The 139,912-nt window shown below is 25.7% G+C and overlaps 6 protein-coding genes across 7 annotated transcripts; 4 read left to right on the top strand and 2 right to left on the bottom strand.

Annotated features, from left to right (window-relative positions):
* The first annotated feature begins 1,267 nt into the window (after window positions 1–1,267).
* Window positions 1,268–26,212, top strand: LOC145828596 (prolyl endopeptidase FAP-like). Its single transcript, XM_082936352.1, has 18 exons — window positions 1,268–1,295; window positions 2,552–2,647; window positions 2,711–2,805; window positions 2,909–2,986; window positions 6,479–6,534; window positions 7,951–8,062; window positions 8,284–8,432; window positions 9,536–9,692; window positions 10,070–10,244; window positions 10,440–10,621; window positions 12,676–12,814; window positions 13,319–13,456; window positions 13,654–13,752; window positions 18,616–18,759; window positions 19,225–19,358; window positions 25,095–25,216; window positions 25,485–25,623; window positions 25,925–26,212. Exons 1-18 carry the CDS (start codon window positions 1,268–1,270, stop codon window positions 26,210–26,212), a joined length of 2,331 nt encoding a protein of 776 aa, XP_082792478.1.
* Window positions 26,213–30,396: 4,184 nt separating this feature from the next.
* Window positions 30,397–32,026, bottom strand: LOC145829356 (L-xylulose reductase-like). Its single transcript, XM_082937123.1, has one exon. The coding sequence runs from the start codon at window positions 32,017–32,019 to the stop codon at window positions 31,270–31,272; it is 750 nt and encodes a 249-aa protein (XP_082793249.1). The 5' UTR covers window positions 32,020–32,026; the 3' UTR covers window positions 30,397–31,269.
* A 20,459-nt stretch (window positions 32,027–52,485) lies between these two features.
* On the top strand, window positions 52,486–78,913 carry LOC145849640 (endoplasmic reticulum metallopeptidase 1-like). Of its 2 annotated transcripts, XM_082954639.1 has the most exons (17): window positions 52,486–52,600; window positions 57,669–57,816; window positions 58,760–58,919; window positions 63,176–63,326; window positions 63,876–64,048; window positions 66,132–66,313; window positions 67,176–67,297; window positions 68,822–69,049; window positions 70,326–70,555; window positions 70,628–70,811; window positions 71,372–71,434; window positions 71,735–71,972; window positions 74,188–74,305; window positions 74,423–74,570; window positions 74,647–74,796; window positions 75,040–75,225; window positions 78,262–78,913. In XM_082954639.1, exons 1-17 carry the CDS (start codon window positions 52,531–52,533, stop codon window positions 78,558–78,560), a joined length of 2,850 nt encoding a protein of 949 aa, XP_082810765.1. In that variant the 5' UTR covers window positions 52,486–52,530; the 3' UTR covers window positions 78,561–78,913. The 2 variants fall into 2 exon arrangements, with proteins under 2 accessions (XP_082810765.1, XP_082810767.1); XM_082954641.1 differs by lacking the exon at window positions 75,040–75,225.
* A 10,303-nt stretch (window positions 78,914–89,216) lies between these two features.
* LOC145849802 (uncharacterized) lies at window positions 89,217–90,292 on the top strand. The gene is made up of 2 exons (XM_082954860.1): window positions 89,217–89,328; window positions 90,069–90,292. The coding sequence occupies exons 1-2, from the start codon at window positions 89,259–89,261 to the stop codon at window positions 90,239–90,241; spliced, it is 243 nt and encodes an 80-aa protein (XP_082810986.1). The 5' UTR covers window positions 89,217–89,258; the 3' UTR covers window positions 90,242–90,292.
* A 529-nt stretch (window positions 90,293–90,821) lies between these two features.
* Window positions 90,822–92,882, bottom strand: LOC145828595 (putative methyltransferase DDB_G0268948). Its single transcript, XM_082936350.1, has 2 exons — window positions 92,350–92,882; window positions 90,822–91,200 (listed from the first exon to the last, which is right to left on the bottom strand). Exons 1-2 carry the CDS (start codon window positions 92,880–92,882, stop codon window positions 90,822–90,824), a joined length of 912 nt encoding a protein of 303 aa, XP_082792476.1.
* A 16,498-nt stretch (window positions 92,883–109,380) lies between these two features.
* On the top strand, window positions 109,381–135,516 carry LOC145849560 (transcription initiation factor IIB-like). The gene is made up of 7 exons (XM_082954513.1): window positions 109,381–109,607; window positions 121,822–121,918; window positions 124,963–125,078; window positions 125,583–125,714; window positions 133,585–133,692; window positions 133,841–134,012; window positions 134,521–135,516. Exons 1-7 carry the CDS (start codon window positions 109,428–109,430, stop codon window positions 134,652–134,654), a joined length of 939 nt encoding a protein of 312 aa, XP_082810639.1. The 5' UTR covers window positions 109,381–109,427; the 3' UTR covers window positions 134,655–135,516.
* The last annotated feature ends 4,396 nt before the right edge of the window (window positions 135,517–139,912 follow it).

Here is a 139,912-nt window from a genome sequence, read left to right as displayed (position 1 = left end):
TAATGGTAAATTATAAACTTTCGTTTTGATTTTTTAAAGTTGTAAAAAATGTTGACTTATTATTTATTGTTACTTTCGAAACTATTTATTTCGTTCAACATTATTAATAAGTAAAAAATGTAGGTGTGCATAAGGCTCAAACTTAAACTTTTAAAACTTATAATGTTTTTTTTTTCAATTGAGTTTTGAAAAAATTAATCTTTTTTTTTCTGATTTTTGTCAGTTTAGAACATAGAAAAAGCAAGGAATTATTCATATATTCAATACTTTTCAAGTTGATAAGTAATATAGCTCTGTGTTAATTACGAAACACCAAACAGCTTCAATTATAAAGTTTTTAAAGTACAGTAATAAGAACAGTATTGAAGAGCACAATACATTTTCTTAAAAATATATCAGCATATTAAACATTAAGTTAAAGTCAATTATAATTAGAATTTAAAATTTTGTTTTAGAAAATACCCTTTAATTTTTTTTTAAGTTACAAGTGGTAAATGTAGATAACTTAATTAGAAAAGTATCTAAGTACCATGAAAACTAATATGTCAAAATCATTGTAACAATGCTTTGAGTACGTAAAATTTGATTTATTTAATATTTTAATCAGCTTTTTTATGCATTAAGGTTATTTCTACCCTTTTAACATTTTCAACATTAAGCTTAAGGTCTATAACAAAACGTTATTATACATTATTCAACTTTTATAGGTTGTTAAATACACAAAAGAAAATTAAAGTTTTTTTAGTACTTAATATAGTCGTGCTTGTTTAGTAATTAATAAAAGTTAATATTTTTAATTTTGTCAAACAGTTTTTGTAAGAGATTACAAACTCTCTAAAAGTTTCCACTTCATACCAATTCATGTTAACAATAGTTAATATAAAAATAATTTCGACTCATGAAAACTTATAGTTACTAGCAATTAATAATGTTTTAAAAACCTTTGGTTTTTAAATAGTTTTTTATATGATAGCCAATAAGTACCAATAATAAAACATCTCAGAAAAAAAAATATCTAAAAAACTCTATCTAACTATCTAACTATAACAGTTACCTTTCTCATTTTTTACTAAACACAATGTTTTTGTAAGTAACAGGCGAGAAATAATACAAAATTTTTAGTGGGCCAGACATGTAAAAAATCTTTGCAGACTGTTAATTTTGAAAACTATACTAAAAAAGTTTAAAAAGTTCTTTTTGAAAACAAAGACGTAAAACAAATATTTAAGAGAATGCTTTAGGCCAGTGTTAGGCACTTTTATCATTCATGGACCGTCTGTGGCCCGAAGGCCACAGTTTGCTGATTGCTTCTTTAGGCTAATAAATTGAAAATACTGTTAAAGACCAGGTGTCTTTTTGTTAAACTTTTTCATTTTATTTAAGATATTAAAACTCAAGCTGTCTTTATTTTACTGATTAACTTTTTATTTTTAGAAAAAAATCTCTTAAAGTTATTTTTTTAATTTACTCTTAATTTTTATGAACAGGGTTGCTACAAAACTTTTTTTAAATAATAGTAAAAGACGAAAATTTTGATAAGACCTTTTTTATTACAGCTAGCGTTTTTTCAGCTCTAGTTTTATGGCCTATATAATGCAATAATCTGTTACAAAAACTATGAAATGATTTAGAACATAACGTTTTGATAATTTTAAAAATAATTTAACATTTACACTTTTAAACACAACATTTTTTAAACTTAAGGACTATGAGGTTAGAATTTAACATTAATACAACTTAACAAAACTTTGTTTTTTCTTTTTAGTGTAAGAATAACTTACTAAAAATGTTATTTTTAGAATAACTTTTTTTCAGTACACAAACTTAAAATAAAAGTTCCAAACACTAATGGCTCCTAGTGTAAACCAAATAAAGTATTTTTTTCACAAAAACAAATTGAAATTTTTTGTTATATCTTGTCTTTTTAAAGTCATTTTAGTAGCAGTTGTGTTTATATCTGCTGGAGAATTCGCACCTTCAAACTTGCTAAGAACTAAAAGAGAGGTTGGCCTCGATGACAGTTATAAAGGTGATATTTTCTATTTCAAGTTTTATTTACTGATTGATTCTTAAGATTTTTCTAAAAGCTTCTTTCTTTTTATACCGTATTTTTAAAAATTTAAAAAAAGTTAAGTTTGCTGTGTTTTGTTGTAGTGTTGTGGTAGTATTAAACTAACCATAAGCAAACAAGCGTACTTTAAGTTAAAAACGTTTTAAAGTTTTATTGATTTTAGAACGTAACTCAACTTGAAAGTTTTAAATGAGTGAAAATATCTTGAATTATTGTTTTTGTACTTAATAATATATAAGTTTAGACAGTACAACAAATTGTAAAATCTCTTTGTTAAATATTTGATCATTATTTATGTTAGAACTTTTGTTATAAAACTGTGAAATTTTAGTTAAAGTTCAGGTACAACGCTTATGGTTTTTACGTCAACAACTTCTTGTTTAAAATATTTTATTAGAATAATAATAAACTTATGATTATTTATTAAAGTTTACTACTGATCAATAAACTTGTATAATATATAATTTTTTGTTCTTGCAGAACAAGCATCTGAAAACGGTAAAAATACAATAACATTTGACGACTATTTCAATGGAAAATTTTCATACAGAACGTTTTATCCGAACTGGATTTCAGGTTAGTTTTCTTAGTCATTCCTGTTGGAATTAACAATGTATTTAAAAACTAGTTTTAATCCAGATGTTGAGTACGTATTCAGAGATAGTGACAATTCGCTAAAGCTTAAAAATTTGGATTCACTTTCAGAGTCTGAACTTTTGTCAAGTTCAGCTTGGGTAAGCTTAATTTCGTTTAAAGTTTAAAAAAACATTATTTAAAAACTCATTGTTTATTCTATACTAAATATTCGTTTTATAAGCTAATTTCAATACATTACAGGGAAGTTTAAATAACCCGTCAAGTTTTTCTATTTCTCCAGATAGAAGTTTTGTAATCATAACCTCTGAAAAAACAGATGTAAGTTTATTGTTTTTGTTTTTATCAAAAACTTTTAGCTAATATCCGTGATTTAAAAAATAATCACTTTTTGATTTTTTTCATTAATACTTTTTAACAATAAAAAAATACAAGAAATTAGGTAGTCATTTAATGTAACTCTTAACAAAGTTAATAACGGTTTTATACCTTCAGTATTTAGAATTAAAATAAAAGATTATACCGAACATTTATTTATATACTGAACTTCAAAATGTCTCGTCTTACATTTCCACAATGAACATTTTAATTTTATAGATTGTATCTTTTAATTTTTTTTTGGTATTTACTATCTTTATTAAAAAATGTTTTAACTAGGAAAATGATTACGATTAAAAAATCATTTGAACATGGGTAAAATTTTTACTGGACTAAAATGCTATTGTCAACAATAAGAACTAATTGCTTAATGCTCATACTTAGTTATTTTTTTCTTTTGAATTTTTTTTTTTACAACATACAAGTAAGGTAATTCCTAAATAAGTTCCTTTAAAACTTATAATGTAGTATTTGTAACCAAGTAAATTACAAGTTTAGTATGACTTTAAATGATAAATTTAAGAAAAGTAAATACTTATTTTTACTTTATAACGTGCAGAGTACTAGTAAATTATTGTAATAGATCAACGTCAATATATTTAACAATTAAGCTTTGATTAAATATAAAAGCTAAAACTTCAATAAATTATCAAGTTATGAATTACTGAAATTATAAAATAGGAGTGATGTACGCTGACATTATTTAACGTTTTAGTAAAAAGGGAACTATTTAAAATACATAGAATATCGAAATACAATTAATTTAATAAATAACAAAACTTATGAAAAAGCTTTTTTTACTACTTGACATTTATTATTAAAAGCTAAACTATGATAAAAAAGCGAACTAAAAACTTGCCGATTTTGAAAAATGTTATCTTAATAGAAAAACTTAGAGTAAAACATTTTTTTAGATTGTGGTTATATTTATTCAAGTGATTAGGTTTAAAACTTTTCATCGAATTGTATGTTTCTTCTAAACTTTAAAAAAAATTTAAACTGCTTCTTTTATTTCTAAAAAATACATCAGTATGAAGTTTATAGTTTACCAAATTAAAAACGTACAAATGGCTTTTTAACATATAATTAATATTCTTAATAACTGTTTAAAAAAATACTTGATAACTTCAGTAATCTTTTTTTCTAAAGTGTTTTTTTACAAAGCTTAAACTTACTTAAAGTTAGTTCAATAATATAACAAAAAAATACAGGAAAAAAAAAGCAATAGATCTTTGTTAAGTTTATAAGTTTAATGTTTGTAATATGCATTTTACAGAATAAAAATTGTATTACCTGACAGTTTTTTATCAAATATTAAACTAAAGCATAAACTAATTATTGAATAACAAATTGGCAAGTTTTTATTATTTCTAAAAATATAATTTCACCGAATTAAAAAAGTTGATAAGCAGTTAAAAAATTTCGGGTTTATTTAAATTGTTTTTTTTTAATGTAAATTAGAACAAAATTAATAATGTAAACTACTACAGCTGTATTTAGTTTTGATAGATCAATAATTTTTACACGATCATTTACTAATTTAGTCAAACTAAAAAACCATACCCAACTATTTTCACATTAAAACCATACAGTTAATTAATTAAGCAACATTTTAATTCTACAAAGCTGTTCGTTAAACTACTTATAAAATCTTAGTCTTTAAACAAAATAAAAGAATTCAAATCCAAATGCCTGCATTATCATAAACTTTTTATATAAAAAAATTTCTTTAAAGTTCCGTTAAACTATGTTCTTAATTATTATTTAAGTTATTTTAAACATATCAGAGTTATTTTAAACCATGTGTTTGTTGTGTTATTACTTTATTTATACCTAAACTCTGTATAATTTTGTACTTATGTTTGTAATTGCTTTGTAGTAAATAAACATCTTGCTGACGACTAGTGTTATACGCAAAAACAACTGGCCAAGGTAGACTTTATTTTGTGTTCTAAATTATACATTTATATACTTATTTTAAATTTAATAATAATAGATCCGCTACCAGCCGAAATCATCAATGTGTGTTATACTTAAAGAAATAGTCATGTACAGCATACATAACATTAAGAAAAACAAACAAAGTGATACAACAAACTAACAAATAAAATAAACAAAATGAAGAAAACATAATTCATTATGGTTCTAATTTCTGCTTGGGTTTCTTTGTGGCGCTTTTTTTTTTCTTTTATAGATAGAAGATCCTAATCCTCGAATAATTTGCTTTACAAAGAAACTTTAGGATTCGCTCGTCGCTAATTTTATAATTCTTAGAATATAAACAAACCAGAAAAGCCTGCGCTGGCTAAGTGTATAGTACACGATGGTGAGGCACTCAACACTTACTTGTTAATAATCTTTTGTTGCCATATTCTAAAGATACAATGGATGCATCATAGATGGAAGTTGCTGATTTGTTTTTCTCCTGCACGTCTGACAAGGTCAACGTTTCTCTACAGTATAACAGAGTACTGCATAAACAGATACAATAAACGTTATACTTTATGAGAATACTTTACATTTGGTCATTACAAACACCTGCAGTCTAGCGAGCAAAGGTTCCTAACATCTTATCAATGTTACAACTGGTTTCTTTGTCTAATAATAAGCTTGGCGCAACATTTGAACGTATTTTTTTTTACATTTTTGATTGCCCTGCCATTGGTCTTAGTTTGTTGTAAAATATTTGTTCCTTTTCTTAGTATTTAAGTATTTTAATGGTAAGGTCGAATTCTGATATTGCTGACGAAAACTGACTCAGAAGTGTCTGTGGATCTTGGGGAGAATTAGCGACGAGTGCAGCATCATCAGCAATGTGAAGATCTCTTACTGTGAAGTTTTTAAAACCTTTCGCTTTGCTCTTAAACGTATCAAGTTTCAACGGCGGCAATCAGTTCTTGTACTAATTTTAACTAAAACTTAATTTAGGGAGTTATATGTAAAAAACTTTGTTTTATTTAGTTCATATCTAAGCCTTTTAACGTACACTAACTTAAATACAAACTGTTCTTTACGTACTTATGATTTATTAATCATAAGTCAGTTTAAGTTTTTATAGATTTAATCTGCTTTAAATATTACTAACAACGACTAAATAGTGCTAATTCAAAACTTTTAACAAAGTTTTTGTACGAAAATGAAAATAACTAACAGATGCAAATAATAAACTAAAACTTTTGTAGTTGTTAGTACGTATTAAGTTTATAAATGCTTAGAACATTTTGTTCAATAAAAACTCTAAGCTATGTTATGCTTATGCGGAACCAATATTTTAGCCTGTTTTATTAACTTAATATTAAAAGTTAAAGACTATTGCTTTAAGTTGAAAATCTTATTATATTTTTGCTCTCTTATCTTCCAAGTGTTAAGCACTTTAAATAGTATAAATTATTATATATTCTGTATCTATTACTATACTTATTTCAAAACTAACAGGGATATGCTCATTATGTAAGAACATTCAAATGGACTTTCTTTGACGTATCTACCGGGTAAGTTTTAGTTGTTGTTGACTTAAAGATTTTTACAGAATAATCTAAACTGTTATAAAATGAGTAAATTTTATTACAAAGCAGAGACAAACATGCTCTAATATATTACTTAGCTGCAAAATTGGTTTGAAACAAAACATATATATTATATATTGAATACAAAAAAAAATTAAGATAAAGACAACTACTGAAAAATACTGATAAAAAAAATAATTTGTTAAAATATTAAGCTGAAAAATATTATTAATTATAGAATACTTTTAACTAATAAATATTTTGCAAAGTAAAGTTTTTTTCTCAAGTTTAAAATACTAAACTACGTCTAATTTAAGTTAAAAAAATTCTTGATGAAGTTTACGAACAATATTTTATAAGTGATAACAAAATTAAAAACAATTAGAAGATGATAATGGTTTAACAAACTAATAAAGCATTTGTAGTAGTTAAAATATTTTTAGGTTTCTGTTTACTTTTTTTTTCTATTAACGTTGTTTAGCTTAAACTACCAATCTTAAATAACTATTAAATTATAGTTAAGTTAAATTAAACATATTTGTAAGACGTTTTTTTTAAGTATTAGTCTTAAAATTATAACAATTTAAAAGTTTTGATTTATACTAAGTTTATATATACAACATGAAGTTAAATAATTAAAGTTTAAAAAACTACTACAAATATGGGTAAAAAAAGGTACTGTTTGTAGTATTTTATATGTAAAATTGTATTTGTAAATTTTCTTAAACTACTTGCGCAAAAAACTTTGAAAAAAACACTTCAAAAACTCTTTAAAAACATATTGAAAACTTAATTTTTGTTAAATAATATGCATTATTGTGTACTGAAAGTCAAACTAAAAGCACATTTCTAGATATTTTTGTTTATAAAATAGCTAAAGTTTACTATTTTTGCTTGAGTTGTTACAAGCTAAAAATAAAGCCGTTTGCAAATATTTTTGCTTGGTAAGCCGAATCCACCTGCGTGTCTTTCTTTTCCTGCCTATAATTTAATTAAAGGGTAGTGGTTATGATCAAGCTGAAATAACTACCAACTTTTTTCAAACAAGAAAATATATTTAACAAAGATTTTTAATGTTTTTATCATTATAGGTCGTTAATAAAATTCATAGCAATTTTAAAGACACAAAGTTCAATAAAAATGTAGTGTTAGTTTTGTAATGTCCTTCAAAGTAAATAAATGTATTTACTTTGCAAGTCAGAATGTTTATCTTTATGATTACATGCAACTAATTGTGATTGTGATAATAAATTGTGATAATAAACAAACAATGGGTTTTAGTAAACTAATGTTAAAATTAGAAGATTGTTTAAAAAATTCTAAATAAAAATTATATTCATTATAACAACATTTACTTAGAAGTATATAGTACTTACAAGTTTAAAAATTTATAATTTAAAGACTCAGCATTTCAATCGGTACTATACCTACTGAAGGAATACAAAAGTTCAAATGGAGTAATAAAGGTCATAAACTAGCATATGTTCAGAACTTCGACCTTTTTATGACAGAGGTTTAAAGTTTTAAAGTTTGTATAACATAACAACCTTCTAATTGTTTCCTTTAAAAAGCTTTACTGACGCTTTGTAAATAAATATTCATCAACTTTGCTAAAATTGAAAATTTTTTATAAATTTATCACTGTTCATTGTTAGTTGAAAAATATTTGATTTAAAATTTCCATTTTTTTTAAATTTTGTTAGTTAATTAAATAAAATAGAAGTTAATAAAAAGGACTTGAACACGTATACGGCGATAACTGATAACGGAGAAGAAGGTAAAATTTTCAATGGAATTACGGATTGGTTGTACGTGGGTGAAATTAATGCAGATGATGCAATCTTTTGGTGGTCTCCTAATGACGATTATATAACATTTTCAACGTTTGTTTTTGATATTTTATGCAACATGTTTTATTGAAAAAAACTAGGTCAGGTTGTTTAATCTAAAAGTTTTAATAGTTCTCGCTTTGCTTTCCCTAAACTTAAATTACAAGCCAAGTAAGCTTACAATAAGTCTATGTAAGTAGTGAATTAGTTTAAACTGATTATCTTATAAGTAAGTACTCATTAGAAGTTCTTATAAATTTTAGTTATACTAAAATTTTCTTTTAATCTTATAAAAATAGTAGTTTTTAAAATAAGCAGGTACTAAACAAACTTTTTTTAAAAATTTATCATTTTTATATAAGCACAAAGTATTTAAAAAAAAATTACTTTTGTAATTACTATAAAACTTTTGATAAACTGGTCTGTATGTTTAAATAAAAATAAAATTAAACTTTGTTTTTAGTGTTGGAGTACCGGCGTAAGAGTCCTAATAAAAACCGTAACAGTTGAACTTTTAAAGATCTAAACCTGCTTTTCGAAATATTCACTAAAATAAATCTAGCTTTTTATATTAAAACTTTATTGCATTAGTTGTAACTATAACAAAATGAAAAATTTAGCTTGGTTTAAAATTTGTTAAAGTTAAGGTATATAATAAAAATATCAATTTAATATAACTTAGGTAACTATAATGAACATACAATTTAATATGTTAGTTTATTTCTTAATGAATAATAAAATTTATTTTGAGTTTATTTCTTATATGTAAAACTTTAAACGATCCGTATCTTAGTTTTGTTAAAAATAAAATATCAGAAGGTTTTTTTAAATTTGACTACCTAAATATTCAACTTAATTTAGCTGAAAATATACTAATATAATTATTTCTACCTGAAATCTTAAACGATTTTTATAACTTGTAAACATCACAAAGTTTGTTATCGTTACACATAAGAATTTTAGAAACAAGTAGTCTACATATGTTTTAGTAAAATATTTAAAAAGAATAATAACTTTCAAAGGCATTTATATTTTAGATCTATTCGTCATATTGTACATTATGTAATAGCTCCTACACCTATACTTATTTTATTTTAAACGTATAAAAATTTATTACAATTTCATCCTCAAATTAAAAAGTATTTTTTACCCAATAGAATTGACGAAGAAGGCGTTCGTGAGATAGAATTTAGTGTTTATGATAATCAATATCCAACAATGGTAAAACTTCCTTACCCAAAACCATCAACACCAATACCTAAAATAAGTCTTAATCTTGTAGAAGTTAATGGTTCAAGCAACAAAGTTCAACTAGTTAGTACATAGTTTTTTTAAAGCAAAAAGTTTACTTAAGTAGTTTAAGACGTAACTAAAATTAAAAATACGAAAAACCAACCCGGGTGGAAAATGTATTTATTTTATCGATAAAGGACAAACTTTTAGACTAAATATTTTCGATTGCCGAATTAGCTCAAATATTGTTAACTTTCGTTTGTCTTAGTAATATAAAGTTTTTGAATAAATAGTGTACTACTTTTTAAAATGTATAAGTTTATTCAAAACGTTTTACTGTAGGGGGTTAAATAGTTCACAAGTTGTTTTTTTAGTTTTTGTAGTAAACTATTAAACTTTATTAAAACTGTTATTAACAATAAGCTAACGATCTAAAGGTTACTTATACAACTTTTTAGGACATAAAAAGTTGCATCGAGGGCTTTACAAATTATGAAAAAGGTGTATACTTAAATACGGCAGTTTGGAGAAGTGAAACTGTTTTCACAGCTATGTTTAAAAACAGATATGAAAATGAAGTGAAAGTTTTACACTACTTTACAGATGGTAGTGATGTAACCACATGCAACTCAGGTTTTTTTTTAAGTACTATGGTTAACTAAATTTATTTTAAAATAATTACTTTTTATTAGATATTTATTAAGTTTTACATTTGTTACAGTTTTTTTTACAGATAACAAAGAAAAATTTCAATTTTTTGTATTTTAAATCTAACAAATGGGTTTTTTGTAACAACTTTTTTTGACGCATTTTTTATTTTACTTAAAGAGCCAGCAGTCGATCATGTTTCAATGGAGGGTGGTTGGCTAGGCCATTACAAGTCACATGACATTTTTCCTATGACTCCAAATGAATATGCGTGGGTAAACAGTTATGGAGGTTATCCTCATCTACAAATAGTTAATTGGAACAATTTAGTTGCTGATTGGAGAACGGGTGGAGAATTTGAAGTTAATGCTTTAACTCACTTGACATATTTAGTTATTTTTAGTTTTCAAAAATTTATATCACCTAATAAGTATGTTAGAAAAAACGTTTGAGAATATGAAAATATAAGTATCTGCAGAGACAAATTTTAGAATATTTTAATTAGTAATAATAAAGAAAACAATCGTTAATTAAAACTCCAAATTGAAGGTAGTGAACATGTTTTTTTTTTAATTTAAAAAATTCACAAGGGGATTTTTATAATTGAAAATTATTTATATTTTTTATGTGATTTAATTTATACCATTTGTTACAAATTTGTGACTTAGCTTTAAATAAAGCTCAAATTTAAGTAAATCCTTAAATCGTATTTTAAGGTAGTTCTCTAACATTAATTCAAAAAATGATAAAATTTATAATACTGTGTTAAAAAGATTTTTAGGAATACAACCAATGAGTAATTTATATTATAGTGATTTTAAGTTCATTATTTAATAATAAACTCTTTAACTTGACTATTATTCAAGTTCATGTAGATTGTTAATGTTTTAAATATAAGGTTAGACAAACTCCAAAAAAAATTATTATACTTACAAAGAATATACATATAATTTAACTTATATCATTTTATATGATAAGAGTGGAAAACTTTTGAAGTTGATGGACCAGATTTACTAACAAAAATATTTTGAGGGCCGAACAGATTAAAAAAACTATCGCAGACCGCGCAATTTTTCAAGATTTCTACATACAATAAAAACTAAAAATAAACTTTTCAGAAGAACAATTATAATGTAAAGATCATTGCACAGATATGTGCTGAAAATTAAATAAAGAGTTGATTTAAATTGTTAACTAAGATTTAGTTCAAATTGTTTTCTAGCGAATAAACACGTTGCGAACTAGATCCGGTCCGCGAGCTGTCCTTTTCACACCCCTATTCTGTGACATAGAGTCTAACTAAGCTTTAATTACTTTTTTATAATTAATTTGAGCGGTATACATTAATGTAAACTTAATTGTTAGTATAAGTAAAGCTAGATATTTCTTTAGTTTAAGACATGAGTTTACAAGTAAATTTTATTAAAACATTTAACAGCACACATTTCGTAAAAAATTTTTCAATGTTTAGATCTTTCAATTAAGGCTTTTTAAAACAATTTCTTAGTGAGAAATAATTCAATTAAAATTATTTCGAAATCAAACATTTGAAAGTTCTAAAAATATCAAATAACGTAATGGTCGAGTGTACAAATTGAATCAAGAAGTGTACAAATTAATCAAGAGTTAGAGCTAGAACAACATTACTATTAAAATTTTTTTATATTTAAAATCAATCTAAAGTGTACCAATGGTAAAAACTTACAACAATAAATTTAAACTTTAAAATACTAAGGAAGAAGCTTACTATAAAACCACTCAATATAAAGATTTAAAGAGGCTAGTATGATAAACGAACTTTTTCTGTTTTCATAAACTGGGCTTCAAGAATTGGGTATATAAAGCTTCCAGAATATGTAGCTGAAAAAAGTTCTCAGCTCGAATTAAAGTTGAAAATTTCTCCTTTTTGTAGTTATTTGCACACTCATGAATTAATGGTCAATCAAAGAATAGTATTTTTTTTAGGTTTTTTCAATACAAAAATTTAGCAAGAAAAAAATCAATAAAAAAGGGTATTGAAATATTTTCATCTTGTTTTCAAGAAAAACAAGGAGAACAAAGTCTAGTTAAACGCTTGTATATTACTTTAAAAATCCTTAGTTGAGTTATCCTAACTATAAATTATTTTTTGTGAAATGTGTGGTGTTAAATGTTTTAATAAAGTTAATCGGCAATTTACTTTAAAATTTTTAGTTTCATAAACTTTAATTAAAATGAGTACTTCTTAAAACTTAAAAAATCTATATAATAAATAGCTTTTAATAATCATGTTTTGATGTACAATTAAAAATCTTATGAATAAAACTACCATGTTTTTATCAAAAATTATGTTAGAAACTAAACACAACTTTATTATTTATACCAACCTTTAATTTTTGTTCTAATTTTACTTTTTTATATAATCTTTAAATGGCAGATAACTGATGTGAATTCTGGATACGAGTCTATACATTTTTATGACGAAACAAACGATTATGTTTACTATACAAGCACAGAAAGCGAAGATGCTATCGGAAAGGGCGTTTCAAGTATAAGACATTTATGGAGAGTTAAAGGTTGTCAGATTAAGTATACTCGATAACCGAAAGGTTCCTTTGTACGCCAGGTCCTTAGACCAAACTTTTTGAGCGCTTTTTTTTATCGTTCAATAAACGATATTATTGAACACATTAAAAAATTCGACGCTCAAAAATTTGTTTAAATAACAAATGGTAAATTAAATTTAAAAAAAGATTAAGATAATAGCATTAGTTTAAATTAATTACACTTAATCAAGATAATAACTTTTTTTAATACTCGAATTTGATAAACCTACAAAACAATTTTTTATCGGAATTTTTTCTTGAAAACTAGAATATTACAGTTTTTAATGTTATTTTAAATTTAATAAGTTAGTTTTTTTTTTTTTTTCAAACATATATGTAATATATAAAAACGCACGTCATAAAAATGTATAAGTGAAATAAAAAACTTGTAACGAAGAAATAAATAAATTTGTCCATTAAAATGCTTTACCTTAATTTAGCTAATACCTTTAAACTTTGTTTTTATCAAATCAGCTCACGGTGATATAAAGAACAGAAAATGTGTTACTTGCATATTAAATATTGATCATAAAGACCAATGCAACTGGGTAAATCCATCTTTTAGTGAAAATGGAAAATTTGTTGTAATTAATTGTGGCGGAACTATAAATGGTACGTTTGAACAACTAAACGCTTTTATTTTGAGTTTAACTCCTTAATTCTAAATTACATACAGCTTAACTTAAGTTATTATATTTTTACTTTTATAAATATTTAATAAATGTATTTAATATTAAAAAACTTAACAAATAATTTTTGAATTGACTATTACTTAAGCAAATGGTAAGAATAAATATATGCTGCTTTAGGTGTACCCATAAGTGTTCTATTAGAAAAAGACGCCACTGGTAATTATACAGAAAAAAGTATTTTGCAGGACAATTTCCAACTAGAGTCAACGTTATCAGGTACGATATTTTTATCAAAAGAAATATTTATAAGCTGTGGTAACCAATTTATGTTTATAATACACAAAATATATAAAAGCTAGAAAAAGTCTATAAATGTGCACACTGCATAGCACAGGGGCATTCTTACCAAATAAAAATTGACTTATGTGTATTGATTTATTTTAAATCAAAAAATTGGCATACTTGTTATCTTGAAATGGCTTACAAAAGTTAATCTGAAACTGTGAAGAGCTCGAGATTTATTAAATAAAAGGATTATAAGCTTTATCAGACACAACCTTACAAATAATTTCTCTCAACCTTATAAAAAATCAAATCGTAAAGCTCTAAAATAGAGTTGGTTTTTAGAATTTGTAAATTTAGTTAGGTTCCGACGAAATAGTTCTATATGAACTTGTGTTAGCCCATCAAAAAAAATTTAACTGTTTTTAAAAGTTGAAAGGCTTTGTTGTTACTTAAGAAGGAGTAAGTTTTGAAGAAAGAGAAGGTTTTGGGCATAAACAATAAAAAAATTACAAATGAAGTTTGAGACTTAACGTCTAGCATGTATCATCGGCGTAAGGTCTGTCCTATTGTTCATGAATTATTATCAAGTCGTTTGGAAATATTCATGTTATCTTTTGTTATAAGCAGTGGTGTGTGACACCTTTAAAACACAGAAATCCGATAGAAATCTACAAGTTTAAACCTTAGTATTATTGTTCCAATTCACTAGTTTTACCTAGTTTGCGGTCTTTTATACAGTTTTTAGGAGTTGTGGTCAGTTCAATAAACTTTAAATCTCTACTTTTTTATAACTCAATGAGTCCAAACTAGAAAACAAAGCAAGGCACTCCATATAAGTTTTTTGGTAATGAAACAAAAATGAAATCAGTTGGTGAACGAATGTATTCATGACTTTACAAGTAGGCTACACATCGGTATTTTTGTTTTAATAATAGCAACACTGATCGGTAGCAATTTAATGATTTCTTAAAGGTTTTGTGCTTAACATAGATAAATTCTTAAAAAAAGAGTGTTATAACAAAAAAAAATAAGTTTTTTCAACTGCTTTGTCATATTTAACAATTATCGCCTTAAAGACTAAAAATAATAAAAAAAGTCATACTTTGATGTTATACTTGACAGAGTTTTAAAAATACGAATTAATTCAAATCTTGATGGCCGGCTCTTGTTGCAAAGGGCTGTAAAAAATTGAAATTGACAGCTTAATTTCGTTGAAAAACTAATCTCATTTGGGTTTTAAGAGAAGAAAACTTTTAAAACGGCTTCGTACTTGCTCCAATTCTTTTCATGATTTTTTAATATAAAAAAATATACAATTTTTTTTTTTGATAATTCTATTTAATTTTTTTTCTTTCTAATTTTTACTTACCCTCAGTCGGTAACTTTTTTTTCTTCTTTTTTGTTTTTTAATTAATTTGTTTTATATTATTTGTTGTACTTTTTTTTTTTTTTTTTTTTTTTGCTTTCCTGCAAAAAATGACCCTTCGTGCAAAAGTTACTCTTCGTCCAAAAATTTCTTCGTGCAAAAGTGACCCTTCGTACAAAAATGTCTTGTGCAGTATGACATATTTGACCGGTCCCCTTAGGCAGTAGATCTCACAATAAAAATGTCTAATATAAGGTAGGATGGTCAGCATGTGGTCTTCGACAATAAACTAATTACTTCCGTTTCTAAGTTATGTTTACTTATATCAGTATTTGCACGCGTCTCATTCTGATTGGTTATTTTTTTTGACACTCACTATTCAAACACTCAGCATTAAAATGTTTAAAATTCAACATTCTAACGATAAATTATCATACAAAAGATTTTATATTGTTACACTTCCTCTTCTTGCACTTTTGAAAAATAGTCTTCACTCTGCCGTTGCTCTGTCTTTTTCTTAAAAGAGACGTATATTACAACTATGTAGTTTGCCCTCAGTTAGTGCAGGCTTCGCTTGTTTGGTCATGTTTTGAGGGTAGGCAAAGAGCTAACCTAAAGTCCTTTTTTTTTAGCGAGTCGGTCGTTGGCAATAGTAACAGCAGTCGACAAACACTATGTCTTAAAGACGTACGCAAGCGCAACCTAAAGAGCTTGGATACAACAGAAGATAAGTGAGAGAAGCTTGCTAATGACTGTGATAAATGACGGTCGTCTATTTAAAAAAGACTCAAAAAATGTTAATTAAAAAAGCTAAATGTAAGTAAATTTCAAAATCAAGTACTTTTTTTCTGCTTTGATATTGGTTTGTTTATTTGCTATTTTAAATTCTTTGTTTTTTTAAAACTAAAAATTCATATATACTAAAAAAAAAACAAATTATACAGTAATTTTCCTTTATTGTACCAACATATATTTATGTGTGTTGATTCGTTAACACACATAAACACATGTTGGTACAATAAAGGAAAATTACTGCATAATTTGTTTTTATTTATATTCCAGTGAACTTGCTTTACTAGGATCTTTTGTCAGCAAACACTTAAATCTATATTTTGAACAGTCACTTCATATTACTACATTCTAGAAAGTTTTTATACTTATTTTAGCCATACTTCAAGAAATAATTAAAATTTTTAAAAAACAAAAATGATCAAGTAGGTCTAATAAATAAGTTTATGTTTATTAAAAGATGCTATTATTTCAATAACTCATGATTACTAAGATTTTATTTTTCGGAATTTAAATGTCAGAATTCGAATAGTAGTGCACTAAGTATATTTGCAGACGCTACTACTATTTTTGCACGACACGCAGAGCTTGTTTTGACTAATTTCGTGCCTATTATAAATATAACCTGTTTCAAGAGATTTTATATAGAAATTTTTTCTTTATTTATATGTTACAAAAATTACTAGTTTTCGTATTTACATTTAATGAAGTAAACTGAGCTGCATACAATAAAAATCATCTTTTATAAAACTTTCGTCACCAAAACTATTCCGTCTAACTAAGAGTCGTTGATATACTACAAAATTCACATCAAAAATTTCAACACTTTTTTCTTTTTTTTGTACAATGTAGTAATCTCCTGGTCGAGAATGTACTTTTGGTCTATTGTAAAAGTGCGTACTCCATGAGAAGATTATTTTACTTAGCATCAAATGGCTTAATTATATCTAGATAGTAATAGAACTTGCGAAGGTAGAGATTAATTTCACTGAAATGTTCTTTGTTAGTATTGCAGTTACTCAGGTCAGTTCATATAATGCATAAGACATCCTCTTGCTAAAATTCCCAATTTTTCAGAATTTCTTATATCTGCAATCTTGAAAAAAAAGAAAAGTTAAAAAAAAAGCATTACTAAGCAATAAACAAATCTAAAACAATCCAATTTATTCACCGTGGTTTGAATTGAATACACTATTTATCAATGTGCTTGAACGTAGAATAAACTTAGACAATCTTGTAATACTGTTTTTGTACTCTTGTTTGTTTAAGTTATTGATCGTACATAAAAAACGTCATTAGTTTTAAATAAATTGAGTACTGTTCAAAAGTTATTGTTGCTATATTACATCGAACTTGTTTCGGTCAGATTTTTTAGTATCAAAAAATGTTATAACTAGAATTTTTCAAACTTTTCCTTTAATATAGTATCGCTAGGGGAAAATGTAAATATCGTTACAACAGTGTTATAGTATATTATCTTTTTTGTATAACTATTTTATTGTTACTACAATATTACACGATATTTTTGTGTTATAAGAAATTTTTGCTTAAATCCACTTGCGAACTATTTGTATTAAGTTTATTCACTAATTATTATTTATTCTATATAAATTTGTTTTTAAACTTTTATTGCGTTACGCCGTTTCCCTGCAGAGCAGTTCATCAGACGCTAAGAAAAGCTGAAAACAAAAGTATACAGAGCGATGAATTAAAAATTAAACTTAAAATATGAGTCATAATAAATATGTTGTTTACAAAAGTTAAATTTTAAAGTTAAGTTAGTTTAAAATGAAATATAGTTAAGTTCAGTTTAAACAATTTATTTCATATAAATTTTATATATTTTAATAATCTATTTACTAAGTATTTAATATATTAAGCTTTGGAAAAAATGTAAATATTAAGATTTATAGGGGATTTTTAGAAAACAGAAATGGTATTTTTACGGAAAGGTTGTAACTTTAAAACAAAATATTTACACAATACAAACATAAATACAGTGTAACAAATAAATTAAATTAAATAGAATAAAATAAACTAAGTTAATGTGATTAAAAATAAACTAAAAGTATTCCTTAGGGTAATGAGGGCATTGCGTGACTAGTTCATTTCTCTTATTAAGAATTTTTCTTTGGTTAGCGTTTGCTATAAACATTCTTTCTAGGTTACATAGTGAGCACATGAAATTTGGTTTGAATCTGCATTTGGTCTGTCTGAGAATTTTCCATTCAATAGTGTATTTTTCGCCTTTTTCATATAATTATTATTTATTCCGCATTAAACTAGCTTAGTAACTAAAGTCTAATAAATAGATCTAGTAGAAGAGTACTGGTTAGATATTGGTACATGTATAAGACAAATCATTATAGTAAACCTAAGCTTCTTTATTATTCTTTTAAACCATTATCCTCTTCAGTGTCCTTTTATTAATATATGTTATCCATATTTCGGAGGTTGAATAATTTAGTACATTGCAATAAAACTAATAATACTAGCTAAGTATAAAAGTAAAAACAGCAAAAAAAAATATATTTTAACACTTAGTTAATTTTGTTTTTTACAACTTATTAATAACAATTACTTCTTTGTATTTCAAGGTAAGATTTCAAAAACTTTTTTATACTTTAACACTACATTACATAAAATTAATTAGTTTTACTTTATTTTTGCACTTAAACAACAACAAGAGTTTTCTCTAGAGTACAATGTAAGAACAGTAGAATTCGGGTCTATAAATCTAGATAATTATGAAGATAAAGATGAAGATTTTTATTATATTATGTTTAAACCACCGAACTTTGATGAAAACAAAAAGTATCCACTTCTTGTAGAAGTTTACTCTGGTAAAATATTTTATACTAGTTTTACAAGAACTTAACTTAAATAATACAATTACTTTTAAATTATTTTGATTTATTGCTTTAAAAACAGGTTATTTTTAACAATATAGTTTTTTATAATTATAAACAAAATAAATTATTCAATCTTTACCGCATTTTTATTTTTTATGTACTATTTTTTAATGACCTCATTTTTTCATAAATAAAAATATTTCAAAGTAAATTTTTTTCAAAGTTTTTTTTGATCCATTAAAACTATAAGTTCTTACTGTTTTTTAAAAAAAGTAATAGTTACTTTACAAAAACTATGTGAGTTTTTTTTTCTCACTTACTGACTTCTAAAACAAAAAACCACGATCTGTTTTTTTTCTTTACTTATATTAAGTATGACTACTACTTTTAAAGTAAAGCTGTGAGCACTCAAAAAATAATTTACAAATAGTTTTTCCATTAAAAATATTTTTCAAGGTCCTGGTTATCAGCGTGTGTATGATAGGTACTCTTTTAGCTGGAAAGATTACGTGGCTTCTTCGCTAGATGTTGTTGTGATGAGTTTTGATGGAAGAGGTACTGGATTCAGAGGAGATAAAATAATGCATCAGGCTAGTGATAAGTAAATGAAATATAATGTTAACAGAAATATATATATATATTAAACATTTTATTTAAAGTTCTGGTCGATAGTGCTCGACAAATTGAATTTGAGTTAAAAATTTATTAGATTATATGAAAAACAATAGTTTATACGACCGTTTCGTATATGAAATATATAACCTCATATACTCATTAGTAAGCTAAAGTTTATTTACAATATTAAATAATAATTTAGACTTTGAAAATTTTATAGTTATTATGACGTAATAATAATAAAGGTAATTGTACAGTAAGTTAAGCTTGAATATATATGCTGATCTTAATAGTTTAAGAATTTATGCATTTTGAAAAGTTTGGAAAGGTTGTATCAGAAAAACGTAATAAACTGTACTTTTTACTTGAATTTTGATTTTGTCCTGTTTCATATTGCCCATTTAGTTTTGTAGTCTGTATTGTTATTTTATAAATTCCAAATGTCGTTCGCCAGTTCTGTTGTATGTATTTTGTTAGTATTAATTTAGTTTCTATATCTTTGTTTGAAAGTATTTCTTGTAGATCCAAAGTACTGTTAGGTTGTTTTATTTAATGTTATTGTTGCTCTACATATTATGTTTGAGACTATACATTTATTGTTTTAAGGGCAAGGTTCCTTGCGGCAATTGCATAGATTTACTTTTTAGTGGTTTTTGCGTTTATATTGTTTTTGTTTAATATTTTATTGTCTTGTGCTATTATTTTGCTTCTAAAATTACTTCTACAACTGCATGATACCTTAATTGTATTGCGGTTGAATGTTTTACAATATGGATGGTTTTTATCAAAGGACGTGGTAATCAGAATTAAAAATTGTTTGCCTATTTTAGAACTTAAAATTAGACTAAACGGTGAGTTCAAAATTGTTATATCTCTTTTTCTTTGTCTTTTATATCTTTTTGATGAAGTGGTCGCATCGTATTTTAATGTATCTTTGTAATTGGCTGAGATTAATGCTTTTTGGTATTCACTTTTTACATTGTTAAAAGATTCTTTATTGTTAGATAGTTTTATTAGTCTTCTGTTTATTGCTTCGGGAAGTTTATTTAGTATTTGTCGTGGGTGATTGGAGTTGTAGTTTACGTACAAAATTGGTGAGTTTGGTTTTTTGTAGGGTTGGTAACTTGAGTTTAATATGTTGAAGGATACACCTAAAAAATCTGTTTGGAATAATCCGGATTCTATTGTTATTTTCAAGCCGTTTTGTTAAAACAACTTAATTAAATATTTAGCAGTGTTTTTAGCTGATCTCGGTGATTTGCTTCTTATTATCCCTAGTCCGTCATCATAATCCGAATTCATTATTTATAAAAATCTTACGGTTTTTGATTTCATTAAGTAAAAATAATCCTGTTAAATCGCATATTTCTGCCGCGTTAAATGATCCCATACTTTCATCAAATAATTTTTTGAACTTGTTTTTTCCCAGGTTTGGTTTTATGTGTTAAAATTGCTTTACAAAAGTGTATTATAAGATTCATTTCTCTGTCTGTTATTGCGTAACATTTTTCAGAAAATTCTAATGCTTTAATTAAATAATTTTTAGTTATACTTGGGTAAAACTTTGTGATATCGAATTTTATGAATCTGTAGTTTTTGTTAAATTTTGAACTTTTGAACCAGGTGATCACTTCACTATTGTATTTTTTCATTGGTTTAATTTAGAATATTTTTGTGTTGTACAATCAATTTTATCTATTAAGTTTTATGAGTATTTGGTGAGGGTGATTTACTTGGGTTTATGAATCTGTATGTGATTTTATTTGGGAAGTTTTCTTGTGATATTTAATTGTAAAGAACGCCTGTTTTTAATTGAGTTTTGGTATCTTGCCTTCTACGTTGTGTGTTTTTATTAGGTAATAGTTCTCATCATTTACTTTATTTACAGTGCTTTTGTTTGATATTTTATATTCGGCGCATATTTTTATTTTTTAGCAAAAATAAAACTAACTAGTTATCAAATCAAAGTAAAATTAAGCCGCGGACATGAATAGTTTAAAACATTTTTCTAATACAGTTTAAAACGTTTTTCTAATACAACCTTTCCAAACTTTTAAAATGCATAAATTCTTAAACTAACAAGATCAGCATATATATTCAAGCTTAACTTACTGTACAATAACCTTCATTATTACTACGTCATAATAATTATGAAACTTTCAAAGTCTAAATTTCTGTTTAACATTGTAAATAAACTTTAGCTTACTGATAAGTGTATGAGGTTATATATCTCATATACGAAACGGTCGTATAAACTGTTGTTTATTATATAATCAAATAAATATATATATATACATACATAAATATTTAAAATACAAAAAAACAACTAATTTTTGTATTGTTTACTAAGTTGCAACAGGTTTAAAACGTTTTATCAGAACTAAATATTTATATTGTTCTATAATAAGAAACACACCACCACCGACGCAAGTTAGCCAATTTTGAAAACGCTTTGTACAAGTTAATAAATAACATTAAACTTAAAAAGTACAACAACATTTTATTAAACACCATGAAAAAAGATATCAAAAATATAACATCTTCTGACAAATTATTTATTTTTTCTGACAAATCAATTAACATTTACAAAATAGACAAAAACAATTACAATAAACTTTTGAAAGAAAATATCACATCAGACTACAGAAAATCAGACCCAGGAATAATCGAAAAGCTAAATAAAGAAACCTATAAACTCATCAACAAATATGTAAAAGGCAAAATTTAAAAAATTGAACAAAAATCTGCATTCATTACAATCACAGACCACAAAAAATATTTTCCAAACAAACTAAACTGTAAAGTTTTGAACCCCTCCAAATCCCCTTTCAACAAATTCACAAAAGTTAAACTAGACACAATAAATAAAAGAACAATAATAGGCTCAAAACTAAATCAATGGAAAAACACTGACAGCGTTATAAACTGGTTTAATAAACTAAAAATAACCCCTAAAACCCGATTTATAATAATTTCAATATCACTAAATTTTACCCATCCATAAAAAAAACAACTTTAATTAACTCATTAAAATTTGCTGAAAAATTCACACCAATCACAGACAACGATTAAAAGTTAATACTACATTCCTGCAAGTCTACAATCTTTCACGAAAATAAAACATAGGAAAAAATAAACACCTCTTTAACGTTAGCATGGGATCCTACAATGGAGCCGAAGTGTGCGACATGGTAGAACTTTTCATGCTAAACGAAATTTAAAAAACTAATATATTAAATGAAGAAGAATTCAATATATATAGAGACGATGGCCTTGCGGTCATCCAATCTAAATCGCCGAGAACCACAGAAAACACAACAAAAGAATTATACAAAATGTTTAACAAATGGGGTTTTAAAATAACAGTAGATGCAGGCCTAATCAAAACAGACTTTTTAGATATCGAATTAAACTTACCCAACAAAACATACATCCCATTCAGAAAATCAAATTCGGTTATTCTTTATGTAAGGAACAAATCAAACCATCAAATATTAAAACAATTACCTTTAACTATTAACAAAAGACTAAACAATCAAGTAACTAAGAATCATTTAACCGTATAAAACATAGTTGGCAATCAACACTAAAATCCGCCAACTACAAATTCAGCCTAACATACCAAAAGGCAAATGAAAAAACAACAATAAAGCAAAGAAAAAATATTTATTTCAATCCACCTTTTTCCCTAACTGTAGCAACTAAAATAGGCAAAGAATTCTTAAACTTGGTAAATAAACACTTTGACACAAACCACCCATACCACAAAATTTTTAAGAGGAACAAACTCAAAATTTTTTATAGCTGTATGGAAAATTCTAAAACAAAAATTCTTAAACACAATAACAAAATATTTAACAACCTAAACTTAAAACAATAAGAAAAAACCTGCAGCTGCAGGGAAAAAATGGCCTTTAAACAATAACTGCATTTCAAAAAATATAATCTACCGAGCTACTATAAAAACAGACGATTTAACAAAATTTTACGTGGGTTCCACTAGTACAACATTTAAAAACAGATATAGCAACCATAAAGCAAGCTTTACTAACAAACTAAAAAGGCATAATACCGAATTATCGAACTATGTTTGGGAGACGCAAACAAAGACTATAATTTAAAATGGGAAATACTCTGCAGAATCAAAACAAAATCGAAAAACAACAAAACGACCCATTTATGTTGCTTGGAAAATTACGAAATTGAAAAAATTAAAAAGGATTTATTATTAAATAAAAGAAAAGAAAGGCAGCAATCCTGCCTCCATAATCAAAAATGTATTTTAAAAGAACAAAGACCACTAATTAATAACAAAAAATAAAATTAAAATTAAAAAAAAGAACAAACAAAGCAAAAAATAAGTTAACTTGTGCATAAGTTGTTTTTAGAATAGGCTAACTAAAATTATTCAATTTTATTTGAAACGTCACAATGTGTTTTTTGAGTGATTCTTTAAAAATTTTGCTTTGCACTTTATTTTGTTCTGAAGATATGTACTAAATATTGAAATTGAGCAAACGATTTGAAAATTAGTTTTTTTATATTCTAAATAAATATATATATATATATATATATTTGGAAGTGTTTTTTTAATTTACAAAAGTCAAAATTCTCATGCGAAAGAAACTAAATGCGATACTGTTTTGATGAAACGTGTTAAAAGTTGAAACTTAATAAACAATACGAAATTAGTTGTTTTTTTTTTTTTGTATTATAAAACTATATATATCATTATTTAATAAAATAAAAAAAAACGTTTTATTAACTCATATAGTAAGTTTTAGCTAACTTACTTAAGTGTATCATCAGTAAGTTTTAGCTTACTGATGAATATATGAGGTTATATATCTCACATACGAAACGGTCGTATAAACCTATAGCTTTTTATATAATCAAATAAATGTTTAGCTCCAATTAAATTTGTCGAGCACTACCGACCAGAACTTTTTTTTTAATCTTTTAATATATATATAATTTATAAGGAAAATGCGATTTTTAAAATTCAACAACAAACGTTTCAGAAAGACAACAAACGTTTCAGAAAGACAACAAAAGATTGTCTTTAATCTTCAGCTGGTTCAATTTAAAAGAAAAAGCACTTTGGTAAACAGAGATGCAAAAGTTTTACATGTTTGTTTAGTTAGATGGAAGATTTATTTTTGCACCGAATACTTGTAATGCTGAAATATTCAATTCTTACGTCATATCGTTTTTTGTTTTTTGTATTACTTTTGCATCTCTGTTTACCAAAGTGCTTTTTATTTTTAATGGAATCAGCTGAAGATTAAAGACAATCTGTTTTTGTCTTAATAAAACGTATTTTCTGGAATTTTTTAAATTGAATTTTCCTAATAAATTATTAATAAGTCTTTTAGTGGGATCTGTAGAAATGAATTAAGTTAAAGTAATCACCTTATATATATATAAATATTTAGAATTAAGTTATTTAACTTGATAAATCAAATCTTTCACACTGAGCCCACCTTAAGGGCTTTATTAATAAAAAGGTTTATTTCAAGATGTAAAATTCAAAGGACTCGAGTTTCGTGCTTATGCACTCATCAGCTTCAAACTTGTTTTGAAGCTGATGAGTGCATAAGCACGAAACTCGAGTCCTTTGAGCTTTACATCTTGAAATAAACCTCTATATATATATATATATATATATATACATATATAACGTAGTAAAACTTACTTATTGTGCCTTTTAGGTATACAAAAATTTAGGTCAGTTTGAGCCAGTTGATCAGGTTGAAGCAGCCCGAAAAATTGTAGAAAAGTTCAGTTTCATTGATGAAAAGAAGACTGCTATTTGGGGGTGGTCATATGGAGGGTTAGTAGCAAGTATTTTTTTTTAGCATGCTCATTACTTTTAAAACGTTGTTGTTGCTCAAAGATTTTTATATATTTGGTTTGTGCATAAACATTGATTAAAGTTTTACTAATGACATACTTTAGTATATTTCACTATATCTAAAGTTATTTATGATTATCATATAATGTTTCATTAGCAGCTTAATAAAAATGAAAAACCCTAGCTAAAACAAGACATTTTCTTTCTAGCATTTATAAGTCATATAGAGTCTAATACTTTTTTGAAGATACACAACCACAAAAACCATAGAATACGATGAAAACAATGTATTTAAATGCGGATTTGCAGTAGCACCAGTAACTGATTGGAACTACTACCACACAATTTACACCGAACGATATATGTGGCAACAAGATGACAACGCTGTTAGTATATTTAAGAAAAAAATTCTTTGTTATATTACTGTTTAATAAGTATACATAAATAATAGGCATATAGCTTAAAATATTGTCCTCCAAACTATTGTTTACTCCTGTTCACTTTTTGAAGACAATAATTGCTCATTAAGAAAAGCTTTAAATCAAAAAATCTTATTTATCTATGTTATTAAAATTATTTACTGTTTATGACTTATTGTTTATTTGTCTCCTTTTTTTGTTGATAACTCTAAAATTGCTGGAAAAAGTTTTCTACACGTTATTAGAATTACTGTCAACTTGTAAATAGGATGGATACAAATCTTCATCGGCCCTTCAACAAGCTGAAAATGTAGGTAAGCACAGATATGCAGTTTTACACGGAACAAGAGATGAAAATGTTCATTTTCAAAATACTGCACAACTTGAAAAATATCTAGTTGAAGCAGATATCGATTTTTCGGCTTACTTTTTTGCTGACAATGATCATGGTATGAGTAACACTGTAAACAATTATAAAACAGTGTATAAAACTTTAACTAGAGAAATGCAATTCTGCTTTGGCCAAAAGAGTTTGTTTGGAGACTGTTGTAATTAAAATTTTCATTGAATTTTATTAAACATTTATAACAATTAATTCAGCGCAGTTAAAAAATATTTCACATATAGTATAAGAAAATTTTCTTAAAATAATAGTCATATTTTGTAAAATTTTATATTTCAATCTTTACATCTAATTTTAAAATAATTAAACACCACACCTAACGATCTGGAAGCGTATCTGATTGAGAACAGTTTAATTTATTGTTCTTTTAAAGCTTTACTTAATATAAGAACTATTTTAAGACAAATACTGTTTTGTTCATAGCACTATATCAAATTTCTTATAAGCTTTTATCTTTACAATTTTTGAAAATTTTTCTTCGCTAAAACAATTTTTAGCCTAAGTTTGTAGAAACGTCTTTTGCAATTGAAGGTTGTTTTTTTTATTTTAATAAGTTGCAGAAGTTGAGTTTCTATTTTGATTTTTGACAATAAAATTTAAATGAAAAGTTAAACATAAAAATTAAAACTTTGTTTGTATTTTATTTTAAGCAGTTACTAAAGTCAATATTTAACTTTTTCTTTTACACCATACGAATAACGAAAATGCAAGTTACGAAAATATTGTAAATTGGCTTGTAATAGTATCAAAAAATTTAACTGCAATGTATGTAGCTTAAATTGTTTTCATCTTAGTAAGATGTATGCTTTTGGTTCGTTTTTAGAATAAATTATTTCAACAATACGAATGGATTTATTTATTAACACGTGAAAAATATTGTTAACTTTTTTTGAATAAACTAGTAGTAATATATTACTTAGTTGTTATGTGTATGTTTGTATTCTATTTACAGTACGAACAACTTAAAATCTTTAGGGATCCGGCCGGATTCTAATTTGAAAAAAAATCCAAACAAATAACTGCTTTTAGATTCAATAATCATTTTATTAAAACTATATCGTATAACATTAAAACTTTTTATTGGTTAAAAATTAGTTGTTGATCTCTTTTACAATAAACGCAAATATATTTTAGCTATATTTTCTAATGTTATGAAATCAAGTATTGAATAAATAAAATTTTCTGTAATGAATAAACTACTAAACATCGACTTGTAATATTTGAATAGTATAAAGAAAGTTTATATATGCCTTCATTAATTATGTATAGCTTATAAACTAGAATGACAACGATATAAAAACGGGTATTTTTTAAATTAACAATTCTATTAATCTTACAACAAAAACTTTAAATATTTACTGTAACCTATTTAAATATATAAAAAGCACAAACTTTTTTTAAGTGTAAAGTGAATATAAATCCAATAATTTAATAAATGTGTATTTTGTATGATATACAAGGATCATTATAATTAAATAGCAGTATTTAAAATAAGTGTTAAAGTTAGGATCAGTACACAGTTTTTACAGTGATAGTTTAAAAAAACTAACTCCCAGGTTGCTTATGCTAGGTCGATACAGGCACGTGCAAACTAGAGAAGTTTTTTTTTTCTTTTATTCTAACATTTTCATCAAAAATCTTCATCTCCCTTAAACATATTTCTATTAAAACTTTTATTTTAAAATTTGTTTAGTTTACTTTTTTCTTAGTGTTAGCTTAAGAAACTAATTAAAAGTCTTTACTACTTAGCGGAAGTTGAATTATAAAATTACTAAAAAGTCATTAAAATTTTTATTATTTATAATATCAGTTAAGCTATGTTTAGTATGCTACTTTTCTAAATATGTTTTACTTGTATTAACTTCACAAATTTTTAGAAACTATTTCGATAGGTACATTATTTATAAGTTCTACTCTGATAGACTGATAAATCACTGATAAACTGACATTAAGAATATATAGTTAGCTTTCTTATTGTTTTACGAATGTTTTTGTATGAAAAATGTAAGTAAGGAGTAATCTTGTAGTTTATAGTTATACAATTTAAGGTACTTGAAGTAATAAAACTTAAAAAAGATGACGCTGTGAAAATTTAAGCTTATATAATGTAGACTACATATAGTTTGTATGTACTGATTTGATAGTATTGAGTTTATTGAACAACAAAAAAAGACGCTCAAAATTTTTAGTCCAAGGACCTGGTGCACGAAGAACCTTTCAGTTATCGAGTCGCACACCACAGAATCCTTTTAACGTCTTGTCCAAGACAGTTAGTCACAAAAGTATAATTTTATTTAACTTGTGTTTTACATGTGTTTAAAAAAAGTTAAAGTATTTAATATCTATAAAAAAATATATTCGAAAAAATCAGTGATGAGGATGGTATTTTAGTTAAAATTCTTCGAAAAACAAAACAATCTTGTATCTCCACTTATAAGTGAATTAAACAATCAAGCATATTATAAGGGTATTTATCCAAATAGCCCAAAAACAGAAAATATACAAAGATTTTGAGTCAAATGTTTGAGAAAACATTAACAGGAAACTAATAGCAGATTTCAATCTTATTTAACTTGAATATAAATTCAAAATCTTATAGACAAATAACTTTTTTTAATAAATATAAAATTATACATATTCTTAGTGAGAGTGGGCAGTTCTACTACTTTTGCTCGAAGGAATTTGTCTGAATCTGATAGGATTTATTATAAAACATATGATTAAAGTGTAAGAAGCCTGAAAGTACTTCAAAGAATGCAAAATGTTGAAAACTTAACTAATTAACTATTTGTTATATGTCACTTCACGTATAAATATAAAACTGATACTTTACCAGGTAATTTAGTACAAAACTATCCAACAGAATCTTCTAGACAAATATTTTTTACCAAGATTTCAATAAATATGGTATTTTTTCTATGTTATAAAGGCAGAAGAGTAAAATAAAACAATCAAAATATTAGTTTCAAGGATAAACTAACGGACACTTAACTAAAAAATAATCGAATAAATAAATTAATAGCTTTGAATTATTACTCTTATATTCTTTATGCTTGTAATTAAATTATATTCTTGTAGTTATTTTTGAGGCTAGTTATTGTTCATCACATCAAATAATTTTAGTTTACATTGAATCAGTTTAATACATTAATTAGCATTGTTTTAATTTAGTACACTTTAACTAGTTTACAGTCTCGGTAAATATTTTATTTATTAGTAAAGAATTGAGCTGAATAATAAGAAATAAAGTACAAATGTGTAAGTTTTTCAATTAGATTTTTATTCTGTATTTTCTATGCAGTTGTTTATCATGTAAACTTGTTACGGGGTTAAGTGTCGTGTGTTTTTTTCGTTTTTAGAAGTTTGAAATTTTTATTGTTGAAAAAATTTCTAATTTTTAGCTCAAAACTGTTTAAGAAGATAAGTTTAGTGTAGCTATTAGATGACTAAAAGGTCTTTTTATACACTAGGTACTTTGACTAAGTCTTAAACGTCTTTTATTTTTGCATTTGATAAACAACATTTACAATTCAGATACAATTTTTATGTAAACTTTAATAAGACTTTTTATTTAAAATTTGAACATATCACTAGTGAAATGCAAAAATCAATATACTATTTTGTAGGCAAACTTTTAGAGTTTTGTTTAAAATACTTGATTTAGCATATGTAAAAAAAAGATGCAGTTTATATTACAAGAAAAAACCTTAACATGTTTGCTTATACATAAAAAATCTAAAAAAACTTAAACTTTTATAGTTGGATCTGTTATAATATTTTTTGATAAAATAGCTTAAAAATAAAAATAAATTTAATATGAATAAATATAAAGTTTCTTATTTTATCTAATGTATAACATACACAACTAAAAATTCAATTTTACAGTACAGTACTAATATTGTATCTTGATTTAAAACAAACAATTCAAAGTTCTCGACTTAAATAGCTTTAAGGAGATTGTTATTTATTTTTACAGTTTATTATGAACAAAACAATGTTTCACTCCTATATTGGCATACAGGAGATCATCAGTTATTATCAAGAAATCTGAAAAAAGTTTTTGAAGTAATGTAAAAATATTATATAAAACAAATTAAAAAACAAAGCTGTGCTTTTTTTTGAGTTTCTTGTTTTCAATAAAGTATTTAAAAACTCTTCCAAGCGGGCGAAATGAAGATTAAAAATATAATTTTGCTTAACATATATACTTATATTTTTATCTAATGCTAAGTATATGTGAAAATGAAGAGATTTTATACAAGATGTTGTAGGTGACAATATATATTATTAAAAAAAACACTACAATTTTTTCTGATGCAATTGTTTAATTTTTCTGTTAACAGGATAATTTTATCAGTAGGTTTATTTAAAAGATAAGCAAAAATCCACATAACACTAAGCTAAAACATTAAACATAGTTACATCATTAAATTAATCAGTTCAAAAGTAGGCAAGCTAATTATGAATATACACTCAAAATTACTTAGAATATTAGTTAGAAAATATTTATTTTTCAATATAAATTTTACCATGGTTTACCAGGTTCCCAAAGTAAACAATAGCACTCTTTTTGGGTGATTTTAGATAATAACTAAGGGAGCGAAAAAGAAAATGCGTAAATAACTAGTAAGGTAGATATGCAATAAAGAAATCGATTATTTATATAAATTCCTACCAACTTGGTGATTAGAAAATTTGAGAAACCCTAATCTATAAAAATTTTAGTTGTTTTTATCAGTAAGAGTATTCAAACCGAAAGTGTAAAACAAAGAGTATATTACAAATTGATCATATTTTGAAGACTTAGATCAAAAATTTTATTGCTTACAAGTTACAATATATATTACTTTTCGATGTAAGGTTCAAAAATAAGAATTTGATTGGTTTAAAATAATGATCAAACTAAAAACGTAATTAAAGAAATAAGTAAAAGAATAAATTACAACATGTAAAACATCACTAAAATATAAAAATAAAAATAATAAAATTAAACACTAAAATACAATATATGGACTAAATCAAAAATTAAGGTTTGGCTTTTTACAAATATATGTTTGAAATTAATGATTGCATAAACAGAAAAAAGTATAATAAAGCCAAAACTAATGATGGGTTATTACTGGAATGTCAATTATTGATATACTGTTATTGCATTTACAATTACTTTAAAATTTTTCATCTAATAGGTTCATTTTTAAGCAAACCCATAACTACAATGCCAGACTTCCAACACAGCCACCATCAATGGGTATACAGGATCCTGATATCATAGTTGAATCATTGCTTAATAAAAACATTACTACAGATACAACTTCTGAAATTTCTGCAAAACGACCCATTGGTATTTGGTCAGTCATTTTTTTTGCACGCACAGGATCACTCCAACCAACTTTGGCCATTGCTGTGTTAACTACAGTAGGATTTACTGATGTTACTCTTATTTTATGAGTTCCAAGCTCAAGTGACATATTCCGAGTGATCTGATCAATTGCTGCTTTACTTGCTCCATAAACTGTGTGATCTGCTAAACCTATTAGTGAAGCTTGACTTGATACATTTACTATGCTACCCCCTTTATTTTGCTTAATCATTTTTCTGACTACTATCTGAGAAACTTGAATTGTTGCTTCAACATTCACGCGAAATTGCTTACTAAAAGATTCTGGAGTTATATTTAAAAAGGGTTGACATTCTGCTATTGCTGCATTGTTAACTAATAAGTCAATAACTCCACAGGATTCAACAGCATTTTTAGTTTCATCTCTGTCCATAAGGTCACAAACTACTATATGAATATTTGGAAGTTCCTTCTTTAATTCATCTAAATCTGATTGAGTGCGACTCAAAGCATACGTTTCAGCCCCAGCTTCTACAAGAGCTTTTACAAGTTCTCGGCCAATTCCTTTTCCGCTACCAGTGACAAGTGCTCTTTTTCCTTTAAAATCAAACTTTGTACTCATTTTTGATATAAATTATGGTTATAAAGTTACCTTTAAAATATACAAATATTTATAAATAATATTTGAACTTTTTTTATATACTACAAAATTTATTTTAAATTTAAAGTAAAAAAACTTTAAATCTAGCCAAATAGATAGCAATATTAAGAATATATTAAAAGTTCTATAAATTTAAACTTAAACTACTTTTTTTTAAACAAAAGTATATAAACAGCTTTTTGAACAATCTTAAATTTTTATTAGTTTTTTTTCAAATATATGTGTAAATTATTTGCATTTAGTATAATCATTAGTTCAATAGGTTCCTATTTTTGTTAACAAGGTCAAAAATCCCAAGTTGAGTTATATATGGCTAACATTGACATATCACACTCGTAGTTTTAACTCTACTGATTAAATCTGTATAAATTCATAATCTTCTCCTACTTTTCTTATCTGGAAGTTTATGACAAAAATAATAAATTAATTAAGTTAAAATTAAATTATGAATCATAAAATTAGTTATATAAAACATTTTAGAATTACAATATCTTATCAGTAATTTTAAAAAAAATTAAGCTTAAACTTACTTTCTACTGAAAAAATAAAACTTTTGTAACTTTAAAAACCTGGAATAAATCCAGAAGATAGAACAAATTTCTAAAAAACTAGTACTATAAATTAATTAATTTTTTTAAGATAATTTGTTTATATATAAACTTATAAATTCTATCAAAATTTTAACTTCTGTAAATGATCATAAAACTGTAATAAAAATTATTATTCACTATTTCCTTAAATTTAATCAAGTCTAAACTTTTGAGTATAACTAATAATCTTTAAGACAAATTTACTTTTTTACAAAATGAATAAATTCTATAAAAAACAACAGTATATGTTGTTAAAAATAGGTCTAAACTTGGCAAAAATGTAAAGAAAAACTGTGGCCCCTAAAGGTAAAATTCTGCTGCAAATGTAAATTTTTGAAACTAACACTACATAATCTAGGATCTAAAAAAGGTCTTAAGTAGTTTTCACAGAAAATTAAAAAATTATATGAGAAAGTTTCTTCTTTTTTTTTGGTAAAAAAATCATCAGTCTCAAACTCTACCCTATGCAACAATAAACAACAAAAGTTTGGTAGGTTATGAAGAGTAAAAACTAAAACTGCAACCTGAAAAAATTTCTATTTTTAAAATTTTTTCTGTGACCAACAATTTTCTGCCTACCCCTAGGTTACACAGAGCACGTTAAACTTAGTTTGAATGTCTTTTTTTTTTTTCTAACAAAACTTTAAAACCAACTATTTTCAATTTTTTTAATGCTAACTTGAAGTTTTTTTTTATTCTAAAGAACGTTCTTTTGCTTAGCCTTTTACAATATCTTTAATCTAATTGGGGTTTTACTTTTGTAGTGGGGCCCCTTTAAAAATTTAATGTTTTTTTCCATTTTTTCACTTAGCAAAGTTTTTCTCTAAAAATATATTTTTTTGCTATTTTTTTTTATCAACATATTTATTTAATTGAGTTTTAAAACGTTATTATCTTTTTTATCAAAAACAATTTTTTTTATAATATATGCTTTAATAAATATTTCAGAAAAGTTCCAAAATTTGCACGGTTTTGGTTCTTTTTTTACATGGTTTTATAACAAAAGTAAATTATTTTTTTAATAAGTTTTATTTTTAACAGACTTATGTAATTAAGTGATATAAAGTTACTATATTTTTTCCCAACTTACTATTACTTTTAAACATATGAACCATTTTAGTTTTACCTAAATTCTTAGTATTTGATCAAAAAATCCCTCAAATTAAATAAACAAAAAATTTAGGTAAAACTTGTATGGGCCATATATTTGAAAAATAATAATAAGTTGGGAAAAAATATAATAATGTTATAAAACTTAATTATATAAGTCTGTTAAAAATTAAAAAAAAGTAATTTACCTTTGCTACAAAACCATGAAAAAAAAAAAAACCAAAACCATGCAAATTTGAAAATTTTCTTAAAAAATTTATTTAAGCATATGTTATTAAAAAACAATATTGAAAAAAAAATTAATAACGTCTTCAAACTCAATTAAATAAGTATGTTAATAATAAAAAAATTTAAAAAAAAAAATTTGGAGAAAAACATTGCAAAGTTAAAAAATGCAAAAAAACATTAAATTTTTAAAGGGGCCCCACTGTGAAGGTAAAACCCCAATTTGATGAAAATTATTGTGAAAAGCTAAAGAAATGAACGTTTTAGAATAAAAAAAAAGTTCCAAGTTAGCATTAAAGAAATTGAAAATAATTGGTTTTAAAATTTGGTTTAAAAAAAAATTACAAAAAAATCCATTCAAGCCAACTTAATAGGTTACACTAGTTCAAAAGTATGGTTAAAACAAAAACTAATTGTTATGAGGCAGTACAACAAATTTATCCAACAAGTTTAAGCCAATCACTTCAACTCAAAGAAACGATTAGTGATTAGGAACACCAAGTCACTTAGGCTATGGAAATACACAAAAGGCTTTGTAAACTAGTTTTTTTTTTTGTTTTTTTTTTCATATGGTAGAAAAACATCTTTCTCACAAAAAGAACTCACTCTCCCCTCTGCCTCAAACGTTTTCTCAAACTCACAAGCTGGTGAGTTTGAGCTCATCACATGTTATTCCACCTGTCCTATCTTTAAATTTACTAAGAAAAAATTTACCTTTTAATTAAAAATAAAACTAAATCTGTCTATAAACTACAAAATTTTTAACTAATCAAAATAAAAACTAATCCTAACCCTTTATTGAAAAAAACCCCTGGTGACATGTTATATTCAATAATTAGACAAAGATATTAAAATTTGGCATTGCAACTCTATGACCAAGAGGTCTTTTTTTTTGTGTACCCAGGTCCTTCGACCAAAAAAATTTTGAGGGTTTTTTCTTTTTTTTTTGTTTTTATGCAATAAACTATTAAAATAGAACTGCAAAATGACAGAACTAGCTGCATTCTTAATGTCATCTAGGTGAGAGTTTTATAGTTATTTGGGGACGAACGTAACTTAGCTTGAATGGCTTTTTTGTAATTCTTTTTTAATCAACTTTAAAACCTATGGTTTTCAATTTCTTTAGTGCCAACTTGGAAATTTTTTAATCTTAAGAACATTATTTTGCTTTGCTTTTCACAATAATTTCCATACAATTGGGGTTTTACTTTTGTATTAGGGCCGCTTTAAAAACGTATCATTTATTTGCATGTTTTTACTTGACACCTATTTTCTCCAAAAATATTTTTATTTTTTTTTAATATATTTATTAAACAAAGATTAAAGACGTTATTTTTTTTGTTTGCTAACTTTTTTTTTTATAATATAAAGATAAGTTTAAATAAATTTTTCAGAAAAACTCCAAATTTGCACTATTTTCGTTTTTTTGGTTCATGGTTTTATTGCAAAAATATAATATTTCGTTAATAATTTTTATTTTTAACAGACTTATATATTAAAGCTTTATGACGTTATTATATTTTTTCCTAATCTGTTATCAATTTTTGAATATATGACCCATACAAGTTTTACCCAAATTCTTAGCACATGAGCACTTTGTTTACAGAATTTGAGGGATTTTTTGCTAAAATGCTAAGATTTTAGGTAAAACTTGTATGGGTCATAAATTCAAAAAGTAATAATAAATTAGGAATAAAATATAAAAACGTCAAAGAACTTTAATATATAAGCCCCTTAAAAATATAAAATTATTATCGAAATATTATATTTTTGCAACAAAACCATGAACCAAAAAAACGAAAATCGTACAAATTTGGAGTTTTTCTGAAAAATTTATTTAGGCATATGTTATAAATAAAATTAGCAAGAAAAAAAAACGTCTTTAAACTCAGTTTAATATGTATGTTAAAAAAAAAAAATTTAAGTAATTATTATTTTATGAGAAAATAGGTGTTAAGAAAAAAATGCAAAAAACAATAAGTTTTTAAAAGGGCCCCACTGCAAAAGTAAAACCCCAATTCGATGGAAAATGTTGTGAAAATCAAAGCAAAAGAACGTTCTTTATAAAAAAAAGAAGTTAAGTTAGCATTTAAGAAATTGAAAATAATAGGTTTTTAAGTTTGGTTAAAAAAACCATTCAATTCAAGCCAAGTTGACGCTCGTTATTTGGGGAGATTCTAACTCTAGCTTTGTATATTTCACCTATATGAAAACTCACCACTCAAAACGGTAAGGCTTAAACAGTAGCATTAGGGTAGCTTTAAATTTGCACTATTGATTTTGAATTGCTCAAAAGTCACGCAAATAGTTTGCATATTTGCTGAGTCAGCAAAAAAAAATTAAAGTTTTTTTTCATACCCTTAACCCTAACCCACCTCACCCAAATATAAAAAAATATAAATCAAAAATAAAAATGTTATCATTAAAAAATTAATAAAACAAGAAAAAAATGCTGACTTAGTATATATGCAAATTATTTGCATGATTTTCAAGCAATTCAAAAAAGTAGTGTAAATCTGAAGCCACCCGTAGATTTATGTCGTTTGAATATATTTAAACAATAGATAACATTTTTTTTTTAAGTTACAATAAAAACACTCCTTAACTTTTAAATTTTTAATGTACTTATTTCAAAGTATTAATATTAAATGAGTTTTTAGTGTAATTGATCAATTAACTATTAATTAAATCAATGTAAAGAAAACGTAACTCTTTTTTTTTTAGCAATCTTTTTAGATTAAGCTTGTTTTATTATTATCTTTTTATAAATAAAAGTTACTCGTATGATTATAAATTAAGGTTTGTTTCAAAAAGTCTTGAAATTAAAAAGTTTTTTAAATTAAATTTAAGTTTCAGTTATAGTGCAAAATTTTTCAACAAAATAAAATTATTTGTTTTTTTTTCATTAGTTTCATATTAATTAATATATTAAATACAAAAGATATATAAATAACTTAGACTTTCTATTAAAAATTTAAAATAAATGATCAAAGCAAAAAGGTTAAAAACTATTTACACTGTTTCAAACTTATTAAGAAAAAAACTTTTTTTTCCTCTGTCTATGCATAATAGGGTGCATCTATTGTCCTGACCTCGGAATTTTGCTTAGCCCATTTTTTGTACAATAGACAGCTCAAAAAACTTAGCTTCCTAGCTATAAGCCTAACAGAACAAGACACTTTTAAAAATGTTGTTTTATATCGTTATTTTAAAAGTTTAACCAAAGGAGGTCGTTTTTTAAGTTAGTTTAATTTTGTAGAACTCTATCTAAGCTATAGGTTTCTTTTTACAGCAATTAAAAAATAACCTTATTTTTTAGAATATGAACAACCAAAGTTTGTAACTTCATTGGCTTCTTATAGTAGAAGCAAACTAATAAGCAAAACAATATACAACTTTATTTAATTATTTTTCTCCTTATTAATTTTCTCCTATAAGATATACGAAATTTAATTTTTGTGAAGTAAAGAGTTGTAACTCCCTTGTGTGCAGTGCAAGTGAATTTTATTTAGTTGAATGTCGAATTGAACAAAACTGAGTTAATAAGTTTTTTTGGTTATGTTATCAATCAATCAGTCAAAGCTAAGGTTGCTGATGCTTTAAATCATTAAATAAAGTAGGATAGGCATAAAACATTTAGAAAAAATTATGAGTTACCTACTCATCTTTTTGGTCTAATGAGAAGCGAGATTTAGCAGATTTTGTTGGAAGTAATATCATGCTTTTTTATAATCATAGACTGTAGTAATTATTTTCTTATTAAACCGCTAGAACGATGGACTAGCGACAATAATTACTTATATGCAAAAGAAATAGTAAATTACATGAATGTAATCAATGACGCTGCAAAACGAGGTGTTAAATTGTCCAGCAATTTTGTAATTTCATCGAGAAATGAAGACACGTATCAAGATATCTACAAACTATCGAGGAGGATAGTAACTATACTTAGTACCAAACCTCAGAAATATGAATACTTCAAAAGAAAGTATTGTGATTTGTTTTACTTTCGGTTTTAATTAAAAAAATTCAATTCTCAATGATTATTTGTTGTTCATTCTTTTTTTAAAGGCGATAAAAGTGTGATAATTGTTAAAAAATCTACTCAAAAACAAATAATAATATATTCTGAAAGCTAGTTTAGTAGCAAAATTTAAAAAAAATCCAAATAAACTGATATAAAGCAAAGTTTTCAAAAGTGTTTTGCTCTTACAGGCCTAAATCTAGGAAGCTTTTTTTTCTTGTGCTGTCTTTTCAGTAAAATTTTCCACGCACAAAAAATGGGCTAAGCTCAAATACAAAATCTTTATTTTTGTGGTTCAACAGATGCTAAATACTAAAACTGTATAATTAATAAACTAAATGGCTTTGAATTAAAAGAGTAGTAATCAATTTTACTTGAAAATCTATTAATTTTAAGTAGGTTTTCAAATATTATTACATTTTTTAATGTTATTGAAAAAGATAACAACACAAACATAAACAAGTTATTTTTAGCTAACCAAAAACCATTACTTTATTTTGTTTTTAATTAAACTACTGTGTATAAAGTAAGTTTAAATAGTACTTACTTAAAAAATGCTATTTGTTATTAAAATTGTAAAAGGAGAACGAGTTTACTCTTTCTAAATATTATACGGCTAACTAAATTTCGCTTAATGAGTTTGTCATTAAGCAAAAGATTTGGAAAGATTCTAACTCTCGGTAAGAATTTTACCAATTTCAAAAAAATGGAAAAGTAAACAATAAGTTAATATTTAACTAAATGGGACCTATATATTTTGTTTATTAACTAATTCCCTAAGATTCAAACTAATCTAAATAATATTTTTGATTTTATTAACAAAAACTTTCTTTTTCAGATTTTTCGTTCACACTAAGTAAGCTAATATTCTCTTCTAATCTGTTTCTAGTATTGCAATATAGTCCTGCACAAGACGTTAAAAGGTATTTAAGTAGTGTGCGACTCGATAACCGAAAGGTTTTTATTTTGTGCAAAAGGTCCTAAGACCGAATATTTTGAGCGTCTTTTTTTTGTCGTTCAATAAACATTACTGTTGCAAATGTTGTATGTCACAACAGGGGCGTAGCGTGGGGAGGGACACTGGCGCATGCGTGCCACCCAAAAAAAGAAAAATATAAAAAAAAAGAATGTAATATCTTTATCCTTTATAGTTTATTTTTTCTGCTTAATTTGCCTTTTTTCAACTATGTTTATCTAGTATTCAAAAAGTTAAACGAAATTTTGAATACCAATAAGTGACAAGTTAGGAAAGTACATGTTATTACTCAATATAACGATTCGATGCGTAATTGCAAATGCGCACCGATGTTGATGAAAAACTCCATAAGGAAAAATTTTATAAGTTCATTAACTTCATAAGAATTTGTACTCAAAAAGTACGCAATTAATATAGCGCACCGCTGTAGTATAACCTAATGGCAGATTATTTTTCTACAAAAAGTTTACAAAAATACGTCACGCTTAAAGAAAAATTAAACAATTTTACAAATTTTTTTTTTATGCTTCATTGTTAAGACTAGTTTTCTGAACTTTATTTTTGTAAACATACAAGATAAGCGTGTCGGCCTATGAGAAATAAACTTTGATCGTGATTTTTATTTTAAACAAATACAATCAAATGAATTATATTTAAAAATCATTTTTTTAACTATTTTACAAATTTGTAATAAACTGTAATAACAGTTATAAAGTTGGTCTATCTTAACTTCTGTGTAACTTTATTAAAATTATGTGCAATGAGGTGTTGTTATCACTGTTGTATTGTATATTAAAGAGATTGATATTTTTTCGTAAATAAAACAGATACTTTCGTTTTATTGGATATATTAATTTTTAAAGATATAAAGTTTACTATAAGTTATAAAAACAATTTTTATTTAGTAAGTTTACGTTTTTGCAAGTATAAGTAATTCTAATGAAATTTATACTTTTATTTAATTGTTTAATTTTGTAATATATAAATATTTTTTAAAACAGTTAACGAACTTATTTTACTTAATAAATTTGTTTCAACTATAAAAATTATAAAAAGTTTTTTTATAGCTAATTACAAAAGTTTTAATTTAAAGGATTTTTTGAGAAAAAACCCCCTGACCAAAATACCACGCTACGCCACTGTGTCACAACATGCTGTATGTATTTAAGGAGCTATAAAACGATGAACGCTGTGTTTTTCTTTTTGTCGTGTTCATACTTTATGACTTTATAACTAGTATCATAAAGTATTAAATGAACTACCTAACGTTAATTATTATAGTAGGGTGTTCCAAATATTTTTTAGAGTAAATAATTAGTAAATCAAAAAGTTTTTGGTTTCTAAGTGTTTTAAACATACCTTTAGAACTTTAAGGTTTAAAGTTTAATGTTCTATAATATCCTTAAAAGTTTGCATATATTACATTATAAGAAGTTCATATGATATGATAACGTAAATACTATGAAATGATAAATTTTTTTTTGAAAAAAAAACATAAAGTGTATAAAGACCAAAAACTTCTAGTCTCTTAATATTATCTAAAGAACAAATCTGTTAAGCTTTAAATTTTAAAACTAATAAAAGTTGTAACCTATGGTCCATGGATGTAGGTACCTTTAATAATATACTTAACTTATACTAACTGGTTATACTAATAATACTTAGGGCTACTCTATATAAAACAAGGCATGACAATGAATGAACATGTTGTATTAAAGAACAATTGCAAACACTAACAAATATATAAAGAACATCAAATTTAGAAAACACTTTAAATGTGGTCAAAACCTTTACACAAGATTTAATCTAGCAAGAATATACTTTAAGAATTTATAAAACCAAATAAGATTGAACTACTTAGAATGTAAATAAGAAATCCTTATAAAAATAACACTAATAAAAAAACACTTTATAAAACACAAGAAAACAATATAAATGTCTATTCTTCATTATCACGTTTACTGCAGCAGGCTGTGGCTAGCATCTCCACGTCTGTATGTTGTATTGGCTTATATAAAACATTCCATAACTTAATGTTTCATCAGGGTTTCTGGTATGCAATTTATTTTCTCCTCTTGTCAACTGTATTAAACTTGCATCAGTATAAAACTTGACCTTGCGAGCTTTCTCCTAAAGCTTGAGTGATCTTACAGCTCAAAACTTCCAACCAAATCTAAACAGTAATCAAGTGCTACTTGATATCCTGTTACAAAGTTAACTAATTATTACCAACAAATATTATGCAGTTTTAGACCATGAACATGATATCTAAATTTAAAATATCAAATAAAGTTCTACTTAATTTTATTTAAAGTATTATAAGGATAGTATAGTAACTTTTAACTTTACATTAATATTTTCTAAAAAATTGTAAGAATACAAATACAAAATTGAGATTTATGAAGCTTAGTTTAATTTTAACTATTAGTAAAAGTGAATATTGATTTTAATTGTAATATTTCTAAAACATTGTAATAATATAAGTTGCCATTTTTGTCTAATATCCGGATCCGGCCGGATCTTGATATGAAAAAAAGATCCGGACCCGGTTCCGACCGGATCTCGATTTAAAAAAAAGATCCGGTTCCGGCCGAATCCTAACAGAGATCCGGCCGGACCCGGATCTAGTTAGTAAAAAAGAGCATACTGAAAAGTATTTTTTCAAAAACAAACCCTGTATAAATTAAAAAGAGTCATTTTCGTCAGTTAAAATTAAACACCTACCGTGATTGGCTCATTTTGTACACGTGACTAACTTACATTTGTTTACATTTAAACTATGAAATAAAAATTTCAGAAATGCTACTCTTACCTATGTTGTAAAATTAAAAACTTCACTACCAAATTGTCAACCTTGTGGCTAGCTGTTCTACTGATTATTAGTTTAAAGTAATTTTTTCAGTTTTTAAAAACCTCATTCTGACTCAGGCTAGTTTTTACTCACTCTTGCTAGTTTTTTTTTGACTTAAACAGTGGCAACCCTGCTAGTATAAAATTTTTTGGGAATTTTCAAAAATCTTAGGCTGCCTCAGGCTAGTTTAGTTTTTTATAAAAACTCAGGCTAGTTTTAAGATTTTTTGAAAAACTCAGGCTAGTTTTCTTTTAGATTTTGAATAAGTTTGAGCTGATCCAGTTTTCAATATTTTGTGATTTTCTAGTTAATTTTGTTCAAGAATTTGATTTTAATTGATTTTAGATTGGTAAGGCTATAGGGGGGGTTCTCCTTGATTTTTACTAGTTGATCTTATTTAATAGATTTTAATCTTAGCTACCAGATACCTTTTACAGCTTAACAAAGTTCAAAGTAGTTTTCGAGATACAAGGGGTTAAATCCGGCTCAATAGGTTCCTTATAGAAGGGGCAAACTAAAAAAGCGAAAAAAAAAACATTTCATTAAAAATCTATCTCCTACTACAGTTTTTAAGCAATCTTATTCAAATTTTCACAGTTTACTCTTTTCTAAATTCTAAATCATTTAAGTTTAGGAATTTTTTTTTGAATTTCGGACCTTAAATTTGTATTTTTAAATTTTTTGGAAAATCCAACACTCAAAACCTTTTAAACTATGTAAGGAATATTTCCTGGGAATTAGAGGTACCTAGCTTAAAAAATCTAGGAGAAGATAGATTTTTAGTGAAATGGATATTTCCGCGTTTTTAGCGCCTTCCATTAGGTTCCTATGGAACTCTCCGGCTTTGACCGCTTATATCTCAAAAAATACTTTGAATTTTGTAAAGCTATAATAAGCATCTGGTAGCTAAGATAATATTCTATTAAATAAGATCAACTTGTAAAAAAAGTATTCACCCACCTATAGCCTTAATTGTAAACATTACTAAAAATTTTCAACTTTGTGGCTAGCTGTTCTACTGATTATTAGCTTAAAGTAATTATTTTTTTGTTTTTAAAAACCTCATTCTGACTCAGGAAAGTTTATAATCACTTAGGTTAGTTTTTTTGAATCAAAGAGTGGCAACTCTAATATTAGCTAAAATTAGGTGATATTCTGGTTGCCAAAAATTATGGAAAGTTTATTAGTTCGAAACTTTAGTGTAAGAAAAATGGAGAAACTAATGTAATTTTGATTAAAAATCATTTAAAATCAAACTAATTAAAAAGTGATAAGTTTTAATTTTTAGTGGAAAAGATTGATATGTGTTTAAAATGTAGTGTGATTAATTAAGTTAGCTTAAGATTTTTTTACCAGATTTTAAATTTTATTAGCACGATTTGTACAAAAGAAAAATTTTAAAAATATAAAAATTAAAGTTAATGCATACATTTAATATTACTACTTACAACGTACATTTTTGTCTAAGATTATTATTAATTATCTCATTTGTGTGGAGTTATTTTACCTTAAGCTTAGAAGATGATACTATTGCTGTTTGCACAATTTGCACCAACAAATTCAAAAGGGGTAATAATCCTAAAAGTTATACTACTACTCCTTTACATAGACATCTCTCTGCTAAGCACAATGTGATTTACACAGCAGCGAAAAAAACTTCAGCAGAAAATGCAGGAAGCAGCACTGGTTCGCCTTCAGCTCCAAAGAAAATAAAGCTCGCTGCTATGAAGCAATCAACCATGAATGATTTTAAAAACTTCAAGCCTTGGGCCAAAGATGATCCAAAAACAATTATGGTTAATGAGAAAATCATCAATATGGTTGCTATTGACAACCAGCCGTTTTCAATAGTAAATGATAAAGGGTTCTTTGAACTCTGGGCACATTTAGAGCCTAGATATTTGATCCCAAGCAGAAAATATTTTAACGAGGTAATGCTTCAACGGGCAAATTTGACAAAAAATACCTTTATTCACACACTACAATTGATTATAAAGGATTCATTGTTTGCGGACGAGGATGTAGAAGTGTTGCTATCAAAAGCACAAAAAATTGTTGGTCATTTCAGCCATTCCTCCTCAGCTTGTGAAAAGCTAAAATTAATTCAAGTTGGTCTAGATTCCACAATAACAAAGCAAACAGCCTTGCTACTTGTTCAAGATAGGGGGTGGAATTCGACATACCTAATGCTAAAAAGGTTAAATAGTTTAAAAATTAGTGTCCAGAATTATGTAGCTAGCCATTTGCAAGCTCTTATCATTACAGAAAAAGAGTAGCAATTGGTATGTCAGGTACTAAAGCTTCTTGAACCTTTTCACTTAGTTACTAAAGATTGTAGCAAAAATGATGCTCTACTCTCTAGTGTTATCCCGCATGAACGAGCACTGAAGAACTTCATCGGTCACCAAGCACGTTGCGTTCTCGATTTAAATGCTGCTACAAACCTAGCAAAAAAATGGAAGAGACGTGCGAAAACAGGTTATACAGTACCTCCTCAGATTTAAACCTGAATGATAACAGTTTACTGTTAACCACAACGGCTGTTGATCCGCGCTATCGCTTTCAGTTTTTCCTTCTAAATTGAAAGAAAAAGTTAAGACACTGCTGCAAATGGAGGTCAAAAAGCATAGCAGCTGTGAAGCAAATGAACGTTGTGACTCTCCTACGCATAAAAGCACCTCCATCTTCTGTGTAATCAGAACGATTTTTTTCTGAAGCTGGCAATTTGTATGAAAATAAGCGCAATCGCTTACTTCCAAATACCAGGAAAGAGCTTTTACTTCTTCACCACAACTTAGCAAAATAGATATTTTAGTGTTTTTTATTATTGTTCTTTCATTTTGAAGTTTTTTTACTGTTCTTTCATTTTCAAGTTTTTCTTTTGTTCTTTCAATTTTAATAAAATTTAAATGTAGTTACTGTTCAGAAAATTAGCAAACATACCATACCAGCTACTATTTTTAACTGTTAATCTTAACTAGACCTTATCCTTGATAACATATCATAAACTTTCTTATTATTTAATTATTTTAGCACCACATTGATATTTTTTAGTATAATTTTTTTTCAAACTATAATTTTTCAAAATTCAAAAGGATATAGTTCAATATAACACATAAAAGATAAACTTCACACAATTATACTTAGTTAGTAGTTAGTTATATAAAATTGCATTATCGTACATAGCATTTTTTATACATTTTACATTACAATACAAATAACCTAGAGTATTAAGAATCCGGACCCGGCCGAATTTTAATTTAAAAAAAATACCCGGTTAAGGCCGGATCCTAATTTGAAAAAAAAGTTCGGGTCCGGTACATCACTAGTTTTAACTAAGTTTAAAAAATCTCCTAATTGATTAAAAAAAAGTTTATAATAAAAATATAGTAGTTAAATATTTGTTAACCAAGATTGGTGATGGAAATACTTTAATTTTGTGACTAGTTATGGCATAGTTATTCTGAAAATAAGCATTTATTTAAAAAAACGTTTGGTTAGTTTTAAAAAAAAAAAAAACCAAATGAATATATAAACATATTTAACATATAAGTTTTCAATATATAAGTATATTATTATAATATTAACAAGTACAAGTTAAAAATATAAGTATATAAAATATAAATGTATAAGTTTTATTGCAGATTAAAATTTTAAAACGCTTTCAAGAATATAATTCTCATTACCTTAAACTTGAATTAGCTAAACTATTTAAACGAAAAACTATTTAAGAAAGTACATAGAATATAAGAAATAAAAAATTTATGACGTAGTAGTTCATACTTTTTATAATTAGTTTGTAAACATTTAGAATTTTGATAGTAAAATAGAGTACTATTTTTGTATTTTAAAATATATCTTAAATGAAGATGAAAACAAAAACATTTCCGTATAAAAGCTACCTTAAATAAAGAAATATTAGATTTTATTAAGTAGTACTAAATAAATTCTATTTGGAATGGTCTAAAAGTTTAAATAAACCAAGAACTAAAATACAGTAGACTACCGCTTAAGTACGCACTTTTTTTGGTACGCACCCCGCCTTTAGTACGCACTTTTGCCTAAATTTTCAATCATTAAGTTTTTCCAGATTGTTTTATGTTTTAAGGTAGAATGGCCAACCTGCTCAGTTAGCCTGAGTAATCCTGAGTAGTCTAAAAGGCCTGAGATTGTGACAGTCCTGTTATTAAATGTTAATAAACTAATTATTTATGGAGTGGTTGCAGAAAAGTGAAAAGAACAATGGTATTTGAGCTGTAATGCTATTAAATAAATATATCTAGTTGACAAAGTTAAAAAAACCTACAAATACAAAATAGTTAAATATAATTTAATTTAAATGTATGCGCATTGATGTTCTGAAAATGTTTGGTATTTTACCTCTAACAAAACAAAATATGGAAAATATGGCTAAATATTCTTTTTTATATCATTGACTGACATTGACTTTCTATATTAAATGTATGTATTATGTAATTATGTAGAAACTTTTTTTAGAAATTATAAATCATTTTAAAATCTATTAAATAATTTTGCAAACTAGAATTATGTATTAAATGTTATTTAAGTTAAAAAACTTGTTTATTTGGCTTAATTATTTGGTTGCTAGTTGTAAGAAAGAAAACAAACAACTAAATTTCATATTATACCATGTCGTCAAAAAGTACGCACTACCCGTGCTAAGTACGCACTTTTTGGTCGGGTTCAATTTGCGTACTTAAGCGGTAGTCTACTGTAAGTATAAAACCTTTTTTAACTAAAAACTATTTGTTGCAAACTACTTATCTTAAAGTAATACTATTATCGATATAATAAAAACAACTTTTTTGAAACTAAACTTAGAATAAAAAAACATTTATAGAGAAATATCTTGGCAAGAATTTTTTTTAATAATTATTTTTAAGTAATACTATTATTGAACTAATAAAAATATTCTCTAATAAAGTTTTAAACAAAAACTATGTCAATAAACATACGGTTTCTTTGTTCACCAGGTCCTTAAACTAAACTTTTTTTTATCGTTCAATAAACAATATATATATAAAACTACTTGTTTTAAATTGTTGGTGTTATAGAGACAATTGTCGATAATAATGTAGCATAGTTTTGTTTACGTTTAATTTCCTAATAACAAATTAATCCATTTGCTTTCTAAATAATCAAAGTTCATAATACTTTTTTGTTAAATCTGTATATTTAATTGATTACGATTCTTCGAAGTTTTTGCTCAATGTTTGATGTCTGTAGGCATATTGTAATTTAAATTGGTATGGCAAGATTAGAGTTATATTGTTAAAAGCGTTTTAAACTTTTAATGTTTAAAAACCCTTGTAGATTTTATAAATTTGAACCAGTCGAATATTTACCTACTTAATTCCTATGAAAAAATTCACAAAAAAAAATGTTTACTGTGTCCTGAACAGATTTAATATTATATTTTTATATAAACCTTGTTTTTGAAAGAAAAAACTCAATTATTTTTACCGATTAATTTATTTTAAAAATTGTTATTCGCTTTGTTTAGTATTTTTTAAAGATTTAATAATTTTTTCCTAAAAAAACCTTGATTTTACTTAAAATTTAAAAATGAAACCGTGATCTTGAAGTTTTAGTTGAAAACGAGTTATCTAAAACTAAGTCAAAAAAAAAGGATGGGAATAAATTTAAAAGTATTGTGTCATTTTGCTTTTAATATTAAAGAATACTTTCATCAATTCTAAATAAGTAAAATAAAAATGAAAATATAAACAAGTCTAAAAATGTACAAAATACCTTTAAAAATATATTAGGTTAAACTTATTTACTGCAAAATAATAATTTGGAGATAGACATCCTACACATTAATGCTTTGAATTTTAATTTTATTTTTAATATGAGCCTCGAATTAGGTCAAAGCACAATTATTTAGATTTTCAAAGAAAACATGGCCTTATTCATTATAAAGTAAAAAAATGTGAAGTGAAGTTAAAAGCATAAAACTATTTTTTCATTTCCATTAAAGCTGGTTTTGGACACTTTTAATGAACAAAGATTTTTAAATCATCCTTTTGTGTCAAGGTACAACTAAATGTGTCATTTAGTCTAATAAACAGTTAACAACTAAGAAAAAACTAAATAGGAAGTTTTAAAGCACTTTATTATATTTAAAATGTACTCGAGCAAACTTGATAACAATAACTTTTAAAGAACAAGAGAATCAGATAAATAGAAATTAGTAATAGTTATCATCATCGTTTTCAGTATAGTTTATCGAAAAAAAATAAGTATTTGCAACTTTGCATATTTATTGTTGTTTATTGAACGACAAAAATAAAATGGCTTAAAATATTTGGTCCTGGAACTTATACGCAAAAAAACCTTTCGGTTTCGGTTATCGAGTCACAAATATTTAAAAAATTGTTTCCGATATTTTTTAAAGTATTTTTTAGCAGCTTGTATGGAACACATTAACAATAATTAGAGGCAGAATAAGTAAACACTAGTTTTACTGATTGAAAAAATTTAACTATACTAAATATAAAACTTTAGGTTTTTGCTATTCAAAAAAAAGTTTCTAGTTTGACTACAAGCTGCAAAACTAAACTAATTATTAAAATACGGAATATATTTTTAAAGCTATATTCTGAAAAAAATTTCAAATTTAGATTTACTTTTTTCGCAGTTTAGCAACAATGTTTTTAATACTTTAGTTTTTTGTTTATTTTTTAGTTAGAGAGCTAAACTTAAAAAAAAACATTCTCAAATTAGTAAAAAAAGAAGTTCGATTTGAAATACAAATTTAAAAAAAACTCCCTTTTTTGAAATAAAAATTCAGACTGTTTCTCACTACTAAAAAGCTACAATTTAATGTACTAAATACAGATAGTTGAAAACTTTTTGAAAAACATCAGTCTCACACATATCCATTTTAACAATAAATTTTTAGAGCAAATATAATATTTAAGTTAATTAGAAAAACCAGACTACTTAAAAGCTCTTGGAATAATAAAAGTAATATATTAACATATATCATTTAATATATAATAATAGTAATTTATTACAACGTCAAAAAAATAGGCTCAAAATATTTGGTCCTAGGACCTGGTACATGAAGAACCTTTCGGTTATGGAGTCGGACACCACGGATATCTTTTAAAGTCTTGTCCAGGACTTTAAAAGAAATACTATAGAGCAGTGCTTCTGAAATGGGGTTCTGCGGAACCCTAGGGTTCCGCGACGCCTCTCAGGGGTTCCGCAAAGCCTTTCGAAATTAAAAAAAGAGCATTTTTTTAATTAAGCATTTTATGTAAAATTAAAATTAGGGGTTCCACGGAAAAGTTGAACTTTGGAAAAGGGTTCCGCCACTAAAACAAGGCTCAGAAGCACTGCTATAGAGGTTAAAAATAAGCTGTTTCTTGAAATAAGGAACCAAGCTATTTTTTAAGCATTCATCATTTGTTGATATTCTGTCAATGGAAATAAGTTTTGAAAGCTTCAAAAAAATAGTTAGATTTCTTATATCAGCAGATAGATTGTTCTTAAGCTCTAGAACATTTTTTTATTGAATTATTTTTAACAACTGTCTAAAATATTAAAAATGTTAATTTTTTTAACCCAAGATTTAGGGCTTAACTTGATATTGTTTATTAAGGATCTTAATTAGTTTTATTTTTAGTTACTTTATTATTCTACATTGTGAGATAGTTACTATTTTTAAACTGTAACAGTATAGTTATATAAATTTCATAAGACTCTTTTACTCATTTTTCTTTAGATAGTGCTATGCTGATAGCTTCACCTGAAGCTGTTCGTTCTCAAACTCTTAAAAATTGCACAATATTTAAGTAAAGTATAAGTCTTGTGAACACCAGATTCTTAAATAACTTAATTTTAAGTATTTTTATAGTGGTAACTGTATGAAATTAGTACTAGACTTATCAAAAAAAATATCAAAAAATATTTCAGATAGAAATATGTTTAAAAGAAGTCCTTCAGACCTTATAATTTTTTCTTTCTGTGTTTTTGGTTTTTACTTAGATTAAAATGTTAGCAGTAACCCTGTATAAATATACTTACTGGTAATTATTTTATGCAAGTAGAATAAATATAACCATCAATAATTGAAAAAAAAACTTAAAAAGGATGCTTATGTTATTGCAGATGCTGAAAAAGTAGAGATCTTTTGCGCCACGCAGGGTTGCCACAAAGTCAGGAAAATCAGAAAAAGTCAAGAAAAAGTATAAAAAGTGGGGAAAAATGTAGGTTTTCCAAAAAACATCAGAAAAAGCTGGGAAATTTGATGGAAACATGCTCTTAATAAGAAATTTTATGATCACCAAAAACTACATTTTGCTAATGTAATTTTCTACAAAGTTTTGCTTTTGCAATTATTTTTTTTTCAGAGTCAATTTGAAATTTTAGAATAAATTAAAATCTTTTATGATTTCATATGTGTGTTGACTATGTGGTAAAGAGTGATTTTATTTTTTGTAGTAAGGTGTTTAATTAATAGTACTTGTACAGAAAACTAGTACTTGATGTATAGGGTTTTCAAACACAGACTAGTCATTTTTGTTATTCTTTTCAGATCAGTTTTCAACACTAAGATAAGTTTCTTATACATATATGATATTTCAATTTTGTGTAAGTCAAAACCAATTTATTTCAATAATTTGTTGCTTTCTGAAAAATACTTTTCTGAAAGGCTCAATAAAAATGATGATAGAAATAGTTTTAAATGCAAGTGGTGTTCTTGTACTTTGTCACTGTATAATATGGGAAGAAAGGCCCTTGCTGTCCATATGACTGGTGCTGGACATTGAAATAAATGACCAGAAGTTAACAGAATTTAATCATAATTGTTTAATGCTGGGTCAAGTTCAAGAGTGATGAGAGCAGTGGCAGAGTAGCAAGTTGTGAGAGCAGTGGTTGTAGTGTAAGACTATCAACAAGTTTTGTGAGTAAGTTGCGAATAGAATGAAGTCTTGTAGGCTTTATCTGATGTCAAACACAATTACTCAGCCAATCTATGTGACAAAGTGATAAAGCTTTACAAAAAGATGTATCCTGACAGTGCAATAGCAAAGTCATGCCACTTGGCCTGAACAAAGTTGTCATATATGATAAATTTTGGCCTTCGACCATATTTCCAAAGCACCTTGCTGGAAGCAAAAAAATCCAGATGGTACAGTGATTATTGGATCAAAGCTACAATAAAGCCCAAATGGATGTTGTGGTTTGTTACATTATCTCAATAAGAGATGTTCTTAATGGTAATAGGGATAGTATAGCAGATTAATACAACAATCGAAACAGAACTTATTTTTTATTTACACAAACTAAAGGAACACAAAGATACATTATAACTACATCACACTATACTAAAACTACATTTAAACACAAATGATAATAAAATACTAATAAGTATCTTAGAAATTAATCAAGAAAGCATCTTAAATTTAACGTGTTTGAAATGCATCATAACTAAGCACACCAATAACTGCCAAGTTCTCTGCCAAATGCTCTGCCGAATGCTCATAACTTTAATGTTGTTTATTTTATATCAAAAGCAAAGAAAACTTCTTTTTTCTTATGTATTTATTGAAAAGAAATTAACTCCTTTCAATAAACAATGTTTGTTTTTTTAATACTGGAAGCACGCCACAAAAACTGCATAAAACAGTTTACAACATCCGCTTTTAAATAAATTTATTGCGTGAATACTGCAACAACATGTGTAATAGTCAAGTGGTTTTACAATACTTGACTTCAAAATTTTTGGGTCACACCAAGACTGCTGAGGACCTAAAAGAAAACCTTTTTTAGGTTTACAGCTTAAGATAAATCCAAACTGTTCCAGATACATACGGACAGACCAAAGTCAAATTGGGCTTTGTATAGAAAAATAAGGGATCAGAGGAAAGAAGAGAACCAGAGTGAGCTTATAAACATTGATCCACATTGCTCACAGAGCTTTTGAGCCTGTAGCTGACGCTACCAAATGAAAGCTAGATGACATTTTATAAAGTATCCATAAACTTTAAAAAAAAACAGGGCTATAGAACAGACTATAATTCTGTAACTAGTAGCAAACATTTACTTTATTTCTTTTTGTAAGACTTGTTGTCTCAACAATAAGTAACGGCTGATTGTGCCATCAAAGTTTGGCCAAACATTTAAATAAAATTGTAAGTTTGGCAATCTGTTCCAAAAAGCAAATGTCCTGACAGCAGATGTTACCAAATTGTAAGTCATCTATTGAGATACATTTATGTTAGAAATGCTTAAATATTGTTTCTTTTTTTAGACAACTTGTGGTAATAATTTAGAAAATACAAGTATTTTGCTGATAGAACTGTTTATTGCAAATACATAAATCATACACAGGTAGTTCAAACAGTACAATGGAAGTTGATGATTGAATGTAGCAAAAGAACTGTTGTTTCAAGCTGTATAGAATAAGGTTGAAGACTTTACATAATTAAAGTCTTCAATTGTCTCTTTCGAGTTGATTTTTATTAAGAATTTGTTTTAGAAAAGTAGGGAATTTTTCTAAGCTTGATCTGTGGCAACCCTGACCTTGTTTACCAAATAGTTTACCAATTATGAATTGTGATGTTTTTCTTAATTTCTTCCTGGAAATTCTTTGAAGATACTTTTTTTTATGTATTTAGACTTTTGAGTGTTAGAATATTTTATTTAATAAACTGTAGGTAATATGGATAAGTCAAATGGTGGATCTAAAATAAAAACTTTAAAGGCAGTTTCATGTCAGGAAAAATATAGAAGTAAGTGCTTTCTAACTTTCACTATACAAATGAATAAAAAAAAACATTTTAAGTAAATTGTTAATTATAGTAACTAATCGCAAATCTACAAGCTTGTTTAGTTACGCGTTTTAAACTTCACATTTTTCTAAAACATGTAATAAAATACTTTTATTATAAAATTTAATTAATAAAATTGGAATAATGAAAGGAACATTTTAGTAGATATATTTGCTACTTCTCATTTAATTGCGTTCTCTTGTTTAATTATGAACTTTTGCTGTGGACCTAATGTGGGTAGTTTTGTGAGAGGTTGCTGTAATTCTAACTTATAAGTATTCTAGATTATTAATTTAGAATTTCATAACTTATTGAGCATAAATAAAATTGTAACAATTTTTTGTAGTTTTACTTAAATTGAATTATCATAAAGTTTAAAAAAAATATATTTAAGAATTAAATTTACAATTTTGTATTATTATAAGTTTAAATAATTTTTAACTAAATAAAATATCTTTGAACAACAGTATTAGCATAACAGCATTTGTGTCTTTTTGATCTTTATTTTTTATAGTCTCTAGTTTTGAAAACAACTGTTGTAAAGTAAAGTTTAAATATTTGTAAATTTGATATAACATAAGTTAGAAATATAATAAAATAGTATTATTATGATTGTACATTGAACAACATGTCTGAGAAGTTTTAGTTGAAGTTGACCTTGCATTAAAAGTCATGTGGTAGAAGCTCTTATTATAAAAATATTAATTTATATGTCTTTTTTAAGGTTAAGTTTAAATGGTCATAAATTTCTTAATAAATATATTAAAACTGCAATAAATCAGTATGATTATGACTATACTTTAGGGTGCTTATAAAAAATGCAATCTTTGAGTTTTGAACTAAAAAAGATTTTTTATTTGGAAAAAATAAAACACCTTATGCAAAATTTTAGCTGATTTGAAAAAATAAATTACGGAGGTACCTCTTGACTTGAAAAAGAAACAACTCTGATGTTAATTGTATGGGATCTAAAAAAATGGATTATATAGTTTTTAGCAGGAAATTGGTTTACATTTAGCAATGGTCACAAAATCTTATTGTGCTGGATATGAGGAAATTTTGAGAAAGTTTCACAGAGCCTTTTTTGACTTTCTATACTTTTTTGTTATTTTTTATAAATTTTCTTGAATTCAAGGTTTTTCTCAACAAATCAAAAAGTGCCTCCATGAAATTTATTTTAAGTTGTATCAAACTCCGCGCAATGTGTTTTTGTGATAATTTGCAAATGTTAAACAACTTCGAGCTAAAAACTATAAGGTATAGATTTTTAGGTCCCATACAATTTAAATTGGGGTTGTTTTCCAAAAATCTCTTTATATTTAACTAAAATACTACCTACTTTAGTTTATTTTAAATTAAAAAATAAAAACCAAGATTAAATTGAGATAGCATACTGTAAATAAATACCTTTTTATATTATTATTTTTCTTATTCTAATAACTTTAAGAGTTTTAAGCAGCTTATTTTTATAAAACTTTAGTATCTAAATAAGAAGTACAATATAAGTATATAAATAAGCAAAAAAAAAAAACGATAAAGAACATATTCTAAACCAGGGTTTTCAAAATTGAGGGACTTTACCCATTTTAAGAAGACTTTACTAAGTTGGTTGGCAATAACTAGTAGGGGCAGAAAGGGGAGGGTTATGAAGAGTAACAAGGAAGTCTGAGGTAGTGATCTACCAGATCCGGGTACCTTTTTAAAATATAAGATTTGGTAGGATCTGGTTCCTAAATGTTTAAAGTTTTATGTAGTTTTAATAGAGAACAAACTTATAGAATTTAATTATTTTAATGCCATTAATTAGTATAAATAGTTTTATACAAATATTCTGTTAAAAAACATAATGTTATTATATAAATATTTTATTTGAACACTAGGTAAAACAACATTGTAAAAAAGAATCTACCTATACATAATCTCAATTTAAATGTAAAATTTCAAGCTATTTATACAACTATACTTGAATTTTGTACCTTGTATGACGTAAAAGAAAAAAATAGTTATTTGTTACAATGCTTTAGAAAATAATGAGCCTTAGTTTTTTTATATGATTAAAATACATAATAATTTTATTTACAAAAGTTTGAACTATAAGATGAACAATAACTTCTTTAGCAACTGTTTACATGTGTAAAAGTAAGTAATTTAGTAAACAACATTTGCTCATATATTAAAATCATGTCATTTATAAATAGAACTAGATTATAGACAGTAGAACAATCTAATCTGCAAGAAAGAATTCACTATTTTTATTCTAATGGATTTATGTATCTGTATGTTTACAAAAAACAATTGAATTAACTAATCTTTAATTAGTCTGTGTTGCTTGACTAATTATATATATATTAAATAGTCAAAACACAATAATCTAAGTATATAAAACTGAAAGAAGCTGATTGCGGAAAACAGAGTCTTTCCAAACTAACTGAATTTGGATCCTCCCAAATTTCAGCTAGGATCCAGCTAGATCTGGATCTTGGATCCAGTAGATCACTAGACTCTTAGGGATAGTTGATGTGAGATTTAAGAATTATACTTGATATTTTTGATTAATAATAAAGAGATGAAGGGTAAAAAAATGGAGGTGATAACTAATAAGGGGCCATTAACTAACTTAGTATAATTTGCTCGTTTGACTGCAATAATTATAATTAAACTTTAAGCATTTGCACAAAGGCTTACGTTTATTGTTCCTGTGTATGCAGTACTCTACTATACAGTAGTGAAACATGGACGTTGTCTAGTGTGCAGGAGAAGAAAATTGTTACCTTTCACCTACAATACCTTTGTTGCATACTTAGAATTGCATGGCAACAAAAGATCACCAACAAGGAAGTTTTAAGACTTACTAGTCTTACCACCATGTACTTTACCCTCAGTCAGCGCAGGTTTAGCTGGCTCGCTCATTTACTTGGGATGGGTGTTGAGCAAATCCAAAAGTTTGTTGTATGGCAAGTTGGTTGTTAGCATACGCAACCAAGGTTGTCTAAACTTATGTTTTAAGGATGTATGCAAGTGCGACCTGAACAGCTTTAATATAAGAACTGATGAGTTAGAGTTGCTTGCAAATGACAGCACCAAATGGAGATATACTGTGCACAAAATACTGAAAGAAAGGGAAAAAGAATACTTTAAGAAACCGATTAAGATGAAGAAATGAGAAGATGAATAAATTTTATTTATTTTCATTTATTTCTATTTTTATTTGTTAACTGTTTGTTTTGTTTACTGCATCAATGTGCTTTTTAATTTATTATTCTCTATGCACAGTACGCATAGCTGATCCCAGCTGATAGCGGATCTTTTTTATATTCAAGGTTTTGTAATGAAAAGTAGAAATAAAACAACCACCAAATGCCTGACAAAATAAAAGGTGGCAATAATTTAAACTTCTGCCATAGGCTTTTACGAAAACAATTTTTAGAAATTTACTTCTAAACTTATACAGCAGCTTATATATTATATTTTTTTTGAGTTAACTAAAAGTGGTAAAAATATAAATAAAATCATTAAGCACAAAAATGTAGTTTGATTTTTTTGATAATATGCAAAATAATATTTCCATAAACAGTTTTCTCCTATAAAGAGCACTTGGTTAAATTGTAGTAAAATAACTCTGCAAAGAACAAGTTTAAAGTTACAGTAACCTCTTGCTTATTTACGCACATTGTGTCCACAGAAAAAGTGCGTAAAGATATGAGAGATCGTAAAGAAACGAGAGGTACCAAATATACTCACTAAAATGGCTGTTTTTTATTATTGCTTCTAGTTAAAAGCAGACTGGGCACTTTCCTACTTTTAACAATTTGATTACTTTATTTATAAATATGAAAACAACAGATAAAACTATAAATATATTAAAAATAAGGATTTGAATTTCTATAAAATAATAATACGAGTAGAAATAATTTTACTATTTAATAATAAGTAGAAGTTATCTTTATTTATATGTGACATTTATATTCTATTCTACTTAGCAAATTCAATTTATAATTAAGCATTTTTTTACAATTATAAAATGGTGTTTATTAATATAAAATGCAAGACTGCTGTATTATTTCTTTGTGTTTTAAACTTTCATTATTTCATTATACTTTCATTATTAAAAACAGTCATGTTTATTTCAGAATTTTGATTTAATCTCTTATTGTTTACAAAATTTCTGATATTTTGAGGTATAACTAAATGTTTATCAATTAGTCAAGGAACATAAATTTACAAAGTCTAAAGATATAGAGAGGTGTGTTAGCATTCAAAAACATATTTTAATTTAAAAATATACATTAAACCTAATTTGAGCAATATTAAAAAAATATATATTTTTATTTTCTGAATTTTATAGAATTCTGAAATGCGTAACTAAACGAGAGTGCGTAACGTCACGAGTGCGTAAAGATCCGAGAGGTTACTGTATTTGTTTTTTTTAATATAAATGTGTTGTATTTTAATTGGTCATAAAAAAATAAAATTTTATTCATATAACCTTATCTGTTTAAAAAATATTACATAAAAACATTTGTTTTTATCTCACTTTGTTTTGAGATTTGCTGTGTACCTCTTAAATGCTAACCTTTTTTGACTTTCCACTTTAGTTGATATTATTAGCAATAGTTGTTGTTATCAAGCTTAATTTTTCCTTGTTATGTAAACTCAAATGTTAATGCTGTTTCCTTAATTTAATTTTTTCTCATTAGTACTTTCAAGTATTATTCGCACAAATCCTAAAAGTTAAACAAAGCTAGTTAATTTTATTTTACTAGTTAATTTAAAACTAAATAGTGATTGAAGTCTGGATAGTTAAACCTAAAAAAGATAAATTTTTGATTTAAAAAAATGTTTTCTAGCTACTTATAAATTACCTTTTTGTTTCTGAAATAGCTAAATTCCATTATGGAACTGTATAAGTTATTATAAAACTTTGATGAATATAAAAGACATCAAATTAATATCTAGAAATTGCATAAGTTCAAACTTCAAGTGTTCATTACTTTTGTCTTTTGATTAAAAACAAACTATTTGAACTCAGAAAAGTTAATAGAAACGGAGTTTTTTGGAATATTGATATTGTACACTGCTGTTATTGTTGGTGTTATTTACAAGTCGTCCTGTTTTTTGCCTCAAGTAGTTTCAAAAACTGATGAATACAATCCTGTATTTCAAGAAAACTTGGCAAGGTAAGTAGTGTAAAGCTAATAATAAGATTTAATATAACACAAGTTGTACTAATATGTAAAATTTAGAATAAATATTAATGTATTATTGCTTCTATAAGTGACTACTTTTCCTTTAGTATGTTTCATTTAGTGTATTTAATAATAGTGGTACAAAAAATTATAAAGCACGTTTTTGTGTGGCGTATATTTTTGTAAGTATATAAGTTTGTGTTAGAGAAAAACAGATTAGATACTTTAAGACATTATATATTTTGTGTATTTTTATTGAAGATTAAATTAAGTTTTAAAATTATTTTTTTGTGTTTGTTTATTTGTTCTTTAAAATTAAATTAATTTATTTTAATTATTTTACGTTAAATGTTTAGACCTTTACTTGTAGATCCACAGCCTTATATAAGTAGTTGGAAAACTTTTCTAAAAAAAGCTGCTCTGGGACTGCACTGATAGAAAACAGTTTCTGCTGGCCAAAGTTATTAAAATTGATATAGTAATTTATATAAAAAACTTTATAAACAAAAAGTTAATAAACTAAACAATAATAAAACACCACTAACAAAGCCTAGCTGTAATATCTTTCTACAAAAACTTTATTTTTTGTTATAAGAAAAATGTCATATTTTCGACTGAAAAGTACATTGTAGGTTTCCTACCACTGCACTAAAGTTTACTTCACTGATTTTTTTTGACTTATCGAATTACAATAAAGCAGCAGAAATTAAAACTAGTAGTTTTTAGTACCAATTTTCAATTATTTAAAAAAGTATATTATCTTTCTCTACTAAGAGAGACAAAATGTTTGACTTTCTAGTATGTTACTAATTGTTTTAAATCATGTTCAATTAAAAAAAAAAATCAAAGTTATCATTAAAAAAAAAATATGTTGTCTGAAAAATATAATAACCTATTTTTGATAAGCTTTATAAAAATAAAAATGTTAAAACAGGTTTCACTTATCTAAAATACTTGATTTTGGACCAAGGGCTGCAGGAAGCATAGCAAATGATTTTAAAACTCCTCAGTATATTAAGAATACTATTGAAAGACTTGTTAATAAATTTAATCATTCGAGTATTTTAACCCAAATGGATATCAGCCAGAATGAAGTAGGATGTTATTTGTTTTATAGATTTTAAATACTTAGAATAAAAGTAAGTGAATAAGTAAAAAGTATCTTTATATAAAAGAATTTAAAGTTATTGCGTATTGACTAATTGCGTATTGACTAATTTCTAAGATTGTAATTTGACAAAACAAAAAATTTAGATTTAGAAAGTCTATGAAATATGTAAAAGTAGTTACAATAGTGTTTACAGGTTAAAAATTTAATTTAATTAGTTATGTAAATCTGTATGGCAATATTTTTAGATAACCTTAAAAAAAGTGTACTAGTGTAAAACTTCAAAACATAAAATGCTTCAAAATTTTAGTTTTATTTTCATACATGCTATCTACCTATAATATTTATACTATTATTATTTTATATTGTTGTTGATGGTTGTGTGGTAAAGTTCATTATTTAGTATTTCTTAAATTGATTAATGTCAAAGTGCTTTTATGCAACTTACTGAGAACTTTTACAAACATAAACATTTTTATTTAACAAACAAAATTAGGTTTTTAGTAATTTAAACATCAGACTTTATTTTATAATTTTTTAATGGATAAATGACCACTCAAATTTTTTCTTTCCAATGTATTTCGTCAAATTCTTTTCAGGGAAATTACAATTGAAACAATACAATAAAACACAACAAGTATATTACAAAAATTCTACAAAATAATTAACTAATCGATTAAGTAAACGTAAATGTAATCAACAAAAACTTTAAAAATCAACACAAAATGGTCTTAACTAAATAAGGCTAAAGTGTAGTCAAATTCTTTCTTTTTACATAAATTTGGTTTATTTAAATGTAGTAAAATGGCTTTAAGTCTAATTAATTCCAATGTATTTGAACATTGTCGCATTACACTGAAATTAGATAATGCAAACTTTTTTCCACAACTCGGATTATTCACAAGGTGTTCTGCTATTGCAGATTTTTTTATTGCATTTTTACTGCAACACTCTTTTCGTCTTTTTTGTCTTTAATATACAAAGTTATACACTTGGGAACATGTTCCTTTATTCTAGTTGTGAGGTGTCGAGAAGTTTGACCAATGTAGCTGCTGTCACAGCAGCATTTAAACTTGTAAACTACAAGACTTTTTTCTTCAGATGTCATTAGGTCTTTTCCCGAACGTTGAAGTATTGGTTTGGACATGAATAGAACCCTAGGATTCACTGCATGATATGTTTTACTTGTTACATCCACTATTTTCTTCTCAATTAATTTCGATTCAGTACCAATATATGGAAGTTTCAATAATATTGGGCATTTATCTGGTCCATAAGATTTAGCTATATTTGAATTGGTAGATTGTGACTTTATTACTCGGTTTACTAGCATTTCGGGATACCCATGGAGTTTAAGAATTGACTTTATATTGTTAACTTCATCATCTGTTGATGACTGGTTAATTTTTGTATATATACTTGTTGTGTATTATTGTGTTGTTTCAATTGTAGTTTCCCTGAAAAGAATTTGACGAAATATATTGGAAAGAAAAAATTTGAGTGGTCATTTATTCATTAGAAAATTAGGTTTATTCTGTCAATTTTACTCAAGTACAAGAGTTTCATATTTGCAGTTATTTTAAATTTTATTTTTAAATAAAATATTTTTGCAAGGAAGACAGAGTTGTTTGCGTTTTTTTGATAATTAACAACTCTTTTGAAATTTATTATTTTATTTAGTTTTAAACTACATAAGAGACACATTTTGTTATTAATATTATTTTAAATAACAAAACGTGATATATAAAAAAAAGTGTAGTTTATGCAGCTTTAAAACACATGAAATTGAAAAAGTAAAAAAAAAATTATGGCTAAAAAGAAAAGAAAGACACAACCCTACCTTCATAAATAATATTTTAAAGTTTAATTCCTTTGAGTTTTTGTAAAGATATTAAATAATTCAAGTTATTTATAAGAAGTAGTGCTGACTTAAAAAAAAAAAGATATTATAGTTTAGCATAAATAAATAACACACATAACATATTATTTCTTAAAAACTTCGACAATAAAAATTTGTAAAATTCTATTAAGTTTTGCAACAAAACGCGTTTGTTATAGAAGTTAATGTGTAATTAAGTTGTTGTACTAAATAGATATATTACCAGATTTTTTTAGGTGAGTTTATTTCTTTACAAGCTGTTCCACGATTGTACTGCACATATATTCAATGTCTGATAGTTCAAATTATAATAGTTCTTATTTATTAAAATTACCTCTTTTTATAAACCTTTTTTCAACTTTTTCACAATTGTTATCTTATTAAAACACCTATTTGAACTTTTTAAAAAATTATTTTTAATTGAAAATGTTTTTTTAAGATATGGTTAAAATAAGTTTTAAAACTCATTAAATTATGGTTGTTTTTGTTACTTATGAATTTTTAACATTATAATCCTACATTGATTAGACCTACATGAGCATTTGTTTTTTTTTTTTCAATAAAAATTGTCATAATTTTAATTATTGTAGTCAATGAATCAATTTGAATGGTCATGTAACCCTGTTTCACCTGTATTAACACGATGATCAATGAAAATAAACTAATAAAAAACAATGAAAGTTTATTATATATAGAGTTAAAACTGTTTTCATTTTATAGTAGTTTTTAAACTTATTTATTAAGTTGCACAAGGAGTTATTTTTTATTTTGAGTATTCATGTTTATAAAGTTATACTAAACAATAAGCTACTACACAAAATCATAACAGTAAGGTAATAATGAACTAAGCTGTAACCTAGAGCAGGATACAACTATGTACAAAAGAATAACAAACTAATAAAAAATATTCTCTTAAACAATAAGGAAATAAAATAAAGCATTGAAACTTAAGTTTTCAAGAAGCATTTTACAAAGTGCTTGCATCTTCCATATAATTCAGATTTGGAGTTTAATACTTTTTTTTTTGTTTTCCACGAATGCAATTTCCAGTCTTTCTACATTACAGAGAGAACACATTTTGTTCGCCTTAGTTTAACTAGTGGTGTGAAATAAATCTCATTTCATTTTTTCTTTCCTATGAGAGTCGTCAGTTTGAATTTTATAGATTTAGCTACTTGGTTTAGTGCATTATTTTTTGAATTTATTCTTAAAAGAATTTATATGTTTGTAATATATATTTTTTAACATACTTCTTGTAAAGCTTGTCTTTATAATCTTTTAATCTTTTTGTTTAATTGTTGCTTTTTATATGACTTCTTTAGTTAGACATCTTTTGTTGACAGGGCAGCTATGATCTACAATTACAAGTTTGGCTATCATCGTTTAATATTTTTTTATACTTATTAAGGACCATATGGATGTTATTAGCAATTTCTTCTTCAAGATAAGGCAAGATGTGATGGTGTTTCTATTGCGTTTTGCGGTAATAGCCTAATTTGGAAAAGTGTTATTTACTAGTTTGAGAAATTATTTTCCTAAGTTTGTTTTAACTGATTTAAAAAATAGAAGTTATAATGGAAAATATTTTCTTTCTTAGTCATTTTCTCTTGTTTGTCATTTTGAGGTTCTGTATAAAAGTCAATGGTCGCTTGAATCCACTTAAATAAAAACTCTTTTATATGGGTTTTTGTTTTCTTGCTGATTTCTTTTTTTTTATAATGCGAATAATCTATTTCAAATCATTGGTAGTATATATTTTTAATGGTAAATGAATGATTTGATTCTGAATCTGATTTCATGTATAGTTCTTTAGCGTTATCTTTTTAAGCAGAATTTTTTTTTTCTAAATTCATAGTAACATCCAAGAAAATAGTTTTCTGAGAACTTAGTTATACTTTAATTGCTGATTGTGTTCTTTAAATTTTTTGATATAGATTTTCTAGTGTTTTTGATCGATGTTGCTGATCTCTTTTTGATAGTTGATAGCCCGTCATCGCGGTATAAACTGCAGTTTATTTTAGGGAACTTTTTACACAACTAAATTAAGATTAATTTTTCTATAAGTTTGCATACCTAGGCGCCATAGTCGAACAGATCATTTGGAGAGTGTTTCTTGATTCAGAATTCATTGTTGTAGAATAATATAGTTTTACATGAGTTGAGGATAATATCAATGTTGTTGCAACAGGCACCTGTCGGTTATAGAAAAGAAAGAATCAATAGTTTAAAATATAGTGATAATTTTACAACAGATTTTATAAATTTGGTTAATAAATTGTTGTAATAAAATATAGTTGTAAATAAAAGATTAAAGTTTTATTAAACTTTTGTTGTTTTTTTAAAGATTACATGTTATTTATAAGGGAGAGTTTGGATTAGATTTTCTTGGAGGTTTCGGAAGCTCTTACTCAGACGTTACCAATACAGTAGTTAAAATGTCTTCACCAAAATACCAACTAAGCAATAACATTCTTCTTCTTAATTGTCATACTGATTCTGCTATTGGTGGATTAGGTATGATAGTAGTTAGTACTATTTTTTACGTTTAAAAAAACAAATTCCATTATTTATTAAGTACGATAGCGAAAAACGTTGCCATTTTTAACACTAATAAAGGATCACTAAAAAAAGTTTTATTCTGTAACTCTGTGTTACTTAAAGTAGTACTTCTAAAACTTTGTGTATTATAATTATCGTAGATCAGTTCAATATACATTAAACTAATTTAATTAGCTTCCTTAAAAGTTTAAGTGGATAAATTTAGTTATGGTAGTCAAATTACAACTAAATAATATGTTAGTACTAATAACTATTCTTTTTATTAAAAAAGTTTATAGGTAATATTTATTTAACAATAAAAACGTTGTATAACTTAGCAAATATATAAAACAACTGCTTCACTTTTATTCAAAATGCTGCAGCATAATAAACGACAAAAAAGTAAACACAGTGACAGGTTGTTAAAACAAATTAAACTATACTTACATTACAACACGTTTATTATAGTTGTTAAAAAATTCTGTTGTTAATTAAAAAAAAATAAACGTTTTACAACATTTACAGGAGCGAGTGATGATGCGGTGGCCTGTTCTCTTATGATAGAAATTATTAGGTCTTTGTTGTCATCAAATGAAACTCATTTGCTTGCCCCGATCTTATTTTTGTTCAATGGAGCCGAGGAAAATATTCTTCAAGGATCTCATGCATTTGTTGTCAACCACCAACTTTCCAAAGACGTATGTTATGAAAAATATCTATGTTTGAAAAAATTCTCTTTTATAATACAGTTCTAGTTAAGCACTTATTATTTTATTTATGCTCAAGTTTTATTCTGTTGTCTACGATATAAGTGTAAAATAATTGTTTTTTTGGTTACATGACAATTTAAATTCGGACAATTCAAATTCCGACAACTCAAATTCTTAGAAAAATAATTAGAAGACTATATCTCAAAAAATAATTGAAATTTGAGAAAAATAAAAAATGCTTATATAGACCTTATTAATATCTACAAGCCACTTTTTATTTTTTGCAAAATCTTAAACACTTTTTAAGATATTTTAAAAGTACTAAAAATAACTATGTTTTTTACTTTATTTAAACCATATACCAAAAAGTATTCAATGTTTTGCAAAAAGAAAAAAGTTGCTTGAAGATATTAATAGGACTTACATATGTATTTTTTATATTTGACAAATATACATTACTTTTTTAGTTGTGGCCCTTTCAATTTTTTTTTAAGAATTTGAATTGTCGGAATTTGAATTGTCCGAATTTGAATAGTCGTGCACCCGTTTTTTTTATTCAAATTTATTTTAAACCCTTAACTACAAATAAAGTTTATTTATAATTGGAATGAAAGCTCTAATTTATTAGTAAGCATTTCTCTATAATTTTATTGTGCAAATAAAATTTCAATAAATAGTAATTATCACAACTAGAGAGATCTCAACTAATAGAAAAGTAATAAACAAATATTCACATCAAGTTTATTTTAACAAAATTTCGTCTTATTTGACTTCTCAAGCTGAGTATTCTTATTTTAAATATATTTTTTTGTGCATATGTATGTTTTATCGTCAATTAGATCCAAAACAAAAAAAGCTAAACATTTGTTTTTTTCTTAAATTTCTAATTTAATGATCTAATATTGATTTTAAAAAAAGTTGATTTAAGTACCAAAGCAAATTATTGTTTACAAATAACTAGAATAAATTTGAAGAAGATGGATTTGAAATGTAGAGATAAATTTGTAACAACATCTTTTTTTGTCAGCTTTCATAAACAAGTTGTTGATATCTAAAGTATTAAATCGAGCTCTAAAATGACTTCGATTAATTAAAAACTGTAAAAAGTAAGGTCATCAGTAAAATACAGAGCCGTTCCTTCCTACGATCATAAGTAAAATTAAGTTAATTTAAAATTGTTTATTTAATTTAAAGTTATTAACAATTGCGAAAGCCAGTGACTTCTTTTGAGAATTTCTAGGTTATGTAATTAGTTTGCTGTTTATTTCCAACTCGCGCATTTTCCACTTGCATGTTGAAGTAAGAAATAAGCAAATCAAAACTATACTTTTTACAAATGTTTTAGGATTTAAAATAAAGCAGAAGAAAGTATATTTTGGTACTTCGGGTTATTGTACATTAATTCGCTTCATTGTTGTCTATTTTTGCACGAATATATAAAGTTTATGATAGTTCTGTTTTGTGTTTGTTATAGTGTTTATGTTTTATGAACGTTCTTTTATTAACAATCATAAAGCTTGCTCTTTTTATATTAGGTACGTTGTAATAAGATTAAGATCTAGGCTTTGCGTCTATTATTTTTTTAGTTGTTAACTATGTAAATAGTACTAAAAAGTGCTTGAAGTCAAAAAGTAAACATGCTTCTCATACATATAGAACAGTAAGACATAAAAAGATATACAGTAAGACATATACAATTTCAATTTTTTTAAATTTTGCACGTTGAAAAAGTTCTGTTTTCTCGCTGGATGAATACATAAAAAAACATAACAATATCATGTTTGCTGCATACTATGTTTTTTGAAGCTTAAGAAAGTTTTACTAAGAACTAAATTGGTTTTGTGTCATTTAGGTCTTTAAAATTTTAAAACCCATACTTTGGAGTCTTTGTAACAATCACTTATTAACAAATATAAATATATCTAAAACTAAATTTATTCTGATGAAAAAAGACTGAAGTTTAGCACAATTGTACTCGTTATATTACGTCTTAGTGTAGTATTCAACTAATATTTTATACTTAGATCTATAAGGTAAATCAAAATTCTTTACAAGCTATAACTATTTTTAGGTGAAAGCATTCATAAATTTAGAAGCAGCAGGAGCTGGCGGAAAGGAATTAGTTTTTCAAACAGGTCCAAATGCTCCATGGCTTTCAGAAGTTTGGAGTAAAAACGCACCCTACCCATTTGCATCTGTATTTGCTCAAGATTTGTTTCAAAGTGGTATAATACCATCTGATACTGACTTCAGGTTATTTAAATATTTTTGCAAAACAGAAAAACTTACACACAACAAGAAATTTTAAATATAAGTTGATCTGAAAAATTGTTTTAATAGAAAAAAAATCTGTATCTATTGATTGTTTTTAATCATTAGTTATTTATAATACAAAGTTGTTGAAAAGATAAAAAATATAAAATTACATTATTAACAATATATATATATATATATATATATTTATTTATTTATCTAATTATATAAAAACTATAATTTAACAGCTGTTTTATAGATGAAATATAAAATTTCATGTACTCCTCAGTAAGCTACAGTTTATTATAATAGTAAACAGAAATTTAGATTTTTAAATTTTTTATAATAATTGTGACGTAGTAATGATACAGTTTATTGTACAGTGAGCTGAATTTGAAATAATACGCTGTAATGGTTAGTTTATGCATTTTAGGAAAGTTTAGAAAGGTTATTTTAGAAAAATTATTTATGCTATTAGAAAAATTTTTTTGGACTGTTAGAAAAATGTTATAAAATACTCGTGTTTGCCGCTTAATATAGTTTTTATATAATTAGATAAATATTTAGTATAGTTTTTATATAATTAGATAAATATTTAGAACCAATTTAATTTGTCGATCACTACCGACCAGAACTTTTTATAAAGCTTTTAATATATATATATATATATACCATTTTATGCTTTTTGTCAACTACTATTAAACATGATACATATAGTACAATTTATTTTTATTTCATATCTAACGCAAATTTTAGTAAACTTAAATTATTTTAATAGTTTTAGCAATGAAATAGTATACCATAACATTCATTAACTATTAGAGACTTGTTCTATTTAACAATGGTTTGATTTATTTTTCAGAATATTTAGAGATTATGGGAAGTTACCAGGTATAGATTTAGCATACTGGAAAAATGGATATGTATATCACACTGAATTTGATGACGCGAGTCAAATAACTAAAGGTTCAATTCAGAGAGCAGGTTGTTTGTGCAATATGTAACCTAGTTTACATAATATATCAGGGTTGCCACCGGCTCAGGATAACTGAAGATAGTTTAGTTTTTAATTTAAAAAACCAAGGCTACTTTAAGTTTGCCTAAAAAAAATTAGACTGCTATGTTGTCAGAACTTAAAGAATACTGACACTTGTTTATTTACATTTGGAAACTTAACCTATAAAGAATATGGTAAAACATGCTACTAAAAATTTAAACATTGACTAAACATACAATAAAATAAATTATACAAAAGTATGCGATTCGAGCAAAACTCAATCGACAAACTTCACAAAATACTTTATTCTAAACAAAATTATAACAAATACAACTTAGCAATTATCACAAAACTTTGTGAGCTTTGTTAAACTATAACTATTTTTGGAATTTCACTTTTTTTTTTCTTGTTATGATTTCCCTTATATTTTTAATTTAAACTTTATATTTTAAGTTTCCATATTTATTGCAACAAACTTGTTGCATTACAATGTAGTTATGTTCCAAAATATGTTAATGTTTGAACATTGGTTTTTAAAACACAATCAGCTGATCCAACATACACTTTTATAACTTTATTGTTTTCACATTTGCTTTATAAATTAAATTTTTAGCCAAGCATTTACTACTGATTGAAAACTCTTGTTATTTGCAGTTGCATAAAAATTTATTAATTCGTTGATCCGTAACATTATTCGATTGTATTAAATGATTAGTTGCGTTTTATGTAGCATACATGAGTACGATGGTTTTAGTGTTTTTCTTTTTAAAAACTTAATATACTGATATTAATCATTAAAGTTTTAGTATCGTCACGAAGATATTACCAATTCAAATGGGTAGCTGTCAAATTTTCTGGAGCGTACAAAATTGCACGAGGGGACAAAATTGCACAAGACACTTTTGCACGAGTTGAATTTTTTATTATAATGTCTTTAATTTTTTATTAATTTTAAGTTTTTTTTTTGTTATTCTTTTTTTTTCTACTATCACTGTTACCCCTAACCCTTACCCTTGGTAGATAACTTTTTTTTATTTTTTAGTGTTTCAATTTTTTTTTAGTTTAATTATCTTTTAGTTTATTTTTTTCGTTTTTTATTTTTATATTTTTTTTCTGTTTTTTTCACTCTCGTGCAAAAATGTAACTCGTGCAAAATTTTCTTGGTGCAGTTTTGTTCCCTTGTGCAATTTTTTGCCCTCGTGCAAACTTGTCTTTGTGCAAAAGTATCTCCGTGCTATTTTGTGCACTCGTGCAATTTTTTTCTCGTGCAATTTAGTAACCTCGTGCAATCTTGTCTTTGTGCAATTTTGACCCGTTCCCACTCAAATATATACACTTATTTTATAATTAAAAACATTTAGAAGATTAAGTTAAAGCTATAATATTGTTTTTATGCTTTATTTCAAAAGGTTTTCTAAAAGTTATATTCAGTTTAATGTATAGAATTTACTTAATTTAAACAGTATGTTATTGCTTTTGTACATAACATTTTAGGTTCTACTAATACTTAGGTGCCAACATCTTGTCAGTTTTGCGAGCATTGACTACTGACAAGTCATCTCCGTTTTTTGATGAAGTTAAGCTGAAGGAAAGCAAAGAGTTAGCTTTTTTTGATGTGCTAGGACTTTATATGGTCCTTATACCTGCTTCTATACTGTACTTGTTTAACTGGGCTTGTTACTTTTTAGTTATTGCTTATTACGCAAGAAGGTTTTATCCTTCTTCCTCAACCCGAAATGGTTAGTAATTATTTGTGTTTATAAAAGGTAAAACTAATATAACATATTTTATAAAATAGAAAGTTAAATTTTTGAAGTTAATAACAATTTTTATGCTCACTTTAATTTTTTCTTAAGTTTTTTATTAGTACTGTAAACAAAGTTTTTATTATAACTGTAAAATATAAAAATTAACAGTTAATATAACCTTTGATAATAAAAGCATATGTTTTGTTTCTCTCTTTCCATCTACAGGCATCATCGAAAGTTTTTTTTTCAATAAAACTAAACTTTATTTCCATGAAAACTTCTAATTAAATCCGCTAAAACAAACAGTTTTTAATATTTTTAAATTTTTTATCTAATTGAAATGTTTATTTATTATTTACTTCTTAGAAATTTACAGTTGATAGCTTCCTTAACAATTTTTTGATACAACTACAAAGAAGTCCTAATAAATTGTGGTTAGAATACAATACAAGTTCCGACAATTCAAATTCTTTAAAAAATATTGAAAGGGCCACAACTCAAAAGTAGTACATATTTTAGAAATAAAAAAGCAATTGTAGGTCTAAATAATAAGGTTTTTTAAGTAAAAAAATATATTTATAAAATAAAAATTAAAGAAAAAACTTAGAATTCTTATTTTATAAAACGTATTTTAGCTGTACCTCAAAAAGTATTTAATAATCTGCAAATTAAAAAGTTTTGTAGCTAAAATTTAGATCTACGAACGCTTTTTTTTAAATATATATTACTTTTTGAGTTGTTGCTTTTTAAGCATACTTTTAAGAATTTGAGTTGTCGGAATTTGAATAGTCGTGCACCCTATAATTCATTGCAACAAAATAACAGCATAATAACACTACAGTGCTTTTACAAATTTAACTAACAAACTTAATTAAATTTTGATTACTGTATTTATGCTATTAAATTTTTTATTTAAGTTCAATTGTTTAATTTTTTTTTCTCGAGAGGATTTGGTTGTTTATAAACTGAATCCGAAAGGAAGTAAAAAAGAACATTTATATTTATAAAAGTTTCTGTTTTATAAGATATTGAACACTATAAAAACTAATCAATTTAAGTTTTAAAACCACAAAAAATAATGTATGACTAAAAGAATAAAAGATTTCTAAACATTTTAAAGTATAATTATACTAATTACAATAAAATAGTTTACAGCATAATAGTTTTGCGATTAAACCCTAATAAATGATAAAGTTAAAGCATAAATTTTTATGCAACTTTATAGTTATTGTCCTTTTAGATTAGTAAAAATATGTTTCTATAATAGATAATCCCGGTACAATTTTTGGAAAAAGAATACTTCAAGGTGTTTTAGCTGTTTTAGCATCAACAATTAGTTTGTTACTTGCTCCTCTTTTGATGGCATTCATTCTAATTTTAAGCAATAGATCCATGTCGTTTTACTCTGATTGGCGTATAGCTGTTATGCTTTATCTACCTCCTTCCATATGCGCATATATTACTAGCTTAACATATTTCAACAAAAAGTTTTTTTCTGTAAGTGAATTTTATTACTTTTATTTAAAATATAGTAATTAAAGATGTTGTTTGAAACGAAAAATGTTACAGAAATTATCTTCTAAAACAATTGAGTTTATCTACAAGGACGTGGTTATCACAATCACTACGTTTTTGATGATTGTTTTGACTATAAAGAATAAACAATCGAGTATTTTTCTTACCTTGACTCTCATACCTAACCTTTTGAGAAGAATATACCATCTACACTTTCATGAAAGTATTAGTAGACTCTGTTAGTTTGTTTTCCAATTGTTTTAAAAAATAAATGTTTATGTTATTTATAGAAGACGTATGGAGATAACAATTATTAAAATTTTTTATACTACTACAATGTTAGTTTTTTACGCTTACAAAAGTAATTGCAGCCCAATTTTTACTTTATCACCAACAAGAACGTATCTCATTTCGTTTTTATTTTGATAAAAGTTTTTATAGCTGATGAAAATTATATATACGAAAGGAAAAGTACGCTTTAACAAGTACCATTAAGTTGAAAGTAGTATGCAGTATAAACTTTTTTATTTAAAGGTTTGTTATTGTATTTTAAACTAAAAGTTATTTCTATCGAAATAAAATAAAATATTTTTTTCTGGTTTCATAGTTTTGATATCCATTTCTCATTTGGGAATTTAGGGATGTTGATTATTATAGTTATTATGTATTTAGTAGCTATTTTTTACTAAAATTAGTTGATAATTAATTTACTTATTATTATGTACAAAAGCTATATAATTTTTTATTTTACTAAGTATCATACTTTATACATGTTTTCTAACTTTGTTTTTATTTTAGTTTCTACACACTTAGTTTTTCGCTTATTTCGTGAATCAACTGTTGGAATTTCAATAAAAAAGTGTAAGTTTGTTTATCAGTATTTAAACTATTTTGTTTTGTTCAGTAGATATAAATAAATAGTTTGATATATTTTTTTGTAATCTAGCACTTTATGGTAAAATAAGTGTCAAAAATTGTTTAATATTCATTGTTTAATTCATTGTTTTCGGAACATAGAAATTACTAGATAAGATAGATTTGTAACGAAATTTAAATATTTAAGAAATAAACCTTTAAATTGAGAAAAAAAAAGAAAAAAAAAACATTTTTTATAAATACCAAGATAATTTTTATAAAGTTAACTCCGCCTTAAATAAACAGTTAAAGAAAAACGACCTTATGCCTACAATCTGATATTTCAATTATTGATAAACTTTTTTCCTATTCTTATTATTCTGCAACAATCATCAATTGTCATTCAGTTTTTTGTTCCACTTTCTGGTAGAATGGGAACTCAAGCTCCTGCAGATTTGCTAGTTGGACTAATAGTTGCGATCTCAAGCATACATTTTATGTTTACTATAACTCCTAATATACACTACACTGTGTCTTATACCAGGTTTAATTAATTTGAATGTAAGTTACAAAATAGATATATTTTTAAGCATTACTTGTTTAGTCTCGAAGTTTTTAAAGACAAACTTGAAACTGTTTCTCGTTTTTTTTAAATATAATTATTTGTTTTCTTATCATAAAAAATATTTTAAACTATGCTTTATTAGATGAAGACCATACTTTTTAAAACTTAACCGGTACAAATTAATTGATTGAGTCAGGATTCATAGTTGCGAAATTTTTCGAACTCTCTGAGTAAAAAGTGCAATGTTTTTTATTTGATGTCTTCATATCTGTATTTTCCCTTTCATGGAATGCGTACACAATGATATTATTTATTCTGTTATTTTTAGAGACTCAAACGTGTATGTGAAGGATTGCTTTTTGTTAAATGAAAAAAAAAAACAGTTAACTAAAGTGTCTATAAATTAACAGTTAGATAGTGAAGGTCATACTTATGTTACTTCACTGGTATAATTAAGTTTCTGAATATTTCTTGTTTAAAGAAGTAAGTTTTTAGTCAAACTGACTGCTACAAAAATTAAATCAAAACAACTTCTGCTTGTACAACTTTCGAAAACAAGATTGTATATAAAGCATTTTACCTTATATCACTTTAATTTGTTGCGGAAATAGCAGTCGATATTACTCTTTTTCTTAGTTTCAGTTCATGTAAAGTCGTATATGAAAATCTCTTTTAAAACTAAAAAATTTTTAATACTTTTACGAAAAACAAGCATTCATCATTAAAGACTACCCACCGACTAGAAAAGTTGCACACCTTAGTTAAAAGGGTGATACAAATTTGAATGATTCTTATATTTTTATTTTACTATATGTTTTGATTTATTGAAAACAATATACAAAGATCTCTACTACTAGAGGAGAATTAATATAGTTTATTTAAATTAAAGTCTTGAACGAATAAACTATATTTATATATTTTTGACTATAAATAAATAATCGTGCACAAAAAATTCTCTACATACTGACATATTTTTAACAAGATAACTTATAAGCTAAGCTGGTAGCGTTTACAAGAAAGATATAACATTTTGTTTTTAAAATAGTATTTCTTGTTAATTTTTTTATTTGTGCCAAATAACTGCGGCAAGCAGGAGAATTTATTCATAAATTTCGGCCCGCAAACAACTTTTTCTAGGATGATTGGCCTTTGTTTATAAAAGGCTGCGAATCCCTGATCTAATATAGACATATTGTTAGAACATTGAATAATTTTTTTTGGAAGACAGAAAAGGTATCACCAAAATGTACAAAAAACTAGGTTTTTATTATCTACTAAAAGTGAGAATTTTTATATACAGTAACCTCTCGCTTATTTACGCACATTGTGTCCACAGAAAAAATACGTAAAGATGCGAGAGATCGTAAAGAGACGTGAGGTACCAAATATACTTACTATAATGGCTGTTTTTTAATATTGCTTCTAGTTAAAAGCAGACTGGGAACTTTCCCACTTTTAACAATTTGTTTACTTTATTTATAAATATGAAAACAAAAGATAAAACTATACATATACTAAAAAATAGGATAAAAGTATATCTAAAATTATAAGTAGATTTTATCTTTATCTATTTTTAAATGTCACTTATTTGATACTTAAAATTCATATTCTATTCTACTTAGCAAATTCAATTCATAATAAAGCATTTGGTTACAATTAAAAATGGTGTGGTGTCTATATTAAAATTTGTGTTGTTTTATTCATATATAGTGCAAGAGTGCTGTATTATTTTTTTGTGTTTTTAACTCTCATAATTTCATTATACTTTCATTATTTAACACAGTCATATTTTTTTCAGAATTTTTATTTAATCTTATATTGCTAACATAATTAATCTAAATGTTTATCAATTAGTCAAGGAACATAAGTTTACTAATTCTAAAGATATAGAGAGGTGAGATAGCATTTAACAACATATTTTAAACTAAAATTATATAACAACCTAACTTGTGCAATACTAAAAAAAACTAAAATTTTTATTTTTTGAATTTTTTAGAATTCTAAAATGCGTAACTAAACGAGAGTGCGTAACGTCACGAGTGCGTAAAGATGCGAGAGATTACTGTACTTAACATTCTAAAAAGCATATAAGTATCTTGCACTTAGTTATGAAAGCTGAGTTGATTTTGCAAACTATGTTTTAATGTTTTTATTTAGATGAGGGCAGAAATATAAATAAAATAAATTTTATTAGATCACGTTATTTTGTAGCATGTATTTGCCTTCTGATGTACCTTGCAGCTTTATCAAATATTTTTTTTCCCTATTATGCACAATCTAATGACAAGTCTCCAATGCGACTGTGGACACAAGTTTAACATTTTATATATTATGATACTTATAAGAAAAAAAAAACTTTCTTCATTTAAATCTGTTTCTTTTTCTTTACTTTTGAAAGAAGTATATACTTTAATTATTTATTTACACAGCATGCACACAGAAAATTTTTTAACGTTAGGGGAAAGTTGGAGGTTGAAGATTCTGGTCTTTTCATTAACTGCGTTGATTACAAATGTTTACATGTAGAGACAAATTTTGAAAAATTAGATAGTTCAAATTATATTAGTTGTGACAAAGGTAAGACATTATTTTTTACAAACAAAAGTTAATTAAGTTTTTAAAATGTAGTTGCAAAAAACATTTTATTTGCCAGGTCTTTTTTGCCACTTTCCTTGGTACATTCCTTTTGATAAATTTGTTCGTAGAAGTAGGTATATTTCTGCTTCTAAACCTTCAAGTACTGCTAGCAATAAATTTCCTTTATCACTCCAACTAGAGGATAAATTGATTCGAGTAATTTCTAGTAAGTTTTTATGCTTTTGGAAAATTAGTTATTTATTTTATTAATTCAGTAAAACAATATAGTTATACTTTTAACAGTCTAATAACTTTTATAAACCGTTTTAGTGTTTACAGCTTTACTAATTACACATACTTTCTAAAACTATATCATAAAATTTAAACTTAAAAAAAAATATTATAGGCTAAGTTGTTTAGTTTTTCATTAAGATGTTGGTAAGGTAAATAAGATTGTTAATATATTTAGGAAATGAAAGTCATGAAGAGTTAGAATACAGTGTTAAATTAAATATATTTGGGCCAAGTCACATTTCACTTTCTTTAGCTCCATTACAAAGTGACTCAACAGTAATAAAATTACATGATTGGTCACTTAAAATTCCAATTAATGACGTTGAAAGAATACCATCTTCTAAGCAACCCAAATTTAATGGTTGGAATATTTTTATGGTTTTAATAAGATATTGTTTTTAAATTTACTCGTACTTAGGTTTGAAAAGGTATATTTTTAAAGTGTTAATAACAAGCTTCACTGAAGTTTATTATGATTACAATAAGTTTCTTTAATTTTTTTAAAGTTCATAGTAGCTTAAGCTTATTTACCAGTTTTCAATAACTTTAAATAATATGTTTAAACATAGTTTGTAAACGTTAGTGTCGTAATAAATTAAGAAATTTGTATTTGGATACTTTAATTTAAGTTGAGAACTTTGAATATTACTTTTGAATTTAAGCTAAAAGTATACAATGCTATAATTGTGCTAGAAAAATTAATTTTAGGTTTAATATATCATTCTCAAATTTCAATAAGTAAATGTACAACTAAAAGTTATTTTTCCAACATATTTCATGAATTTTCGTCAGGGAATAAAATAATGGAAACGATACAATTTAACATAAAACATATATATTAAAAAATTATACAAATAAATCAATTAATTTAACAATGAATTAGCTGATTTTTATATAGCTAATTTAATGAAGATCATTTTATTTTAACTTAAAATTTACTTCTCTTGATTTTACCTATGTTTAATTAAATCATTTATTTGTATAGTTTTTGTTCATATGTTCCAGAATTTTTAAAATCGCCATTTGAATAAATTATTTAAAGCCCTTCAAGTGGGCTCAGTTGAAAGTGTTTAAGTTTAAATATTAACCTTATTTTATATATATGTAATATATATATTTATTGTAAATAATATATATATATGTTGTATCGTTTTAATTGTATTTTTCCCAGATGTTTTTTTAGAAGAAAGTTGATGAAATATGTATATATATATTAGAAAAATAACTTTTATTTGTCGTTGACTTATTGAAAATTAAAAAACTCTATGTTTAAACTACTAAAAACTTCCAATTTTATAGACTTTTTTCTAATGAATATTATTTTTATATGTATTATCAGTTTTAATTTTGACTTTTTAGATGTTTAACTTTCTTATTAACTTTCCTTAAAGTAAGTTTCTCCTAAAGTTTAAAGTCAATATCTGTATTTTACTTATTAAGTGTTATCCATATCCGGATCTTATTCATTCAGTATAGAAAGAGTAAATCGTATTTATTTGTAAAAACATACTATGTTTCTTAAAATAGTTTTTTGTCATAAGTATTGATAGTCTTAGATATAAACGTGCTAATACAACTGTGCATAAGTATGCGAGTACTATCCTTAATAAAGGTTTTTTTTTCAAAATTTTAAAACTTTTCTTACAACTTGACGAGTTCTTACAATACTCATTTGTTTTAAATTTGCTTTGGTTTATGCTAAGTGGTTATAATATGTTATTTAATATTCTGCAAAGGTAAGTTATCTTTGCTGCTTGAACCTTTATTGTACCTTTCAGGCTAAATTGTTACAATTGTTCCAGTGACTGTTTAATGCATATCTGTAATACGTAAAAGCTAGTTCAGGAAAAGTCAGGAAATTTTTCTCAGCTTGATCTGTGGCAACCATAAATTAGTCCATTATTAGTTTTTATTTAACAGATTATCAAAAACAGTACAATTTTTCACTCCTATAGTGATCTATAAGTAAAGAATTTTACAAAAAGAATTTTAAGTCAAAGTAAAATTTAATTTGTAATATTCTTAAAATAATTACACATAGTTGATACTTTTTGCATCCGTATAAGAATCAATGAAATATTTATTTTTGAATTTTTTTTATGGTTTTTGTCAAAAGAATATTTTTAAAACTGTTGTAATCTTTAAAACTTATTTTCATGTTTTTTCCATCATTATTCAAGTATGCAATTACTTTTTTTTTGGAGAACCTTTAAAAATTTTTGAAGACATTTTCAGGTTTCGTTCAGTTTTTTTAAATCTTCGCATATGAATTACTTTCAAAAGTTTTAAATTTCTAAAATTCTTTGTTATTACTTTAATAGACGATTTGATATCGTATGGTAGTTTTTTTTTGTTGTAAGAAATTTTACACATGTAGTTTGCTACCTAGATTAAAAAGAATTAATACTATTTACCAGCCTCTTTTTCTTTGTTTAAAAAGAGATTATTCCGTTACACTACCCAATATGTTGAATTAAGTTAGCTTGGTTTTATTACTTTTTTGGAGCCTAAGAGGGTTTGCAAAATAACTTGAATTTCAAAAGAAAATAATTACAAAAAGTGTTATGACTTAGTTCTAAACAAATCTAAATTGAAATTAAATAATTTAGATAAAAAACTATTTTCTTTTCTGTTTTTTTCATGATTTTTACAAGATGGTCTTATTTTGTAGATGTTTGTTGTAGTTATTAGGTACTTCAAATCGCTTAACGAAATTCAAATAACTAAGGTAAAGAAATATTTGCATAAAACGAAACAATAACTAAATAAATCTCAATTACAAAAGGATTTATGACAAGATTTATTTGGTTATTGTTTCGTTTTATGTAAACATTTTTCTACCTTTTGTGGTTTTAGGTTAGCACACACTTTTAGATTGTATTAAGTATCTTCTTCTGTTTATAAAAGAATTTTTCATCTATAACTTTTTTTATATACTCTTATAATATGTTTAGTTTTTGTTTAAATTTTTACAATTAATAATTACTATAGAGCTTCATAAAGAAGGAGTCTAAACGAATTCTTTTTTATTTAATTTAAAGATAAAAGTATTTTCAAACAAAGGTATTTTTTGAGAAGACTTTTTTTAAAATAACTAACTCTATAACTTGAGGTTATAAAGTTCTGTCATTTAGACGAATTACAAACAGTATTATATAAATGTAAATTTATTTTTTCTCTGGTATCAAATATATTTTCAAGTTTCTCTATTCAGATTCAAACTCATTAATAAACAAACATACAGAACCTCGACGTGTTGTAAGTATGTATTTGCACAAGGTATTTCGTTTATTATCAAGTGCTTAAAAACTTTTGTAATTTTGTTTTTAAAAAGTTTAACAACTTAAAGTTAAAGAAAAAAATTGTTTCACATACTTAATATAAAAACTTTATACAGGTAGTTTTGAATATACTTACGACAAATGGTATTTTGTATACCGTTACATGGGTGTAAAACCAGAACCTTGGAATCTAAGTATCAACCTGAAACTTTTAAAGAAACGAATTGACGAAAAGTTTGAGGAAAAATTTACCAAAGAAAGTATTGCTCTTGAGTTAGGTTTAAGTGGTCATTATTTACCTGCTGAGAAGGTTGGAAGATGTGAAACGAGGCAAATGGAAAATATGCGAGAAAAATTACATGACTGGATAAGTATGATTTGCATGGAGTCAGTTTACCATAATTATTTGTTTTGACTTCGTCAACATTGTTCAAAATCTAAATAGTTATTCTCATAGCTTTATTTATTGCAAGAATTAACTATCACTTTGTTGAATATTTTTATAGTTTAAAGTAACAGAAGTAAAAACTTTTACTACAGCTAGATAATAACATTTTTAGTCTTATTATGCCTTAATAACTTCAAAATTAAAATAGTTGTTATTTCATAAGATACTAAAGGTCTAGATTTGATCAAAGTAGTCTTAGTTTAAAAATAAATTCCAGTAAACATTGTTTTCACTCATTAAAACTATTATAATCATTGTCAGATAAATTATTTTTTATGTTCACCAATTTCTTTACTTTTAAAAATTGTAATGTTTAACCTAACTTCTGGTAACTAAATAATTTACTTAAGTGAATAAAAAAATTTAAATTTATAGATTGCTGTAATGACATAAATTAAAAATACTTGTTTGTATTTCTTTAAAGTATGTTCTTTAAAATTTTATTTTATTACCAAATGTTTCATTAGAAATTTTTTTAGATTGCATATATAAATAAGGCATGAGGTATAGCTATTATTTTTTTACTTAATTAGCTGTTTGATTTAGTTATCTGCTCAAATAAAATATTATCGTAAAAAATTTTATGTAATTAATTTTGTCTGATTTTATAGTTATTGACGTTAAACTATAATAACAATTTTGAACTACTTGAATTAATAAAACTGAGCTTTCTCTGTGTTTATTTAATAACCCAGTTCTTCGCAGTCCGAACAAATATAAATACTTCAAGAGTATACAGAGAGGTTATGAAAAAAGTGTGTTTTGTAAAAAATCATTAAAATTATATCAACAATAGATACTTACAATGCAATTTATTTATTCTTCTGATTTTTTATAATGAAGTTTATAAAAGAACCAAAAAGTTTTTTTATGACACAACATTACAATTTTCTTGTAAATTTATTTAATAATAAGCAGAGGAGATAACTTGATGATAATTTCATTACAGCTCTGCTCTTAAACATTAGTTTTACAACCACACGGTGACCTGATTAGATTTTTTAAATTTTTAGTCTGAACCGCTCCTTATAAGACTGCCGAAGTTTGTTCTACGTATTACAACGTACAATGATACTTTATCTCTACTTAAAAGTATTTTTTTTCTTTAAAATCATCAGTTCCTTACAAAACCTAACTGCTCTTGATGTTTTTTTTATTATTTTTGTTGATAAACACACCTGGATAAGTTTAATTAAGATAGTCTGTTATAAAATGTATTTTTTTTCATTATACATACTACAGTTGTTACTACTTATACATTAAAAGTTTTAGATAGTTTGTTTTATAAATATAATATATATCATGATAATAAATCATTATTTTCTAATAAATACAGCACTGCCAATACCGTAGAAACTAAGAAATAGACCAAGTAAAGTTATGAAATATTTATTTGATGTAAAAAAACTGTTGAAACCTTAAAATGAAATAACAAGTTAAATGTCTAACAAGTTATTCGTGAGCAGAGTTGCTTGAATTTTTTTTTTTTTTTTAGAACATATTGTAGAATATACTTTTAATTTTTATGCGTGTAGTATTGATAAGTTAAATGACAGGGTTGCCACTTTACCTGGAATTTGAAAATTTAGGCAAAAATAACCTAAAATTTGAGAAATTTTGAAAAAGGCCTAGAATTTTGATCAAAAAACCTGGAATTTTAACATGTTCAGTAGTAAAATTTCGATTTGACTCAAAAAATCTATCATATAGATTGAAAAACTTTGTCATTATTATTTTTAAAATTAAAAAACACGTTTAAAGTAGCTTTACAGTATATTTTCCATGTTTTTATACTATTTAACACAGTTTGTTACCTAAAAATTTACTTTAAACTAAAAATAGATCCAAAAATGTATACTTTTAAAAACCTGGAAAAATTTTGAAAAAACGAGTGGCAACCTTGTAAGTGAAAAATGTATAAATTTTAGATCCGCTAGACTTGTCAAAACTTCACTTATAATGACTCTACTTTAAAAACTCATTTCGCTTGGAAAAAAAGTTCAGACAAAAACTCTTTTTATGGGCGTGAGTATAAGGTGATCGAGCTACTTATAAACACAAAGTTGGTTCATTTAAATGTGAGCTTATCGACAAAGTACGTTTCAACTTTTCGTGGTAATGTTGTTTAAAGTTTTATAAAATACTTAATTTTCAAAAACTCCATAAATTGAGTTTAGGATATCTTCAACAGTATACTTATTAGTGATCTACCGAATCCAAAAATTTCCGGATCCAGCCCGATTAAAAATGTTGCCGCCCCCTAGTATAGAACCTTCTTTTGCAATCCTCTCCTGTATTTTTGGCTACAGTTTTACAAACATTTGATAGTTCTTCTGAATTTTCATTAGTGTTAGCAAACTTCGTCTATGATCTTGCATGCGGGATCACGCTTGAGAGCAATGCATTGTTTTCACTATACTCCTTTGTATCAAAAAAAGATTTGAGCAGTAGAATAATGTGTTTAACCACTTACCACTCTTTAGCTGTAATAATCGAATCTTGATCGTATTAATGGTTAGCCATATAGTACCGGACACCTGATTTTAGCTTTTTCAGTATATCTATCATAAGATTTGTTGAGTTTCACCTTGTATCTACATCTTAAACAAGAAGCAAGGCTTTTTGTTTTGTTTGTAGTATTTTATGTTTCTTGAATGATTTAACTTCAATTATTTTAAGATTTTGTTTTCATAACAATCTTTCACTCCAAAAAATAGAATATCAAATATAATATAAATTTATTAAAAATTAACTAAGATTTTATTATTAACATATTTTATTCTTTAGAACATTGTTTTGAAAATAAAATATTAAAATGTTTGAAGTTATAACATATATGTCATAAAATAAAATTATTGATTGAATATATAAAACAATTTAACATAAAAGTATATAAGTAAAAGTATGCAACCATCTGCTTTAATGTTACATATTTAAGTTGGATTTTTTTTTCTTTGTATAAATAATTGACCTTTATATGAAAAATCTCAAAGAAAAAACTACTTTATTATAAATGATATTTTATATTTTAACTAACAGGCTCTCCAAAAAAGACACAAAAAACATGATAATATTTTTTAAAGTTAGGAAAAAGTAAAATAAAATATATAAGTCCGATCACCCTTGTCACAAGTCATTTATGACATAATTTAATACATAATCAATAACATCTAAATGGAGACTGAAAACCATATTAACTAAACAAAAGATACTTTAAAAATTACATGGTCTTTGTAAACTAGACCTCCCTACCAAAACTCCATAAATTTATCCATAATTTAAACTTTATAAGTTTTCAAGATAACCTTAATAGAGATGCTTAGAAAAAAAATCCTGGTAAGGCCTGAGCTTTGCAGATAAGATTTCACTGAACTGAGGTAACCTGAGGAAAACCTTACTAAAATTAAATAAATTACCTAGAAGTATATTTATTTTTTAGATCTTGTAAGAGAAAAGCCAAAATGTTACTTGAACTGAAATAGGTTCGCGAGCAAACATTAAAAACTAAACATATTACGAATAAGTAAGAGCAGTTATCCAAAAAGCTGAGATTAAACGCCTTAATTATCTACTCAATTTTATATAAAAGTCTAACAAAACAATCTATCATAGTTTTTATACTGTGTGTAAAGCTCAAAATCAAAGTTTAGAAGACTTTTATAAGTGTGAAAAAAAAAATGTTTTATCAACTCAAGCGTGAAATCATTAATTAGTTTTACATTTCATTTAACTTTTAACAAACAATTGAGTAAAATTCAAAAAGCTTAAATTGGTCTACCGGATCCGAAATTTCGGATTCGGCCGAATCCGAATTCGAATCTTATTTTGAAATTAGGATTCGGCCGAATCCGAGTCCAAATCTTGGATTCGGTGGATCACTAATATTTATACTAGTAAACTTTTATTAATGCGTCACTGTCCCACTTTGGCATCATAAGATTCAGCTTTATTAAAAATGAAAACATAAAAACTAGCAGTGAAACTTGAAATTAATATTATTTTTAGTGTAGGCAGAAAATTTGTTGAGTAACAATAATTTTTAATCTTATTATTTTAGTTTAATTATTTTCACTGTTATATCGGGATAAAATGTATTTTTTATTTAACATAAAATTCATAAATTCTATCTTAAGGAATTAAATCTTTATTAGAACTAAAAGTTTAAAGAGGACAACCACAAAAAAATAGTTGCTACTAGTATATTTCTGATAAATTGTATAAAGTAAGTTTTAAGAAATGGACTATAAGTAAATTAAATTACTGTTATCACGATTGTTCACATACCAAAAAGAATCTACAAAAAAATATGGTTTTAAAACAAAGATGGACAAATATGGAGGTTGTTTTACCTAACTCAGTTAAAACCTTTATTTAAAAATAAACAATTACTAATGATAATACTAAGTTAATCAATTTAAAGTACAAAATGTTTATGCAGTAATAACTTTTCATTACTTGTTAATTTATAACTACTACTAGCCACAAAATTCTTTTTGTTAACAAGTACAAAAAAATAATACATAAGTACACATATTAAAACTTATGTAACGTCTTTAGTGGCTACTACAGCTTTTTTTATAATAAAAATAAATAAAGTTTATCTTAGTTTATAGAATTATCTTATTTGAAAAGTTTAAGATTGTTTTAAAAACTTAGTTTAAAAAGCTTAAGATTTTATTAAAAACTAGCATTTTTTTTATCGAGTGAATGAAAAACTAATAATATCAAGATTGAGATAAACTTTTTATTGGGATCCGGTATATTACTTTTCTTGGCTTAAACTTTAAGTTAGCAATGAATTTATTAAATTAGTGTATACTTTCATTTATAAGAACTTTACCTAGTGTAAAAAAAAACTTTGAGTATATACGAATTACATTACAGCTTAGTACATTGGTTTTAAAAATTTCCAAGCAATAGATTACAAAGAGTACATACTAACAATACATTATCATTTTATTTAACAGTTTTAATAAAAGTATAGCAAGGTATAGTAATTGGTCCACTTCTGTCTATAACTTATATCAGGACTAACTGAACCGCACGACAATCTGTTTTGTTTACATTAGGATTTATTAGGCAGGTATTTTCTTGATACACTGTTGTGTCAGTTTGACACTTGATAATAACTTTGGATTGAAGCGTACGTTTGTGAGACTGTCAAAAAAATTGGTGTAACTTAATTTATGTTAATGATACAGCAACAGAAATTGACATTTACAGTATCATAAACTTATTTAAAAGCAAATAATATTTTAGTAAAATGTTACTTTACAGTTATCCTAAAATAGCATTTTCTACTGCAAAATTGTTAAACTTGACTCAAAGAAACCTAAAATGATTTCTTAATAAAATCCAACTCATTAACATACACAAAAGAGTACCTAACTCAACTTAATTTTTGATTAATATAGCTAAATACTTATCCTGGACAACATGTTAAAAGATATCCATGGTGTGCAACTCGATAACCGAAAGGATTTTTTGTGGACCAGGTCATACGACCTAATGATATGAGCGTATTTTTGTCGTTCAATAAACTATATAAACTATTCTCGTGTTTTGTTTTTAGATCGTGATATCTTTATAGCTGAAATTTTCTGATGAAAATATCATATTAATACGTATACATAACTGTATAAGTTTTATTTAAAGAGTATAATGCAATTTGTTTGTTGGTTCAACTGGTTGTCTTTTAAAAACCAATGTTCAAAACATAAACTTATTTTTTTAACATGATTACATTGTATTTAACAAGTTTGTTGCAATGAATATGGAAACTTAAAATATAAAGTTTGAATTTAATCAAACATGTAAAATTATTAGAGAAATCATAACAAGAATGAAAAGCATTAAAATTCCAAAAATAGTTATAGTTTAACAAAGCTCACAAAGTTTTGTGATAATTGCTAAGTTGTATTTGTTATAATTTTGTTTAGAATAAAGTATTTTGTGAAGTTTGTCGATTGAGTTTTGCTCGAATCGCATACTTTTGTATAATTTATTTTATTGTATGTTTAGTCAATGTTTAAATTTTTAGTAGCATGTTTTACCATATTCTTTATAGGTTTAGTTTTCAAATGTAAATAAACAAGTGTCAGTATTCTTTAAGTTCTGACAATATAGCAGTCTAATTTTTTTTAGGCAAACTTAAAGTAGCCTTGGTTTTTTAAATTAAAAACTAAACTATCTTCAGTTATCCTGAGCCGGTGGCAACCCTGATATATTATGTAAACTAGGTTACATATTGCACAAACAACCTGCTCTCTGAATTGAACCTTTAGTTATTTGACTCGCGTCATCAAATTCAGTGTGATATACATATCCGTTTTTCCAGTATGCTAAAACTTTAAAAAATTTCGAACTTTGTAAAATTTTGACATAGTTCCTTATGTTATTGTATACTCTTTTATTGCTAAAATTTTTTACAAATAAATTTAAGTAAAACTTGCGTTAGATATGAAATAATAAGAAATTGTTATATAATTAAAAATAAAATAATAGCTAACAAAAGGCTTCTAATTTTATTTATTTATTCTTAATGATATAAGTTTTAATTCTTTTTATGCTTTAAAAACTTAATATAAATAACTAAATAGGGTATAAACTTGTTATAGGTGTATAACATAATACAAACTTATATAACTTTAAGAACTTTTCAGAATAGTTTATATTTAAATTTTCTTGTTACGTGTAAGCTTTTCTTTTTCGCATAATTTTTCGTAAAAAAACCTGAAGTCAGTATCAGATGGTATTATACCACTTTGAAACAAATCTTGAGCAAATACAGATGCAAATGGGTAGGGTGCGTTTTTACTCCAAACTTCTGAAAGCCATGGAGCATTTGGACCTGTTTGAAAAACTAATTCCTTTCCGCCAGCTCCTGCTGCTTCTAAATTTATGAATGCTTTCACCTAAAAATAGTTATAGCTTGAAAAGAATTATGATTTACCTTAGAGATCAAAGTATATAATATTAGTTGAATATTACAATAAGACGTAATATGACGAGTACAATTGTGCTATAACTTCAGTCCTTTTTCAGCAGTATAAATTTTGTTTTAGGTATGTTTACAATTGGTTATAAGTATGTAATTGTTACAAAGAGTCAAAAGTAAGAGTTTTAAACCAAAAAAGTAAAAATATTCTTAAAAATATTTTTTGTTTTTTAAGCGATTTTCTTTAAATTTATTCTATTCATTTGTTATTAAAAAATACTTTTAGTACTTAAACTTTTTTTTTTAACAATATTAGACCTTTAGATAAAAAACTTAGTGAAAACAAGTATTTTTAAGTTTGTTTTTCGGTTATAATTGACGATGAAATATACTTTGATACAGATGCATAAAAAATATATTTGAATAAGAATAATTTGCTTGAAAAATAAAATAGGAAGAAATATTGTTGAAATAAACTTGTTGTGAATATTCGTATATTACTTTCCTATTAGTTGAGATCTCTCTGATTGTGATAATAACTAACTTACTGAAATAAACTTGTACAATAACATTTACAGAAAAAATTTACTATCATATTATAATTTTCATTACAACTATAAAAAACTATAGTTATAGTTGAGGGTTTAAAAAAAAATAAAGAAAAAACAATTATCCTACATTTATATTGCAGATAATAGAATAAAACTTGAGTATATTTAAAGTAATATATGATTAACTAAAAATGTTTTAAAAGAAGATGATTTTTAAACGTACTTATTTTTAAAACATATGTCTTTGGAAAGTTGGTGGTTGACAACAAATGCATGAGATCCTTGAAGAGTATTTTCCTTGGCTCTATGGAACAAAAATAAGATCGGGGCAAGCAAATTAGTTTCATTCGATGACAAAAAAGACCTAATAATTTCTATCGTAAGAGAACAGGCCACCGCATCATCACTCGCTCCTGCAAATGTTGTGAAACGTTTATTCTTGATTTAAAAACAGATTTTTTTACAACATAATATACTTGTTGTATGTATAGTTTTACTTTATTTAACAACCTGTCACTTTGTTTACTTGTTTATCGCTGATTATGCTGTAGCATTTTTGAATTAAACTGAAGCAGTTGTTTTGTCTACTTCAGGGTTTCCCAAAGTGGGCTAAGTGACCCCCCTAAGTGGCTCTTAAAAAAGTTTAGGGGGCCTTTCGAAAAATAGTTTGGGAAATCCTATTCTAAACCTTGTTGAAAGTTATTTATTATCTTGACTAGTTAACACGAAACTTGCTTTAATTAATTCTATTACGTGTTCTAGTCGTATAGCCCTCTACTAGCACATTGTCTTGGTCAGCTAATGTACTTGACTCGGGATTACTTGTACGAGTAGGTTGACTCAAACAAAAAGTCTTCTTGGATGACTGAGCACTCTTAACGTGCCTTGTTGCCATTTTACAGAGGCTAGACACTGATAAATGTTTCTGTTTCTTGTTGTTAGAGCTCATAGTTTACGCTAAAAACTAACCTATCATTAATAACACTAAAAAAGCTGCTACTGAAATATTAAAGGAATAATCTCAAGAGAACTAGGTCCGATAAAATAGTTATTTGCCTATTATGACTAAGTATATTTATATAAAACGACTACTGCTAGTTTCAGCACTCAGGTTTATTCAACTTTGAAAACTATAGCGGTACCAAAAAAAAACTTTTGTAAAACAATCCAGACCTTATAGTAAAGAAGTTAAGAAGCGTTCATTTTAAGCATTCAAAACGACTTTAAACAAAACAGAAACTTTTTTTTCTCCTATCGGCAAAATATGAGAATGGCTTACAGTCGTACTCCTTTTAAGTATTTTTCTGTTTTGAAAACTATAATAAAAAGTTTGCTATTTTATAAGCTAAGATTTTTATATATTAACCCGTTACTTCTATGTTTTATTAAAAACAATCTATTTTAATTTACTCTTTAAGTTGTTGATCTACGTGTTTATTCTATAATATTTATTTTTTTAATGCTTCTTGTGTCTTCTGTTTAAGTGGCTCGGATTTTGATGCTGGGGTCCAAAATTGGACAATAAAATTTATCATTGAATAAACAATAACAATAATAATAAAAATTGGTTGTGGTTTAAAAATAAATAAAATTTGTTATTATAACTCCTAAACTCCGTGAACTTTAAAAATGGGGAAACGCTTACTTCCAACCCGCGTACTATTCCCACCCGATCAAATCTGAGAACCGCTTACCGGCCAAGGGTAAGGGTTAAGGGTAACAGTGAAAGTAGAAAAAACTAATAAATAAGAAACAAAATAAAAAGATTAATAAATAAATAATTAGGGTGGGAATTGTAAGTATACCAAAAAAAACTACTTTCTTATAAAAAATAAAACTTTACACTACAACGTAAAAGTTGTTTTTTAAATACATCTTAATATAAACGGTTTAAAGTTTCTTTAAAGTATCATTCTACAACTTTTTTTAATCTAAAACAACAAATTAATTCAAAACCATGTCTTTTTAATGGTTTAGGCACTTAAAAGACTAATTAGTAGTTTACATAACTAACGTTATTCTATAGGTACGGTACCCTGTTTTGCTAGCTAATGAACTATTTAAAAGCTTAGTTAGAAAACGCTAAAAAAAAGTACTAACAATTTAATTTGTACGTTAGGAAACTTTGTTAGAACTTTCTGTGAGAAATTGTGCTAAAAATAATCAAGACTTTATGACATGAGTTAGCTTTTAGAAATGTGTATTATTAAAAAAAAACTTTGCCCTAGTTACAAAGCTTTTAAAAAACTATGTCATCTAAAAATCCCTTAAATATACAACTACCATATATATAGATTAAATAAATCAGCAAAATATGAAAATAATTGCAAATTAAAAATATTTTTGGAAAATTTGAACACAGTATTTCATTTTACTTGATATTATAAAGCTTGTATTATAAAAGTAACTTTTGTAAACATACTTTCAAACTTTTATGAAAAAGTCAGGCAACACAAAACCTATTTTCATTTTATTCTAAAGATTTATAAAACTGAAAGAAAATAGTACTTTTCAGATAAAGTATTTTCGCTTTACGTAAAAAAGGATGTGTTAAAATATTTTTAAATTTTTTTTTAAATAGGATTGTAAATAATTTTTTATGACATTTTATTTCATTGATTTTGGTAATGTTTTATAACAAAAACTAAGAAAAGCACTTGAAAGTAAAGTCAAGTTGAATGGTATTCTTTCAGCTGCTTCTCGTTTGTTTGAAAATACTCGAAAAAGTTTAAAATAGAAAGCTACTGGTTCCCATTTAAAGAATGTATGTTATAACTTTTATTAACGATTGTTAGTCTGATTAAGTAGTTCTAAGATTTTTTAAATATTTTAATTTACAGTATATGTACTTCGTTTGGAATATTTAGTATAGCATTTTTTCTTATAGCACTAAAGTTTTTTTGTCTAAACCGAAAGTTTAAAACAAGTTAACTTATTTTTGTTTATTACGTAACATAATAGTTCTAAGATTTTTTAAATATTTTTATTTAAAGTATACTTCGTTTGAAATATTTAGTATAGCATATTTTCTTATAGCACTAAAGTTTTTTTTGTCTGAACCAAAAGTTTGAAACAAGTTAATCTTTTTTTTGTTCATTACGTAACAGAATAGTAAATTAAAATATGCACTATTTTAGGAACTAAAATTACAAAATTTAGCAAACAATAGTAATTAAAATGGGCAAAGACCAGATACCCGACGGTTTCAAATCATTTTTACTTCATAAAGTACACTCAGTCCCGCCAGGTACAATAATTATTTGTTTAGATTAAGATTATTTAAATATATTAAAAGTTTCTGATTAAAATAAACAAGATATATAAAGGTTGACACATAACTGCTTTAGCGATGCACTTTTTTTTGGTTTTTACTCGTTAGAAATTTAAAACTAATTGTGTTGAATATTGGAGCAATCGAAACCAAATTAGTTATTTGAAAAGTATCAAGTCTGGTTAAAAAGTTTTACTAGTGATTTTGTTTGATTTTTGTTTTATTGTTTTTTTAAAACTTTCAAGCTTTTCTAATGTTTTTAGTATAGTGTTTCTTTATGTTAACAAAAGTTGTTTTTAGCACAAATTTTCTATCAACATTCGTTTTAATAAATATAAACCATCATATATAAAGTTATAAATACCTAATCTTGATTTATTTCAATTGATATTAGTGATTCATTTCTAGATATGTTTATACTAGTTTTATTTTATTTATCCACGAAAAATATTAAAATCTAAATACATCAGATTATGAGTAAAACTTGAAAAAGTTCAAGGCTATCTTATTTTCAACAAAAAATACAAAATAATATTGTTTATTGAACGACAAAAAATACGCTCAAAAGGTTTGGTCAAAGAACCTGGTGTACAAAAAACCTTTCGGTTATCGAGTCATACACCAGAACAGTTTAACGTCATGCCCAGGACAAATAAATGAATTAAATTTATTTAATGTTACATTCACAGTTTAATACATAATAAGTATCCCTTTAGAGCTTTCCGAAATTGATCATGTAATTAGAAGAGCACTTGCATTATACCGACTCTGCTGGCTTGATGTACCTGGCGGTTGGGAACTGCTCGACGACCGTCTCAAAGAACAAATCGGTGAAAAATGGCAAAATGAATACGAAGCGAGGTGCAGTGAGCCAATAAGATATGAATAAGTTTTCTTCTTTTTTAGAATATATTTTTTTTATAATAAACGAGAACGCATAGTTTGAATGTATCAAATCTCAATAGAAAATAGTTTCAGTATAATTGTTTAAGTTATAAAATCACATTTTTTTGATAAGAAAGTAGTGATACTGTTCTTCTAAGCGTTATAGTTTTTATGTTGGACCAACAAAAATGCTTGTATAGCATCTTAAACTAGGTTTTAACTTATAAAATATTTTAAGTGACAATAAATGAATGACAAAAATAATAACTTTTTAATTAACAATTTAACTTCAATTGTTTTATTAAAACCATCATTTGCCTTGAAAATATGTTATGAGTGTGTCTCAAATAATTGATTACTAAATTTTATAATTTATCTGTAATGACATATAATTATTCAAAATTTACACATGGTTTAGTTTTACATAACTATATAATTAAATAAGTAATTTTAAGCCGAAATTTTAAACTTTCTTAAAACTTATATGGAGCTTCTTACGTTACAAAGGATAATTATACTACACAAAATTTATTATTATAAAACCTATAAAATATTTATTATAAGTTTGTTTTTTTTCAAACGTACTAGTTTTTATGTAAATTTCTAGCCAGTAAAAGGGGTACATTTATTTTGACTTGCACATTTATGTCTGTATCATTAATATCATTTTTCGACAACAAAGTTTTAAGTTTGTCTTTTTGATTTTTTAATATATCGTGCTTTTTGAAGTAAATTAAATTGCATTCTGCAGATGTTAATTTATCATCTCTTTTTAAACACTGCTCAATGAAGTGATTTCGATGATTGTGATACCCAGAAGTTGTGCTTTCTAATTTCACGTAACTGTCTAAAGTCATTTTTCTATGAAATGATATGTCATTTAAAAGCGTTTTGTCTTTACTTGGTAGTTTGTCCAAAATTGATGTGTAACCATCTAAAAGAAAATTGATACGTTTGTCAAACCTGTTTAAATGAGTATTATTAACAATTATATAGGTAAATAAATTCTGTTTGCTCAATCTAACTGCTAATTAATCTGTTATCAACACAGTAAGGCTTCTGAATTATGAGATTAACTTAAGTATTTTCTAAAAAGGCAGAAGTTTTACTGAATTCTCAAAAAAATCTTTTAAAACTAATTATAATATAATTTCATAGATCTGCGCGATACTAATCAAAATTTTAAACCAAGCAACAATTCATATTAACTATTATTTTAGTTTAATTAAGGTTGTATAAAATAATAAAAAAAAAAATAAACATGATATTCTTAAACATAAGATAACTTCAAAAACTTTAAGTATGTTTTTAAAGTCATTTATTAGTTATGAATTAGAAAACTCAAATATTTTTTGAAGTAGAATATTTTTACAAAATAAAACATGCAATTACTTTTTTGAATTTAAGATTTTTAAGTTATACTAATACAATCAATAAAAACATCGGCGAAAGTCAGCAGAGCAGAAGCCTGGACTTTCGTTGCCGTGAGACAAGCTCAAGTTTAACATAAGGGATCAAACCAATTCGATCATCAGACCACAAGTTTCGGTAGACTGAGACCAGTTTCGTCCTGATTAGGACTTATTAGTTAGTCAAACCGAAAAAATTGCAGTCTTCAAATGACAAACGGTTAATAGATGCAAGCATGAAGCAACTATTTCCTGGCATTGATTGACGTCAGCATTGTCTTTTGGCAGAAAAAAAATTGAAAAATTAAATTATACTAAAGATAGTTTTAGATATATATTTGCCTTTATCAAAAATTAAAAAGTGTTTTTTTAAATATAAAGCAGCTAATTTTCAACAAACTATCAAAACCTAAACTGATTAATTTTGACAGAAAAACCTTGAGTTAAAATTCAATTTTTTTTTAACTATATAACAGTTATATATATATATATATATATATAATAAGGTTAATGTTCAAAGTTAAACACCTTCTACTGAGCCCACTTAAAGGGCTTTTAAATAATTTATTGAAATGGCGATTTTAAAAATTCTGGTACATATGTTTCATAAAGCTTTATGAAACATATGTACCAGAATTTTTAAAATCGCCATTTCAATAAATTATATATATATATATACGTATTCTAAACGATAATACTTAACCTGCATAAGTTCATAAACTCTGAATGAAGTCTAGCACTTTCTGGTTCTAACTTTTTGTAACTTGGATCATTAATGTCATCAACGCAAGAAACACTTGTAATATTGTAACCAAAAGCAACTAAACAACCAGTTGGCTTTAAAACTCTCGCACATTCGTTAAAGAAGTTGTTGTGCTCAAACCAATGCAGCGCTTGACCAACTAAAATTAAGTCAACAGTTTTATCTTCAAGATCTAGCTGCTCTGCATCTCCAACTTTGTACTCCACAGATGGATTTTCATTAAATTCTTTAGCTAATTTTATTTGATTATAGCTTGTGTCAATACCAATGCTTCTTTTAAAAAGAGGAGCGAATGCTTTTGTAGCTTGTCCATTACCGCACCCGATGTCAAGCAGCAGTTCGTATTTTTGATTATCGTGGCGATAACTTTCATTTAAATACTTAATAGCTTTTTCTTTTATAAGTTCAGGTGGACCAGGTCGATACTTAACATAAGTAGATGCCATTTCATTACTTTCAAACAAACAGTTCATTTTTAAAAAACTTACTTAGCATTTAGTTTTACTGTAAACGTAAAAGAATTATGATATAAAGATTTTTTTGCTTAGGAAAAAAGTATTAATTTGATAAAGATCATGCTAAAAACATGCATAATATAAAGATTTTTTTGTTTAGTAAAAAAGTAGTAATTTAATAAAGATCATTTTATAAATATGCTAGTTGAGAAAATGTTTAAAATAATGAAGTTTTATCAAATAATTTTATAGTTAGGTAAAATTTGTATACAGAACAAAAACTGCAATAACAACTTTAACAGCTTTAAATTACTTGGTAAGTTTTTTTTAGTTATTTATTAAAACAAAACTAATTATTATTCACACTAATTAAAACATTAAATAACTTGTTTAGTAGTGTTTTATGCTGTTTTAGTTGTTAAGAAAAAGTAAAAAAAAAAGGCTTTATATGTTAATTATTAACTTTCGAATTATTTTAAAACTGTTAAGTTGCACTTATTTACATTGGCTTTTACTGTAAATGCTATATAGCGTTTTAAATGTTTTACTCATACTTAAAAAATGTATAAAAGTTCGATCAAATATGTAACATTTAAAAGTTTACTATATGATAATTAGTACAACTAAATTAATCATAAGTAGTTACCTAAAACCAATAAAATAAAAGTTAAAGTAAACTCTAAAAATGTAAACTGTAACAGCATTTATTTAGTTTGCATACAAAATTCTTTGACAACTTAATCTTTCAGTAATTTATGTATTATACACTAGTGAAATAATAATTGCATTTTTGTGTTGTTCTGTGAAACTATTACTTTGACTGTTTTTGTTTTATATTTTCTCTAATTTATTTAAATTAAATAGTTATCTTTTAGCTTATCAAAAATACAATATGTATCCTTTTTTTCGAAATAAACTATTTTTCTAATTATTTTTTTTCAATCACCAATCTCAAGTTAATACATTACTAAAAGTACTTTGACAAACTGATTTTTGTTTAACATCTTTAATAGTCATACTTCCGACAGTAGAAACCTTATGAAAACGACAATATTATTAATTGTATTTCTTTTATTTTATAGCAATTGTATTGTTAAACACACTTTTGGAAGTTTTTCAATTAGTATTGTTAATAAAGCTTTTTGTACACCTGTGACTTTTGTTGTTTATTATTACACCCTTATTGTTTTGAAAATCTGCTTTGCGGTAAAACAGGTTAACTAATAAAGATAATTATGTTATTTGCATTCAAAATTAAATGCAAAAAGTTAATAAGAAAAATTATATTTTAAAAGTTTTTTTTTATCTAACTAAAATAGATTTTTTTATTACCAAGCTAAACTTAATCAAAACTTGTCTATTATGACCTTATTTTGTTGTGATTCGAATTAATTGTGCATTGAACAACAAAAAAAAGCGCTCAAATTTTTTTGTTTTATGACCTGGTGTACAAAAAGTGTTTTCAATTATCGAGTCATACACCACGGTTTCAGCTTAAAGTCTTGTCCAGATCAAAGGTTTCTTGTTAGAAAAACCTTACGGCAGATTTAGCATTGTGTCATCGCTAACGATACTTTCTGAGATCTATGACAGTGTAAAAAAGAAAAGCAAACAAATAAGCTAAGATGGCATTAAATAATGTTTCACTAATGGAAAATCGTTTTTTAAACTTCCTAAGTTATAGAGTTAAGAAATAAGAAACATTTGTTAAAAAATAACAATGTTTGTAACTTTCGGCAACATTGATTACGAAGGTTTTGGAGTAGTTAATGAAACTGAACATAGTTATATTATAATGTTATTATTGGTCTTACACATGTTTTTGTTTAGTTTGAATTATTAAGTTATTATTTTAGACATTGACAAAACTACCAAAAAAGTAGCCCCCATTATTTATACATATTTTTAAACTCTAACGCTGAAGTATAGATACGAATTTTACATTGTTTTAAAAGTTTTAATAAAAAATTATAATACTAAATAAACTATATAGAAATAAGCTTTCTATAAAAAAGGTTACAAATACGCTTTTTTTTGCTTGTAAGTAAACTGAGCTGTTTATATATTTTTCGTATCATAGGTTATCTTTTAAACATAATTATATAAGGGGCAGGTCTAGACTTTTTTCATTTGGGTAGCACAATTTTTGTTTATTTCAAAAAGAGTACTTTTTGTATAAGCTTATAATATACACTTTAGAAAATGACAGAACTGTCTAAAATTTTCTTATCTACATAAAAATGTTTAAACTTTAAACAACATGAAAATACCAATAAAACTTATTGGAAAATTCTAATAAATAATCCAGTTTTTTTAATTTATATTAAAGTAAGTAAGTGTTCTTAATACTGATGGTGTCAAAATTTTGCCTTACATTGTGAAGCTAACATGTGTAACGAAGTACAGATGAAAACTAGTGATTAACCTGTCTTAATAAATGGAAAACACAAGCAATAAAATAATAAAAAACTTCCAAGTACTCTTTCTTTATTAAAATAATATATATTTATTCAACGGAGTTTTGTAAAAAAAAATAACTGTAAGGAACAAAACTCCGTATTAACTTGTTAACACACAGAAACTTATGTTAGTTAAATAACGAAAAATATTGTAAAAATTTGTTAATTTATATTCCAGTGAACTTACTTCGCTAGGATCTCTATTAGCAAACGATTAACTTTGTATTTAAAAATTAAGTAATGGTGTTTATATAAACTAGTTAGTTAAGCAGCTTTAAGTAAAATATATTGGCTAAAAATTTAATTTAAATCAAAAACAAACCACATTTCAAAAGAACTAGTAGCAGGTGTGAAGAATTAATATACAACAGGACGAAAAATAAGTAAATTGTAAAACTAAGTTTTTTTTATGTTGTAAAAATAAAACTGTATGCAAGTCAGCAAATGGTTTCATATCTAAAAAAGAAATCTGTTCAGTTGTAAAATCATTCAAAATTAGTTTTTTTAACACTTTTGATTGGATTGAACACTTTTTATTGGCTAATTTTGGATAAAAAGTTTTCTTTTTTAAATAAACTGTTGACATAATCGTTAAATTTTGTATAATTTTAACTTTTCAAAAAATAAACCTTATAAAATATATCATATTTTCGAAAAATTATAAATAAAATTCTACTTCAGTATGTTTTAGTATCAAAACGACCTAAAAGCAAAACATTAAAACAAAGGTATAAATTTAAGTAAACTATTTTAAAAGAAAATAATATTCAAATGCTTTATTATTACGTTTTTCTTGACTTTCAGGGTTGCACAGGAAACAGGGAAACATTTAAAATGCGCCCCTGAATTGTATACTATTAAAGCTGAAATTTTTCACAAATAAAATGTCCCAAGAAGGACTCATTCACTAAATCTGGCTATTTCTTTGTATAATACTAGTAACACCGGCTGAATATAATGGTTTTAATATTAATTTTGTCTTATCTAGTCAAATGTTAAAGAAATTAAAACTTAAAAATGAACTAGTTTATAATAAAAAACGCCTCGAATTTTAGTGACTTTTATAAATATAGCTATTTGTTAAAGCTAAGAATGAAAAAATGTTAAAGACTTAAAAAGACACAAAAATTAACACAACTTTAAGAATTAACAACAGCTTTTAAGATAAAATAAAAGTGCTAAAATTATTATTAAATAACTTAATTCGATGTAAATACAAAAAAGAGTTTTAATTTAAAAATAAGTATCGTTAATATAAATAACTTTTCAACAGGAAAGTAGAAAACTTTTAAGTAAATTACTAAGTAAATTAATAATAGGCATCTTATAAATAGCTTAATATAACCATGTATGTATTAACAAGTAAGTTATAAGATAGACTGTTTTAAAAACAATTAAACTTTTTTACATTAAGACCTTAAATTAAAACGTAAGCAAAAAAAAATCTTTGACTAATACTAGTATACTTTTATACGACTTTTATTTCATATTAAGCTTATACTTAAAAATGTAGTTACGTTTAGTATTTATAAACAAACATATTAATTTTTATAGCTTAAAAAGTTTTGTTTTGGGCATAGTGTTTTTTATAACTGCTTCATTCATAGTTCATCTGATAAATTCTTTAATTTAAATAAGTTATAGAAAATATATCTTAAGTTAATTATTATTAAAATAAACTTAACCAAGAATGAAAAACTTTTTTACAGTTAAAAGCAATATTTTAAAATTATCTTTAAAGACTTTGTGTATTTATATCTTTAGATGTCAGAACTTCAGGTTTGAATAGTATTTTTTGTAATAACCATAGTATTATATTCTATATTTGTTTTTATTGTAACATTTTCCATTAATCAACTACGCTTAAAATTCTTTAATAACTTATACATAAAACTGGCTGAAGATTAAAGACAATCTTTTTTGTCTTTATGAAACATATGTTCCAGTATTTTAAAATCGTCATTTCAATAAATTATATATATGTATATAAAGAATTAAGTTATTTAACTTGATAAATCAAATCTTTTACACTGAGCCCACCTTAAGGGCTTTATTAATATTTATTTCAGGATGTAAAACTCAAAGGACTCGAGTTTCGTGCTTATGCACTCATCAGCTTCAACTCAAGTTTAAAATAAAGCACAAAACAAAAAACACAAATAAAATTCATGATTTTATATAATTTTTGATAGTAAAAGCATGATTTTTGATAGTTTTAAAATTACGTCATGATCTATTTATGCTGAAATTTTTTAACTTTCATTTGTGTGTTTTGTTTTGTGCTTTATTTTAAACTTGTTTTGAAGCTGATAAGTGCATAAGCACGAAACTCGAGTCCTTTGAGGTTTACATCTTGAAATAAACATTTTTATTTTATATATATATATTAAAGGTTTTATGAAAAGTTCTGGTCAATAGTGCTCGACAAATTAAATGGGAGCTAAATATTTATCTAATTATATAAAAACTATAATTTATATAGCTGTTTCATACATGAAATATAAAGTTTCATGTACTCCTCAGTAAGCTACAGTTTATTATAATAGTAAACAGAAATTTAGATTTTAATTTTTTTATAATAGTTGTGACGTAGTAATGATACAGTTAATTGTTCAGTTAGCTGAATTTGAAAATAATACGCTGTAGTTGTTAATTTATGCATTTTGGGAAAGTTTAGAAAGGTTATTTTAGAAAAATGTTTTAAGCTATTAGCATTTTTTTTGGACTGTTGGAAAAATGTTATAAAATACTCGTGTTTGCCACTTAAGTTTTATTTTGTTTTAATATTTAGTTGGTTCTGATTTTGTTAAAAAATTATTTTTGATAATGGATACATATGTTTTGTCTTTCGCTTTTCTTTTTTAGTGTTACGTTCTTATCTGAATTTTTTGAATTCTATTAATTCTAAGTTACAAAGTTTTCAGCCGAATTTAGTATTGAATTATGATTTTGTCCTGTTAAATATTTCCCATTTAATTTTGTAGTCTGTATTGTTATCTTTTAAGTTCCATACGTAATTTGCTAGTTCTGTTGTGTGTCTTTTGTTAACATTGTTGAATGATGATTTGTGGTTTCTCTATCTTTATTTAAAAGTATTTCCTGTGGACCCTATATACTGCTTTGTTGTTTTATTTGGTGTTACTGTTGCTTTATATATTATATTTAACACTAGGCATTCATTATTTAAAGGGCAAGGTTCTTTACAGCAATTACACAGTTTATCTTTTATGGTACTTTTATCGTCTATATCGTTTTTGTTTAATATTTTATTGTTGTGAGCTGATATTTTACTTCTGAAATTATTTGTACAACTGTAAGATATTTTAATTGTGTTTCGGTTAAATACTTTATGGAATGGGTGGTTTTCGTCAAATGATGTGGTAATTAGATTTAAGAATTGTTTGCCTATTTTGGAACTTACATTTAGACTAAATGGTGGGTTGAAAAATTTTATGTCTCTTTTTCTTTGTTTTTTATTTCTTTCTGGTACAGTGGTCTTATCGTATTTTAAGGTGTTTTTATAATTGGCCGAATTTAATGCTTTTTGGTATTCATTTTTTACATTGTTGAAGGATTCTTCGTTATTAGTTAGTTTTATTAGCCTTCTGTTTATTGTTCCGGGTAGTTGTTTTAGTATTTGTCGGGGGTGATTGGAGTTGTAATTTACGTATAAAATTGGTGAGTTTAGTTTGTTGTATGGTTGGTAACTTGAGTTTAACATGTTGAAGGATACATCTAAGAATTCTATTTGGAATAGTCCGAATTCTATTGCTATTTTAAAGCCGTTTGTTTGAATAATTTAATTAAATATTTAGCAGTTTTTCAGCTGATCTCGGTGATTTGCTTCTTATTATCCCTAGTCCGTCATCTCTATATAATCCGAATTCATTATCTATAAAAATCTTACTTTTTTCGATTTCATTTAGTAAAAATGACCCTATTAAATCGTAGATTTCTGCTTCGTTAAATGATCCCATACTTACATTAAATAATTGGTCTGAATTTGTTTTTTCCCAGGTTTGGTTTTTATGTCTTAAAGTTGCTTTACAAGAGTGTATTATTAGATTCATTTCTTTGTCTGTTATTGGGTAAAATTTTTCAGCGAATTCTAATGTTTTTATTAAATTGTTTTTTGTTATACTAGGGTAAAACTTAGAGATATCGAATTTTATGAATCTGTAGTTTTTGTTAAATTTAAAATTTTCGAACCAGGTGATCACTTCGTCTGTATTTTTCCATTGTTTTAATTTAGAATGTTTTCATATTGTACAATTAATTTTATCTATTTAGTTTTTTGAGTGTTTAGTGAAAGGTGATTTACTTGGGTTTATGACTCTGTAAACAATTTTATTGGGGAAGTTTTCTTTGTGATCTTTGATTGTAAAGAATGCTTGTTTTTCTTCGAGTTTCGGTATCTTGCCTTCTACGTTGTGTATTTTTATTAGGTTATAGGTCTCATCATTTATTTTATTTACAGTGCTTTTGTTTGATATGCAATAAACATAGATGCAAAAGTTATACAAAAAAACAAAAATCAGTAATACGTTATATTGTGCATTACAAAAATTCAGTACAAAAATCGATCTACCATCTAACTTTCAAACAACTAAAATTAACAAAAACAACAGTTAAGTGACTATAAAATACTTCAAAATTTATTGTATTTTAAGAGTCTAGTCTTATGAAACATATGTACCAGTATTTTTTAAATCTTATTTTTCTAATAAATTATTTAAAAGCCCTTCAAGTGGGCTCAGTAGAAGGTGTTCAAGTTTAAATAATAACCTTATTGTATATATATTATATATAAATATATATATAAATAACATACACAAAATAAACTTTTGCTTGGTACAGCTGTTTCTGCGTTTAATACGCGTCTTCAGCCAAGTTTTATTCAATGAAAAGCAAACTTGTAACTACAGCAATAAATTATACAAAACTAGGTATTACGTAATAATAGATAGTTTATTTTAGACAAAATTATTAACATAGTTTTTAGATAAATTGTTTACGACAATGTATGCAGCCAGTTTGTAATTCGTTTCTTTTGTTTAGAGATTCTGATTTATTAACTTTTAAAATTTCGATATATATATATGTTTATTTCAAGAAGTAAAACTCAAAGGACTCGAGTTTCGTGCCTATGCACTCATCAGCTTCAAAACAAGTTTAAAATAAAGCACAAAACAAAACACAAATGAAAGTTAAAAAATTCAGCACAATATGACGTAATTTTGAAACTATCATAAATCATGCAAAACGGCTTGTGCAAAAATTAACTTACCTATCGACAATAAACTGGCAAAAATTCATAAAACTTCAGTGAGTAAATTTATATTACGACAGATAATTGAAAGAGATAAAGATGAAATTAAGGTACAAATTGAAACTTAAATTATTTTAAGATGAAATTAAAACTTGTAAAAGCGTTTTTTTTATATGTCTACAAGACGATACAAACTCGCTTCTTTTATTTAGGCATCTCTTGTCTTTCAGTGCATATACAACGGCTATATATATATATATATATATATATAAACGTTTATTTCAAGATGTAAAACTTAAAGGACTCGAGTTATAATCTTTCGTGTGAAAGATTTGATTTATCAAGTTAAATAACTTATTTCTATATATATATATATAAAGCTGAGCTTTCAAAGTATGTTTGCGGCCTTAAGCGCAAAAACATTGATTTTAAATTAACTTGGGAGGTGATAAAAAGAGCACAGCCAATAGCAGATGGTAACAACCCTGTTTGTAGGCTGTGCTTAAAAGAATCAACAGCTGTTATGTATGCGTTAAAAAAGGAAGGTTGTTTAAATAAGAGGAGCGAATTTATATCGTCTTGTCGACATATGAAAAAGCTTCTCTTAAAATACAACAAATTTTGAAGCATTTTATAGTCAATTAACTGTTGTTTTCGTTAATTTTAGTTGTTTGATTAGTTAGATGGTAGATCGATTTTTGTACTGAATATTTGTAATGTACAATATTACGTCATACTGTTTTTTGTTTTTTTGCATAACTTTAGTATCTTTGTTTAGTACAGTGCTTTTTATTTTGAATTTAACTGGCTGATGATTAAAGCTTTATGAAAAATTAAAGCTTTATGAAAGATATGTACCAGAATTTTAAAAATCGCCATTTCAATAAATTATATATATATATACATATATAATTTATTCAAATGGTGATTTTAAAAATTCTGGAACATATGTTTCTTAAAGCTTTAATTTTTATCTTCTTAGAGCTTTTTGAGACTCCGTAGATCTGTTCTTAAATTTATTTGAGAGCAGTGAAACGCCGTTAGTTGAAATAAAGTTTTAGCACAAGAACATCTGTGATATAATATAATATATAATATATTATATTATTTATATATTATATATATTATATATATATATTAATATTAATATATATATATAATTAATATATATATTAATATATATATTATATATATTATATATATATATATATATATTATATAATAAATATATAATATATATAATATATAATAATATATATATATATATATATATAACATATACGCTCCTCTTAAAATAGAATAAATTTTGAAGTATTTTATAGTCACTTAACCGTTGTTTTTGTTAATTTTAATTGTTTGAAAGTTAAATGGTAGATCGATTTTTCTACTGAATTTATGTAATGCACAATATTACGTCATACTATTTTTTGTTTTTTTATATAACTTTTGCATCTATGTTTAGTAAAGTGCTTTTTATTTTAAATTTAACTGGCTGATGATTAAGGCGTCTAGTCTTATGAAACATATGTCCCAGTATTTTTTAAAATTTTAGTTTTCCAATAAATTACATATATATATATAATTCTTTAATATTTTATTAAACGATAAAAAAGGCTCGAAATGTTTGGTCCTAGGACCTGGTGCACAAAGAACCTTTCGGTCATCGAGTCGCACACCACTTGGATACCTTTGAACGTCTTGTTCAGGACAGTATGACAAAAAATAATGACTTTAGATTGTTTAATAATCTACATTAGTTCACTTAGTTATAGTTTAAAGAAAATTGAAACAAGTTTTAGAAGTGTTTTTTGAGTACTCATGCTCGTTTATTTGTTTGAAGTGCATTTAAATTGTTTTTAAAATATTACTAAACTTTTCCAATTAAAACTATTTAAGTTTGTTTAGTAAGAGTTCTTATCTTAGCTGAAAGTATAATAAAAAACTAATAAAATGTAACTTATTCTTTACTATAAAATTTTATATCTTACTGATTTTAGAACTAATTAAAAAAAAATTGTTTAAACAAATATATTTTTAAACCAGTCACGATACGATACCATTTAAATACTACTATTAGCCCAAGAAAGAGTAATAAATTACGAGTATTAACTTCGCTTGAGTTGCAATTTTTGGAAAAAAAGAAACACTAAACTTTAATTCCAATTATTTTCCTTGTCTTTAAAGTAATCTACGATTATTTTTTATTCTAGATAACGTTCCTTTGTCTTTACTTTAACAATAATTTCCATCGGATTAGAGGTTGACTTTTTGAGTTAGGCCAAGAGTTGGTAAAATTCTTAAAGTTGACATGCCAATTGAGCACTGAAGCGTATAAACTTTTTTTTTAGATTTTTGTTTATAATTTCACGCTTGAGTAAATATAACACTGCTTTTTACCAAGCCTGGTGGGGTCCCTTAAAATATTTTTTTTTGAAGAAGTTATTACTAAAATGGTTATTGTGGCAAAAAGAAAAAAAAAGTTTTTCCAAAAATATACTTATTTATCTGTGTTTTCAAGAACTTACTATTTTATTTTCCAATGTGTTAGTACATATTTATACAAATATGTTACATTCTAGTTTTCAAAGAAACTCAATTTTTCCATAGTTTCAGAAAAACTTATAAGGCTTGTGTAGATAGCTTTAAAAACAATGAAAATAATTGTTATTAAAGTCTTATGCCTTTTTTAATTTACAAAAGTTTGTACTCGAGCTAAGCTTATGCTCGTTTATCAGTTCTGTTTACAAGAAAATTATTTTAGTTTTGAATACCAAACACCTAATAAGTTTGTATATAAATAATTTTATAATTAATCAGAATTAGTACTTTAGTAAACAATTGTTGTACATGAAACTGAGCTAATATGTTTTCTTTGAAAATTTAACTTAGAGTGGTTTATGATATAAGGGTTTTAGTGTAATTTAAAGATAAATTTTTTTTTTAGTGAATTTAGAATGAGATTATTTAGTTGTCATATTAAATTTTTATTAACACAAGTACCTGAAAATTGTGCAAAATATTACTTCTTTTATGCTTAAATTTAAGGCTCCAGTTCTACTTGTCATCTAGTACTACAGATATATGCTTAATAATTTCACTATGCTCAATCACAAATCCATTTACCTCAACACCGAACTTACTCTTTATTTGGGGTTATATCTAACTTTGTCTTCAAATAGTTGACAAAAAATATTATTTTTCCATTGTCATTCACGAGGCTGAAGTTTGATATAAATTCATATTTACTAAACATTAGAAAGTGTATGAATTTAGTAAATATGAATTTCTATCAAACTTCAGCCTCGTCATTCTCAGTTTATCCAAATTTGCATGGAGATCATTTAAAAAGACAACAACATCAAACTTACTGAAATATTGAACTGATTTTGAAAACCCACTACATTTTTATTCTTTTCATGTCCTGGACATGACATTGAAAGGTATCCAAGTGGTGTACAACTCAATAACAGAAAGTTTTTTTTGTGCACATGTTCGAGGACCAAATACTTTGAGCGCTTTTTTTGTTCAATAAATAAATTTCAAATAAATTTCACATACAACATGCACATGATCAGGTATGTCGTAATTTACTACATCAACACTAAGTTTTTCACATCTAAAGCTAATATACACATGATCAATTAATTTGACCAATTGTTACAAAAATATCTAGTAGGAGTATTTACAACCTGACTACCACCAGCTCTATAAACACATTCTAAATGACCAATACTACATTGGTCAATTTTTAATAAGTTAATGTTCACATCACCACCAATAATATAGTCTTTATTTTTTCAATAAAAGTAGTCCAATAAGCACAAAAAATTAAAAGCTTGGATGTTTGTAGATGGTTTCCCAATCGTTTTTCAAATGACCCCCCTTTAAAAAAATTAAAAAAGCTATGGCCCCCTTGTACAAATATTACTCAAAAACTACCTTATAAAACACGTGAGACCTTTTTTTTGCTCTTCATCAGCAACTCCTGAATATCTAGTGTAAGTTTCAAAACTACAATAACAAATCTAACTCCTTTCTTTTCTTTTTTTTCTTTTTGCTTTTCATCAGCACCTCCAGAATATCTATAGAAGTTTCAAATTATGACCTCAAGGCCCCCATGTGGCTCCTTTACTGCTCATGGCCCCCCTTTGGCCCCTTTGCTGCTCATAGCCTCCAAGGGGGCAACTTGGCCCACTTTGGGAAACCCTGTTGTAGACATTACCAATAATCATAGATTTACTATTTCTATGGTTAAATTTTATCACAAGTCATGTACATCACATTGACCAAAAAACACATATTCCACAACTTCATAAGTATGGCACTCTTTTACATAAAAAATAGGAAACTGGTCAAATAAGCACAAGGAAACTCTTATGCACAAAAGTACTTTTTCCAAAAAGACACTTTTGTACAGAAGATCACTTTTGCATGAAGGGTCATTTTTGCACGAGAGTAAAAAACAAATGAAATAAAAACAAAAAACAATAAAGTAAAAAAAAGATAAAAAAAATAAGTTACTGACCAAGGGTAAGAGTTAGGGTAACAGTGATAGTAAAAATAAAAAAACAAAAAAAAACAAACTAATAAAAAACAAAAAAATGAGTTACCAACCAAGGGTTATGGGTAACAGTGATAAAAAAAGACTTAAAAATAAAACTAATAAAAACTTTTAATAAAAAAAAAAACATTGTTAAGAAATAAATTATAACTATAATAAAACTATAAAATAAATTAACAACCAAGGGTAAAGGTTAGGGATAATAGTGGTAGTAAAAAAAAAATCAACTCATGCAAAACTGTCTTTGTGAAAAATTGATCCTTTGTACAAAATTAATGCTGTGCAAAAGCGTCTTTGTGCATGTTTGATCCTTTGAGCAAAATTGTCCCTTTGTGAATATAAGATTCCTACCTAAAAAAGTAACACCCACCCACTGATGGGTTTTTATTGAAACCTATTTACAAAATCATATCCATGCAACTTACCCACAAAAGGAATCATACAAGTCAACCAAGTTTCACAATCACAAATTATATCAGGCAATTTTTTTACTAAACTCAAAAATTTCTTAATTTTATGTAGGTTTGTATTTATACTTCTAATCTTATTTCATGTAAACAAATCTAAAAGTAATCTCTGAAAAATTTCACACAACTCAAATCTAAATAACAGTCAAAATACTTTCTATTAATACTTAAGACCATCAAAATTCTGAAAGCAAAAACAGATTTTTTACATAAATTACAATAAAATCTATAAGGTCTACCAAAGGCTTGTGATCTGATGATCAAATTAGTTTGCTCAAACCTTATGTTAATTTGAGCTTGTCTTATGGCATCCAAAAGTCCTGGCTTAAGTTCTGTAGACTTTAGCCAATGTTGTTGTTGATCAAATAAAATTTAAAATTATAACTTTTAAATTAATACAGTTTAATTATTTTGTCAGTTGTAAATTCAAAATGATATTTTTATTACATTAAAAACTAAAATTATCATTTTAAATAAGTACAGTTGAATTATTTTGTCATTTTTAAATTCAAAATGATATTTTTATAACATTAAAAACAAATTAAACAATATTTCAAGTCATTACGAACTAAATTACATTACCAACACGTATGTACAAATCACAATCTTTACAAAAAAGGTAAACTATTTTTACATATTTTAGTAAAATTTTTGTTTGATATACGAAAACATTATCAATGCATCCACTTGAAACACCTTTATCTTTACACTTATCTTTATAAGAAAATCTTTTATAACAAGTTTTACAAAAGTCCTCACTGCCAACAACAGGGTTGCAAAAAAAACCTGGAAAAACCTAGAATTTGAATTTTAGGCAAAAAACTAGAAATTTTAAACTATTTTCATGTGCAAAAGAGGAGTGGGAGTACAGAACATTTTTTGGTCATACTGTACAGTTAACATGTACCATAATGATTTGGAAGCGTTTGGCCTTCATTAAGAAGAGTATAAAAAAAAATTACAAAAATAAAAAAAATGCTGCCCAAAAAACTGATTTGAATCACAAAAATCACATATTTTTTGATTTTTTGACTTCAATAGTAATAAAGTCGCTTAAACATGTCCTAGACTTAAAATTTATATCTTGAATGAACAATTATATTTATAGACATATATTTCAACCGCTTTTGATGTATTATAACATCATAATCACACAAAATATGCAAATTTTGTCTGTAAAATGATGCCTTTTCAAAAAATTAAAAAAGATAGCTGTTTTTTAAATATAATTAATTATTTTTATAGTAAAATGAAACTTTCTATGTATACTTACTTACCTTTAAAGTTTAGGTGATGTGGTATGTACATAAGCGGAATATTTAATGGGATAATTCAATTTACTATAAATGTTTAAAAAAAATTTAAATATTTATACAATTTGCATAAAAACAAAATAACAAAATATTAAAAAGTTGTTTTTTTTCTTTGCAGGATAATACTGTATTGTATTGGACATTAATTTAATGACTGCAAAATAAAGACTATAATAAAGAAAACAAAGAACATTGCAAAATAAAACAAACATTGCACTGAATCATATTAATAGTACTGTAAAATGACTAATGCTTTAAAAAATAATACTATAAAATGATTGTCTCATGATTGATAAAATCTAATGGACGATGCATTTGATATTGTTATACTAATTATGAGTAAACATAATACTCATAAACATACAAAAAACTAACATTTAATTGTCTTCAAAAGATATCTTTTCTACTGGTACTAGTAATGCTATTTGAATATGATTTCTCAGTGAAAAAATAATAGATTTTTCATTAGAAACATTCCATTACCAATCAATTTTACAATCAAGAATAAGTCCTAAACGCAAGTTTAGCAAATCACGTTTAGATGGGTGTTTCCGCTTCAAATTTTTTCCAGTTTCAACTCTCATGAGGTGATCCATCTTGTAAGTGATCATTTTTATCATCACAGTTAGCCATGTGTTTGATGTCCCTTCACTTAATGTGGTATAACAATGCCCTACCACAACATCTTCATTTTTTTGTTTATATTGGGGAAAAAAGCTTCTAAAATTGATAATGCTCAGTGTTTGTTTGTGTTAGTAAAGAACACAGAGAGCACACATCCTATTCTGTAACAAGAACTGAGGTTTAGAAGTCTTTCCTCTTGGTATTACCGTTTAGTTTAAAAAGTTTTTGGATGGTTTAATATTTCATATTTGTGTGACTCTCTAAAGTAAATTAACTCATTACAAACAATAACTTTTTTTTGATCAGAATTAGATTTAAAATTACTTCCATGCCCAATATGTGCAGAAGTTCTTTACACAATTAAAGAACTTCTGCAAATATTGATTCTTTTTCTTTCCCTTTTCAATATTTTCTTTTAGGTGTTTCAGCTTTATTTTTTTTGTTCTGCTACCCACCTTTGCTCCATCTCATTCAGAAACTTAACAATTTATTGAAACTTAATTCAGCTTTAGAGTGAAAAGAACTAGGTATATTAGAACAGAACTACAAAATCAATGAAACTGCTAGTAAAAACAGGAGAAAAATTTGCTTAATAATACACGTAGGATTATCTGCAAGATTAAAAAAAATGTCTAGCTTGTTAAAAAAAACATATTGCTTGACTATTGCTATCAGTAGTATTTCTCAAATAAAATATCACATTTAAAAACTAATCATTATTAAGGCTTTTTCTTACATCACTAATTGACCTTGCTTTTTTGACCACTACCTCTGCTGTTCTGTTTGATCTTGGATGTTTAACGTTGACTACTCAATCTTTGTCAATAAGGTCTTGGCCGTTGATTTTATTTAGTATTGTAGACCACAATTTAATTATATAAGATATTTTATGAAGAATAGCTCTTAACTTTAGTTTAGTTTATTTATACATAAAGATCATGGGTAATGAAATACAATACAATGAGCTATATAACACTGTAAAAATTAAAATAAAATTTTATCATCTAAAAATTAATAACATGGTGTGAACTAAATCAGAAATATACCAAGAATACAAACAGTTATTAAAACAGAAGTAAAAAAGTTTTTTATAAGTTTTCAAAACATGGTTTTGTATATAAGTTTATATTTATCAACATACTTGTGATTTTTAAAATAATATTTTTTAAGTAGTTTGTTATATTTCTGAATACATTTTATATTCAAACAAATTTAATCAAACAGCTTTGTTTAAGCTTATAAATAATTTAGCTTTATTTTGAACTATTTATAATTTGCTTAATTGATTTCTTTTCATACAAAGTAGCAAGAAAATAATTTTGAATTAAATTTATTACTCTTATATAAAAAACATTTAATTTTTATGTCAAAATATTTTGTTCAAAGTATAAATAAATTTTGTTTAACTGTTCAAAATATAGGTTTAATTGTTTACTAACAAAAGATCCTAGTGAAGTATGTTTTGTTGTGTAATTTAGCTTACTTTACTTATTTTAGACTTAATAATCAAAAATATTATATAGTTTTATAACAGTCGGATTTAATATTAAGTATTTCACCTATTAATAACTATTATCTGTAGAAAATATCTTATTTTAATAAAAATATGTATACACCTACTATATTCTATGCTTCTATTCTCTCATTACAGTAATTATTTTTTTACAGAACCCAGTTGAAGTGTGTTGATTTGTTGACACACAGAAACATATGTTGGTATAATAAAGGAAGATTACTGTATAATTTGTTGTTATAAATTTGTTTATATATTTTATGTTACAAATGATATCTTAAAAGTAACAAAAAATTTCTACAACAGTACATATGTCAAGAGACTAATATTTAGAAAACATTTCACAAATAAGTTATTATGTCTCATTTAAGACAAATTTGTTGTCCTGATCATCCTGACAGTGCTTTAGTTGAAGATTATCGAGCAGGAGACATGGTATGTCCAGAATGTGGTCTAGTTGTAGGGGATAGAACTATTGATGTTGGGTCAGAGTGGAGAACCTTTTCAAAGGATGGTAAAAATGCAACAAAAAATAAGGTAAAATTTTAATTTCTAATTAGATTTTTTTTAAATTATTTTTTTATGAAGTTTGAGTTATATGTGTTTGTTTTTTATTTTTGATCAAATTAAATGATATTTTGTTTAATGATATTTTTTAATTTTAAGTCTGAATTCTAAACAGTTTGCATTTTGAATGACAATTATAATAAAAATAAATTTTAGGGTTTACCTAAAGTTTTAATTAGTCCTCTCAAAAATCAATATTGTATAAACCGTCCAACAATTAGGATTTAGTAATTAATTTAAAAAATGCAACATTTTAGTTTATAAAGTGAACAAATTACACTTACTTTATAGATTTTACTTCTTTATTTTAAGTACAACAAAAGTTTTTATTTTTATCAAATTATTCTAAATAGCTTCCACTTAGTATACTTAAAGGCTGTTATTCTCCTTTCGGCCAATTTATAAAGTCAGTTGGCAAAAAAGGAGGAAAATTTTGTTTTGTATTTTCAAAATATAACCTTACGACTTAGTATTAATTTTGTGATGTAAAGTTTAATATTTATGTAAATTTTAATGCAGAGTTTCCCAAACTCATTTTCTAAACCGCCTTTTCAGAAATTTGAAAAATAATTGCCCTCGCTATTTTACAAAGTAGTTTTTCTCTTAAGTACAACTTTTTGAGCCGAAAAAGTTGTGTTCGAAATATAATTTAGTCTTGTACTTCTTATGCACGCACTTTTGGGCTGTGTTCAAAGTAGTTTACAGGGCTTGAGAAAATAAGTTGCATTTGTTTTCTTATAAGCCCAGTAAAGTGTTTTAAAATACTTAATTATAAAAAACCTTGTGTAATCTGTAATCAATCCTGTTTAGATATGAATTGTTTTGAAACTAATGAAACTTTTAGGGTAGTGGTGGACAACTTTCGTAGTCAGCAATTCATATTTACTAAAAAAAATTTTTTTAGTTACAACTCGTTAAAAAAATTTAATTGCGGGCTGCATAATTTGAAAAAATAACATGTATAAAAATTAAAAAAACTTGAACAAAATTGTAATAAAATGATTTAGTATTATTGTGATCTAGGAAATACTATTGTTAACTGAAAACCAAATTGAAAGTGTATTTCAAAATATTAAGTATCAAAAAACTAAATTTTGTTTGTTTTGCATAAGTAGTTTTAAATTTATTTAGCGGGTCGAAATTTGACTAGATCTTAACCGTACGTTACCCATCTGAAATCTTAACTTAAACCTGACATTATAATAATCTCTTATATTGCGTACTTTTTGTTTTAAAGGTTGCAATCAAAGTTCTCGACTTAAAAAGGAGAATGATTCAATGATAAATTTTTAAAATTTTATTACAATACAATGTTTCACTCGTTTAAAAAAACCTCGTTATAGTTTTTTTTAAACGAGTGAAACATTGTATTGTAATAAAATTTTAAAAATTTATCATTTAATCTCTTATATAACGAATTTTGGACATTTAGAAGTTAATACTAAGTAACTTATTTAAGCCGCACAAAATACTTTAATTATTTTATAAATAGGCATATTCTAAAATTACCAGAGATTAAAAAACTATAAAAGAATGAACAATTTATTTTACACATAATAAAATAAATATTAAAACATAATTTCTGATCTAGTTTGAGGAAGTTTGACCAACTGGTTGATTATCTCACATGAAAAGTGGTTTCATCAACAGCTTTAGTTAATGCATTAAAATTATTGATTTCAATGCAAAAATATATTATAAGCAAGTTAGTTGTAAACTTAAAAACTTAATTTTAAACTTTTCAAACTATATGTTTTGTAGTAGAATACCATCAAATAGTATTTGACCTGTAATAATAATAAATAGTGTTTAACCTTTGGGAAACTAAACCTTAATTTTAACATTTTCTTTTTCTTAATTAAAATTAAAAAAAAAATCTTAAGTTTTACAGTTAATTCTGTGAACAGAAAGTAATCGATTAAAAAACTCTTTTAATTAGGTTAAAATTTTGTTTTGTAACTGTAGCAGTCTTTTTGATGGCTTATTTTTTACGGTTTAAATTTATTTTTTATCTAGTTATTAGCCTATAATAATTTACCAGAAGAAAATAGTGAAAAACTATAAGCTAGTGTTGAACTATTAAAATAAACAATACATTCTAGTTGCTAATATATTAAAAATTAAGATTAAACAAAAAACAGTTGTATTAATAAATTAAAAAATCTTAATATATAGATTTTTTAAGCATAATAAATCAAGTTAGAAAATAAAATTGAGTTTAAGAATCTTTTAAATGAAAAGTTCGAAGTCATTTAAAATAGAGACCTCAAGTTTTTACTCTTTTAAAACAAAAAAAAAAATTGAAATAAAAACTTTAATGGTTATCAAGATTTTTTTATTTATACAGGTTGAACAAGTAATAACATAAATATGTCAAATAAATTTCTTTCAAACAAATACTTTAATCACTATGCTATAAAAACTTTTAGTTTAATGTAAAACGACAAATAAAAACTACAAAATTAACCAGGTCAAAATAAAACTATTAACAGATTTAAGGCTATAGGGGGGGTCCAACATTTTTTTTTCAAAAAATAACTTTGGCTTTTATATGAAAGTTTAAAGTATAAAGTACAAGTTGGTTTTTATAGATTTCAAAAATATCATTTAACTTTTGAGATATTTATTTTTTTGTAAAAATTTTCCAATATTAACGTATGGACCGCAAATTTTTTGGGGTCAATTTTCTCGGAAATTTTAAAATTTACTAAAAATCTATCTCCTCCTTCATTTTTCAAGCAATCTTCTTCAAATTTTCAGGAAACGTTCCTTATAATATAAGTAAAACGTTACTTTAGAATTTTAATAATTTAAAAAAATAAAAATTTTATAAAAAAAATTAAAAAAAAAAGTTTTTACAAATTTTTTAAATTCCCAAGTAACGTTTTTTTGTTATTGTATAAAGATTAGACTGTGAAAGTTTGAAGAAGATTGCTTGAAAAATGTAGAAGGAGATAGATTTTAAATGAAATAGTCTTTTTTTTGCTGTTTTAGTTTTCCCTTCCTATAGGGAGCCTATTATGCGGCCCGACTTTGACTGATAATATCTCAGAAAATAATTTGAATTTTTTAAAACAATAAAAAGCATCTTGAAGCTTAGAAAAAACTCCATAAAATAAGTTCAACTTGTAAAAAACATGGTTTACCCCCCCTCCCTATGGCCTTAAAACATAAACCATTTTATAAATACAGTAGACTTCCGCTTAAGTTTGCACTTTGAACGAAAGTGCAAACTAAATTTATTACTGTTTTTTTTTCAAAATGATAAATTTAAATATTATATACAATAACGTTATGCGTATAACATGAAATCAACTAAAACAAAAAACAAAAATTCATTAAAAAAATAGATCTATATAAGCTATTAAATATTATGTATTTTTTTTTATTAATACTTAGTTAGTTATAGACTTTATTTAAGTTGAATTTTAGAAAATATAAATTTGCACTCTTTTTTGGTTAAAAAGTGCGAACTCAAGAAAAAGTCTACCGTAATTAATATTTATTAGGCATTATGCAAACCTGTTGTAGAATAAATAACTTAATAAAATTTTTATTATACAAACTACTTAAATACAATACAAACCATGTTAAATAAGAAGTATTTTAAAAGATCAAATAAGATAAAAACACTTTCATAAAATAATGTCTGCTACTTAAGTCTAATATCATAAGAAGGATAAGGTTCATGACTGCTTGCAAGTTTTTCTAATCTGATTCTAAATCAGTAAAATAAAGCCTCCTTTACAAATATCTAGATTAGATCTTTTGCTCAAGATGTTGATAACTAAACTGAAAGCTTTCTCAACAACATAGCTTGAAGGAAAAACTATAAACAACAATCTAAATTCCACTGAAATGATTGGATACTTTTGCCTTAGATTTTGTTGAGTGATTTTTGTAAGAAAGCTTTCATATCGTTCTTCTGAAAAATATACTTTAAGTTCAAGGTCAGTTTGTAAGTCTGAGAAGGTTTCCTGTAAGTCGTTTACTTCTAAAAGATCTGCCTCGGAGGGATCCACATTTTTATCTATATGATAACTTTTTTGTGTCAAATCGAAGTTTTTTTACTTAATATGTTGCAATTGTTAAAAATTCCAGATTTTTTAGGTTTTTTTTTGCGTAAATTGTCAAATTCAAGGTTTTTCCAGGTTTCTAGATAAACTGGCAACCCTGTATAGTTTTATTTCTTAGTCTAACTTAGTGAATTTTCAAAAATCAATTGGAAATATCATGAGGTGATATAACTATCACCTCATGATATTTTTAATAAAAGTGAAAATATACAGGGTTGCCAGTTTACCTAGAAATTTAATAATATATAACATAGATTTTTACAAACCATTTATGATACCAAATAACATATATGTCAGTTTAAAAAATTGTGAGAGGGATTCCGATCGTCTATGATTTATGTAATTACATTTATATTTACTAAAATCGCCCCCAGGGGGACGATATCGCCCACTTTGGGAAACCCTGGTTTAATGTTTTAGTCATATAGAAGTATGTTTTTTTTCAAATAAAAACATTTAAATTAGTATATAATGAACTGAATACTTTTTGATGCTTGTTTTCTCATTTTAAAATACACTACACCGGTTTTTTATATTTAAATAAGTTCTTTAAAGTTATTTTTATATAAGTTAAACTCAAAGTTAGGCTCAATTTATTTTTTGTAGTTGTTCTAATATGTTCTTATTAGTAAATTATGAATATTTACTTTGTTCATAAAAGTACTTTTAATTTAAGTAATTAGACAATATAAAGAAAAAGTTAGGCGATTTTAGTAATTAAGGACATAGGGGGGTCTACCTTGATTTTTAAAAGTTGATCTTATTTTTTAGAGTTATATCTGAGCCACCAGACATTTTAACCGCTTGTAAAAATTCAATGTAATTTTTGAGATACGAGCGATGAAAGTCAGTGACCTCCATAGGTTCCTAATGGAAGGGCAAACTAAAAACGCAAAAAAGACTATTTCACAAAAAATCTATCTCCTCCTTCGAAAACCACCCTTTTTCTTTTGTTTTTTATTTTAAATTTTTTTTCATATGTATAAAATTCCAACATCAAAGTCTTTTTAACTATAAAAGGAACGTTTCCTGAAAGTTTAAGGTCTCTAGCTCAAAAATGAAAGAGAGGATATATTTTAGTGATTTTTTAAATTTCCGAGAAAATTAACTTAGAAAAATTACAATATCTCAAAGGTTAAATATTTTTTTTATTATATAAAAACTGGCTTGTAGTTTGTACTTCAAGCTTTCATATAAGATCCAATATTATTTTTAGTAAAAAAAAAGTAATGTTGAACCCCCCTATGCCCTTAAGTACATTACTCTTTCTGTTGAAGGTATATAACTTAAATACTACTAAAATAGTATTAAAAATATACTATAACTATACTAACTGGTGTGTAAATATATACACAATACTACCACAACCAAGTATTGTTGTAGCCACATTTGAAATAATCAGCTAAAAGTAAACTAAATCAGGGGCAATTTTTTATTAAAAACCTTAAAAGCAGACTGTTTTTTTTATGAGTTTAAGAATGCCTGATTATAATTTACAAGATGTAAAAACACAGAATAGCTAAAGCATAACTTAGGTTTACCAGTTCAAAAAATATATAAATAGATATGTTGATAACAGTGGCATAGCATGGTATTTTGGTTAGGGGGTCTACATTTTTTTTTTCAAAAAATCCTTTAAGTTAAGAATTTTGTAATTAGCTATAAAAAGATCTTTTTATAAGTAATATAATTGAAATAAATTCATTAAGTAAAATAAATTCAAAGTGAATATTTAAAAAAAATACTTATATATTAAAAAACTAAGCAATTAAAAAAAAGATTATTATTATCAAAATTATTTATACTTGCACAACTGTAAACTTACTAAATAAAAATTGTTTTTACTACTTGCAGTAGACTTTATATCTTTAAAAATGAATATTTTCAATAAAACGAAAGTATCTGTTTTATTTATGAAAAAAATATATCAATCTATTAATAAACAATACAACAGTGATAACAACACCTTACTGCTCATTATATATTACACACAATTATTTTTTAGTAAAAGAAAGTGAAATGTTATAAATAGAATAGATTGCTTGCTTATTTAATGTAAGTTAGGTATTAATGCTAGAAAATTAAATCTGAATTATAACAAAGTTAAAGCAAGGTGAACTTAGCTTATTGATTTTTTTTTAAGTTTTAATAAAATACAAATCAAAAGTTGTCAAAAAAGAAGCATTAAATGAAAAATGTAGAACATATGACATAATGAAAAACAGTTTTGTGGCAAGTTTGAAACGTAAGACAGTAAAACTGAATATCTAAAGAACATGAAAAAAGCATAAAAATATTTTTAAAGAGTTGATAATATACAAAAGTTTTTATATTTTGAAAAATATTCTATTGCAAGTAAGTTGAAAAATAATACAAAAACAAATTTTTTTTTATGAAATAGCTAAATATTTTCGAAGATAATAACAAAATAAAAAGTAATTTAAGTCAGACAAAACATAGAACTTGTAAAACAAACTACAGGCGGTAATGTAATATCTAATAATAAAAAAACATATATATGAAACATGTCATATTTATCAAAAGCTAAAGTAGTTACAAAGAAAAACCTACGTTTGTCCTAATAAAAAACATAAATGCTTATTTTTAACCTTTGTAATGAAAATGCAACCTTCTATCTTTTTTGTTTATAAATAAACTCATAACTTCTTCATTATAACCACTACAGTTTTTAATTAAGTCTCTACCAATAGAAATAACACTTATGGACTTTAATCTAGACTGACCCATGGTATTTCGTAAACACGTTTTTATTCTCTTTGAAGATGTAAATGTCCGTTCAGCTTCAGTTGAACACATATATATAGTTATTAGAAGTTTTATAGTTGCAGGAAATTTATCAGAAAGATTGTTATTCTTTATGTACAGCAGAGTTTTTACTAATCCCCTTTTGTGCATTTCTTGTTGATCGTAAATAAACATTAATTCGGTTTGTAGCCTTTTACAATCTACAACAGGATGAAAATTGTTCACTGCTTCGATAAGGTCAGAAGGAAAACATTTTGAATAAAAAGCATACAAATTTTCTAAAAACAACTGTGATATTCTTAAGTGTCCTGAAAAGTTAAATCTTTTAGCAACATTTACCCTTACACTGTCACAAACTTTTTTTTGCGGAAGAAGAGAGGCATATTTTTGCATGATCGTAACACTAGAATTACGAAGTCTATTAACAGCATCTTGAAAATTTTTCACATGTTGTTCAACTTTTTGCACAGTTAAATTAGTGCTTTTGCATTACATTATACAAAACATCTACTTCAGGCATAAGCTTAGAAAAAAAATTTAACCAAAAGTTGAACTTTTCATCATTTAAGAGTCTTATGCAGTTTTCTGCCGTAGCTATAGTGGAATATCCGTAACAGTCAGTTTTACTAACAAAATATTCAAACCCTGTAAGTAACTCGTTTTTTCTTTCTGCAACTTTGCAAACGATTTTTGAGTTGTACTTCCATCTAGTTTTGCATCCAGAAGGAACATTCACTTCAACTACACGTCTTCTTTCTGGTAACTTTAAAAAAAGTAGGAGTCTGATCTAATTTAGCAAAAAAAGTTTTGCCTCTCGGTTGCAACTAGCAGCCATCAAAAGCACTTAATTTAGCTGATGAGCAGCACAATGTACGTAATAAGCGTTTTCATACACTTCCTTTACTTTCACATGAACCCTTCCTGTTCTTCCCTTCATGACCAAAGCACCATCATAAGTCTGAGCGATTAATTTTTTTTTTGTCACCCTGCAGGATTTTCTCCAGTTCATTTAAAATAACTTCTGAATTACTTTCTGCATTTACTCTTTTTGGCTAAAAAAAAACCCAAACCTCTCAACGACTCTGTTACTGTTGATATATCTATCACTATAGACAATTGGTTTTAACTGCTCACATCTGTTGTTTCGTCCGCAATTACTGCTATAAAGTTTGCCTGCTATACTTGAGATATAACTTCCTTCCTGTAAACCTCCAATGCACATAGCAACATTTCATTTTGTATTGTTAGAGACACTCCTGAAAATGCTTTACTTGTTTCAAATTGCGTTTTAAGATCTTTTCAAGTTTGCTAGCAAACTTAAGCAAAGATCTAAGGTCACCAGGATTTAAAGAATCTTCCATTTCATTATGTTGTCTCAAAGCTATTTCTTGGAATTCGTAGAAACGCACAATATCAATTCTAGTTAACAATACTTTTCTTGTTCAAAACTAGAACAACTAAATGTTAATAAAGATCTAGAAAAAAGCCAGCTGAGTTTAAAAAAAAGTCTTTAAATTAGTTATTCTGAGTTAAGTTAAAAGTTTCAAGCTAACCTGAATCCTGAGATTTTCAAAAAATTCAAATTGTCCTGAGTTATTCTGAGTGTGTGACAACCTGACATACTGTAAAAAATAACTTGTCAATTCAATTTCTGACAATTGAAATTCTTTAACAATTTTTAAGGGGTTATATTTCTAATAACTCATTAAATTTTAAAACATAAAAAACATTCATGGAAGTCTAAATAATTGTTAATATAATATTTTTTTTATTATGAAAATTACCATTTTCTGATAACTTGCATAGATAGCTTTAAAATGAAGAAAATTAATTTATCGTAAACTTTTAAAATTTCTGCGAAAGCTAACAATTTTATTTCTTTTAATAAAGTTATTTTAAAAGTACAGCTTTAAAATAAATATATCATCATCTGTTTTTGTTGATAATAAAAAATAAATAAAACCTTTATGACTCAACCAAAAATATATTTATATTTATAAAATTTATTTAGTACAACTTACTCACAATTTAAAAAAATAAAATGTATTTAAATTAAACTACAAATAAATAGTCAACTAAGTATAACAATTAATACATCTGAACATTTTTCTCTATGTAATTTCTAGATAATATTCAACATCTATTTTATATCAATGAAAAACAATTGTATTAAACTCAAAATATTTCATACTTTTAGTATGTTGCAGCTTTTAATATACTATCTTTATCTTTTAAACAATATGTTAAATCTTCAGTATTATAATTTAAAGTTTTAAATTTTTTGTAGAACAAATCTAAAAAGCTAGGTTTTTTTTTAACTTATACATTTTTAGCTGTATTAAAATATATAACTGTAAAAATAAATCTTAAGAAACGAAGAATGAAATATTAAAAATAAAAAAAATCATACCACTTGAACTGCAGTCTAGAGTAATAGCAATATCTGGTGTTGGTCTGCTATTTTTTAATTCAAGCTTTTCAACTTCAGATAATTTTCCTATCTGACATTTTTTTTATAGATTTGCAACGTTCGTTACAATATTACTTTGCATATTTTTTTAGTAATAATCTAAAGATTAATCAAAATAAATTTTACTTTTTTTAAATATTATAAAACAAATTTTACAAAATAAAACAAAAAAATATAACTTTGAAGATATCAAGATTGCCTTGCCACTCTTTGAGTCAACATAACTGTCCTGAGTTAGGTTAAAAATATCATGAGTCATCATAAGCATATTAAATTCCTTTAAAGAATTTTCTTAATTTTTTTTTAGAACTAATAGAAACTAGGCTCTTAAACAAAATTGGTTAGACAACACCATAAAATGCAACTAAATTAACTAATATCTCATTCATAATCTAAATAAAAACTTTCATGAAAGCTTTTAAAAACACTAAAAGTACCCTGAATTAAAAAAAAGCAAATATATCGTTATTCAGCCTGAGCTTAAAAAAACTTAAAATATTATGAGTTATCCTGATCTCTACTGAGTCGTACTAAAGTTTTCAAAGACTTCATAAAATCCTTAGCTATCCTGAGTGTGTGGAAAGATTATACTAAATGTTTCTGATACATAACAAAATGTTTAAAAGATAAATTTTTAAGGGTCAACTTTTTCAATGTTTTTAAAAATTTACAAGAATTATAACTTTTCCCTTATCTTAAAATCAGTGTTTCTAAAATCTTTAGGGAATAGCATTTTTTAAGTATTACAAACAGTTGGTAGAAAGAAGATTTTTGAAAATACTGTTTTAAATATTTAAATTTAAAATTAATCAATTATGTCTTTTAGATTGAAAATTGATTTTAAAAGATATGTTTTTACAATTTGCTTTAAATTTATTCATGATGTGACTGAAGAAATTTTAAAATAACTTGCTACAAAAATTGATTAATTTTTCAACTCTATGGCTGATCGAATTAGAAACTTTGATTTGTTTATCATTGATTTGTTTTTGATCTTAATAAAAAAAGAAACTACTTTTACTAAGAATTTCAAGTTTACTGAAATTTCAACAATACTTTTTGTATAGTGAGATTGTAACAAATTCGATTCTCGATTTCGTTATTTTATACTTTTCCGCCAGTTGGCGCTATAGTCAGCCAAAATTGTGTACTTATTTCAAGATAACGATAAGAAAATGCTCATTAGTCTCTAGCTTGCGCACTACGCGCAACTCGATATGTTGTTCGTTATTTTTGTTTTTGGCTCAGTTAGCCATAAGATCGTGCAAAAAGCACACTAATTTTAAGAACTTAAGACACTGATTGAATTTAAGAACTTTGTTATGATTGTCATTTTATAAGAACTTTATGTTTATTTGTATAACTGTATTGTAATGTACTCAGTTAAGCCATAAGACCGTGCGAGAGGCACACGAACTCATTATAAGAACTTTTTTATTATTTTTGTTCTATAAGATCTTGATGCTTATTTGCGTTATCGAATTATATTGTGCTTAGTTTAGCCATCGTTGTGCATGAAGCACGATATATATTAAGACTCTGTATTATTAATACTTTTATTTGTAAGAACTATTTTAGTATTTAAAATTTTAAAAACTTTAAGAACATTTCTATTTGTAGAACTTTGTGTTTATTTATTGTGTTTATATTCGCAGTTTTATTCAACTGATTTATTAGCTGCTTTATAATTTCTACTTCCTAATTTTCACATTAACATCACGTTTTGAATAAACTCACTTTATTAAAGAAATTATATATATTAAGCTTATTACATACTTAATAATTACTAAGTTAAACATAATGAGTAAGGTAAATTCAGTAAAAACTTTAAAAGCTAAACGCGCTAAGCGTTTAGCACAAAAAAGGGGACTTCCCCCAGTTAAAGGTAGTTCCTACCACAGGCCCCCGGAGGACTACAAGATTAACACTTTAATCACAGTATGGACTCTTTGTTTATTAGTTTTTTTTTAATTTATTTTATAAAATTATGTTATTAATATTTTATATTCTTATTATGAATTTATATTTTTTTTAAGCAGTTAGTTATTGCTATTTTTACTACAATTTGTTTATTCTTAAATCATTATCTATATAAGATAGGTTTAGCTTCATGGTTTGTTTACAGAATGTTAGCATTTGCCCTTGTATAAAAGTCTATCATAACTGTTATACTACTGCGGTGCACTACCTCGTTGGTTCTTTTTGAGTCTAAATTCTTATGAAGTTTATGAATTTATAAAAATTTTCTTATTGGAGTTTTTCATCAACATCGGTGCATACTTGCGCTTATGCACCGAATCAGTATACTGGGTAATTTCCCTAACTTGTCACTAATTGGTATTTAAAATTTCGCTTAACTTTTTTAATACTAGATAAACATAGTTGAAAAAAGACAAATGAAGCAGAGAAAATAAACAATACAGGATGAAGATAATACTTTTTTTTCTTTACTTCTATCCTTTTTTATATGTGGCACACATGCGCCAGTGTCCCACCCCACGCTACGCCCCTGGTTGATAAATATATTGAAAGAGGCAATTATGTAGTTTGAAAAAACTGCAGCTTATCAACTACTTCAATTTAAAACAAGAAATAAAAATTACTATTTTAAGCTATGTCCCTGACATGTTCCACAAACATGATAGTTAAAGATTGTTACTTAAAGTATAACAAAATTGTGTTTCAAAAAAATCTAGGGCTACCCGAAGGTTTGTTATTGAAAGGGCTGTAAAACACTTGAAAGTTTTTATAATTCTAGTTTGTTATCATACCTTAAACTTTTTTATTGTGAAAACTAATAATTACAATCAAATGGTGTAAACTTAATTATAAAACATTTTAGTTATCATAAATTAAATGTTTTGCTTTTTAGGACATGTCTCGTGTTGGAGATGTAAGAAATCCTCTTCTGTCAGGGAGTGATCTATCAACAATCATACAAGAAAATCCTGGACAACCTAGTGGTTCAGGTTTTAGAGAATTTGGTTTTGATATCTATAGTTAATACATTTTTCAGTTATAAGTTAAAAAATTTTTGTCATTTTATTTTTACTAAGTCTACTTGAATACTTATGATAATTTGTTGTGCAAGCAAGTCGTAAAGGTTTGTCTTCCTATATAAAATATTTTGAAGGTTTATATGAAATGCATCTCAAATTTATTGTAAGATAGAATGAAAAAGTTGATCTATTTATTAGTCAATTAAAACCCTAAAAAATTAAAAACAGTTTTTTTTAAGCTATACAGAGTTGCCACACACTCAGGGAACTCAGGGAATCTCAGGGAATTTTCAAACTGTAGAAAATCTCAGGGAAACTCAGGGAATTTTGGCATTTTTCTTTTAACTCAGGGAAACTCAGGGAAGTTTTGATTTTTTCTCTAAATTTCAGGGAAGTTTTTGAAAATCTCAGGGAAATTTTTTTCTAGATCTAGAATGAGGTTTAGTTAATCCAGTTTCAATATTTTGTTCAAAAGTAGTAATTTTTATTATTTAAGTGGTTATTTAGAATTTTTTAGCCTTGCGGCTAGTTCTTCAATATTCTTAGTATTAGTATTGTAGTTTTTCCTTGAGGCTGTTTTTGTGCTTCACAATGGCCAGAGAAGTGTTGAACGGGGCTTTAGCTTAAATAAGGAAGTAATATCAACTAATATGGGAGAGATGACAATAAGGTCCCGAAGAATGATCAAAGATCATCTATATGCAAACAGTCTAGAACCAAGCACAGTTGAACTAAGTTCTGAATTGTTTAAATTTGTAAAATCTTCTAGGGCCCAATATTTGGCATATCTTGAGCAACAGCGCTTTGCTAAAAATGTTCCAAATAAAGGTGATGCTTTGAGCAAGTTAGGAGAACATAAAAGTAAACTTACAAAGCAACTCAAATGTTTGAATGAAGACTGACAAATATACTGCAGATGCCAACAAACAGTCTGATTTAGAAGCAATGAAAGAATTATTAGCAAGAGGAATAGCTGCTAAGGACAACGCAAATAAACTTGAAAATAAAATTAAAACTATTGATTTAGAAATTGCATACTTAAAAAAACAGTATTAAGATTTTTTTATTAGGTAATGTGAAATTGTTTTAAAATCAAAATTATGTTTTCAGTTATTTAAAATAGATTGTGTATGAACATCTAAAAGACATAAAAAAAAAATTCAATTTTAGATTATTTTGTATCAGTTGTTAGGTATTAAGTTGTACTTTGATATGAGATATTTCTTTAGCTATTTCTTTAAACTTTCTTTTTGCAGGTTTTTTTACAATAATGTTAAGCTTTTAAGTTTTATTTATTGCATTCAGAACAGTTGCTAGGAAAGACATACAAGTCATAATGAAGTTATTATGTATGCATTTAAGTGAGTTCTTCATGTGAAATTATTATTATAGTATAACTAAATTTTGTCAATTAAAATGTCAAACAAATTAAACTTTATTCTTTTATGTAGAAAGTTAACTAACAAGTTTACACAAAGTTGTGCAAAAATTTAATTTTTAATTGGTTTAAACCTTTTAAGATTGAGTTTTTGAAAACAGTTTTTTTCATAAATTTAATGCAGAAGCATACACATACAACCTTCCTTTTATTATTAAAGAAGAAAAATGAGAATGAGGTATTGATAATTTGTGTTAGAAGAGAAAAAAAAAATTTAAGATTTGAAAAATACTCAGGGAAACTCAGGGAAATTTAAGGTTGCTCAGGGAAATTTTTGGTCACTCAGGGAAGATTTTTTGGCTAAAAGAGTGGCAACCCTGTATTATGTATGCATTTAAGTGAGTTCTTCATGTGAAATTATTATTATAGTATAACTAAATTTTGTCAATTAAAATGTCAAACAAATTAAACTTTATTCTTTTATGTAGAAAGTTAACTAACAAGTTTACACAAAGTTGTGCAAAAATTTAATTTTTAATTGGTTTAAACCTTTTAAGATTGAGTTTTTGAAAACTGTTTTTTTCATAAATTTAATGCAGAAGCATACACATACAACCTTCCTTTTATTATTAAAGAAGAAAAATGAGAATGAGGTATTGATAATTTGTGTTAGAAGAGAAAAAAAAAAATTTAAGATTTGAAAAATACTCAGGGAAACTCAGGGAAATTTAAGGTTACTCAGGGAAATTTTTGGTCACTCAGGGAAGATTTTTTGGCTAAAAGAGTGGCAACCCTGTAGTTAATGAATTTTTAGAATACCTATAAAGTTACTTATAGCTCATAGTTTTAATTTTCATTAAGTATATAGAGTTAAGGGCATAGGGGGGTAAACACCCTTTTTTGGTTTTTGATCTTATTTTATATAGTTTTTACTAAGCTACAAGATGCTTTTTACAGATTTAAAAAATTAAAAATAATTTTTGAGATATAGCCGGTCAAAGTCGGAGGCAACAAGAGGATCCTAATGGGAGGCGCAAACTAAAACGGCAAATAACTAGAAATCACTAAAAATCTATCTCCTCCTACGTTTTTTGAGATAACTACCTCAAATTTTCAGGAAATGTTCCTTGCAGTATTTAGAAAATTCTGTCGGAAGGAATTTAAAAAAAAATTATTTAAAAAAAAAATTATAATAAAAAAACAAAAAAAAACTGTTTTTTTTTTGTTTATTTTTTATATAACTTTTTTATTTTCAATTTTTTTCAAAATTCCTTCCGACAGAATTTTCTAAATATATCAAGGAACACTTCCTGAAAGTTTGAGGTAGTTATTTCAAAAAACGTTGGAGAAGATAGATTTTTAGTGAAATAGTCTATTTTTGCCGTTTTAGTTTGCGCCTTCCATAACATAAGGAACCTATTGTTGGCTCCGACTTTGACCGGCTATATCTCAAAAACTGTTTTGAATTTTTTAAATCTGTAAAAAGCATCTTGTAGCTTAGTAAAAACTATATAAAATACGATCAAAAACCAAAAAAGGGTGTTTACCCCCCCGCTATGCCCTTAATATTGTTTTTGAATAAATACTGTTTTAACCTCATTGCTGTAGTATATTTAGTTTTAACAATTTTATTCAGGATTCTCTAGTTTCAACAACAGAAGAACTATGTCTAATACTGATAGGGTACTTATAAATGCGTTCAGAGAGATTGCATCTATGTGTGATAGAATCAACATTACTACTGAGATCAAGGTGTGTTAGTTTTGTAATTTTCACTGTTGTTTTACCTGATACAAATTCCGGATCTGGGCATAGCTTGCAAAGATCAGGATCAAACCAGGTTTTAATTAAAAAATAGATTTGGATCTGGTCCCGGTTGAATTTAAATTTAAAAAGAAGGCTTTTTTTGTTCTACAAAAGTGAAAAAAATTTTAAGGTTCTATTCCGGTCTCAATCTAGATTAAAGACTCGGATCCGACTAAGCTAAGTTTAAAAATAAAATTAACCAGACCAGGAACTTTAATTTATATTGCGATGCGACCATAAGCAGATAAGACCTTTTTTCAAATTTAGAGGTGGCTGGGACCAGATCCGAATATATTTTTAAGATTGAAACCTGGTTTGATTTAGACCTTAGCAAGCTATGACAGGATCCGGAATTTGAGCCGGTAGAAAACTATTTAACATAATGTTTACGTAATAAATCTTAGTTTAATATTTACTGTTATGATATTTTTAAAACAGTTTTATTTTTAGGAAGCAGCTAATAAACTCTTTAAGGAAGTATACGAATCAAAACAACTTAGAGGACGTAGTAATGATGCCATTTCCGCTGCTTGTCTTTATATTGCATGCAGGCAAAAACAAGCACCACGTACTTTTAAAGAGGTATTTTAAATATGATGATGTATTACTTAGAGTCTTGGAGAAGTCACAACTTTTTGTAACACCATCCATATAAGATAAATGCACAGCTCTGAAGTAAATATATAAAAATATAAAGATGATTTACTCTTTTTAAATGTTGAAGGTCTTTTATTAAAATAATTTATAATGCTTCAATAACGAAAACTTGATGTTATTAATTAGATATATAATTATATATTATAGTATTTTCATCTAACATACAGATATACATGTTACAGAGTTGCTAAAAAACCTGGAACTTTGGACAAAAGTCAATAAAAAAACCTGGAATTTTAAACAATCATTAAATGCAAAATAATGAAATTTAGATTAGATATGAAAAATCCATCATATACAATATTTTTTTTTGTTCTATTTAGAATTTTGTTTATTATAAAACCTATATAAAGTTTAATTACACAGGGTTGCCAAAAAACCTGGAATCCAGGAAAACCAGGAATTTTAGAACTTTTGAAAAAAAAAACCTGGAATTTTGAACAAAAATCACTAAAAATCCTGGAAAAATATAGACTTTTAAAACGTTTTTTATATCAGGGTTGCCACACACTCAGGGAACTCAGGGAATCTCAGGGAATTTTGAAACTGTAGAAAATCTCAGGGAAACTCAGGGAATTTTGGCATTTTTCTTTTAACTCAGGGAAACTCAAGGAAGTTTTGATTTTTTCTCTAAATTTCAGGGAAGTTTTTGAAAATCTCAGGGAAATTTTTTTCTAGATCTAGAATAAGGTTTAGTTAATCCAGTTTCAATATTTTGTTCAAAAGTAGTAATTTTTATTATTTAAGTGGTTATTTAGAATTTCTTTAGCCTTGCGGCTAGTTCTTCAATATTCTTAGTATTAACATTGTAGTTTTTTTAAGTTTTAAATTTATATTTACTTAAGTAAAATCAAACAGTTTAGACACCTTTTGTTTTGACACACTTGATATCCCAAGCAAGTATAAAGATTTAACAAGAGTCCTTGAGGCTGTTTTTGTGCTTCACAATGGCCAGGCAAGTGTTGAACGGGGCTTTAGCTTAAATAAGGAAGTAATATCAACTAATATGGGAGAGATGACAATAAGGTCCCGAAGAATGATCAAAGATCATCTATATGCAAACAGTCTAGAACCAAGCACAGTTGAACTAAGTTCTGAATTGTTAAAATTTGTAAAATCTTCTAGGGCCCAATATTTGGCATATCTTGAGCAACAGCGCTTTGCTAAAAATGTTCCAAATAAAGGTGATGCTTTGAGCAAGTTAGGAGAACATAAAAGTAAACTTACAAAGCAACTCAAATGTTTGAATGAAGACTATGACAAATATACTGCAGATGCCAACAAACAGTCTGATTTAGAAGCAATGAAAGAATTATTAGCAAGAGGAATAGCTGCTTAGGACAACGCAAATAAACTTGAAAATAAAATTAAAACTATTGATTTAGAAATTGCATACTTAAAAAAATAGTATTAAGATTTTTTATTAGGTAATGTGAAATTGTTTTAAAATCAAAATTATGTTTTCAGTTATTTAAAATAGATTGTGTATGAACATCTAAAAGACATAAAAAAATTTTAATTTTAGATTATTTTGTATCAGTTGTTAGGTATTAAGTTGTACTTTGATATGAAATATTTCTTTAGCTATTTCTTTAAACTTTCTTTTTGCAGGTTTTTTTACAATAATGTTCAGGGTTCGTGCGTGTCAGGCTAAATCAGTCTAAGTCAGGCTAAATCAGTTTTTTTGAAAAAAGTTAAAAAACGTCAGGCTAAATCAGTTTTTTTATTTAAAAATTTGAGAATCTCAGTTTTTCTCAGTTTTAATGCTTGAAAATTTTTGATAAAAAAATATTGAGAAATCTTTTTAAGATCAGATTGGATGTGAATTTATTTCTAAATAAAGATTTAACTGTTCAAAATATAGTTTTAATTGTTTGCTAATAAAAGATCCTAGTAAAGTAACTTCACTGGAATATAAATAAAAACAAATTATACAGTAATCTTCCTTTATTCTACCAACATATGTTTCTGTGTGTCAACGAATCAACACACTTCATTCGTTGACACACAGAAACATATGTTGGTAGAATAAAGGAAGATTACTGTATAATTTGTTTTTATAAATAAAGATTTAGTAATTAAAGACAAAGTCAGTCCATATTTGTAAAAATAAATGCTTAAAACCTTTTGTTGAATCTCTAAAACAAAATTAAGAATCTTCATCATTTTGTTTTAAGTAGATTATATACGTCATATTCATAAAAATTCATAAAAAAATACAGTTTAAACATTACAGTTTAATTCAACAACTTTGCTGTTTGTTTGAATTTGTTTACATCAGCTATGTTTTTCAGAGCTTAGTTGGTTGAACTGTTTTAATTTCCAATTTTAAGGCTTTACACCAAATACTTTTTAGATTGAAACTCTTAGCAGTTTATTCATATATTTTACTGTTTGTTTTAAGTTATGAGAGATATTCACAACACTAAAATTTAGCTTTAAGATATAAGTACTAAGTTTTGTGGGAGTGCAAATTTTAGGTACAATTCATCTATACAAAAACAAATAGTTAAGAATACAAGAATATTAAAGGTTTTTTTTCAAATTTAAGGGTAAGCTTTTAAAAATTTAATATAATATCAACAATCACTTTTTTATTTAGAGTTTAGGATTTATAATTATGTATCAATTTTAAGTATTAGTCAAAATACTATAATTTACATTTTTTACTTCCTTTAATACTTGTGTAAGGGTTTCATTTTAATTTTAATAAAACACGACAATGCATGTTGTTTTATTATAAATCTTCTGGCTATAATGTTTTTACTTAGTGCTTAATTAAATTAAACAATTGAGTTTAGTAATATATATTAAATTTTTACACTAGTAATAGATCAGATATAACACTTATTTTACAACTTATCACTGAATTTGTTATGTTAAAGGCATAGGGTAGGGTCAATCACCTTTTTCCTAGTTAAGTCTTATTTTATTGAGTTGTAACTAAGCTATGAGTTGATTTTTGCAGATTTTTAGAGCTCAAAATATTTTTGAGATCAAGCTGGTTGAAGTCAGAGACTACAATAGTACTAATCAAGACCCCCCAATACCTAAAATGACTTCTAAAGGGGATTTTCATTACTTCTAAAATGTCAGGCTAAATTAGTCTCAGTCAGGCTAAATGAAAAAAATTCGCGCACGAACCCTGAATGTTAAGCTTTTAAGTTTTATTTACTGCATTCAGAACAGTTGCTAGGAAAGACATACAAGTCATAATTAAGTTATTATGTATGCATTTAAGTGAGTTCTTCATAAAATTTTTTTATTATAGTATAATTAAATTTTGTCAATTAAAAAGTCAAACAAATTAAACTTTATTCTTTTATGTAGAAAGTTAACTAACAAGTTTACACAAAGTTGTGCAAAAATTTAGTTTTTAATTTTTAATTGGTTTAAACCTTTTAAGATTGAGTTTTTGAAAACAGTTTTTTTTCATAAATTTAATGCAGAAGCATACACATACAACCTTCCTTTTATTATTAAAGAATAAAAATAAGTATGAGGTATTAATAATTTGTGTTATAAGAGAAAAATTTTTTTTTAAGATTTGAAAAATACTCAGGGAAACTCAGGGAAATTTAAGGTTACTCAGGGAAATTTTTGGTCACTCAGGGAAGATTTTTTGGCTCAAAGAGTGGCAACCCTGTTATATGTTAAGTAGTAAAATTTTGATTTAACACAAAATATTTATCATATATCTAAAAAAATTTGTGATCATCAAAATTTTTTTGATCAAAAATCACATCTAAAGAAGCTTTAAGATATCTTTTCAATGTCGTTATGCAATTGAACACAGTTTTTTATCTTAAACCTAACTTTGAGCTAAAAATAGACCCTAAAACGAGTAATTTTAAAAACCTGTAAGAAATTTTGAAAACCCAGAGAGAATTTGCCAAAAACATTTGGCCACCATGCATTACAGTATCTTTTCAGTTGCTTCTACTATTAATGTAAGTTTTTTACCTTAATTTGAAATTTATACTAAAAATTAACAAAAAATTTGTACTTTTAAAATCCTGGAAGAAATTCAGAAAACTTTTGGCAATTAATAATAGTTGCTTTTACTTTTTCTTTCTCAGTTAAACTTTTTGGTGGCTAAAAATATTTTTATAAAATGATTTGACTAAGCATTAACTGTTTTAGTTGACGCAAAGACATGAAAATGCATAAAATTTAAATAATCACAATTATCAAAACAACTGTCATATAAATTACCTAAATGAGATATTTTGAATATTTATTCACGAAACTTATACAGTTTTAGCATCTATATTGTTTTATTAACACGTTCTATATGAAAACTAAAAATTAAGTTTTAGTGAAATTTGCGTAAATTTTAATTATGTTATATTTTGCTATAAAAAACAGAACCTTTTATCTAAAAAATTATAAGTACTTATAATTGTATAGAATATTAAATGTATTAGTTACTAGTTACAGTATAGTTAATGATCTGTAGGCTGATACAAGTGAGAGGTCTTTTTTGTTTTTTGAATCTCAAATTGTTTTTTTTTTGTAAGCTTGGATGTTGGTATTTAAGGTATTGAAACTAGTCTAATTAAATACTCTTTTTGAAAAATATAAGGTACCTTTAAAAATAATTTAAAGTAGATAATATTTAACAATAATTTTAGTTGATGTGAAAATTACTTTAAAACTTTAACTAATGTGAACTATAAAATGTTTAAAGAACTCTTAAACAGTTCAATAACGTTTAAATAATAGTTCTTATACTTGAACCATAAAAAAGTCTTCATACAGTTTTTACTATATAATACAAGTATAAATCTCGGACTCTAGGGCCTTATCAAAAATAATAAATATAACTAAAAAGAGCTATTTAATATTATGCTTGACTGCACAAGACTTAGTTTTCCATATATGGTTATTTTCTTTTCTGACTAGAAATTCGACATTCAAAAACTATGAAATAACGAGTAAAGTACAGTAGTTTCATTACACTTTCTCTTCCTCAGATTTTTGGAAGATAATCTTCATTGTTTCCTTTTCTTTCCTTGGTGGCAGAATTGTGTGAAAATAAGCCATTTTTTCTAAATCTAAACACCTTATTTATATAAAGATGTGCAAATTAAATATTTTATTTACAACCGGGTTTCTGTGACCTCTTCAAATTAAATTAAATACTAAACTGCACATAACAATTTTGCTTACTTATAATGTTATTTAAAAAATCATTGATACATGAAAATATAAACAAAATGATTTGAAAATGATAAATAAAGCCAAAAACATAATAGTACCTGCTGATAAAACCACAAATTTTTACAAAATTCATAAACTAGAATACATCAATCTATTATTAAAGTCCATCAGAAAAACACACAAAAAAGTGATAAAAGTATAGTAGATAACATAAAAAAAGAAGCAAAAGAAGTTGTAAGTAATCTTAAACTTTAAAAGAAAATAATAAACTACCTACCAAACAAACAATGCTACATAACTCTGAAAGACCACAAAAGAGTAGACTGTAACTATAACCCAAAAACCAGACTAATAAATCCATGTTACTCTGACATTGGACAGGTAAGTAAAATTGTAATAGACCAAATCAAAAACAATTTAAAAAAAGCAAATCAGTATAACCAATGGAAAAGTACACAAGAAGTAATCAAATGATACAAAAATCTAGAAATGCATAAATACAAACTAATAAAATTTAATATAGAAGACTTTTATCCATCAATAACAGAAAGGTAACTAAAAGATGCTCTAAATTTTGATAACAAAATCACACAAATAACAACACAAGAAAAAAGATAATCCTTAATGCAACAAAATCTGTTTTATATAACCAAGATAAAAAAGAAAAAGTAACAAAGATGAAAACCAACTTTTTGACATTACAATGGGTGGAAAACACGGGGCTGAAGTGTGTGAGTTAATTTTACAAGGTCTAAAAGATATATTACCAAATTTGATAATAGGATTATAAAGAGACGATAGACTTATAGCTGTAGAAAAAAAGCTAAGCAATGTAGAAATAGAAAAAATAAAGAAAAATTGCACAAATTTTTTAAAAGCATAAGCATAATTTTAATTATAGAAAACCTCTCGTGGAAAATTGACTACTTAGATCTAATTTTTTTTTGGCTCATTATATTAATTTAATACAATTCGTTCGAAACTAAGTACTAATTTTACCTAATTATATACTGATAAGCTTGAATTTTCGAATATGTAACATTTTAGTTTTTTGGTTATATTTTCATGCATGAATGATTTTTTAAGTAAGCAACATTGTTATGTGCAGTTTAGTATTTTATTTAACTAAAGAGGTCACAATTTTTTGTCACCGAAACCCGGTCGTGAATAAAATATTTACTTCGCACATCTTTATATAAATAAGCTCTTTACATTTCAGTAAATTAAGCTATCTTTTTTAGCTAATGCAAATAATTACAAATCTGAACACCAAAACAAAAAAAGCAGTTCAATACAATTAAATAAAACATACGGGAACAGGTCAAAGTTGCACAAAGACAAAATTGCACGAGGGGACTAAATTACACAAAGGGTCAATTTTGCACGAAGACAAAATTGCACGAGAGTAAAGAAAACTAAAAGATAAGCTAATAAAAAAACAAAAAAAAATTTTACTGACCGAAGGCAAGGGTTAGGGGTAACAGTGGTAGTAAAAAAAAGAAATAATGAAATTATTGTTTAAAAAAAAAATAATTAATTAAAAATAAAAAAAGAAAGCTACCAATCGAGGATCTAATTAAGAAAAAAAAATAAGTTACCGACCGAGGGTAAGGGTTAGAAGTAACAGTGATAATAAAATAAAAATCTAAAATTGAAAAAAAAAATCAATCTGTGCAAAAGTGTCTTAGTGCAACTTAGTCCCTTCATGAATGTTTGACACCTACACAAAACATACATAAGTACAAACTAGTCATAAAACTAATTTATAAGAGAATTTTAAGTAGTTACCACTATGATAATAAAACAATTTTTATAACTGGTTTTAAACTTTCAATAAATTAAATTTTACTATTGGTGAGAAACATTAAAAAATTTGTATAAAAATATTTAACTTGAAAAACAAAATGGCAAAAGGTGGTGTTAAAATTGTACAGGGTGGTCACTAAACCTGGAATCCTGGAGTTAGACAATTTAGGCTAAAAAAACAGGAATCACCATGAACTAGAGAAATTTAAAAAAACTGGAATTTTGAACAAAAATCACTGAGAACCAGGAAATTTGAACATTTTTTACATGTTGAAAAGTGAAATTTTCGATATGACACAAAAAATCTTCATGTAAAAAAAATCTTCATCAATTTTTGTTAGTCAAAGACATATTTAAAGCAGCTTTACAGTATTTTTTAAATGTTGTTATACTACTTAATACTATTTTTACTTTAAACTTAATTTTAAACTAAAAATAGACCCAATAACTATTGTCTTTCAACAAGTGAAAAACCTGGAGAAAATTTGCCCAAACTCTTTAGCCACCTTGATTATAGTACATATTTGCATAAAAAGACATTTGAATTAAGTTAAGATTGAATTTTAAAAATCAAATGATTATTCTTTAAGCTAATTTTTGATTGTAGTATGTATTTTTTTATTTTGATAACTTAAAACCCCGCACTTGTTTCCTATATAAATATACTTTATCAATATGACCAAAAGTCCTTGCTATGAAAAACAACTTTTAAGTATTAGCATTTTAAAAGTTTTTTTTTCAAATTAAAATAAAGCATAGAATCAAAACTTTGAAGGAACACTAACTATTAATTTCTTAATCGTATCTTTTGTAAATTATTAAACAGATAGTTGCGATATCTCGAATATCAAAGAAGGATATTAGTAAAGCGTTCAAACTAATTGTGCGGAATATGGAAACTCAAGTCAGAACTATAACAAGCAGCGACTTTGTTGTAAGTAAATACACATATTGATTAAAATTACGTATTTAAAACAATACTCTACCAAACACTTTTTAATTAACATTTAAACTCTGAATTTGAAATTTTTAGTTTTTTATTTCTGAATGTGTGGAAAAAAACTTAGAAAGAATTTATTTAGGACCGTTTCTGTGGCAAACTAGAATTACCATTTAAACTGAGACAAGTTGCAAAGACAGTAGCTAAAAACGCCGCTGATATGAATTTAGTTGCTGGTCGCTCGCCTTTGTCTGTTGTTGCTGCAGCTATTTTCTTAGTATCTCAAGCATCGAAAAACAAAAAGTCTCAAAAAGGTAAGTTATTATTAAGTTTTTTTTGATAAGTTAAGTTTTTGTTTTGATTTTATATCAAACAATTTATTATATTTATTTCTATAGTTAATATTGTTTATTAAATAAGTATCAAATTCTTAAGTATAACTAGTACATCAATATGTGTATAAAATTTATAATATATTTAGATATCCCTTATTTGACTACAACCTAAGTAGCATAAAATATCTTTGTATAACTTTTTAGTAAAAAAGTAGATTTAAATTACCACATTAATTTTTATATCATATTTCATTGGAAAGTTTTTGGACATATAATGCAAAATTGCACAAGTATTTAATACTTTTCCAAAATTGTGAAAACTACTTCTTAAATAGTTATTTAATTGAGGCTGTTTAAAATCCCATGCTGACTCGTGTTAGTTTTTTCACATGTAGGGGCAACTTAAAATAGATCAGTAAGCAAAGCAAATTACCTTTTTTTCCACTTAGTTTATAAATTATAATTGTTTTAAATAACCTACATGCAGAAATTGCCGATGTCGCTGGAGTTGCCGAAGTAACAATCAGAGCAACTTATAAAGAGATTGTAACGCATGCAAAAAAATTATTTCCTCCAGACTTTGTTTTTGTTACTTCACCTACAATGCTGCTTCAGTGTTAATCAAAATAAAATATCTAGCATTTTAAATTTTCCGTTTTATTTTATAGTGTATAAAAAGATCAAAATATCTCATTTCATAAATATTTTATTCATTTACTCTTTAGCAAATGTGAATTGTTTTAATAATCGCCTAAAATTGTGTTAAAAAGGGGTTACTAAGTAAAGTTCAAGATTTTTTTTTTTCAAATTTCGTTCTGTTAATGTTTTTTAACTTTGATTTGAAATATATACGAAGTATAAAATATACTCAGGAAAAAAACTGTTTTCCACTCATAAAATAAACTTTTTTAAACAAATTTTAGTTTAATCTTTTATTGATTGTATATACTTTTCAAATAATATTGATGTAGATATGTTATATTTTAAATTAAGAGTAAATGTTATTAGTATTTTTATAAATCAATTTTTTAAAATATATTTGAATTTCACAACAATACCATGCTCGCGTGGTGAAATTTATTATTGATGGCACGAAACATCTACTTTGTTGATGATGGCCAACATAAATTCTTACTGGTTGGAATATACTCTTAATGGTTTCAGTATCCACTTGTGATACTTATAGACTCTAAATATACTGCTAAAAACATGGTTTCCACTGATTTTAAAAATCAAGAAATTTTTTTTTTTTTTGCAAAATGATCGGTTCTGGAACTTTGTACTCAAATTTATTTTAATCAAAATTATTTTTAATTAAAAAAAGGTTAAATAAAAGTTTTTTTTAAATCTTTGACGTTGAGAGTAATATCATTTAAAATGCAGCTATGGTGGTCACAAATCTTTCTAGTTTTCCATAATCCTAAAAATTGGTTAAAGATCACATACATGCTAAATGTATTAAGCCTGGTTTACTATTATTTATAACCCGACCAGTAAAAATTTGTTCATTTTTAGATGTTCTTTAATAAGGGCCTATTATAAAAACAAGTTTATCTAATAAAACTGTTCTTAAATTAAAGTTTTATTAAAGATATATTTGCATTATTAGTTTTATTTTGATATAAATTTAACTTATTTTATCTTTTTTTACTTTTTTCTTTATATCAATATACTTATATAGAACTTATTTATTTGATTATATAGCATTTTTAAAGTTATTTGATAAATTTTTTCTATCATGCTTTGTAGAATTCTTAAATTAACCTGTTATTACTATGTTTATATTCGATGTTCTTCTCATTTACGTAGCTAGTATAATTTCTAAGCAAGTAATTTTTAAATGTGAAACCTTTTTGCTTTCATATACAAAATCTTCAAATTTCAGTCTATATTCTACGTTTTAAGTCTAGCACAAACGTTGTATAGTTGTTACCTAATCTATTACTATCTTATAGTCAGTTAGTTTCTTGTTTTACGATTACAAACCTACACAAATTGTTCTACAACTTGAACAGACCTATTTAGATAATGGAATAAAAAAAAGAATTAGGCGAACTTGGATACTTTTTTATTTGGTGGAAGACCACAATTTTTAGATATAACTTTGTTTAATACAAGTTATAAATCAGTTAAGTCATGGAACAAACCGTAAAAGCGTATTATGTCGGCTAGCTCTCTAACTTAAACTGCATTAATAAATTTATACTTAGACCTAAGGTTAAAAAAAAGTCACTGACACTTATACACACTTGTTTATTAATATAACAAGTCCGAGAATGATCAAACCTCGTCTCGTTTGTCTTCTTAACAATTTTCACTTGAGTTTATATCATATCCGAAATTTAATATCACTTGATTCATTTTTTTGTTTTAGCTACGACTTAATTAGTACTAATGTTTTTACATTTACTTTATTAAAAGCAATTGAAAAACAAAAAACAAGAACATTTTTATAAGAAAATAATCATATTACTTATTTTTCAACTAAGTACAATTAAGATCAATAGCTTGTGAAAACTCCATCACAGTTCTTCCTACCCTTTCATCTACTATTTCTTTCAGACTGTTAGTCAAGTCAACATACTTACTTTTTTTTACAGAAAATCCAGCTTGCAGTCTGTTGAATTTGTTAATGGTGTTCATCTGTTCTCTTTTCAACGCTTTAACACAAGTAATAAAAACAAGGTTACCACATGATAACACAGACTTGAATCTTCTGTGCCACCCTTCAACCTAATTATTGGTTCTATGTTCATTGTTTCTAGTTCTTTAATTCAGGTTTAATTGAAAACAATGGTCGCAAAACGTTTGAGTCCGGTTTATTTGATCAGATATACGTTTATAGAAATATCCAGCAATTTAAGTTACCTCAAACAAAAATCAGAATGATTCGTCAATCTTCGGAACGCCTCCTCAACTTTAAGATCTGGTATGAAAGCTAAAAGCTGAGACATATTTTTTATGGTGAGTAAAATAACCACCATTTTTGTTTTACATTACAGCTCATCAACTTGCCTGACACAGACTGTTGTTAGTAAAAGAGGCATCCTCTGGTCACATTTAACCATTACTTTTCGGAACAACAGTTTTTTTATCCACCTGCTAAAATTTATAAATACTAAATCAATATGTGTTCTAATAAAGTTTAAGCTTTAAAAATTTACTTGCGTCAAACATATTCTACTTACGTAAATGACAAAAAAATATAACTTAAATACAGTTATAACAGCTTACTTTAAGAATCCTACTCCGTAGGATTTTATTTTTTGAAATTAAGTTTGTTAATTCTTATAAACTAATATAATAAAAGTTATATTCAGCAGATTAATTCAAAGAAAAAATAGAATTGAAACTACAACAAGTTAAAATTAAAACTAGAAATATATAAAGTTTATAACCAACATGGTTATGTGGATTAAAAAAATTATTAGTTTAATTGTTATAGTTTACTTAACATCCACACTATAACAAATACATAATTTCTAAATAAATTTTGTACTAATAATACAGAATCCTTTTAAATGCTAATTATAAAAACTAAGCATAATAAATTGATTGCTATATTTTATGTTAAAGAACAATTGCAAACACTAACTAGTATATAAAGATTTTAAAGTTTAGATATTACTTCAAATATAATAAAAACTTATTAACATAAATCAAACCTAGAAGAAATATACTTTAACAGTGTATAAATTTAATTGAGAATTTTTTACTTCGAGTCTATATCAAAAATCCTTACATAGAAATAACATTATTTAAAAAGAGCTTTACAATTAGTTACAATAAATAAACAATTAGTAAGTTAAATTCTGGAACTACACCTGGAAGGTCTTGACTAGAATATCTCCACACCTCTCTAAGGGGTATATAGCTATCTCTTAAAAATGTAAGCTTGCATCAGATCAACTTACTTTCTGATTGACCGATTTTAAATTATTTGATGTTAAAATATATGGAACAGCAGTGAAACTGGTATTACATTACAAAGTAAAATTCAAAGAATATAAAGTTATGTTTGAGACAAAGTAAGCTAAATTTTAGTATAAAAACAATTTTGTTAAGATTAGTTTGTTTTTTTGATAAATCCTAATTTAAAAAAAACATAAAATGAATAAATGATTACTGTTCGGGTTAAAAATGATCGGCTAACATCAAGCCTGCAGAGGTGGTCGTATACTGTTAAATGATTGACCCAGGTACAAAATGTCAAATAAATTTTACGACGAACAGAAATAACTGAGGAAGAAGCAAATGAGCTATATAAACTAAAGCTTTAAAGGAAAAAAAAATATTGAAAAAAATTTCACTTATGATTAGCAAATTACTCTTTTTAAGCTGCAGATCAGTCTGTGAGCTCGCATTTGATATTTTGAAAAAAAAATGCGTTAGAATTAATGAGAGCAACCAGAAAAAGACTAGGAGAAAATTTAAAAAAATAACAAGTAAATTAGTGGTAAAAAAAAGTAAGATTACAATAATTTAATAGTGGTAATTGCAAATAAGACGTAATTATATAAGTACTAATATAGTACATCTCGATAATCCAGCCATTTTTGGCAAGTTTTTTAGTAATTATGGCCTGAAAAAACAAAACATCGTTTTTTTTAATAATTTTAAACACCAATGCATATAATGAAACGCACACAAAGTTATTTCTGAATTTAATTCTTTTTGAACAAACTAAAAAATTTAAACAGACAAAAAATGACTTAAATAAAATTTAAAATAAATTTATTAAAAAAAAATTGCACGGTAAAAAATCTAATTTTTACCAGAATTCTTTCTGAAAAAGAAAAAAATTAAGTTTTGTTTTACAGAGGTTTTTCATTTCTTAGCAGAAAACTCACGGAACTAGACAAATTGTGAGACACTTTCTGGTGTGGCTTCTGATTGACAACAATAGTAGGTTAAGTGTTCATCCGTTTTCTGCATGGCTTCACCTTTAGAGATTAGACACTTTGATGATTGTTGAACATCATTTTCGTCTTCAACTTACACATCTGCTTCTTTTTTATAGTCTCCAGAAATCAGTGCAACAATTCCTAGCTCGTCCATGTGTTAATACCAAAGATCATCGCAACTCCTCCAGTTTTAGGTATTATCGTCTGTAAATGTTATATTTTTTTAAAGTTTTGGATGAACTCGCTCTTTGTAGTTTCTTTCAATGGTTCTTAGTTTTGAATAAAAGATCTTTGTAATGTCGTCAATTTCTTTCAGGTGTCACCATATCCAAATCGGATGCAACGGTTTTGAAAATTTTGATCATGTAAATTCTTTTCAAAGAGTTTTTTATGGTGAAGGTTGATTGCGATTCAAGATCTCTCAGAATCGACTTTTTATTAACCCTTTAGATAGATTCGAGCACACCAATACACTTTTTTTTTCATAAAAGGCATAAAATAAAGAAAATTGATTACCTATAGTTTTTCAACCAAATAGGATATATTTTAATGTTAGTTTATGTCTGAACTACGTGGTCTCCAGTAACTTACTAACTGACAGCTTTACTTATAAGTAGCTACAATTATAAGTTACAAAACTATTTCCTAAGTTATGAATAAAACACACTTTGAATAAATGCATTTTAATTTATTTTAAACAATAATTCTTAGTTCTGAAGAAAGAAACTATTAAATCACGACACAAATAAAATCTATAAAAAGTATTAACAATCGTAAAGTTATGCAAAATACTACCATAAACTCCGCGATGTAGACGTTATCTCGAAACTTGTGAATAAAACGTTGAACTTAATCGTAACTTGATCGTAACGCAGAATAACTAAGCAACTAAATAAGCAACTAACGCGTATTTGAAAGACAAACGCAAATATATACGCGTCGGAATGAAATTAACTCGCTTGATTTGTTTTGGGA

This window comes from Thalia democratica, chromosome 2 (genome assembly GCF_965202585.1).
Source record: "Thalia democratica chromosome 2, ktThaDemo2.hap1.1, whole genome shotgun sequence".
Classification (NCBI taxonomy): Eukaryota; Metazoa; Chordata; class Thaliacea; order Salpida; family Salpidae; genus Thalia; species Thalia democratica.
This window is presented reverse-complemented; position numbering and strand designations above follow the sequence as displayed.

Coding starts and splice junctions, on each gene's coding strand:
- LOC145828596 (XM_082936352.1), top strand. CDS start 1,268: ATGGACCGTCTGTGGCCCGAAGGCCACA. Junction 12,815..13,318: donor ACATTTATGGAGAGTTAAAG/GTTGTCAGATTA, acceptor TTATCAAATCAG/CTCACGGTGATATAAAGAAC. Junction 25,624..25,924: donor GGCAACAAGATGACAACGCT/GTTAGTATATTT, acceptor ACTTGTAAATAG/GATGGATACAAATCTTCATC.
- LOC145829356 (XM_082937123.1), bottom strand. CDS start 32,019: ATGAGTACAAAGTTTGATTTTAAAGGAAAAAGAGCACTTGTCACTGGT.
- LOC145849640 (XM_082954639.1), top strand. CDS start 52,531: ATGGATAAGTCAAATGGTGGATCTAAAATAAAAACTTTAAAGGCAGTT. Junction 58,920..63,175: donor TGGATATCAGCCAGAATGAA/GTAGGATGTTAT, acceptor GTTATTTATAAG/GGAGAGTTTGGATTAGATTT. Junction 66,314..67,175: donor CCATCTGATACTGACTTCAG/GTTATTTAAATA, acceptor TTTATTTTTCAG/AATATTTAGAGATTATGGGA.
- LOC145849802 (XM_082954860.1), top strand. CDS start 89,259: ATGGGCAAAGACCAGATACCCGACGGTTTCAAATCATTTTTACTTCAT. Junction 89,329..90,068: donor AGTACACTCAGTCCCGCCAG/GTACAATAATTA, acceptor GTATCCCTTTAG/AGCTTTCCGAAATTGATCAT.
- LOC145828595 (XM_082936350.1), bottom strand. CDS start 92,882: ATGAACTGTTTGTTTGAAAGTAATGAAATGGCATCTACTTATGTTAAG. Junction 91,201..92,349: donor GAGTTTATGAACTTATGCAG/GTTAAGTATTAT, acceptor TCATTTAAACAG/GTTTGACAAACGTATCAATT.
- LOC145849560 (XM_082954513.1), top strand. CDS start 109,428: ATGTCTCATTTAAGACAAATTTGTTGTCCTGATCATCCTGACAGTGCT. Junction 133,693..133,840: donor TAACAAGCAGCGACTTTGTT/GTAAGTAAATAC, acceptor GAATTTATTTAG/GACCGTTTCTGTGGCAAACT. Junction 134,013..134,520: donor AAACAAAAAGTCTCAAAAAG/GTAAGTTATTAT, acceptor ACCTACATGCAG/AAATTGCCGATGTCGCTGGA.